Source organism: Geotrypetes seraphini, chromosome 7 (genome assembly GCF_902459505.1).
Source record: "Geotrypetes seraphini chromosome 7, aGeoSer1.1, whole genome shotgun sequence".
In the NCBI taxonomy this organism is placed as follows: Eukaryota; Metazoa; Chordata; class Amphibia; order Gymnophiona; family Dermophiidae; genus Geotrypetes; species Geotrypetes seraphini.
The window spans coordinates 5,307,037-5,422,500 of NC_047090.1; the positions used below are offsets into that span (position 1 = coordinate 5,307,037).

At 44.8% G+C, this 115,464-nt stretch overlaps 3 protein-coding genes and 1 long non-coding RNA gene across 10 annotated transcripts in view; 2 read left to right on the forward strand and 2 right to left on the reverse strand.

Annotated features, from left to right (window-relative positions):
• The first annotated feature begins 6,849 nt into the window (after positions 1–6,849).
• WDR91 (WD repeat domain 91) lies at positions 6,850–51,872 on the forward strand. Of its 3 annotated transcripts, none has more exons than XM_033951014.1 (16): positions 6,850–6,911; positions 7,176–7,322; positions 12,512–12,691; positions 12,943–13,150; positions 15,150–15,232; positions 17,162–17,277; positions 21,509–21,689; positions 22,648–22,791; positions 22,903–23,087; positions 23,942–24,092; positions 25,369–25,463; positions 28,249–28,417; positions 30,379–30,487; positions 40,511–40,623; positions 41,957–42,154; positions 48,018–51,872. In XM_033951014.1, the coding sequence occupies exons 2-16, from the start codon at positions 7,200–7,202 to the stop codon at positions 48,180–48,182; spliced, it is 2,220 nt and encodes a 739-aa protein (XP_033806905.1). In that variant the 5' UTR covers positions 6,850–6,911; positions 7,176–7,199; the 3' UTR covers positions 48,183–51,872. The 3 variants fall into 3 exon arrangements, with proteins under 3 accessions (XP_033806905.1, XP_033806904.1, XP_033806906.1); XM_033951013.1 differs by having other exon boundaries at positions 6,855–6,995; XM_033951015.1 differs by having other exon boundaries at positions 6,855–6,995; positions 22,915–23,087.
• A 947-nt stretch (positions 51,873–52,819) lies between these two features.
• Positions 52,820–67,264, forward strand: CYREN (cell cycle regulator of NHEJ). Of its 4 annotated transcripts, none has more exons than XM_033951019.1 (4): positions 52,820–53,340; positions 54,512–54,593; positions 57,381–57,455; positions 66,675–67,264. In XM_033951019.1, the coding sequence occupies exons 1-4, from the start codon at positions 53,213–53,215 to the stop codon at positions 66,711–66,713; spliced, it is 324 nt and encodes a 107-aa protein (XP_033806910.1). In that variant the 5' UTR covers positions 52,820–53,212; the 3' UTR covers positions 66,714–67,264. The 4 variants fall into 4 exon arrangements, with proteins under 4 accessions (XP_033806910.1, XP_033806908.1, XP_033806907.1 ...); XM_033951017.1 differs by lacking the exon at positions 66,675–67,264 and adding an exon at positions 57,686–58,279 and having other exon boundaries at positions 57,381–57,557; XM_033951016.1 differs by lacking the exon at positions 66,675–67,264 and having other exon boundaries at positions 57,381–58,279.
• On the reverse strand, positions 65,304–90,663 carry LOC117363396. Its single transcript, XR_004540046.1, has 5 exons — positions 90,508–90,663; positions 86,913–87,002; positions 71,442–71,536; positions 69,061–69,159; positions 65,304–65,338 (listed from the first exon to the last, which is right to left on the reverse strand). It is a non-coding gene; the product is annotated as an uncharacterized LOC117363396 (long non-coding RNA).
• Positions 90,664–106,650: 15,987 nt separating this feature from the next.
• Positions 106,651–115,464, reverse strand: part of AGBL3 (ATP/GTP binding protein like 3) — a 144,597-nt gene continuing 135,783 nt past the window's right edge. For both annotated transcript variants that reach the window (XM_033952429.1, XM_033952430.1), the window contains 2 exons: positions 114,615–114,699; positions 106,651–107,775 (listed from right to left, as the gene is read on the reverse strand). In XM_033952429.1, coding sequence (XP_033808320.1) covers positions 114,669–114,699 — 31 coding nt within the window. In that variant the 3' untranslated portion in view covers positions 106,651–107,775; positions 114,615–114,668. The remainder of the gene's footprint in view (positions 107,776–114,614; positions 114,700–115,464) is intronic.

A 115,464-nucleotide genomic window follows, 5' to 3' on the forward strand; every position in this document is an offset into this window, starting at 1 on the left:
CCAGGTAATAAGTATAGAAACCCAATCAGGTCGTGCATGTGCAAGACCGGAGGGTTAGGACTTCGATGGGAAGATAGGACTTCAATGAGAAACCAAGGTGGCAAGGGAGCCCCTTCTGGTGATTCAGACAGGTCGTGACCTGTTTGGACCGCCGCGGGAGCAGACTGCTGGGCAGGATGGACCTATGGTCTGACCCGGCGGAGGCACTGCTTATGTTCTTATGAGTGTTTTTTAATGTTTACTTACTTTAAAGTTTAATAATACTTTGTGTATGTCATATATGTGTGAGACAATCAAATCTCAGTAAATAAAGTACAGTATCTTCATTGCATGCAAAGTTGTGTTTATGTGAATATTTGTGGGGAAAGGAGTCCATAATATTCATCAGATTCTTAAAGGGGTCCGTGACAAAAAAGTTACGAATCACTGGTCTAAGGGGTCTTTTTTTTTTTTTTTACAAAGCTGTACCAGTAAATGCATCTTAACATGGGGAATTCCCATGTTCTAAGTAAGGCCATGAAAGGGGGGGGGGGGTAGCAGGAATCTTTGACCAAAACTGTTTGTACTCCTGTAACCTGTTCTGAGCTATTTTGGGAGGACGGGCTAAATTAGTGAATACAGTGTTCCTTCGCAAATCGCAGACCCGGTCATTCGCGGTCTGCTCCGACCACCTCTTCCTGTAGTAAAGTCGGGCTACACCAATCAGGAGCTGCGTGTCAAGGCAGCTCCTGATTGGTGTAGCTCGACTTTACTACAGGAAGAGGCGGTTGGAGCAGACCGCGAGTGATTTCCTTCACCCGCTGGCGCTCCAGCTGCCCTCCCCTGCCTAAGAACCACATTTGTGGTTTTTCAAAATTTGCGAAGGGGTCCTGGAAAGGAACCCCCGTGAATTTTGGGAGAATACCCTAAATAAATATGTGAAGTAAATAGTTAATTATTTCTGTAGTATTTGTGGAAAATACTAACTCAGCATCACAAGATTTGTGGTTTTCATGTTTAAAAGTTCTGAATCATTGGCTCTTCTTACTGTTTGGCAGCAGGCCCAGGCTTCTGTCCGTTTGCTGACTGATACATCGGCCAATTTCCATGGATAGGGAAGTGCTGCTGATCACAGCGGTTTTGCTGATTTGTTCAAAACAACATCCTTTTACACACACACACACACACACAAAATATTTCTAGTTACTTCTTATTTGGATTTAGTCAGTGTTGCTCAAAGTACTTGGTCAAAGAACTTAAGTTGAAGTAAAGGTCTTTTAATATTGAATAAAAGTAAAAGTATAGTGAAGAACATATTTAAAAATGTAATTAAGTGAAAGTAAAAACGTTATTGCCTAATATACCCCCCTTTTACTAGGCACAGTAGAAGTTTCTACTGCTAAATGCTTCGACGCTGCTCTGTCGTTCATAGGAATACTATGAGCATTGGAGCATGTAGCACTATGGGCCGTGGTAGAAACCTCTACTATGGCTTAGTAAAAAAAAGACAAAAAAAAAAAAAAAAGGGTGGGGGAGGAGATAGTACTTTTTGAGTGAAAAGTAAAAGTATCATAACTACATTGTTAACGTTTTTATCCCAACAACTACATATTGCTCTACAATTCAATCCACTTTGCTGTAAGTAAAACTAAATTCTGAAAATGACTGTCACCCATGCGATGTTCCACAACTCTACTGGCAGAAAGCGGATTGCTCAGTGTGGTTAAAAAGTTCCTTCAGATCAGGCCAGTCTGCACTATTACTGATGTCTTTTGATCGAGTCTTCAAATATTGATCAAGGTCTACAAATTTGACTTCTGTACAAGAGTGACTAAAACCTGTATCAACATCATTGCAATTATCTACATTATTATTTATTTTAAAAATGTATAAACCGCTTAAAATCTAGGCGGTGGACACAAGGAACATACTTAATATTAAAGGAAACAGCATTTCACAAAAACAAACAATAATTAGTCCTACGATTATTGCAGTAACATACGACTCTTGACATCTTCAGCATCTCTCAACCCTAGAGGGCATAACATAACCTCAGATATGACGATGGACCTCCCTTTAAACATCACATGAAGGCATCTACAAATAATTGTGTTTTTAGCTGTATGATTTTCACACAATCTCAAAACTCCCAGAAGTGAGTTCCAAAATTTTACACCAACTTGGATCGCTTGCCTGCCACTACGCGTGACTCCGCTTTTCAGCGCGTACAGTGAGTTGTTTTACAAGTGTCCCCTGAGGGACACCAAAACTAGGATCCTTGTTGGGACTACATTTATGACTAAAGATCTCATTGGTTGAATTGATGTCCCCCTTGCCTTTTCTTTGGACAGTCCTTATCTCAAGGCAAGGTGTCGTTCTTTATTGTACCAACTATAGAAAGCATGAAATTCTTTATTTTTACATAATGGATTCTATTTTCCTTGACATTAATGAGCCGAATCCCACCCTGAGATCTCAATTTATGGGGTGGTTGGTAGATTTCCTAAAGATTTAGGAAACATACCGTTGCAGACAAATATAACACTTGATGAACAGTCGAAAGCACTTTGTATTAAATTCTCGGTTGGACTGGAAGCCTATGCAAAGATTTCAAAATTGGAGTGATGTGATCTGTCTTTGGGATCAATCTTGCTGCAGTGTGGTCTAATATATCACATGCATCTTCATTATCATCATCATTGTGGCCAATTACAGAGGAGGCTTTCACAATTTTTCATCTGATGGCAAACTGTTTGAATATTTATGTTTATTCTAAAACTTGCTATACTGCATTTTTGGGGCTGATTCTATAAATGCTAAATATGGTGCTGGCTGCATGTCAATCACACTTAGGCACCGTTTACAGAATTTCGGCTAGCGGCGCCTATGTAAACGTAGGCACCTGAAATGTAGGTGAGGGTTTTAAAGGTCTTTCAGGTGCCTAGGGTTTTGAAGAATCATGCTTAGTGGCACCTAAGTCACACTCTTGCCATAGAAAGGCCCACTTAGGTGCTACATGCCGCTAAGCATCATGTGATAGGCGCCTTTAGCCCAATTCAATTTTCCCCCCAATTACTGAGGGTATTAAGGGTATTTTGCCAATTAAGTTAGGCACCCTTTACAGAATCAGCCCCTTTTTGTAGCGTACAATTAAAAAATATCAGAAAAAGGAAAGAAACAAACCATTCACACTTGCTATTACACTTACCAGTATCAGAATTCACAAAAGCCAAGAAGGAGGAAAGGGATTGAGACGTAAATACAGTAAAACCTTGGATTGCAAGTAACTCTGTTTGCAAGTGTTTTGCAAGACAAGCAAAAGATTTTATTAAATTTTGACTTGATATACAGATGGTTTTTCTCTCTCTGACGCTGCAAGAGTGTAGTGACTGTTCTAAACGAGCAAAGTCTTGCAATACGAGTACATACAGTATACATGCGTCACATCATCACAACTGAGCTGATGATTCTTCTCTCTGACACTGTGGGAATGTAGTGACTGTTATAAAAAAGTGAGGTCTTACAATATGAGTACATACAGTATACACGCGTCACATCATCACAACTGAGCCGATGGTTCTTCTCTCTCTGATGCTGCAAGAGTGTAGTGACTGTTCTAAACGAGCAAAGTCTTGCAATAAGAGTACATACAGTATACACGCATCAAATCATCACAACTGAGCTGATGGTTCTGCTCTCTCCGACGCTGCGGGAGTGTAGTGACTGTTCTAAATGAGCGAGGTCTTGCAAAACGAGTATTTTGTATTAAAGTTTTTGGGTTGTGGAACAAATCATTTGAGTTTCCATTATTTCTTATGGGGAAATTCGTTTTGATATACAAGCATGGGTTTGGAACGAATTATGCTCATAAACCAAGGTTTTACTGTACTGCCTTTTTGTAGTTTTACAACCACACTCAAAGGTATTTCAAGCATTTTCCCTTTCTGTCCCGGTGGGCTCACAATCGATCTAATGTACCTGGGGCAGTGGAGGATTAAGTAACTTGCTCAGGGTCACATGGAACAGGGTGCTGAGGCTGTAGCTGTAACCACTACACCTCTGTCCTTAGGTTCCAACTACCATTACTACTATTAATTATTTATAGAGCTACCAGACATACATAGCACTGTACAGAGTCACAAAGGAGACAATCCCTGCTTGAAAGAGCTTACAATCTAAACAAACAAGACAGCCAAACAGGGGGGATGGTTAATCTGCTGGCTAGGGTGTTGAGCAGTGGGCAGAGGGGAGTAGGGTTATGGACTGAAGGCTAAAACATAAAGGTGGGTTTTCAGTCTGCTTTTAAACCTGGATGTCTCACTGCCATCTAAAATTGAATATGGCTAAAATAGAGTTGCTCATCTTCCTGCCTAAATACACTCTGTCTCTGTGGACAACACTCGCATCCTTCCTATTTTGTCTACTCGTAATCTCAAGGTCATCTTTGACTCTTTTCTCTCCTTCACCGGGCAGACACAACATATTGTTAAAACCTGCCACTTCTTCCTCTATAATATTACCAAAATCTGACTTCCTCTCTGAGCACACTACCAAAACACTTATCCACACCCTCATCACCTCACGCTTAGATTATTGTAACTTGCTACTCTCAGGCCTTCTGCTTAGCCATCTGCTCCCCTCCAATCCGTCCAGAATTCAGCTGCACGACTCAGATTCCGGGAGATCTGCTTTACTCCCGTTACTCCTCTCCTAAAGTCACTTCATTGGCTTCCCATCTGTTTCAGACTATAATTCAAACTCCTCTTACTTACCTACAAATGAACTCACTCAGCTGCCCCTCACCATCTCTTTTCACTTATCTCCCCCTAGATCCCCCCCACCTCCGGTGAGCTCCACTCAGCTGGTAAGTCCCTCCTATCTGTGCCCTTCTCTTCAATTGCCTACTCCAGACTCCGTCCCTTCTGCCTTGCTGCACTATATTCTTGGAACAAGCTACCTGAATCCCTACGGCGGTCTCCGTCTCTGGCAGTGTTCAAGGCCTGTTTAAAATTCCATCTGTTTGAAAGTGCTTTCGACTCTTAACTCCTCTCACCTTGGGTTCTGCATCCCCTACCCTCTTTGTCATGTCTGTCTGTCCAAGTTAGATTGTAAGCTCTTCAGAGCAGGGACCGTCTATAAGTGTCAAAATGTACAGTGCTGTGTACACCTTTCAGCACTATATAAGTGATAAGTAGTAGTAGGAAGGGAAGAGGCATGACAGACAAACTCAGGTAGTTTATTCCAGGCATATGGGGCAGCTAGATGAAAGGAACGAAGTCTGGAATTGGCAGTGGAGGCTTTTACTATGGCCCGGAGTGCTAAATGCTTTGACGCTGTTCTGATGCTCATAGAATTCCTATAAGCGTCAGAGCATTTAGCGCCCCAGGCTGGGGTAGAAACCTCTACTGTGGCTTAGTAAAAGAGAGCCCTTTTTAATATGACACTTCTGCTGTGCTGCTTAGAATAGGGTTGCCAGATTTCCTCTTTAAAAAAAAAACCAAAAGAGAGGACATCTATCCCCGCCCTGTCCTGCTCTCACACGAACCTCCTGTCTCCTTTGCCAAGGTTTGGAGGGAGTCTGCGCATGCACAGACATCAACGTGATGTCACACACATGCATGAAGTCATCATGCCAACGTCTGTGCTTGTGCAGAGGGCCTCCAGATGCGGCCCCGAGTTCGGGGACTTCCAAAACCTGGACAAATTGCAGGATTATGGAAATCCCTCTAAAAAGAGGACATGTCTGGGGTTTCCTGGCCATCTGGTAACCCTAGCCTAGAACAATACACTTTGCCCATTTAAAAAATATATATTTATATTGATCATAACTAGAAATGTAATTACATTTTTGATATAGCCTTCAATCCTTAACTCTATTTCTCTACCCTCCAACCCAGCCAGCTGATTAACCGTTCTCCTTAACTGTATCCATGACATCCTGTTTGTCTGTTTAGATTGTAAGCTCTTTTGAGCAGGGACTGTTTTCTTTGTGGTTCTGTACAGCGCTGCGTGTGTCTGGTAGCGCTATAGAAGCAATTCATAGTATTAGTAGTAAAGAGTTTCAGTCTTTGGGAAGAAGAGCTGAGTTTGTGATGTCATAATGCTTCATTCCACTAAGAGCCAACCCCATCAGTGATGTCACAATGGCTTGATTGTCCTGTTCAACCCAGCCAGCAGATTACCGTCCCTTTAACTGTATCCATGACATCCTGTTTGTCTGTCTTGCCTGTTTAGATTGTAAGCTCTTTGTGACTCTGTACAGCGTTGCAGGCGTCTGTTAGCGCTATAGAAATAATTCATAGTAGTAATAGTAGTGTGAAGAGTTTCAGTCTTTAGGAAGCAGAGCTGAGCTTGTGATGTCATAATGCCTCATTCCACCAATAAGAGCCAACCTCATCAGGGATGTCACAATGGCTTGATCCCCTCTGCCCTCCAACCCAGCCAGCAGATGAACCGTTCCCCTTAACTGTATCCATGACATCCCGTTTGTCTGTTTAGATTGTAAGCTCTTTGGAGCAGGGACCGTCTTCTTTGTGACTCTGTCCAGCGCTGGGTGCGTCTGGTAGTACTATAGAAATAATTCATAGTAGTATTTATTGGGGGCATAAATAATTAAGCCCTTACATACCTATGAATTAATTGTCCTTACATGTACCTAGATCATATTTTGTTTATGTTAACTTGTGTGACTTAGACATTGGTCACTTTTTCCCCTGCAACAGCGCCCAGCCGCCAGCTCATTTATAGCTACCGCTTCCCGAGCGTTCATTGGCTGAGGCCGGGTCGCAGGCTGTTGACGGAAGAGCCCGCCGCCCTCTCTCTGTGGCTTGGCCGTTCGTGACGTCACAGCCGAGTGCGCCGGACGTTGCTGCTGGTCGGGAACGTCCGGCGCCTTCTCGGAAGCATGAAATCTTGGGCGCGGTCTCGCGCAGGTAGTTCCGCTCCTTTCTTCGATTGGCCGTTCCAGCGTGGAGGCGTGGCCTAGGGGCTCGAGCAGCTGCTTCGGCGAACCTGAGGTTGTGCATCCATTCCCACGCGCAGCTCCGTCCTCGTGACAAGCCACTTAACCCTCCGTTGCCCAGAGTGCAAAATCAGTTCCTTAAATACTGTATATATGGTAGTCCCAGAAAGAAAGTGCATCAAGTCTCTCTCTTCCTGTTTGTTTGTTTGTGTGACTTGTTCTTCTGCCTTTGCAGCCCCCGCGGGAAGAGTGAGGCATAATGGCATCGGCTGTGGAGCAGACAGACGAGCTGGTGCGAGAGTATCTCATCTTCAGGGGCTTCATCAACACCCTCAAACACTTTGATGCTGATGTGAAAGCAGACAAGGAGAAAGGATTCAGGGTGAGTGTGGCAATAAGGCAGTGATTCCCAACCCTGTCCTGGAGGAACACCAGGCCAATCGGGTTTTCAGGCTAGCCCTAATGAATATGAATGAGAGAGATTTGCATATGATGGAAGTGATAGGCATGCAAATTTGCTTCATGCATATTCATTAGGGCTAGCCTGAAAACCCAATTGGCCTGGTGTTCCTCCAGGACAGGGTTGGGAACCACTGCAATAAGGGATGCTGAGGGGGGAAAGCATCTTATGGTGGAAATTAGCTTGCTATGGTATATGATGGTAACTCAAAATGCTGGATTTAAAAGGTGCGGGGAATAACTGACAGGGTGGGAGGACATCGTGGGGAAAACACTGGCCCAAGCAGAAAGGAGCAATAAAAATGGCTACACACGGGAAGGGGTAAAACGCGGACCTTACGGACCTCGCGGATCTAAAACCGCACGTCCTTAAAAATCCAAGGTCCGTTGCATTGACAAGTCCGCCTTCGCTTTCCCTGCAGCCCAGCTCAGGCCCCCGGCTCCCTTGCGGACCTCACGGATTTTGATGGTAACTCAAAATGCTGGATTTAAAAGGTGCGGGGAATAACTGACAGGGTGGGAGGACATCATAAGAACATAAGAACATAAGCAGTGCCTCCGCTGGGTCAGACCACAGGTCCATCTTGCCCAGCAGTCCGCTCCCGCGGCGGCCCGAACAGGTCACGGCCTGTCTAAGTCACCAGAAGGGGCCTCCTTGCCACCTTGGTTTCCCATTGAGTCTTATCTTCCCATCGAAGTCCTAACCCTCTGGTCTTGCACATGCACGACCTGGTTGGATTTCTATACTTATTACTTGGTTTGCTTTCTATACCTGTGTTACATCCCAGCACCTCTCTCAGTATCCCATGATCCCCCTATCCTTCAGGAATCCGTCCAATCCCTGTTTGAATCCCTGTACCGTACTCTGCCTGATCACTTCCTCCGGTAGCGCATTCCAAGTGTCCACGACCCTTTGGGTGAAGAAAAACTTCCTTGCATTTGTTCTGAACCTATCTCCCTTCAGTTTCTCCGAATGCCCCCTCGTGCCTGTTGACCCCTTCAGCCTGAAGAATCTGTCCCTATCCACCCTCTCTATGCCCCTCATGATCTTGAAGGTCTCTATCATATCTCCCCTGAGCCTCCTTTTTTCCAGAGAGAAGAGCCCCAGCCTATCCAACCTCTCGGCGTATGGGCAGTGTTCCAGCCCTCTTACCAGTTTCGTTGCTCTCCTTTGGACTCTCTCAAGCACTGCCATGTCCTTCTTGAGGTACGGCGACCAATATTGAACGCAGTATTCCAGATGTGGACGCACCATAGCTCGATACAATGGCATGATGACTTCCTTCGTCCTGGTTGTTATGCCCCTCTTTATGATGCCCAGCATCCTGTTGGCTTTTTTCGAGGCTGCTGCGCACTGTGCAGATGGCTTCAGTGATGCATCCACCAGCACACCCAGGTCTCTCTCAAGACTGCTGTCTCCCAATAATGCCCCCCCCAATTTGTATTTGAACAACGGGTTCTTTTTCCCTATATGCATGACCTTGCATTTTTCCACATTAAAGCGCATTTGCCATTTGTTTGCCCAGTCTTCCAGCTTGTCCAGGTCCCTTTGCAGGTCCTCACACTCCTCCCTAGACCTAACTCTGCCGCACAGTTTGGTATCGTCTGCAAATTTTATAACCTCGCACTTTGCCTCTTTTTCCAGGTCATTGATAAATATGTTGACGAGTAACGGCCCTAGCACCGATCCCTGTGGCACACCGCTTGTAACTCCCTGCCAGTCAGAGTATTGTCCCTTTACTCCGACCCTCTGCAGTCTACCCGACAACCAGTGCCCGATCCATCTGTGCACATCCCCTCCCACCCCGTGGTTCCACAGTTTCCTAAGCAGCCTTTCATGTGGCACCTTGTCGAAAGCCTTTTGAAAATCAAGGTAAATGATGTCTATAGGTTCCCCATTGTCCACCCGACTGCTTATTCCCTCAAAGAAGTACAGAAGGTTCGTTAAGCATGACCTTCCCTTACAGAATCCATGCTGGCTTGTTCTCATCGTGGGGAAAACACTGGCCCAAGCAGAAAGGAGCAATAAAAATGGCTACACACGAGAAGGGGTAAAACGCGGACCTCACAGACCTTACGGACCTCGCGGATCTAAAACCACACGTCCTTAAAAATCCAAAGTCCGTGCCACTTTTGAGGTCCGTGCCACTTTTAGTCTCTGGCTCTGACAGAGCTCTATGACAATTTAACTCTGACGGATCCTAGCACAGGGAGGGAGAAGCATTAGGATCCGTCAGAGTTAAATTGTCATAGAGCTCTGTCAGAGCCAGAGATTAAAAGTGGCATGGACCTCAAAATCCGTGAGGTCCGCAAGGGAGCCGGGGGCCTGAGCTGGGCTGCAGGGAAAGCGAAGGCGGACTTGTCAATGCAACAGACCTTGGATTTTTAAGGACGTGCGGTTTTAGATCTGTGAGGTCCGTGTTTTACCCCTTCCCGCTACACACCTATATGTGAGGAAAATAAAGAAAAACAAGAGAAAAAAGAAACCGATAACATACCCTCTCCTTTATCTAATCTTCTATTTCTGCTCAAGGCGACTTACAAAGAGAAGAGAGAGGAATGGAGCCGGGAGAAGAAGGGGGAATATTTGGGCAGGGGGAGATCTGAGAAGTTCAAGTGTTGGTTTTCAGGTTTTTTTTCCGGAATGTGGTGTAGTTGGATTCTGTTCTGGTCTTTTCAGTGAGGTCATTCCAGGTTTTCACTCCTAGGAAGGTAAGCATGGCGTGAAAGATTAGCTTGTATTGGAGATTCTTTGTTGAGGGAAGGTTTAATAGTATCCTGTTAAGGGTTCTGTGGGAGGGAGACTATACCTTTGAGATGAGCGGAGCTGCTGAGTTTCTGTGAATTATTTAGTATAAGATTCATGAAGTTTTCAATTTTATTCGTGATGGGATGGGTAACCAGTGTAGTTGCCTGATGAATTCCTATGAGCATCGGAGCAGTTACCGCCGTTGCCAGCGCTAAAACCCGTGCTAAAGCGTTAGTAAAGGAGGGGGGCTAGTAAATGACAGCAGATAAAGATCTGTGTGGTCCATTCAGTCTGCCCAACAGTCGCATTCACTTTCAAAGCAAAGTTAAACCAACAATCCAGTTGTGCCCCACAAAATTTCAACAAGGATTTTGGTGGTGGTCAAATCCAGACTTAAAACCTACTTTTTTGAAACCGCGTTTTTACCCGACCCTGCTAACTTGTAAAAGCACCCTTATCTGTTGTCATTCCCTCTTTACTCCCCTACCTCTGTGTTATCCACCTGAGTTGCATGCATAAATCACTTTTGTCCTGTATGTCTGTCTTATTTAAATTGTAAGCTTTTTGAGCAGGGACCATCTCTTTTCATATTTGTCGTACTGCGCTGCGTGCATCTGGTAGCCCTTTAGAAATAATAAATAGTAGTAATGCATATTTGGGAGGAGTGTGGTAGCCAGATTTACTTCATAGGAATTCATTCTGAATTTTGTGCTCAACTGTCTGAATTGTGCTTCTGCAATAACAGAGTTGTTTTTTTATATAAACTTTATGAAAACAGAATTATATCTGCCCCTGAAAAGGAGAAAATTAAAAGCAGGTATTGGTAACATAAGAATTGCCGCTGCTGGGTCAGACCAGTGGTTCATCGTGCCCAGCAGACCGCTCAAGCGGCAGCCCTCTGGTCAAAGACCAGCGCCCTAACTGAAACTAGCCCTACCTGCGTACGTTCTGGTTCATCAGGAACTTGTCTAACTTTGTCTTGAATCCCTGGAGGGTGTTTTCCCCTATGACAGACTCCGGAAGAGCATTCCAGTTTTCTACCACTCTCTGGGTGAAGAAGAACTTCCTTATGTTTGTACGGAATCTATCCCCTTTCAATTTTAGAGAGCGCCCTCTCGTTCTCCCTACCTTGGAGAGGGTGAACAACCTGTCCTTATCTACTAAGTCTATTCCCTTCAGTATCTTGAATGTTTCGATCATGTCCCCTCTCAATCTCCTCTGTATAAGAACATAAGAAGTAGTGCTGGTGCAAGGGTGTTATATGCACTAAGAGAATCTTCCAGTGACACAATACTTGGCACTGATATAATGATGCTAATGATTACACTTTAACACTGTATAATACCTTCATATACTTTCATTTAAATTGTAATTCACACCTGGGATACTAAGAGAATCTTCAGCATTGCATATTTTCAATTAACTTTCAAGTGCTTCTAGGTATCCCCCTTCTATGAGGTTTTGATAAGCCCAACGATCATTATTTATAGTTTATTAAGCTTACTATACAGCTGCTTGCTAGTTCACAGATCTAGGCAGTTTACAATGTTAAAATAAACATAAAGCCAGAAAGGAGCTACATTATCTCGATAGGAAAGCAAGAAGTCTTCAAACATTTAGACAAATATCAAACATTCCATCATGATCACCTTCATGCCATGCCTCCTACCCAGAACAATCATGTAAAAATGCTTGATTGGACATCATACCTCTAAGAATGAAACTTCATTTAGGCTATTCCTAATGAGAGCAGTTTCCAAAATACATTTCCTTAGGCAAAAGGGCTTTTTGGAAATTCCCACGCTCCCTGCGTGTAAAATACAAGATGATGGGTCTTTTGACTTTGTGTGGCTGTCGGGATATTGCTTTGCTTTGATTCCAGCTGTGTTGTCCTAATACATTTGGTTGCTGATATTTACAGGAGTAATCGTCATTTTTCAGAAGGATGAAGTTGTGTGAGCAATTATTTCTATAGCGCTACTAGACGTGCGCAGCGCTGTACAGAGCCACAAAGACGACAACACAGTCAGCAGTGATTTAATATATTAACTTTATTGGGCCTGTTTTACAAAGCCGCGGTAATGGCCCCGAAGCCCATAGAGATTTAAAGGGTTTTGTAAAACAGGCCCTTATTGTATTGTTGGTAAGCAAGTAGTCAACTAATCTCAGTTGCTTCAAAGTATAGTTAGCTACTCCCAGAGTGTACGACCTGTTATTGTTTTTTTCCTCTCACACTGATAGAGTAAAAGAGCCCAGAGCAGAAAATAAGCAATTAACAAAGTGAATCATTTATACTATGTTGTTAGAAACTGAAACATGGGAAAATGTCATTTCTTTTGACCCTCTTTTCCCTCTTTTCTCAGGTGGATAAGATTGTGGATCAGCTGCAGCAATTTGTCCAGAACTATGACTTGGGGAGCCTTCGAGATTACTGGGGTTACTTGGACCGCCGTTTGTTCAGCCGTCTAGAGGACGTGTACCGGCCTACCGTCATCAAGCTGAAAACCAGCTTATTCCGCTATTACCTTATTAACAGTGTCCAGGTGTGAAATGCTTGCTGGACTCTGCAGCTGAAACGTTCCATTACTGGTTGACCCACAAGGCCTTTGTAGTGCTATAGGGGACTAAACCAGTGACCCGAGTAAGAGTTTGCCAGCCTTGAAAACTCAGAAGAGTGAGATTTGGGGGCATAAAAAGGAGAAATATTTCTCTGCCGTTAGGTTAAAGGAAAAGAGGGAGATGGTGGGGAAAACAATTTCCACTATGTACTAGGGAAAGATTTTCTGTGTTTCAGACCAGTCGGCTGGACAAGGCACAGGAGTTTTTCCAGAAGCAAGCAGCGGAGCTCCAGAATCAGGCAGAGTGGAAGGACTGGTTCACGCTGCCTTTCCTGCCTAACCCGGAAGTGAACCCCGCCTTTGCAACGTACTTCTCTAGGCAATGGGCAGACTTCTTCCTTGTGTCCCTGCACAACTTCCTCAGCGTTCTCTTCCAGTGTATGCATATCCTTTCTTTGGTAGACAAAGACAGGGCTTCTCACAGAAGAGGAGGGTTTATTCCTCAATTAAATGCCCAGTCCTTCCTGCCGGAACCAGGACCCCCCCCCCACCTCCCCCGCAAACATCGCCGTCAAGAGGGATGCCCAGTCCCTCATGCCGGACACCTCCCCACCCCGTAAAGTAGCCCCCCTCCTCCACCCCCCCAGCCCCCCCCAGCCAACCCAGACCCTCCCTACCATATGTTGATGGCCAGCCGGAGGCATCCTTCCTGCCTCCAGCCGGCTGGCCTGCCTTCACTCAAATGGCAGGCCTGCCCCCTCCCAGTCCATTGTGGGATTCATCAGGGAGGGGCCTTAAGCCTTGATTGACCCAGGCGCTTAAGGCCCCTCCTATTGGAAGGGCCTTAGACACCTGGGCCAACCGGAATCTTAGGTCCCTCTCGCAGTGCATTCTGGGATGCACAGGGAGTGGCCTAAGATTCTGATTGGCTAGATCCCTTAGGCCTCTCCCCCATGGGTCCAGCACCGCTCTACCTCCCCTTCAGCAGCTCCCTCCCCTCTAGCTCCAGCCTCCCTCCTCACACAGCTCCAGCATGCTTCTTCCTTTCCTTCAGCTCCAGCACCCATCCAGTTCCAACCCCCTCCAGTGGGTCCAGCACATATCTTCTCCCTTCTGTCTAACACCAGCCCCCCTCCTGAAGGTCCTGCAGCGCTCTCCCTTCCGTTCTAGTCCCCTCTTCCCGTTGGTCCAGAACCATTCTCCCTTCTCTCCAGCATCAACTCCCCCCCACTCCTGTGCTTTTCGCTCCATTTCCTCTGCCGGGTCCCTCCATAGAACGCAACTTTCTGTCTTTGCGAAATCAGCAAGTTTCGTCATAAGAATGGGACTTGGCAAAGAGGAGGCCATGAGCAGGCCTTTGAGGAATTGGCGGACTCTGGAAGGTAAGTGCTGGCAGGACGGAGGAAGGAAAGAAGACTTTCCCTGCAAGAGCAAAGCTTTTTACTCCTGTAGAGCGGTGAAAAGCTTTGCTCCCACACCTGAGGTAAACAGCTCAAATTTTTTTCCCCATTCCCGCGGTTTACCTGCACTGCTCTGACTTCAGCCCCTGCGTTGCTCATCTCTGAGTGCTCAGAGACACTCCACCTGAGCCCCTGCTCCAACTATTAAGCTAGCCCTCCACTTCTAATTTCTCTGCAGTTAAGGATGTTCTGCATTTATCCAGGCCCTCTTACTGTCTGTATTAGATTTTCACCCTTCTAATTCCACTGGAAGGCCATTGTCTCTTCCTTTGTATAAGCCAAGGAATATTTTATTTATTTATTTACTTATATATTGGGATTTATAATATAAATTGCTTTTCTGAAGAGATTCAGAAGTGTACACTGTTACTGCCAAATGTACTCCTTTCATTCTCATACTGTGGCTCTGTTTTTAGAAATTATTTTTCACTGAATAAAAACTTATTTATTTATTTATTCAATTTTCTATGTTGTTCTCGCAAGGGAGTTGAGAACAGTTTTACATGAATTTATTCAGGTCCTCGAGCATTTTTTCCTGTCTGTCCTGGTGGGCTCACAATCTATCTAATGTACTTGGGGCAGTAGGGGGATTAAGTGACTTTCTGCAGGGTCACAAGGAGCAGCGTGGGTTTGAACCCACAACCTCAGGGTGCAGCTTTAACCTCTGCGCCACACTCTTTACAGAAAGCCAAGCAGATCTGAAGGGAGGGAGTGCTCTGTGTGACTCCTACAACTTTCCCCGGGTCCAAGATTCATTTTCTCCCACCGCACACTTAACTGCTTAAAATGCAAGATAAACTAGGAGAAAGCAACAAAGTTCAGTGACTGTACTTTGTCTTTCATCTCACCGACTTATACTGTGGGGTCTCAGGGATGGCTGTGGTTACAGAAGAGTATTAGGGATGGAGATGTGAGACTGGACCACAGTGCTGGCCATCTTTCTTATAAAACTGTAGCAACTGTTCTTCCTTAATATTTGGCACCAGTTCCGACACTTTTGAATTTTGATGCCGAATGTCAGAAGATTTCTCTGTTGCAAGAAGAGAACGAACTTTTTCGACAAAAGGTGAGCACTGAGGAGTGGGGTTTTTTTTCTCCTTGTGTTGTTTACCTAGTAGTAATAGCCTTGGTTGAACAAAGTGATATAGTCTAGAGTACAGTCAACCTTTGATTTATCAAACTCATTGGGGGAAGGAGGTATCTGATATATTGAAATATTTGAAAAATTGAGTCTATGCAGAACCAAAAGTCCACTAAATATTAAATTTTATATTTTGAAGTGCAATGCCATCGGTTTTCTTATTAAAAATCATAAATTTAGCCGAGTCCATCAAATATCTAATGTTAGTGCGTAAAACAGTGGGGATATAAACTGCCAACTTGTCCATTAAATTGAGGGTTGACTGTATAAAAATAATATACAGTGTCATATTAATTTTGGGCCCCAAAAATGCACTAGGTCTTATTTTCGGGGTATGCACATGATCATCTCTCCCTTCCTCTCCTTCACCCCAATTCTTCCTCTTTCCTTTCTATCCCCCCCATGTGAAGCATCTTCCCCCCTCCCATCCCTCTGTGTAGCAAAATTTTGCCTAACTTCTATCCTTCCCTCCCTCCCATCCCTTGTGCAACAGAACCCTTGAGCACCCCCTGCCCCCACCGTGCAGCCGAACCCCTGCTGACCCTCAATCCTTCCCTCCCCGCGAGCAAGCCCTACCTTCATCCAAAGCAGCGTCAGGTCGGCAGCACTCTAAACAGGCTGCTTCGGCATTGTCCGTTGGGGAATTCAATCTGCCGTGTTACTGCTGACAGCGGGGGTGGGGTGGGGGAGGTGTTTGAAGAGTTACTGCCGGTGAATCCTGGGACTAGGACTTATATTGAGACCTACCCCGAAAATGATGCTAGGGCTTATTTTTGGGGAAACATGGTACTAATAAAAATACATTTTTTGACAATAAGAGATAATAGCAGGACTGGGAATATAAAGAGCAGAAATGAGTAGACCAGAAACTAGGCAATGTATTTGCTCCTCCCCGCCCCTGCGAGCTCCGCTCAGCTGGCAAGTCCCTCCTGTCTATGCCCTTCTCTTCCTCTACCAACTCCAGACCCATCCCTTCTGCCTTGCTGCGCCATATGCTTGGAGCAAGCTGCCCAAATCCCCACGGCGGGCTCCGTCTCTGGCAGTGTTCAAGGCCCAGTTAAAAGCCCACCTCTTCAAGAATGCTTTTGACTTCTAACTCCTCTCACCTCGGGTTTTGCATCCTTAACCCTATATGTCATGTATGTCCGTTCAAGTTAGATTGTAAGCTCTTCTGAACAGGGACCGTCTATTAAATGTCAAAATGTACAGCACTGCATACGCTTTAAAGCTGTTCTTATGAGGTTCTATTTCACTCAGAGGGTGGTGGACACATGGAACGCACTCCCGGAGGCTGTGATAGGCCAGAGCACGCTACAGAGGTTCAAGGAGGGTCTAGATAGGTTCCTAAAAGAAAAGGGGATTGAGGGGTACAGATAGAAGTAGAGGTAGTTATAGGATTAGACAGAAACCACTTCACAGGTCATGGACCTGATGGGCCGCCGCGGGAGTGGACCGCTGGGCGCGATGGACCTCTGGTCTGACCCAGTGGAGGCAACTTCTTATGTTCTTATATATGTGATAAGTAGTAGTAGTAGCAGTTTCTGAGCTGCAGGATACATTTAAGGCCTGGTGCTGGGGAGCTTGCAGAGCACATGCACTATCCACATTGCGATGGCTTGGTTATGAAGGTTGGGGGGGCAGAAATGGGGATGCAGTGAAGGCTTATGTCTCGGTAATTCTAGAAGACAGTAGTCCTTATTGAGCGGGCAGCCCAAGAAGCAGGAGAAACTGGGCATGCATGTGCAAATAAGTGTGTGAAACAGAATAAAGCATTTGCTACTTTCCATGCATTATGCACGGAGAGGAAGAGATGGAAGGTTTTTCTAAGTTTCTTTGACTGCCCCTGTCTTGCAGCTGTTCACAATGCAAGTGGAGATGCATCGGCTGAGGAAGGAGGATGAGGAAGAATGTGCCCATCACAAACTGCCTGCTTATGTCTCCAACATGGACCGGCTGGGGGACTCGGAGCTGTGAGTGCCAGGCCCCTCTTGTCAATGAAGACCTAGGAAGTAAAACAAATAGGGAAAGCATGCAGAGCATGGCTCGTGGAATTCCTTCCAACCCCTCTGCATGTAAATGCATATATACTACTAGTCGTTAAGCCCGTTACATTAACGGGTGCTAGAATTTATGTCTGTATTTTTCTTTCTGTCTCTTTCCTCACTCCATTTCCCTGTGTAGTGCTGTCTCTGCTTTCTTCCTCAGTCTGCACTCTCAAGCTGTAACATTACTGCTTAGCTTTTTCTCCCTGCAAGCATCTCTGCTCTCTTTCTCATCCCCAGTCTCTTTGCTATTTTTCTCTTCTTGCAGGGGTCTCTGCTCTCCTTTCTCTATATGTTCCTGATTCCTGCAAACTTCTGTTTTCTCTGTATGCTCTTGATCCTGTCATCAATGAGCATACAGGTGTCTCTTCCTTTTTTTTTTTTTTTATTCCTTCTTCACGTATGGTTGATTTATTAAAAGTTTTTATATTTTTCCTATTTGTTGCATGCCTTTCTCCTTGGCCACTGTATGTTTCTCTTTTTTTTGCTTTCTGTGTTTGTTTGTGTTTTTTTGCTGATTGTCTACTTGGTCGCTGTCAGTCTGTCTGTCTCATTGGCTGCTGTATGTCTGTATGTCTTTTTTGCAGTCTAACTCCTTGGCCACTGTATGTCTGTATGTCTTTTTTTCCTGAATTTATCCTTGGGCATTGTATTTTTATTTTTTTCTGTTTGTCTCCTTGGCTGTTTGTAGTTTTTTTTTTGCTGTCTCCTTGCCCACTGTCTCTCTGTCTGTCTACTTGGACGCTGTATGTAAGTATGTCTGTCTCCTTGGCTGCTGTATGTCTGTTTGTCATTTTTTTCCTGTGTCTCTCTCTCTCCTTGTCCTCTGTGTTTTGTTATTTTTTCTTTTTTTTTTTTTTTTTTTAAGTTAAATAAGTTTTTATTGAGTATTTTGAAAAATATTTTGTTATTTTTTCAATCTGTCTCTTTAGCCCCCTGTCTTTCTGTGAGTGTCTGTGTGTCTCTCTCTCTTGTCCTCTGTGTTTTGTTATTTTTATCAATCTGTCTCTTAGCCCCCTGTCCTTCTGTGACTGTTTGTGTGTCTCTCTCTCCTTGTCCACTGTTGTTTGTTTGTTTTTTTCAATCTCTCTTTAGCTCCTGATCCCCTCACTGACCCTTGCGACTGCATGTTATTCCGGCTGGGTTTCCATGGCAACCCTGCTCGCGGGTCTGTGAGTGTAGGGCCGTTTTGTTATTTCCTCGTGGTAAGCTGTCCGGGTCTGGCGGCGCTGTGTAGGGCGGAAGCGGGGAGGCGGGGCCTCAGCACCGGCTGGGCGGCTCGCACCGCTGGCCCCCAGGAGCCCAAGGCGGCAGGGGAGGCAGGGACATGCCTGGCGTGCCATGCTGCAGGAGGAACGGAGATCGGCGGATGGCTGCGGTCTGGCTTGTGGAGGCGATCAGCTGGTGACGTATAAGCGCGCATGCGCACTCCTTCGGCCACAGACCTACAGCGCACGGAACACGCAAATAGGAGTGCGCATGTGCGGCTAGCTTTTTATTATATAGGATATATGTGTGTGTATGTATTGGAGGGGGGTTGATTGTGCGTTTGTGTATTGGTATGTGCATGTGTATCTGTGATCTGGAGATGAGAAGGGAAGGCAGTTTAAAAGGTGCAGTTTCTTCATCCCTATACTATAGTGAATTGGTACAGTTTGGGGCTCATAATCGAAACTGAAATATGTCTAAAAACCCGCCCAAGTTGGCACTTGGATGATCTAAAAGACAGGTCGTCCAAGTGCTGATAATCAAAATGGCTTTTTAGACGTATCCAGGGACATTTTAGGCCTCTGAATCCCGCTGTGCGCCCAGAGCTGAAAGGGGCATTTTTGGAAGCGGGATGTGGGCCGATCTAGACTTAGTTGTCCTGCAGGGATAATTGAATGTTTAATGAGACTGCTTAGATGGAACTTATACGTTGTGAGATAGATGATGTAAAGAAAGGTATAAGTGCCCAAAAGGTATCCAAAGTGACCAGATAACCATTCGGGGACAAAGTAAAGACCCCCCCACCGTGTTCACTGACTCCAATCACTCCCCTACAAAGTTCAGAATAAAAACGTACATACCTGCCTCTGGAACATCAGCACCTGGCATAGGAAAGCCTAGTAGAGCTGCACAGAGGTGTCTTAAATAGCCTGGGGGGGGGGGGGGTGGGCTACTGAACCATAGAGAGGAGTAGGAAGTCCCATAAGCCACTCTAACCACTACATGCATGGTGGAAAATATGAGCCCACCAAAACCCTACTATACTGCCATATAGGTACCACCTGCAGTCATAAGGGCTATTGGGGTTGTAGACAGGTGGGTTTGGGGGGCTCACTGACATATAAGAGAGTTCTGGTGAGATGTTTATGTGGCATCCTTTTTGTTACGTTTACAGCAGTGCCCTGTCTGGGTGGCCAGTCCATCACAATGCTGGCCCCTCCCACTTCCAAATGGTCTTGTTCTGGACGTTTCAGACTTGGACAAATTTTTTGGTCGAGAATGTGGTATAAAGATAGACGTAGTGGCGGTCTGGACAATCAAACACCTGGATGTATAGGTAGACGTTTTTCGGGGGGGAAAAAAACCCTCCATATTTTGGACGTACTTTTCGAGTATGGACATTTTGTCACCGCCGACTTTGGGCGACTATTGCCCTACGTCCAAATTGGACTTAGACGTTTCTTTTGATTATGCCCCTCTATATGTATACTGCAGCTATTGAAACTACTTTTGGCACGAGTAGCCTGCAGGGCATTGTGTCAGTTGTGCAGACTAGTTTATAGGATGGCAAAGCTGCAGGGGGTTAGTTTTTGGTGGCGTGATAGTTATGGGGAGCTAAGTTTATGGAGACGAGGCACTTTTCAGGGGGGTTGCTTTTGTGGAATGGGGTAATTTTAGGGGGTATGGCTGCTTGGGGGTACACTCGATGAAGTTACAGGAAAATACTTTTAAAACCAACAGGAGGAATTCTTTTTTTCACTCGGAGAATAATTAAGCTCTGGGGCGCGTTGCCAGAGGTTGTGGTAAGAGCGGATAGCATAGCTGGTTTTAAGAAAGGTTTGGACAAGTTCCTGGAGGAAAAGTCCATAGTCTGTTATTAAGACATGGGGGAAGCCTCTGCTTGCCCTGGATCGGTAGCATGGAATGTTGCTACTCTTTGGGATTCCGGAATCTTACTATTCCTTGGGATTCTGCATGGAATGTTGCTACTCCTTGGGTTTTGGCCAGGTACTAGGGACCTGGATTGGCCACCGTGAGAACGGGCTACTGGGCTTGATGGACCATTGGTCTGACCCAGTAAAGCTATTATGTTCTTATAGCAGTTGCAGGGAATATTGGGTATGGGGGTACTATCTGCAGATTTGGGGTGAGGTGGCAGTTGTGGGGTGTCGTTTTTGGGCTCTGGGAGTTTAGAAACATGGGGCATTCCACCTTTTAAAACGCCTTGCTCTGTTCCCCCAACTGCTGCATTTCAATGTGTTCTATACTGGAGTAGCTGGAACTCCTTTTCCCATAGAAATGAATTGAGCTGTTGTTTTTTTTCATAGGGGATGAGGTGCTTATTACTTTGGGACCCTCGGCCTGATTTGGCTAATTTTTGAATTTTAGCGTGTCTTTTTTTTAAAAAAAAAAACCCCAGTTTTCCCACATGTCAAGATTCATCTCATTCTGTTATATTTTCTGAGAGTTATTTGTCAGCTAAACAAACTGTCGGAACTCCTTTTGTATAATTCTTTCTAAGTTTCATTGGGCTGGAAAGAATAAAAAATGTGTCCAGGAGCATAAAGCTTAGAAAATTCAGGAACTTAAAAATTGTAAACTACTGAAACAGTCCTCAGGGACCTCCAGTCTTTCCCTTCTTTGAAGAAAGGGGCTTTTAAAGGTGATGACTGATTTGCTGCTGCTAAGGGATTTAGAGCAGTTTATTTTTGTTTGGGGCATAAGAAGTATAAAGTTTCTTGAATCAGAAGTGTAAAACGTTTCTCTAGCAGTGCTCTTGGGAATTTCTAAATTGTGAAATTGAGTTCCTGCTTTGTTAAATGCAGGCCTGCATCCAGGCTGCATTCTCACGCATGCTTGATCCTAATTTTGTGGCCTGCCCCCACACTGTTCTTATCTCTACATCAATTTCTTTCGGGCTTATGGTAGCTTTTGTTTATTTTTCCCTCAGTGCTATGATACAGAGCCAGCGAAATGCCTCACAATTTTCCCAGCCTCGAGGGAGCTCATTCCTGTCCTCCCTTCTCTCTCAGAGTAAGAAGGGCCCCACAAGGCCTCCCCAATCTTCAGGAGCCTCCCCAACTCAGAGCGGAATAGTACTGGTAGCAAAGAAGGAGCCGACAAATAATCAGGTATCCGTCAGGAGCTCCATTCCCAGCATGAGTAAGCGATAAGGCCGTGACGCTCACCATACTTACATGCACTCGATCTCTGGAGCTGATTCACAGCGTTCGCATGGGGAAGAGAAGACACACCGAGTCTACCTATGATAGGGTTCTCACCTGCAATTTGGAGGAAGCTTGTGAACCCCCAGTGTAATAAAGAGAATTACAAGCACTTAATCGTGATGCCATTGAAACTAGCCTTTTCTTTTGAAATAAGAGTTGTGAATTAAAAATATTACATATTTAACGAGACATGCGGCCTAATTCTATATATGGTGCTCCAAAATTGCACGCAAAAATGTGGGTATGCATCCAATTTCAGTGTGCAATTTAATTGAAAAACAAGCCAATTAGTGCTAATTGCCATCAATTAAAATTGATGCACACAATTTTAGGCCCTGGGATGCATGTGTAAATTTTACACACAGACCTGCAAAGGCTTGGGCATGGGTGGATCGGGGGGCATTCCTGGAATTTCCATGCAGTTTTATAGAACTAAATTGAACACAAATGACCCTTTCCTGTCCGCAGTGAAGGAGTTTGTTCCGGGTTGGAAGTTTTCTAGAACCCACCGTGTCCACAGAACTGGCACCTATACTTCGAGGTACAAAGGGTTTAGAGTTTGGTCTGCATCATAAAAAGTTATCGAGAACCTGGGCCACAATAAAAAGAAATCTCGGGGGACTTACGGAAATAGTGCATAAGAGAGAAACACGCGTTGAATCGAAACTCTCACACAAGGGGCCAAGACCCCTGAGCCCGCTGATCTTTATAGAAGTGGCCTACTCTGACCATGGCCCTGTGTGCTGGTGGAATTAATCGATGCACCAGTCCTCGCCCACACACAGCCAGGTCCTATACAGTATTTGATTCCAAGAGACTCCAAGGTTTGTGAATTTTACCGCTCACGTCATTTGCCTTACAGGGCACCAAAACAAAAGAGATACCAACAAGCACCAAAGAAGGAAAGAATGTGGCCCTGAGTGAACACAGCGTGGCTCAGAGGCAGCGGCGAATACAGGATCATGGCAAGGAGAGGAAGGAGCTCCTGTCCAAATCGGCGTCCCAGGTAAAGATGCAACCAGAACTAAAATACACTAGGGGAAATAAAAGGCATTCTCACTTGATAGGGATTGTTTTACTTGCAGTTGTCTCCGTCTGTCTCATTGTTTTGATGTTGGTCTGGGAACAGAGCAGCGAGAGGAAGGCTGAGAGCCCTGGTTCGGAGGTGGACCCTGCAATGGAGCTACATGCAGACCTGATGCAGACAAAGGTTTCTGATGCAAAAGCAAAGCCAGAGCAGTCATTCATTGTACTGAGCCAAGAGGAGTATGGAGAGCACCACTCGTCCATCGTGCACTGCAGGTATTTGGAGGGAAAGGGGAGGGTGGCCACTATTGAGGGACTGGGAGCATTTCTCAGCCATTGTAACTGGCAGGGGTGGGGGGGTGCTAGGAATATTTTTCGGACATTGTACAGTGCCTCCAACTGAGGGGTGCTGACAGCGTCTTATCCATTGTGCAAATCAACTATTGGGGGGCTGGGAACATTTCTCAGCCATTGTAACTGGCAGGGATGGGGGGGTGCTGAGAACATTTCTCAGCCATTGTACATTTCCTACAGTATAACTGGCGGGTGTGGGGTTGCCGGGAACATCTTTCGGTCATTGTTCAGTGCCTCCAACTGAGGGGTGAGGGGTGCTGACAGCGTCTTATCCATTGTGCAAATCAACTATTGGGGGGCTGGGAATATTTCTCAGCCATTGTGCATTTCCTACAGTATAACTGGCGGGGGTGGGGTTGCCGGGAACATCTTTCGGTCATTGTTCAGTGCCTCCAACTGAGGGGTGAGGGGTGCTGACAGCGTCTTATCCATTGTGCAATGCAACTCTTGGGGGGCTGGGAACATTTCTCAGCCATTGTGCACTTCCTACAGTATAACTGGCGGTGGTGGGGGTTCTGGGAACATCTCTTGGCCATTGTACAATGCCTGCAACAGTGTGGGGGGTGCTGATAGAGTCTCAGCTATTGAGGGAGTGGGAGCATCTCTTGGCCATTGCGCATTGCTGCTAATGGGGATAGGGGGTGGGGCAAAGTTTGTACTGAAATTGTTGGAGAGAAGGGGGTGCCATTCTTCTGTCTTACACTGGAGGAGCCCAGAGAGCAGTTTCATGCTGACAGCCAGGTCTGAGATGTTGTCATGTCTTCCTCTGTGCCTAGGGTGGATTGCTCGGGACGGAGAGTTGCCAGTTTGGATGTAGATGGGGTTATCAAGGTGTGGTCGTTTAACCCCTTAATGCAGACAAAGGCCTCATCCATTTCTAAATCTCCTCTGCTTTCTTTAGAGTGGGCAACAAAACGTGACAGACTGGTGAGTGATAAACACATGCGTCTGCTGTTAGAATATTTCCCCGTAGAAATCCACGCCACAGAAAGATTCATTCTGCACCTGCATTTACATAAGTGACGCACAAATGAAGGTGGATATGTTTTATCAGTAATCCAGCGGTACATCTGTTCTGGTCAAGCATTTGGCCGAGAATACCATTTTTGACAGTGGTATTTCTATCTCTTACAGAACCATCATTTTGCGCTCCTCGAACCCAGGTTTCTCAATCCCATCAAAATTCTCTAAAATTTTTGACACTTATGATGGCTCTGGCTTTCTATCATATCTAATTTAATCTTCAGTTTATATACTGGGTCATCTCCCGAAGGAGCTCGACTCGGTTCACAATTGACTAAAGTAGAAAGATATAAAAGTGGGTCTGAAAGAGAGAGTGCTATTTAAGAAATAATATTAAAATATTGAAGAAGTAAAATATACTATTACATTTCTCCCTCCGAATCTGCGGTTTCAGCAACCGCAGATTCGGTTATTTGCGATTAAAAAAAAAAAAAATTTTAATTAAATTTGTATACGGACCTTCTTCGCCTTCCTCCCGCTTTCCCCCGGAATCCCTTAAGCTTACCTGGTGGTCTAGTGGGTTTTCGGGGCAGGAGCAATCTTCCTACACTCCTGCCCCGTGCAGATCACTCATAGGAAATGGCTGCCGTGAACTCTTATCATAGTCTCGAGACTACAACAGGAACTCCCAGCAGCCATTCTGATGACGTCTCTGCATGGGGCAGGAGCATAGGAAGATCACACCTGCCCCGCTTCACCGCTAAACTACCAGGTAATGGTTCCGGGGACGCAGATTTGGGTTCGCTGCCCTTTATTAATTATAAACCTCCCCCCCCCCGGCAAACGCCTCTTATCTGCATCCTCCCGCCGCCGCCTCTTCGCTCCCCCGGCCCAACACCGAAGCGGGGAAATAGGAGACTGAAGCACCCGCACTGGCCCCCGCAAACACGCAGCACGCACGGAGGGAGCGATCGGAGGAGGCGATTGGAGACGGAGACCACCAGGTAAGGTCTGGGGCACAAAGTTATTCGCAATTTTTCACACTTCGCAGTCCGGCTCTGCCCCTAACCCCCACGAATACTGAGGGAGAAATGTATAAACAAATTCACCCATGTTGTAAAACATCGAGGGTAATTCTGCTAATTGTTAAGGGTGGGCAATGAAAACTGCTGTATATCAATATTTGTGAAAAGGGGGAAAAAAATCCTCATGCTTTTCTCCCTTCCCCTGACCCAAATAGCTCTTACTTGGTAGTGGAGTTGGGACAGTTCGTCTCTATGATACCGAGGCCAAGAAGAACCTTTGTGAAATCGGCATCGATGAAAACATGCCCAGGTAACCGGCTCTTCCTCCCCCTTTTCTCATCCACACTCTGCCTGTTTTTCTTCTGCAAAATATAGGTTGGAAATACTGACGAATGCCATTGCATTTGTGGATGTTAAAGCAAATTACAGCCATCAAAAGACTCAAGTTTAGTGATCACTCCGGAGGGTTGTTGGGTACAGCTCAGTAGAATGCATAGCTGGTGGTCAACTCTAAAGCCATATTGTCTCATTCCTTTACAGGAATTTTATCATCCTGGGTTTTGTTTCAATCCTTTTAAGCACATAAGACTAGCCTTACTGGGTCAGATCAATGGTCCATCAAGGACAGTAGTTCCTGGCCAAAACCCAAAGAGTAGCAGCATTCCATACAGAATCCCAAGGAATAGCAAGATTCCGGAATCCCTAAGAGTAGCAACATTCTACACAGAATCCCAAGGAATAGCAAGATTCCGGAATCCCCAAGAGTAGCAACATTCCACAAAGAATCCCAAGGAATAGCAAGATTCCGGAATCCCTAAGAGTAGCAACATTCTACACAGAATCCCAAGGAATAGCAAGATTCCGGAATCCCCAAGAGTAGCAACATTCCACACAGAATCCCAAGGAATAGCAAGATTCCGGAATCCCCAAGAGTAGCAACATTCCACAAAGAATCCCAAGGAATAGCAAGATTCCGGAATCCCCAAGAGTAGCAACATTCCACACAGAATCCCAAGGAATAGCAAGATTCCGGAATCCCCAAGAGTAGCAACATTCCACAAAGAATCCCAAGGAATAGCAAGATTCCGGAATCCCCAAGAGTAGCAATATTCCACACAGAATCCCAAGGAATAGCAAGATTCCGGAATCCCCAAGAGTAGCAACATTCCATGCTACTGATCCAAGCAGAGGCTTCCCCTGTGTCTTAATAACAGACTGTGGACTTTTCCTCCAGGAATTTGTCCAAACAGGATTTCATAGACTCTAGAATAGTGCTAAAGGGAACATTGTGAATTCAAGGCAGAGGAGGTCTGTGTGTTTGTATGTATTGCTCTGTCTACTCTTATGTCTTAGATTGACTGTTCAGTGTCTGCTGGTATCCCTGCAAATTCAAGATTCAAGAATAAAGCATATTGGTTTATTAAACTAAGGATCGTCTTGCATGACTTTTTGAAAACAGGTTTTCTATTACAAAGACCTTAGGGGACGAAGCCACCGAACTGGGAGTTTTGAGCATTGGGCTGTGGCTTAAGTACCATTTTGCACAATGCTGTGTTCTGTATCCAGTGTGGATGAAAGGTACGCACAGATCTCTTATCCTGCTAGTGAGGGAGGTGTTGGATGATGAAAAAGCTTTCCAGTCACAGCCCAGACTCCTGTTATCAAACGTCTTTCCGACAATCACGGAATGAGTGAAAACGCTCTTGTTTCCAGGCCAGATGCCCAAGGAGACTGGGATAACTGAGGGAGATCCAGGGAGTAATAACCAGATCCTTAATCTCTAAACCTAGCAGTGCCCAAGGGAGGAGCAGCTAACTCTGGTCCTGTAGACCTGTAAACAGGTCTGTTTGTTGGCATGAATATGTAACTTACTGGGGGGGGGGGGGGGTTAAGTCAACTGTATGCCTGCAGGTCTGTTTGTTGGCATGAATATGTAACTTACTGGGGGGGGGGGGGGTTAAGTCAACTCTATGCCTGCATTTCTGACAACAGGATATAATTTGCAGCTCTCCAGGTTTGGAGTTAGCCATCCTTTCCTGAGACTCTGTGACCTCAAACAAGGTGCTTTACCTCCCTGTGCCACACTTCCCCCAAGTTTAGCCAAACACTAGTAACACTGCTGCATTTTCTCCTCATCCCTTGGAGAGCTCGTGCAGACACCAGAAATGTGCTACCAAGCCATCCATTCCAGATGTGGCTGCAAGCATTTTTCTGAAGTATCTAACAGTAAAGCTTAGATGAAATCTGCGGTATAAATCTCAATTGTGAAAAAAAGCCCCATGCATATGAATCTTTAAAACACTGGATACACCAGGAGACATAGATCTACATTTTGGGATCCTTTAGGTCAGAGGTGGGCAACCAGTCGGGTTTTCAAGATCTCTGCAATGACCATGTGTGAGATCTATTTGCATACAATGAAAGCAGTTTATGCAAATTAATCTCATGCATATTCATGGTGGAGATCATGAAAACCTGTCTGGGTTGTGGCTCTCTGCCCATGGTTGCTCATTTCTGCTCTTGGTACTTGTGTGAAGGTTCAGGATTCTATGTCAGCTTTAATCCACCGTTTGGTTTATATTATTAAGTTTGCGCTCTAACGAACTTTGCTTTTTTCAACAGTGGATTAAAGTTGACAGAATACTGAACATTCACTTGTCCCACTTGGTTTGTTTTCTGCTGTATACTATGTGGGACACCGTCTCTCCTTTTTCATTTTTGGATTCTTGTGTCCCAGACTTGATCTTTTCTGTGAGGGCATGGGGGGCTTTATATTTTTTGGGTTTTCTCTCTTACATTCTTACATTGAAACCCATGTTTGGAGAGCATATATAGGCAGTGTGAACTTGAGCTGAGATGGTCTCTCTCTCCCCCCCTCTCTCTCTCTTCCCCTCTCTCTTTCTCTCTTCCCCCCTCTCTCTCTCTTCCCCTCTCTCTTTCTCTCTTCCCCCCTCTCTCTCTCTTCCCCTCTCTCTTTCTCTCTTCCCCCCCCCTCTCTCTCTCTTTCTCTTCCCCCTCTCTCTCTTTCTCTTCCCCCCACTCTCTCTTCCTTCCTATACTGAATTTGAGTTCTCTGTAAAGAATTTCTTTTTCAGAATTCTGTCGCTGGCGTGCAGCCCAAGTGGCATTTCCTTTGTCTGCTCTGCCGCCGCGCTGAGCCTCGCAACTCAGTTGGACTCTACAGCTCCAGTTACTGTGGAGAAGGGCCTGAACCAGGTTCCAGGCAAGTTGCTTCTCTGGGATACGAAGACCATGAAGCAGCAGGTATAATACTTTTATTGCTAATCAATGTCTAAGTCTCTGAAAATGGACCTTGATGTTATTGGTTTGGGAAGGGTCATACTAATATTTTTTTATTAGTTTAACACAAAACACAACAGTCAGAAACATAACCCAAATAAAACAAGTGATAAGAAAGTCTATTGCGTTCTTTGCACTCATACTGAATGTTAAAACTGTGATTTTGTTGTTCTGCCATTGTTCTTGTTTGGGGAATGCCAGAGATTTGATGTTTAGTTTGACTGCACTGTAAACTTTGGACTGTGTATATGTTTAATAGTAATATAGCTTAATTTTATTTTCAAAATTGGAATGTGATTTTATTGCCCTGCAAAGGTGAGTAGCTGTATATTTAAGCTGACTGTACATTTATTGCAGGAGACCTGAATGGTTTTGTGCAAGCTCAGACTTTTCAAAAGGGTGACCCACCCCACCCTGCTCTAATATAGAGCTCCATGTTCATATTTGCAATGAGTAATTAGTAAATATCCCCTTTCTTGCCACTTGTAAATTAGTGATTCATAGTAGTTTTTCCTTAGCTGAGAAATACTTTGTTAGAGGGTTATCGTGGGCTGTAGAGAGTCCAAAACGAAAAACAAAAAGAGTGGGACACTGAAAAGTCCAGGATTTAAACTATTAAGCTTGGTCAATAAATGCTAAGGAAGGCTAGACATTTTTCTATCTTAGTTCAATCAATTCTATTATCTCGTCTTGATTACTGTAAAGCAATCTACCTCGGCATTACAAAAATTTGTCTTTATAGATTACAATTAATTCAGAATGCTGCTGCAAAGCTGATCTTTGGAAAACGTAAATTTGACCATGTGACCCCTTTGCTTCAGAGTCTTCATTGGCTCCTGGTTTATTTTAGAATTCAATTTAAATGCGCTTGTATTTCTTTTAAAATTCTACATGGTATCTTTAATCTTCTTATTCCTTTATTTTGGAATGTTTACCGATTCTCCTTTGTAAGAGGTATCCAACAATTTAAACTCTCCCTTCCTTCCAAAAATGGGATTAAAGGAGTCAAGATCTTCAGTCAATCTTTGGTCTTTAAACTCTCCCAACTCTGGAATGATCTCCCCTTTTTTTTAAGGAGTTCCAGTTCATTTCAATTTTTCCATAAATCTTTAAAAACTATTCTATTTGCCAAACATTTTGAAAATTAATTCTTTTGAAATTTTGCTATTATCTTCTATTTATCATTTGTAAATCATTCCCTTTTTATTTAATTGCTGTAAACCGAGTCGAGCCTTCTCAGAATGATGACTCAGAATACAAAGTTAAGCTTTAGTTTAGTTTAACATTCTGGACTTTTTAATGTCCTACTCTTTTTGGTTTTCGTCATTTGCTACGTGGGCCATTGTTTCTACTTTCCTTGTCTCTTGTAGAGTGTCCATCCATATTTCCAATGATGCTTTTAGCCACATGTCCCATGTGTGAAAGGGACCTGCATGTGCTTCAAAAAGTTCATATATCTTCTCTTGGATTCTTCTAAACCAGGGGTATCAAAGTCCCTCCTTGAGGGCCGCAATCCAGTTGGGTTTTCAGGATTTCCCCAATGAATATGCATGAGATCTATTAGCATACAATGAAAGCACTGCATGCAAATAGATTTCATGCATATTCATTGGGGAAATCCTGAAAATCCGACTGGATTGCGGCCCTCGAGGAGGGACTTTGACACCCCTGTTCTAAACGATCTAATGGGGAGCAGAAAGCATCTCCTATTGTCAGAATTGATGTTTCCTAAGTTGAATTGGGCAGAGATGAGCTGTTTTGTGTCCCGTATCCTCAGAAGGCAGCCATGTGACAGAAAGGGATTTCTCCTTCTAACCATAGACACATAATTATTCATTCCTCCCTCCACCACTGGTAGGGACTTAAGCCCTGACATGCCTGGAAAGAAACATTCGAGCATACTAAGATGCCAATTTTTTTCTCAGCTTCAGTTCTCACTTGAGCCAGACCCTATCGCCATAAACTGCACAGCGTTCAACCACAATGGCAACTTGCTAGTGACTGGGGCAGCTGATGGCATTATCCGGCTTTTCGGTAAGAATGCGGTTCCTGCAGGGATGCATAACGCTGAATAAAGTTCGGAAAGCTGCAGACTGTGCTGAAAGTGGTGATGCATATATCTCGGGGCAAAACAGACTTTCAAAATCATTCAGTCACCTTAGATCATTGTCTTCTGATCCCTGAATGGTTTTGAAAGTCTGTTTTGACCATGAAACGTCTGCTTAAAGAAAAGGGACCATATGAGACTTAATGGCAAGAGACAGCTTTGAGGGATAATAAGCTTTATTGTGTGGAGAGTCTGGGCTTCATTTAACATTTTTTCAAACAGTTTTGGCTATTAGTCACTTTTGATGAGTTTTTTTTATGCTGATGATGTGGGCGAATAACCTACAAATTAAACTTATTAGTTTTTAAAAGTCTTCTTTGTAAATCTCCCTCTTTTATTTACAGAGTTGATCCCCTATACTCCACTTAGATCTCTTAGATCTATTGATCAACATCTTTTGACAGTCCCTTCTTTAAAAATTATAAATACACGGCGAAATTCAATCTTCTCCGTCACAGCACCTCAAACCTGGAATTTACTTCCAATCAATATTCGTGATGAATTAGATTTGGTTAAATTTAAAAGTAAGCTCAAATGCTTTCTTTTTAAAGATGCATTTGACAGCTGAGATAACCAGTACGTACGACCCGACCAAAGTTTTTTTATAGATCTCATATGTACTACTTTGGCCTCCCTTTGTTCTTCCTTTCCTAATGTTGTTTACCATAAATGTTTTCTTTAGCCTTCTCAAAATTGTATTTTTTTCTCTTCTCCTTCCCCTTTGTACCCCATGTTTGTCTTAAGTGTTTTGTTTTCGGGTTTTTTTACATGAAATTGTCAGTCTCCCCCTATTAACTTATGTTATTATTATACTATGTACATCGCTTAGAATGTTGAATAAGCAATTAATCAAATATTGAATAAACTTGGAAACTTGGCAATGGCGGTTGAGCTTACGTGACCTGAGATTTTTTTCTTTCATCTTTACAATAATAATTTTATTTTTATATACTGCCCTACCTCATAGTTCTAGACGGTTTACGTACAGTACTAAAAATATACAAACAGTGAACAAAAGTACGAAATCTAAAAACAACTAAAATTATACAATAATTGAATAAAATGCATTCGCAAAAATAGATAGATATTCCTTAAAAAGTACAACTGTAAAATCAATGTGCAAATTTCCAATCCATATTCTGAAACATCAATTTACAAACTTTTCGAATAAATCAGTTTTCAATAGTTTCCTAAAGGACATGTATGAATGGGCCTGAGAAATAATAGAACTTAGCCGTGAATCCATTTTACCTGCCTGAAAACCCAGCAGTTTATCAAAGAATCTCTTGTAACGACGAGGCTTAATAATTGGGAAAACCAATAAATATTGCCCTCGAGTATTCCATAGTGACTCTTGGCAAATGAGTGGAGAGTTTGGGATTTAATTGGACATGTTTTGTATTTCCTCCACTTCAAGCTGTTTAAATTTTGTGTATACTGTACACCATGTTGAGTCTTGAAAAACGGTGACTTACAAGTTCCACAGTAACCAAATATTTAGCTCAAGAATGGGTATAAAAGCAGAACATATGGAGTGACTGCTCTCCGAGCAGCATCACCACGACACTTTCGGGACAGACTGTATACCGTAATCACAAATCATAATATCATTAAATGCGTGCAGCATACAGCAAATAAAAGTAGACATTCACAAAATGTATTCTTCAAAATCAATACAACACAGTCACTGGCTTTTTACAAAGCCGCAATAGAGGTTTCTACTAGAAAATGACACGGGGAAAAAATCTGTCCCCGTCACCGCCCCGTCCCCGGCCCACCATCCTCTGCACCGCCCCGTCACCGCCATTCCATTCACCGCCCCGTCACCGTCACTGCCATCCCATTCACCGCCCCGTCACCGTCCCCGCAGCATCCATATAAGCCTTAGTACTCTAATATTTAGCGTATTCCCTCCACCTCACCTTAAATTTCGAGTTTTCCGGCTTCCTTTTTTCCGAGCCGCACGTGTTCAAAAATCCGTGCACGTGCGGCTGCGCGAGTCAATCAAACTTCTCCTCTCCTGCAACTTCCTGTTTCCGGTTGCGTCAGAGGAGAAGATTGATTGACTCGCGCAGCCGCGCGTGCACGGATTTTTGAACACGTGCGGCTCGGAAAAAAGGAAGCCGGAAAACTTGAAATTTAAGGTGAGGTGGAGGGAGGGAGCTGGCTAAATGCTACGGGCGGGCGGGCGGTGGCTGCGGGGACCACGCGATCCTTGATACCTCACTGCGGAGACAAGACCATTCACCGCCCCGCGGGCGGTGAATGGCCTTGTCCCCGTTGCCGCAGCGACTGCTAGTTTTCTTCCCCGTTTTCGGCGGGTGACCCGCGGCTAAAATGCGGTGGCCGCGGGTAAACCGCCACCGTGTCATTCTCTAGTTTCTACCACGGGCCAGCAAGGTAAATGCTCCGATGCTCATAGGAATTGAATGAGCGTTGGAGCATTTATCTTGCCGGCCCGTGGTAGAAAGCTCTACTGCGCTTTAGTTAAAGTAGCCAGTATTTGTAAATGAGATCAAGGTATAGTTCAGTCGAGTGGATGCCAATTGTGCAAGCGTTTGGTTTGCGAGCATAATTCGTTCCAAAAACATGCTTGTAATCCAGAACACTCGTGTATCAAAGCGAGTTTCCCCCATAAGAAATAATGAAAACTCCACAACCCCAAAACTTAAATACAAAATACTGTATGTACTCGTATTGCAAGACCTCGTTCGTTTAGAACAGTCACTACACTCCCGCAGCGTCAGAGAGAGAAGAACTATCGGTTAAAATTTAATAAAATGTTTTGCTTGTCTTGCAAAACACTTGCATACCAAGTTACTTGCAATCTAAGGTTTTACTGAATATACAACTGTATTAGTATTTGGGATTTCCGTGAGATATGAAAGCCATATATTACCTTCCTATTCTGTAGAATTGTTATTTCATGGAATAGGATGGTTCTGAACATTCAGACATTGCAATTTGCCGCAAAGAATCTTGTGATTGCATTTAGCTGCCTCTGAGAGTCCTGTTTCTCTCTGCAAATAAGGGGTTCATTGTTTTCTGTTCATGCTAATTGGTGACTTACTTTAATAGCACCAGATGTGCGAGTGCCTGGCTGACTGGAGAGTGATCCTTTGGACAGAGCCAATCCTACTGCATCAGTGGATCAGTGTGCAGCACAAACATTCATTTTGGTCTAGGATTAGGGAAGCTCAGTTTAGTAGCTTGAAATCTGGGAGTGAGTGAACTTAGAATCAGAAGCTGTACTGTTTATTACCAGATTTAAGTCTTCTTTATTACTGGGACTGTAAGATTAAGATCAGATAAACTCCCATCTTTGGGAAAAATCCCTAGCTGTGGGAAGGATAAAGGCCGGCAATCCTAAATCATAGCTGTTGCCTCCATCTTTGATTACCAGCTGGCTACAGGTCATGATGGAGAGAAGGAATTAGAAACATGATGGCATATAAAGGCCAAATGGCCCATCTAACCCATCAGACTGTGTCTGAATTCAAGAAAGCTTGGAATAGGCATGTGGGATCTCTTAGAGAGGGGAGGAGATAATGGTTAGTGCGGATGGGCAGACTGGATGGGCCATTTGGCCTTTATCTGTCATCATGTTACAATGTTTCTATAACCATAAAGTTCTAGGACTTCACAATGCAGGTGTTAAGAGCCTTAGCCAATAGGGAGAGGAGATAGTGGATGGGCCATTTGGTCTTTATCTGCTATCATCTTTCTATAATCAGAAAGTTCTATGGCATCACAATTCAAATGTTAAGAACCTTAGCCAATAGGGAGAGGAGATAGTGGATGCTGCGGATGGGCCATTTGGCCTTTATCTGCCATCATGTTTCTATAAACTATAAAGCTCTATGACCTCACAATGCAAGTGTTAAGAGCGTTAGCCTATAGGAAGAGGAGATGCAAATGTTAAGAGCCTTAGCCAATAAGGAGAGGAGGAGATAGTGGATGCTGCAGATGGGCCATTTGGCCTTTATCTGCCATCAGGTTTCTAGGTTCTGTCTGATTGCAGATGGGTTTATAGCCTTGATTTGTCTTTGAGAGGTGTAGTGGTAGAGATGTAGAGGCAGAGTGGTGCAAGACTTGAGAAACGGGACTCGTTTAGCCTGTCCCTTGATAATGCCATTATCCCAGGACAAGCAGGCAGATCTTCTTGACTGATGGGTGACGGCACCGACGGAGCCCCGGTACGGACAATTTTAGAGTGATTGCACTCTAAGAACTTGGAAAGTTCTAGCAGGCCGCATCGCGCATGCGCGAGTGCCTTCCTGCCCGACGGAGGCGCGCGGTCCCCAGTTTCTTAGTTTCCGCGGAGCTAAGAAGAAGCGTTCTTTTCAACAGCCGTTGAAAAGCTCTTTTTTCGCCTTCCCGCTCGCGTAAATTTTGTATAGGAAAAGTATCTTCCTTCTTTTATTTTTTATTAGTGTTTTGAGTAAAAAAAAACAAAAAACTAACTTCATTTTTTTATCTCGAGTTCGCCCCTGCGGGGCCTGTTGCCATCATCGAAGCCTCGGCTTTCGATTTGGCAGAGGCCGTCTTTACTTTCATGCCCCCTCAGCCAGGGTTCAAAAAGTGCCAACGGTGTGCATGGCCCATTTCTTTGACCGACCCGCACAACTGGTGTTTACAGTGCTTGGGTCCGAATCATAGGGCTTCCACCTGCACCCGTTGTGCTACTTTGAAAAAGAGAACATTGAAAAATCGTCAAATTCAACAGAAATTACTTTTCGGTGCCGAGATGGCTGACTCTGCGGCATCGACACCGGTATCGGCTCCTTCGCAATCGGCACCTACTTCTTCGACGCCGCGTGACACCGCGCCGGCGTCGCACCAGTCAGGTAAGCCGGCTAAGAAGCCTTCCCCGCTCGAGCGCCCTCCGGTCGCTGTGGCAGTGAGTCCAGTCCTGCCGACCACGAGGTGCCCGCGCAAACGCTCCGCCCCCTTAGAGGTGAGTGCATCGTCATCGGCCTCCTCATCCTCTGGGCGTCGAGCGGCACCACAGGTACTGCAGAAAAAGAAAGCGGTACCGGTGCTTTCGCTGGACGAGCGAATTGCAGCCGTCCTCCAGGTGCAGCTTAAAGAGCAGTTGCAGCAACTCCTCTCTGCTCTCTTGGCACCGAACCTTCCAGTCCCGGTCCGGTCTGAGCCACTGATACCGACGGTGGAGCAGCCCCTATTGTCCGCTTCCACTTTGTCAGTACCGGTCCATTCGGCTTCCTCGACTTCCATGCCGGTACTGGCACCGGAACCGAGAGCTCTTCATCAGGCTGCCCAAACTTCGGCACCATTGCAGCCTTTAACCTCTCCCGGTACCGCTTCTTTGTGGTCGGGTAAGTCGGTGCGTAAATCCCGACACCTTGAGCCCTCGACACCGGATTCCCGGGATCGAAGTTTTCAAGTCAGGGATCCTGACCTCTGGGGAGACTCTGAAGAGCCACTACTCTCTGAGGGTGAGTGTTCCTCTGGTGAGGAGGATCCTTCTATTCAAGATCCATCCTCTAAACCAGACAATTCCTCCTTCACGACTTTTCTGAAGGAGATGTGTGAGTCTCTTTCAATTCCCTTGGAGGCTGAGTCCAAAAAATCCAAAGTGTTCCTTGATGCATTGGACTTTGACCAGCCTCCAAGGGAATTTCTCAAGTTGCCCCTCCATGATATTTTAAGGGAGACTTTCTATAAAAATCTAGGAACTCCTTTGACTATTCAGGGGCTCCTCGTAAGTTAGACTCCTTGTACAAAGTCATCCCCATCCCTGGGTTTGATAAACCCCAGCTCCCGCACAAATCTTTATTGGTGGAATCTACTCTCAAAAAGTCTGCGGGAGCTAGTGTGTACGCCTCAGTCCCTCCTGGCAGAGAAGGGAAGGCCATGGACAAATTTGGGAAAAGGTTATATCAAAATGCTATGTTGGCAAATCGATCTGGTAATTATGCCTTTCATTTCTCTTTTTATTTGAAGCACCTCATTCAGAATTTAGCTTCTTTTGAGAAATACCTACCTGACCACAAGAGATCTGCTTTTTGTCATTGTTCTTCCTCCCTTCTCCAGCTTCGGAAATTCATGGTACGTTCTATCTATGACACATTTGAACTTACCTCAAGGGCCACGGCCATGTTTGTTGCCATGCGTCGTCTGGCTTGGCTGAGAGTATCAGAGCTTGATGTCAACCATCAAGATCGCCTAGCTAATGCTCCGTGCCTGGGGGATGAGCTTTTTGGTGACTCTCTTGACTCCACCACACAAAAATTGTCGGCACATGAGACTCTCTGGGACACTCTTCTCAAAAACAAAAAGAAGACTCCACCTGCCCGACCTTTTCGGCAGCAATCAGCCTATCAACGTCGTTATGTTGCTAGACCCTTACCACCGGTTCCTCAGCAACCTAGACGCCAGCGTCAGCAACAACGTCAACCACCTCGTGCGCAGCAGCAGCAACAGGTGAAACCTCCTCCACAGCAGAAGTCTACTCAACCCTTTTGACTTCATTCTCCAGGGCATAGCCAATATTCTACCATCCGCCCATCTCCCTCAACCAATAGGAGGACGTCTTTCTCTGTACATCAGCCGTTGGGAGATCATCGCTTCGGATCAGTGGGTTTTCAGCATCATCCGCCACGGCTACTCTCTCAACTTTCAGACTCTTCCTGCCCAAAGTCCGCCAAAAGAGTCTGCTTTGAACACTCCTCAGTCTTCCCTCCTTCTTCAGGAGGTCCAATCCCTCCTTCTGAATGCCATAGAGGAAGTTCCTCTCGATCAGAAGGGGCAGGGATTCTACTCCTGTTATTTTCTGGTTCCCAAAAAAACAGGAGATCTCAGACCCATATTAGATCTTCGTGATCTCAACAAATGCTTGGTCAAAGAAAAATTCAAAATGCTTTCTCTGGCCACTCTTTACCTTCTTCTCAATCAGGGCGACTGGCTATGCTCCTTCGATCTCAAAGAGGCATACACTCACATTCCGGTCAATCTGGCCTCCAGACAGTACCTCCGCTTCATGATCAATCACTGTCATTACCAGTACAAGGTCTTACCCTTCGGTCTTGCCTCCTCTCCCAGGGTGTTCACCAAATGTCTCATTGTGGTGGCCGCTTTTCTCCGCTCTCATCATCTTCAGGTCTTCCCTTACCTGGACGACTGGTTAATCAAAGCCACTTCCTCTCAGGCAGTGCTACTTGCCATCAACCAGACCATCCTTTTTCTCCAACTTCTGGGATTCGAGATCAATCTACCCAAATCACATCTCATCCCTACTCAGAGACTTCAGTTCATAGGAGCGGTCCTGGACACAGTCCTCAAGAGATCGTTCCTGCCGTCCAACCGTCTTCAGACTCTTCAATATCTATGTCAGCAGGTGCTTCCACAATGCTCCATCTCTGCCAAGCAAATGATGATACTCTTGGGTCACATGGCCTTGACAGTTCATGTCACCCCCTTCGTACGTCTTCACCTGCGCACTCCTCAATGGACCCTAGCTACCCAGTGGTCCCAAGCGATGGATCCTTGCTCACGACACATATTTGTGACATCATCTCTTCGTCAATCTCTACAATGGTGGTTGATATCTTACAATCTCTCCAGTGGTCTTCTGTTCCATCAACCTCCTCATCAACTAGTCATCATCACCGACGCCTCCCCTTATGCCTGGGGGGCTCACTTGAACGAGTTTCAAACTCAGGGCCTTTGGACGGCTCAGGAAAAGAAACATCACATCAATTTCCTGGAACTCCGGGCGATGTTTTATGCCCTCAAGGCTTTCCAACATCTTCTCTTTCCTCAAGTTCTACTGCCTTGCACAGACAATCAAGTTGCAATGTACTACATCAACAAACAGGGTGGGACAGGCTGTCGCCTCTTGTGTCAGGAGGCCCAAAACATTTGGTCTTGGGCGACAGATCACCAATTATTCCTGAAGGCTGTCTACATTCAGGGCGAGCAGAATTCCTTAGCAGACAATCTCAGCAGAATTCTCCAGCCCCACGAATGGACTCTCGATCCTTTGACTCTCCAGTCCATTTTCGCTCAATGGGGCACTCCTCAGATAGACCTCTTTGCAGCTCCTCACAATCATCAGCTGCCCCACTTCTGCTCCAGACTCTACTCTCCTCACCGTCTGGCAGCGGATGCATTTCTCCTGGATTGGTCCAATCTGTTCCTGTATGCTTTCCCTCCTCTGCCTCTCATGTTACGAACCTTGTTCAAGCTCAAGAGGGAACAAGCCACCATGATTCTCATCGCTCCACGGTGGCCCAGGCAACATTGGTTCTCCCTTCTACTTCAACTCAGTTCCAGGGAGCCCATTCTTCTTCCACTGTTTCCTTCTCTGCTTACCCAGCATCAGCAGACCCTTCTGCATCCCAACCTCCAGTCTCTGCACCTGACAGCTTGGTATCTCTCGGGCTGACCTCAGCTTATTCTCTTCTGTCTCAGCCCGTTCGTTCTATTCTGGATGCTTCCAGGAAACCGGCCACTCTTCAATGCTATCAACAGAAGTGGACCCGGTTTTCTTCCTGGTGTATTCTTCATCATCATGATCCCACTTCGCTTGCAGTGGGGACCTTGTTAGATTATCTTCTTTCTTTGTCTGACTCTGGTCTCAAGTCTACTTCCATCAGAGTCCACCTCAGTGCTATTGCTGCTTTTCATGAGCCAGTTCATGGGAAACTTCTCTCAGCTCATCCTTTGGTTTCCAGATTCATGCGGGGTCTTTTCAATGTGAAACCACCTCTTAAGCCCCCTCCTGTATTCTGGGATCTCAATGTGGTTCTTTCCGCCTTAATGAAGCCTCCATTTAAACCTTTGGCTACAGCTCCTTTCAAGTTTCTCACTTGGAAAGTGGTCTTCCTTATTGCTCTCACCTCTGCCAGGAGGGTCAGTGAGTTGCATGCACTAGTTGCTGATCCACCTTTTACAGTCTTTCATCATGACAAGGTGGTTCTGCGTACACATCCAAAGTTTCTCCCTAAGGTTGTCTCGGAATTTCATCTCAACCAATCGATTGTCCTGCCTGTATTCTTCCCGAAACCTCATTCTCATCCTGGAGAACAGGCTTTGCATACTTTGGACTGTAAGCGGGCTTTAGCTTACTATTTAGAGCGTACTAAGCCCCACAGATCAACTCCCCAACTTTTTCTGTCCTTTGATCCGAATAAATTGGGACATCCCGTTTCTAAGCGTACGTTGTCAAATTGGCTTGCAGCGAGCATTTCATTCTGTTATGCTCTGTCACGGCCCATAGGGTTCGAGCTATGGCAGCGTCTGTAGCTTTCCTCCGTTCCACTCTTATTGAGGAAATCTGCAAGGCTGCTACTTGGTCCTCAGTTCATACTTTTACATCTCATTATTGTCTGGATGCTTTCTCCAGACGGGATGGACACTTTGGCCAGTCTGTTTTGCAACATTTATTTTCCTAATGGCCAACCTTCCCTCCATCCCTCTTTTTGTTAGCTTGGAGGTCACCCATCAGTCAAGAATATGCTGCCTGCTTGTCCTGGGATAAAGCACAGTTACTTACCGTAACAGGTGTTATCCAGGGACAGCAGGCAGATATTCTTGCGTCCCACCCACCTCCCCGGGTTGGCTTCTTAGCTGGCTTATCCTAACTGGGGACCGCGCGCCTCCGTCGGGCGGGAAGGCACGTGCGCGGTGCGGCCTGCTAGAACTTTCCAAGTTCTTAGAGTGCAATCACTCTAAAATTGTCCGTACCGGGGCTCCGTCGGTGCCGTCACCCATCAGTCAAGAATATCTGCCTGCTGTCCCTGGATAGCACCTGTTATGGTAAGTAACTGTGCTTTACTGTAACAGCCCACGAACACTACTGATGCCCGACTTTAGTCAAGTACAGATGATGAAAAGAAATGGAGCTGCTTAAGGTAGTGATAATTTGCCCTCCCTGCTCCGTGTCTCTCGTGGTGTTGCCCTCTTTCTCTGCATCTGTCTTCCAGATATGCAGCAACACCAGTGTGCAATGAGCTGGAAGGCCCATGATGGTGAGGTCTATTCTGTCGAGTTCAGCTATGATGAAAATGCAGTTTATAGCATCGGAGAAGATGGAAAGGTACAAGTAAATTTTGAGACGGTAGAGGGGAAAAGATGGGGGTGCATGCTGAATGTGGCTTATTGGACAGTTCACTACTGATATATGGACAATATGCTCCTCACCTGGTGAGATTGGTAACCTCTGCACAAAAGGTTGGATAAGCATTGGGTTAACGAGTCCTCTAGCACCTAACAAGGAATGGCCAGATGTTATCAGTTGATATGAGGAAGATTCGGTAAACTGTCTAAAACACATCTGCAGAGGTTACCTGGCTCACCGAGTGAGGAGTGTATTGTCTATATATCAGTAGTGAACTGTCCGTTCCTTACCCGGGTGCTAGAGGACTCGTTAACCCAATGCTTTGACCTCCCCCTCCCAAGAAGTGTGGGTTCATGTCTTTGTGGAGGGCCCATCCAAGTCGCAATAAGAACATAAGAATAGCCTTACTGGGTCAGACCAATGGTCCATCAAGCCCAATAGCCTGTTCTCATGGTGGCCAATCTAGGTCCCTAGTACCTGGCCAAAACCCAAAGAGTAGCAACATTCCATGCTACCGATCCAGGGCAAGCAGTGGATTCCCCCATGTCTTTCTCAATAACAGACTATGGACTTTTCCTCCAGGAAATTGTGCAAACCTTTCTCAAAACCATCTACGCTATCCACTCTTACCACAACCTCTGGCAATGTGTTCCTCCTATTGGTTTTAAAAGTATTTCCCTGTAGTTTCATTGAGTGTCCCCTAGTCTTTGTCATTTTTGACGGAGTGAAAAATCGATCCACTTGTCCCCGTTCTACTGCACTCAGGATTTTGTAGACTTCAATCCTATCTCCCCTCAGCCGTCTCTTTTCCAAGCTGAAGAGCCCTAACCTTTTTAGTCTTTCCTCATACGAGAGGAGTTCCATCCTCTTTATCATCTTGGTCGCTCTTCTTTGAACCTTTTCTAGCACCGCTATATCTTTCTTGAGATAAGGTGACCAGAACTGAACGCAATACGCAAGGTGAAGTCACACCATAGAGCGATACAGGGGCATTATAACTTTCTTAGTCTGGTTAACCATCCTTTTTTAAATAATTCCTAGCATCCTGTTTGCTCTTTTGGCCACTGCCACTGCACATTGGGTGGAGGGTTTCGTCATATTGTGATTCCACTTAGGGTCATGACCTACACTTTGGGAAACCCTGCACATGAAAAGCCTTGTATCCGTATTGAGTTTATCCAGTTTTGCTGGCCCTTTACCCCTTTCTAGCCCTCGCTTGTCCCATTAACAGAATTGCACTGAACATACCAACACTCTGAGAGCACCTTTAAATAGAACTTGAGCTAAGTCAAGTTTTTCTCTGTCCATTCAGTTTATCCAGTGGAACATTCACAAAAGTGGGCAGAAGGTGTACGAGTGTTTCCTGCCTTCAGATGCCACGGGTCCCTTTGTTCTTTCGGGATACAGTGGGTACAAACAAGTGCAGGCTCCACGCGGAAGACTCTTCGCATTTGACTCCGAGGGAAGCTACATGCTGACGTGTTCTTCAGCTGGTGGGATTATCTACAAGGTAATGTGTTAAAGCTGTGGAAAGTGCCGGCACCTCCCCCACTGTCTTGTACGCTTTATTTCCTGATAAACTCAAATGTGTGGGGTTTTTTTTTTCCCCCTTTCTAATAGTGACTTAGAAACAAAGATTTAAGGTCTTTGTAAGGAGTGAGCTGTGTTTAGAAAGCTTTTTTTATTTTCAAAAGCCCCCGTTACTTTAATATCGTGACCCATTACGCATTCTGGCCCAGATTCCGTCTATAGCATCCTAAGCTTAACTGCTTAACAAGTCAACCAGTGCCAGTAATTGGCAATTGATACCTAATAATTGACTTTGGCACAACTTTTCGACGAGGCGGGTCTACCAGCTGGACGGGCAAGAACCGTCTGGTCTGAAGAACAGGTTAGTTTGGAGGTTTGGGGGTTGTTAGCGATCCAAATTGTCGGGGGGGGGGGGCATCTTCTGGCAGGAGGGTTTGGGCACCCTCCTGCCAGCGATCGGGGGGGGGGGCGGTTGGTAGTGTCGGAGGGGGGGCATCCGATCGGACAGGCCGCGGCCCGCTATATTTATAGCGGCAGAGAGATCCCTTGCTGGCCTACATTTTAAGGTTTCTTCCTCTACTAGGGAGACGCGTAGGGCCACCTAGTTTCGCCTAAGGCCCTTAGGCGAGCTTAGGCGTCTTGCGAGTCTCCCTAGGCTCCCGGAGGCGCCTTCAGGCCTGCCTGGGGAGCATTTTTTTAAAAAAACGTGCATCCCGATTGGCTGATTAGACAGCTGTAGGACGCCTACAGCTGCCTAAAATCGGGACGCACTTTTGGAGAATCAGGGCCTATATGTCATGTCTGTCTGTCCGTCCAAGTTAGATTGTAAGCTCTTCTGACTAGGGACTCTCTATAAATGTCAAAATGTACAGCGCTGCATACATCTTTTAGTGCTATATAAGTGATAAGTAGTAGTTGTTGTAGTAAGCTCTTCTGAGCAGGGACTGTCTATAAATATCAAAAAGTACTACGCTGCGTACACCTTTAGCGCTATATAAGTGATAAGTGGTAGTATTATATATAGTGGGAGCCTTTTATAAAATCATGTGATCGGTGCTGATATTTTTGGTGCCGTATGTAGAATTTCTCCTGTGTATAAGTATATGAAGTGAAGTGTAGAAGTGTGCACGGGGACCTCGTCTGATCCCCGTCCCCATCATATCAATACCGTCCCTTAACCTTCCCCACAGTTTTCCTTCCCATCCCCCAAATCAATCTGTATTTAAAAGATTTTCAAATTCTAATAAAACATAAAATGTGTCCCTATAACTTGATAAAAGTTAACACAAAACATACTTTGATAATGTTTTTTTTGCATATATATTTAATATGGACTTTTCTTTGGATTGATTTTTTTTTTTTTTTAAATTTCTGAGGTGTTAGTGTTTCAAGCTTCCGAATCAAGTTTCAAGTTTATTTAAATTCTTCGATTTACTCGCAAACTCCAAATCCAGTGCGATTTACATAAGTTAAGAGTTAGGTTAAAATAAAAAAACAAACAAACATAACAATTAATACTAATTACAATAATACATTTAGGGAAATAGGGGCCGACAACAATTGGCTTAAATACAATTCTAAAAAAAAAAAAATAATAAACAAAAAAGGAAGGTCTAATGACACAAAAGGTTGGGGAACAAATACCTGCTTGATTTTACTAGATCTTCTTCCTAGTCTATTGTAACTTCGAATAAATCCATTAAAAAGCGTCCTTAAATAACCAACTCTTTAGGAGACTTTTAAACTTGCTCAGTCATTTTTCTTCTCTTACATTATTAACTGGGAGTGAGTTCCAAATTTGAGGGGCTGAAACAGAATATATATATTTTAATGAAGGAACTACTAATAAAGATTTATCTTCAGATCTTAAAGATTTTATGGGAGCGTACAGTATTAGATATCTTTCTAAGGATGTAGGGGCTTTGTTTATAAGTATTTGATGTGTAAGTAATGCTATTTTGTAAGTGATTCTGTAGTTTACCGGTAACCAATGTTTTTCCTTTAGAAGTGGTGTTACATGATCAAATTTTTTCTTTTTCAGAATTATTTTTATTGCGGTATTTTGCAGAATTTGTATTCTGCGTATGTCTTTTAAGGTGGACCCTTTGTACAGGGCATTGCAATAATCAATTTTTGATATGACTAATGCGTGTATTAATATATTTAATGATGATTCGTCAAGGAAAGCAGATAATGATCTGATCAGTCTTAACCTATAGAAGCAGGTTCTTACAAGTGAACTAATTTGCTCATGGTAACTAAGCTTTTGGTCTAATATGACCCCAAGAATCTTCACCTTAGTGACTGTTTTAAGGTTAGTTGTGCACGGGGACATACTCTGGTCCCCATCCCCGTTCACATCTGATCCTTCTCCCATCCCTGTGGTATTAATGATTTGTTTTGTTACCTACATCGCGGATTCCCACTGTCCCATCTCCATGCATACCTCTACATTTAAACAATTTTATTGAACAGTCAAATAAAGTACAACCGATTACCAACATTCATAACATTCCATTGTTACCTTATAGAAACCAATACAAAAACAGGTACACACATACAGGGTCCCTACAACAAGTGCCCAGAGAATCACAGCAACCAATAAAATGAAAAACGAGGAGGAAAAAGCCTCAGATCCCAGCCCCCATTCTGCAGAGACAGGGTAAAAATCCTCATCCTATATAATAAAACGCTAGCCGCGCATGCGCACTCAGACTTGCGTGATCTGTGATCCCTGATCTGTGATCCGTAGGTCCGTGGTCAGAGTGTGTATGCGGCGGCCAGACAAATCGGGAAAGCACAGCCGGCGACTCCCCCCTCCCACCCTCACTCACCGCCAAAACCACCACTGCCAAAGCCTCCTCCTTCTCGCTGGCTCACCGGCGTTTAAATTGAGAAAAGCGCTGCACCGCGCTAACGCTGGCTTTGCCGTCTTCTGTCCACTGCGGCCCGCCCTCTCTGACTACTTCCTGTTTCCGCTAGGGTTGGCCGCAGTGGAGAGACGCCGCCGAAGCCAGCGGTAGTGCGGTGCAGCGCTTTTCTCACAATTTAAACGTGGCGGCTGGGAAGGGGGTGGCGGGAAATGCTGCTTCTGCACAGGGAAGTGTGTGTGTGTGTGGGGGAAATGCTGCTTCTGCACAGGGAAGGCCATGAAATGCTGCTGTTGCACAGAGAAGGGTGGGAAATGCTGCTGCTGCACAGGGAAGTGTGTATGGGGGGGGGAATGCTGCTGCTGCACAGGGAAGGGTGGGAGGGAAATGCTGCTGCTGCTGCTGCACAGGGAAGTGGAGGGGACGGAGAGGGAAAGGGGGCATGGGAGAAATCTTGGTTTGCTTTGGGGAGGGGAGACAGAAGGGGGCCATGGAGAGACAGGCAGGCAGGCAGCGCATTTGAACAAAAGTCAGACACACAGAAAGACAGCAGGCAGGGAGAGAGACAGAAAGAAAGAAAGACAGACAGACAGGGTGCCAGAGAGAGAACCAGAAAGAAAGAAGGACAGACAGCGGGAGGGAGAAAGACAGAAAGAAAGGAAGAGAGAGACAGGGGCAGGGAGAGACACAGAAAGAAAGACAGACAGACATATATTCTAGCACCCGTTAATGTAACAGGCTTAAACACTAGTAGACATATAAAAACCTCACGTACAAATGAAATCGGTGTTCTGTGCAATGGAAGTAAATTAACAAACGGCTTATGTGCGTTACAAAAGGTCTGTTTGAATTGTGCTTTTCGACCAAGATTCTGGTTTTATCCAGCTAATTGCAGGTGCCTCTGGGTTATTTTTCTCCTTGCCTGTAAAATATTTGAAGGATCAAATCAAAAGCTGGCATGGAGTTCTTTTTTTGCTGAGATCAATTTTCAGTCTAGGGAATCAAGGCATCTTCCAGCTACATTTCTGTTTATCCTTTGCCTTTAAGCAGGTGCATTTTAGGATATGACATCAATTCCTCCCTCTCCCTTTCCCTTTTTTAGTCCTGGATGGTGTCTTATAGCTATATTTGTGAAGCAGCAAGACGCCACTGAAGTGGTTTCTGACAACACGGGTACTTTCCTTTGTTTTCCTCTTTACACTGTACAGCTAATGCATTTTTCAGCACTCATGTATCTGTTTTCTAAAGTTATGGCTTTTGTTGCTAGGTCTGTGCAGTATGATCACACCCTGCAGCAGCCATGAAGGTGAAACGCTGACTATCGTCGGTGTGACAGACCTTTTCTAATGCAGATAAGCCTTTTGAAATTTCTGTGGATTTACTTGCATTGCACAATGCACTGATTTAATTTTTATATGAGGATGATTTTTTTTTTTAATGCCTATGAGGTTTTTTTTTACCCTGCTATACCTGTCACCTGTCTCTGCAGGATGGGGGCTGGGATCTGAGGCTTTTTCCTCCTCATTTTTCATTTTATACGTTGCTCTGCTTCTCTGAACATAAGAATTGCCGCTGCTGGGTCAGGCCAGTGGTCCATCATGCCCAGCAGTTTGCTCCCGCGGCGGCCCTTAGATCAAAGACCAGAGCCCTAACTGAGTCTAGCCTTACCGTAGTACGTTCTGGTTCAGCAGGAACTTGTCTAACTTTGTCTTGAATCCCTGGAGGCTGTTTTCCCCTATAACAGCCTCCGGAAGAGCGTTCCAGATTTCTACCACTCTCTGGGTGAAGAAGAACTTCCTTACGTTTGTACAGAATCTATCCCCTTTCAACCCTCTCGTTCTCTCTACCTTGGAGAGGGTGAACAACCTGTCCTTATCTACTAAGTCTATCCCCTTCAGTATCTTGAACGTTTCGATCATGTCCCCTCTCAGTCTCCTCTTTTCAAGGGAGAAGAGGCCTAGTTTCTCTAGTCTCTCGCTGTACGGCAACTCCTCCAGCCCCTTAACCATTTTAGTCGCTCTTCTCTGGACCCTTTCGAGTAGTACTACGTCCTTCTTCATGTACGGCGACCAGTGCTGGACACAGTATTCCAGGTGGGGGCATATCATGGCCCGGTACAGCAGCATGATAATCTTCTCCGATCTGTTTGTGATCCCCTTCTTAATCATTCCTAGCATTCTATTCACCCTTTTCGCCACGCATTGCAAGGATGACTTCATTGACTTGTCGACCAGTACTCCCAAGTTTCTTTCCTGGGGGGTCTCTCCGAGTACTGCACCGGACATCCTGTATTCGTGTATCAGATTTTTGATCACCTTACACTTATCCACTTGTTGAGGTGCCCCTGTATTAGTCTTTGTGATACACCTATGTACCTGTTTTGTTTTTGATGACAAGCAGAAGGGTGTTTAGTTGTTCCATTGTCACCTTCACAAGTAATGGCAGAAGAATAGTAAATGATGGCACCATGCTTCATCCAGACTCACCACAACAGCCAGGTTACAGCCCTCTAAGGCTTTGATATACGTACAAAGGTCTCTTAAGGTTTGTTTGGTTCCATCCTTTCCTGTCCGTCTAGTTGAGTTGCCAGAGTTGTATCTGCTGTAAAAAAAAAAAAGAAATTCTATATATGGCGTCAAAAATATCTGCACCAATCACCATGGCGCTTAGCATGATTTTATAAAAGGCTCTCACTATATATATACTGCTACTACTTATCACTTATATAGCGCTGTACTTTTCGACATTTATAGATGGTCCCTGTTCAGAAGAGCTTACAATCTTACTTGAACAGACAGGCATGACATATAGGGTCAAGGATCATACTTTGTGGCATAATACTTAGGCGGTTGAGTTGTAAAGCAAGATTACAGCTTTCTAGGTATTTTCTCTCACGTTTTTATACGATACACAATAATTGTTTGTTTCTTCCATCTTTTTCCACTTTGCCTGCCTGGGTTCCTTTTTCTGTAGCTAAATAATGAAGAGAAGTCCCTGGAGAGCTGCCTTGCCCTTGGAGGCCATCGGGCCCCGGTGGTCACAGTGGACTGGTGTACAGCTATGGACTGCGGAACCTGTCTCACAGCTTCCATGGATGGCAAGATCAAGCTGACCACCTTATTGGCACAGAAATCCTGAGGCCTTGGAAATGCCTAGTAGCAGAAGCTGTGAATAATCAGTGTTACTGCCGCCATGGATTGCTGGGTCACTGGAAGGAGGGAAACAGACACTCCGTGCTCTAACAGACATGAACCTTTGTCTTACCCGAGAGGTCAACTCATTCTCTGTTTTCACTCTGGCCATTTTGCATTTACTTAAATGCAGGGTTTTTCTACTCCTTATTGAATCTATGACCCACTTGGTCGCTTTCCTCCTCTGAATAGGAAAATGAAAAGCCAGGGCCTTAGCTAGCTGGGGACCAAAATTCACTTTGAGCCCTTCGTGTCTGTGAGATACTCCATTGCCACCCTAGCCCTGACTTCTTTTGCTTGTAGCAACCTCCATAAGAGTAAAGGAGTTGGAAGAATGGTATCGGGACACACCAGAGAACCACCATCAAGGTCCTCTGCATCCTGTAAGTGATTCTTTTTTTGAGAGTATCTGGTATTTATCCCTAAGCTGACGGGTAGCTGGATTTTATTTATTTATCCTGAATCCAGAGGCCTGCTGGAAAAAAGCAGAGCTGGTAATTTAAGAAGGGCAGATTTTGCTGTAGCTTCGTGCCATGTGCTCTTCTATGGAATTAGACCGGTTGCAGTTTTATTATCTGAAGAATTTACGGACACAAAAAAGAAACATTTGAAATAACGGCTTTCCAGACCCGTCCTCTAAACTCCACTGCATATGCAGAATGTTGCAGGGGTAGGCAATTCCGGTCCTCGAGAGCCGGAGCCAGGTCAGGTTTTCAGGATCTCCAGCATGAATATGTATGAGATGGATTTGCATGCACTGCCTCCTTGAGATGCAAATCTATCTCATGCATATTTATTGTGGATATCCTGAAAACCTGACCTGGCTCCGGCTCTCGAGGACTGGAATTGCCTACCCCTGGTCTAGTGTATGCCTATCTGTTGAGGATATTCTGAAAATGCAAAGGGCTGTTGACAGGGGAGATGGGCAGGAAAGGGGTGTGCGCCAGGACAGATTTGAGAAGCCCTAGTTTAAAAGATGGTCATCTTCTGCAGGGGCAGAATTAAATAAAGATTAGCCAACATCATGCAGAAAATGACGTATGATGGCTGCTGCAGCTGTAGCTATGTAATTCCAGTTCAGGCCAATGTGTGTGTGTGTGTGTGTGTGTGGGGGGGGGGGGGTGGAGGATGTAACTTGTGACATGGTTGCTCCCAGAGTTCTAGAGTTACAGGAGAGACGAGCTTAACTGGAAGCCATCTGCTCTATGCACTTCATCTTGGTTCCGTGGTCAGTGTGTCAAGTAAAGGAGTCCCTATGGTCTCCTTCCATGTTTACAGGTTCAGCATTTGCAGGTTCAGTTACTCGCGAGAGCTCCATCTGTATAGTGATAGCCCTTCATCTTGATATGCTGGAGAGTTAGGGAGCTGAACTGCAGGGAGGCGTCAGAGGCAGAGCACTATAGATTTTTTTCCACGGGGGGTGGGGTCCAGCTATTTCTCCCGCAGGGAAGGGGCAGAGTACAGAGGAAGGCAGTGGAGGCACAGTTGGAGGCAGTGGAGGCACAGTTGGAGGCAGAATAAAAACTGCTTATCCGGTGAGGGGTGGCAGAGATGAAGGCAGAAGAAAAAAAACTGCCTGGTTTTTTTCCCACTGTACAGCTTGGTGAGCACGCTGAAGAGGCATGTTTTCAGATCATGCTGCTCCTGTGGATGTGCCTCTTCTTCTGTGCCTGCTCCAAATTTGCTAGAGACCGGCAGCAGGGGGGGGGGGTGTAGTAGGGAGAGATTTGAAATTCTGCCGTGAAAGTGGAAAGTTATTTGTAAACGTATGATATTCATGAAGGGCTGTGTGCCTAATGCCAGCAAATATGAAAGGAGACCTGCTTTCAATTTATTTTCTTTTAAGGTGCTCACGTGTTGTTCCCCGAGTTCTGTCCACGCCTGGAGAGCAGTGATTACAAGGTGGCTCTGGTTAGATGCATTTACATGTCCCCTAGATTCAGTGTGGGGGGGGGTATAATGAGGACAGGATTAGCCTGGCCTTTCCCAGAGTGTCTCTAATTGAGATGCGATGTGCAGAGTTATTACTGCCGCTCTTCTAACGATACAACTGGAAATAATCCGTAGAGGAGGGATAATGTATTGGTTGAACGTTTCCTGTATGTGCTAAAACAACAGTTTTCCAACCCTACTGATAAACGTGATAAAGACTTCAGTAGGACTTGAGTAGAGCAAGTTTTGTACAACTGCTTCTCTGGCATCTACTTCTGAGCTGTTGCTAAGTGTGCCCACTTCCATCACAGATCTTTATAGTGTGTCAAAGATATTGGGCCAGATTCTGCAACTGGCACCGGTATCGGCCTGCGTTCTAAAACCGGTGCCAGTCACGTGTCAGTCAATCAAGCACCGGTTCCAGAATCGATCGCAGCCAAGTCAAACATAGGCATCGCAAACTTAGACCAGGGTTTTGAAGGCCTACATTTCTAGCGCCTGTGTTTGACGTAAATTGCGTCTACCAGCACCTAAGGTCTTTTCTGGGGTTAACCTTAGGCGCCTCCATTGAAGACATTCTGGCATTGGAAATGTAGATGCAGGCGGGTGCCTATCTTTTTTTTTTTTTTTTAATGCAATTTTAATTGCTTTTAACTGATATGGTCAATTACCTCGCCACTTAAAGGCAATTAAAGATGATAGAGCGCTGTCTCTCTTCTGGCACTGCTTCTAGAATTAGAGCCATTGTGTTGATGCGATTTCAACTCAACGTGTCCTTATAATTCCCATGTCAAGAGGTTACTATGACAGATAATGTGTGCTGTAAATCCACAAGACACTTAGGGCCTCTTTAACAAAGCCGCGCTAGCAGCCCCGAAGCCCATAAAGATTTAAAGGGCTTTGGGGCTGTTGCGCAGCTTTGTAAAAGAGGCAGTTAGCTTAAGAACTCAGTCCAATGCGTCTTCCTTGGGTCCGACGAGGGTCCTGGTTTCATAACCTGCTTAATTCTCTCAAGCTGTGACTGTTACTTGATGTCAGAATTGGAACATTTTATTCTGTACAGTTTTTAGCATACAGAGGAGCTCTTGTTACGATGGCACTCCTGAAAAATGTTTGGAGTATTTTGGCAAACAGGTTGCTGAAATTTGTAGCAAGCAAGAGGCAGAGCCCATGAAGCTTATCAAATATCAAAGTATTTATGTTTTTCAGAAGTTGTAACTAGTATATTATGAAAATCTTAAATACGGTAAATGCAAATGGGAAAAGCTCTGCTTTACTTGTAATTTAACCTTCAGGAAGGCTGATGGTGGAGCTTGAAAGACACAGGCTGAATATAGAACAGGTCCTCAAATTTGTTAAAGTACAAAAGCTCTGTGGTCACATAAAGAGCAAATGCTGGTTTCCCTGTTTGCACAATGGGAACCAGCTGGAAGGCAGTATAGTGGCAGAAGACTGACTTGTCATAGGGGTCCTGCCATGGCAGGATCAGCGCATTTTGCTGATGTGATGTCATCAGCCTAGTAGCCACAGGGGACCATAAAGCTATTACTTGGCACCCAATGATTTCTGTAGGTGACCAAAGACATTTCTGTTACATATTATTCCTTGCTTGGATATGATCAAGTTTTTTCATATAACCTTTCCTTATCATCTGCAAAGGCAAGAAAATATTTATCTAATTTTTAATAAATGAATCTGAACTGCATAGTTTGTTTGTTCTTGCTTTTTATTATAAATTGAATCCCAGCACTCTAAAGTTGCCAGTTCACCTTTGGGTGCTAATTGAGGCCTGGAGATGTAGTTCAGAGGCTGCTAAAAGATTACATGGACAGGAAGAGGGGATTGGCAGAATCTTGAATCTTTGGATTAACATGGTTAGGATGCATATCATTCCTGAACTCTTAGGCAGTCAATCCCTTCCCGGGAGATTCTGTGTAGAGAGCCTCATTAGCATTTTTTTGTTCTGGGTTGTCCAGCAAATCCTTACATAGTTCCAAAAGGGCTTTTTAAGGGTGGCCCGGTTTTGAAATGACCACATGCATCCTTTTTTAAAGAATCTGGTAATCCTAGGAAAGGGGAATAGCAGGCAGCAGGAATGGCTAAGAAACTTCCTACTCTTCCCACTTTTTGTAAGATTTCACAAAAGGCTCCCTCCTGCACTTTCCGATGCCTGCAAAACCAGTGTACAGTACTTGATAAAACCTCTCTCCTGCAGCTTCTAAACTCCGCCTTTTTGACGTCATCACCTCGTGAAGGGACAGAAATCCCCGGACGGCCAGAGTCCAAAATGAGGCTTGGGAAACGCGCTATTGGAGCAGCCAGAGCGAGGCTTAGAACGCACCGAGAGAGAGAGAGGCTACTGGAGCACCACAGTGAGGTTTAGAATGCACCGAGCGCTACTGTTGGAACGCCAGACTGAATCATGGAACGCTCATTGGTTGAACCCGCCCTCAAAAAGAGAAAAAAAAAACCCCAAACAACCCTGGCTTTGACTGAGGCAGTGACGTCACTTCCTGTCAGGCGTGAAGTTCTCCAGCTTACCGTAAGAAATCTTGCTGGGGCGGCCCTCAAGACCGGAAGTGGTGTAAGGTTCGGCGCTCTGATTGGCTGGCTGGCAGGGGGCGGAGCTGGGCATTTCCGGTTTGGTAGAGGTGGAGCAGCTTTGCAAGACAGAAGTAGAAAAGTCAAACGTGCAAATTCCGGCCCAGCATCATGGAGAAAGGCAGCTTGATGGCTGGTTGGGGCTAATTTAGACCAAAGGCTTGCAAATATTACTTTGAAATAAAGGGGGGTTGTTAGAAGTGAAGTCTCTAGTTTGCTAAAGCCTGAATTGTATAATTCTTTGGCCATGATTACCTGCATAGGCAGAGATCAACATAGAACCTGACCCTGCTACCTGTCTGGAAAATCACACATTTACTAGGCCTCTTATTGCACTTGGGAAGTCCAATGTGAGACAGTAAGGCAGAGACGTCTCTGTGTTTTGCAGCAAAATTGGGGGTGGGGGGTCTTCTGGCCACTCTTTCTATTCTTATTCCCAGAAGAATGGATACTGCTCCTGAGAACATTAAGAGGAGAGTCCTGCCAAGGTGGATGACGGAGAGTGAGGACCGCAGCAGAGCACAGGCGGCAAAGCCAAAGAAAAGGCGGAAAGCTGAAGCTCAGCCCAAGAAGTGGGTGCTGGGAGGATGGGGTTCTGGATGGAAGCCAGTTTAGGTTTGGTGTGGGATTAGGAATTTGCCGTTGTGGGTTTATGGTGGGAGGGATGGTCAGGGTTTTTATGTCCATGGTTTAGGACTTGTTGCTGATGCGTATAACTGTCTTATTGCCAAGTGTCAGTGGTAACACTTAGGTAAGAAAGAGATAGTAAATGATGACAGCTAAAAGAGATGCGCAGTCTGCCAAGAAGGCTGCCACTCTGGGCAGGCTACACTCCTTTGTGGTCAAATACTGGCATCACAAACAGGGCAATCAAAATTTTGTCATACTGCCATGTATAAGGCAGTGTTGTGTATTTGATGTAAACTTGGAAGAGTGATTTTATATTTTGGCTGTAGCATAGTCACATTAATTGTCAATACCTGATAAAATGAAGTTTTGCTAAATAACAGTTTTATTCGCTTTCAGCCTTAAAATATCTTCTCCACCCTTCTGAGAAACTCATATCATATGAGATGGATGTGATATAAAATGTGCATACTTGATTTATATCTGTCCTTCACATTTTCGGAATATAGACTGTAGAAGTCTGCCTGGTACTAGTGCCTGCCCAGACTTATCTTTATATAATCAGGACAAAGCCCTTAGAAGTTTGCTTTGTTTTGACATTGCAACACAGACTGTAGAAGTCTGCCAGCCCAGATCTGTGTCTACAAATGGCAAGACAGATCAGGGTATGCTGGAGAGAGCTTTGAGGGCAACTCCAGTAGTTGGAACATAAGGACAGTGCTGGGTGGATTTCTATGGTCTGCGCTCTGTGTATAGCAGGATAGGCTGGAGTGGACTTAGATGTCAACTCCAGGGGTTGAGATATAAGGAAGGTGCCAGGTGGAGTTCTACAGCCTACGTTCTGAAAATGGCAAAAACAAACAAAAAGGCGAGGATCAAATATATGTATGGTTTCATCATGAATTGATAATGAGTGTGACTATTAGGCAGATTTGATGGACTGTTTAGGTCTTTATCTGTCGTCATTTACTGCATCTGCTAAAGTTATCCAAGCACCACAGAGTTTTGTGTTGGTTCCATCTTTGTTCCTACAGAGTTTAGATACTGCTAGTTGTGATGGTTTTTTCAGCCAAATTCCTTTTCTCGATTGACCATTCTCGTGTTCTTGTTTTTCAGCAAATGTTCTTCTAGGACAGTTACTGTCTACTGTATGAATGAAGCAGAATTGGTAGGAATGGCACTCTCAGTTCTGAACAGTGTAAGTGTCTGCTAGACACCTGCTCGTGCACAGGGTGTTTGAAGATTGCAGAGTTTGTGATTACTGGGAGGAGGGGAGATCAGTGTTCTAGGGGAGTTTAAAGGCTCTTTCAACATTACCCTTGAGCACCCCAGCAATATCCTAAACAAGGGTGGGAGCTAAGCTTCAGATGACTAACATCTAGGCAAGGAGCAATGCCCATCTTATTGACGTTTAAAGATCTTTTCCCCAGGTGTTTGAGCTCTGTTTCACTCAAATTGCCTGATCACGTTTAACTTGTCTGCAGTGGATTACATGGGCTACCAATTGCAGCATGGGTTGATATATTATTTTTTTTTTTAGATTTTCAATTTATAAGGTTGTATTTGGGCTTTGTTCAAAATACTGTGTTTCCCTAAAATAAGATCTACCCCTAAAATAAGCCCTAGCATGATTGTCGGGGTAGGTCTTAATATAAGGCCTACCCCCGAAAATAAGCTCTAGTCGTAGGCAGCTGTGCTGCCCCCCACTGCGCAGCCAAACCGCTGAACCCTCACTGACTCTCCATCATCGGTACACAGACGGCCCCAGCGAGAAGGCCGCGAAGCAGCCTGTGAGTGCCGCTAGCCCAACGCTTCTCTGCAGCAAGGTGTTTATGGTCACGGTTGGGAGGGAAGGATGGAGGGTCATCGGCGATTCGGCTGCGCGGCAGGTGCTCAAGGGTTCTGCCGCACAGGGGGATGGCGGGATAGAAAGATGATGCAGAGGGAAGGCAGTAGGGGACAGGTGAGAGGGGAGGAAAGATGTTGCACATGTGGGGGAAAGCAAAGAGGAAGAATTGGGGTGAAGGAGAGGAAGGGAGAGATGATCAGGTACATGAAAAAAATAGTTTAGTTTAAGCCATACCCAAAAATAAGACCTAGTGCCTTTTTTGGGCCTCAAATGAATATAAGACACTGTCTTATTTTCAGGAAAACACGGTAGGAGAGACACTTAGGGCTCCTGTTATCAAGCCGCGCGCGACTTTTCATCATGCGTTAACCTCTGCACGGGCCTAAAAACTATTGCCTGCTCAAGAGGAGGCAGTAGGGCTAGCGTGGCCGGCGGTTTAGCGTGCGGTATTACGTGCATTAAACCGCTAGCGTGCCTTGATAAAAGGAGCCCTTAATTGGTACATTCGTAGTGTGCTCTTACTCTTGTTAGGTTGCTAAGTGTTCCTCTCAAACTTAAAAAAAAAAGTTTTTGATTTATTTATTTTTAAAATTTCTATTCTGCTTATAACCTCAGTAGAAGATTACAATATTCACATACATAAATCCCAAATTAAAATAACAAAAGTACACCTTAAGGTTTTTTTTTTTTAAATAACAAAAGTACACCTCAAGGTTTTTTTTTGTTTTTTTTTAAATAACAAAAGTACACCTCAAGGTTTTTTGTTTTAAATAACAAAAGTACACCTCAAGGTTTTTTTTTTTTTTTTTTTTAAATAACAAAAGTACACCTCAAGGTTTTTTGTTTTTTTTTTAAATAACAAAAGTACACCTCAAGGTTTTTTTGTTTTTTTTTTAAAATAACAAAAGTACACCTCAAGGTTTTTTGTTTTTTTTTTTAAATAACAAAAGTACACTTCAAGGTTTTTTGTTTTTTTTTTTTTAAATAACAAAAGTACACCTCAAGGTTTTTTGGTTGTTTTTTTTAAATAACAAAAGTACACCTCAAGGTTTTTTGTTTTTTTTTTTAAAATAACAAAAGTACACCTCAAGGTTTTTTTGTTTTTTTTTTAAAATAACAAAAGTACACCTCAAGGTTTTTTTGTTTTTTTTTTAAATAACAAAAGTACACCTCAAGGTTTTTGTTTTTTTTTTTTAAATAACAAAAGTACACCTCAAGGTTGTTTTTTTTTTTTTTTAAATAACAAAAGTACACCTCAAGGTTTTTTTGTTTTTTTTTAAAATAACAAAAGTACACCTCAAGGTTTTTTTTTGTTTTTTTTTTAAATAACAAAAGTACACCTCAAGGTTTTTTTTTGTTTTTTTTTAAATAACAAAAGTACACCTCAAGGTTTTTTTTTGTTTTTTTTTAAATAACAAAAGTACACCTCAAGGTTTTTTGTTGTTTTTTTTTAAATAACAAAAGTACACCTCAAGGTTTTTTGTTTTAAATAACAAAAGTACACCTCAAGGTTTTTTGTTTTTTTTTTTAAATAACAAAAGTACACCTCAAGGTTTTTTGGTTGTTTTTTTTTAAATAACAAAAGTACACCTCAAGGTTTTTTTTTTTTTTTTTTTAAATAACAAAAGTACACCTCAAGGTTGTTTTTTTTTTCGTAATCTAATGATTAGTGCAGCAGCCTAAGAACCCGCTGCAGCTCCTTGTGACTCTGGGCCAGTCACTTAACCCTTCATTGCCCCAGGTACAAAATAGGTATCTGTATATAATGTGTAAACCATTTTGATTGTAACCACAGAAAAGGAAGTAGATCAAATCCCCTCCCCTTTACTTTTTTCCTGTGTGCCAGAAATCTGGAACATTATCCCCAAGGAGCTGAGATTTTGCAACAATTGTCTATGCTTTAGAAAACTGTAAAAAAAAACCCATGGCTTTAGTCGAGTTGGGGAAAGTATTAAGTTAACAGTGGTTTAGTTTGTGCCCCGTATTTTTTTCATCTCTTTGCTCACTGTTCTGGTATTTATATATTATTGCACTTGTTTAGTTTTGTATTTCCTGTGTGTCAGCTGGAGCATTTTCTGTAACTTTAGCATTGGGGAAAAAAAATGATAAAATCTGTTTCCTGATTCTGTGTTTTAGGATCTTGGATGTAAGGAAACCAAAAATAACATTTTTTTGAAAGAACAGAGAGAAGAGCCGGCAAAAAGCCCGATGGTGAGCAGCAAGGTTACAGAAGTCAGCCTCAAAGAAACAGCCTGCTCCAGCCCCAGAGATGGGTCTGGGTCTCAGGACGAGGAGGAAGATCCTCTGAAATTTGTGAGAGAAATTTTCTTTAACTAAAGATCAGGGGCTTGGCCATTTTTATTTATTGAAAATCTTGCTTGGCCGTGGAGTCCTGCTTGTAACACAAAGCACTTCCGCTCTGTCCTTATTGTGTGTTTTAGGAGCTATAACCTAAAAAGCGATGAAACGTAGTGGTTTTTAAGGTTTTGCAAAAGATCTAAACACGATCTAACTTGAGGTCGTCCATTCCACATCGCAGTTAGTAAGTATGGAAAGGAGTGTGAAATTGTACTAATGGACTTGATATATACCACTTTAAAGGATGAGCATGTGACGGATCCCCCTATGCTGAATGTTTTTCCCATGTGGGTGACTGTGAATTATGCCGGCATGGTTTGTAGTTTGTCATATTGTGGGGATGTGTGTGCTGTTCTCATCTTTGTGAGCTTGTGTTGGGGAGTTTGTTTTTCACTAGATAATTTAATGTGAACCAGCTTTATCACCTTAACATCAACCTACTTTCGAGGGGTAGACGGAAAGTATTATTATGTTCCAAGTATGATTCAGGACCTTTGGCATGTGGTTTCTTAAAGTTTTTGTTTGTCTGTTAGAGAATACTAAGGTTGTTGTATGAGCATGCTCAAGGCCTGCGAGTTCACGTTCTGAACGTGAGCGTGAACTCTCAGGCCTTAGAAACATAGAAACATGACGGCAGAAAAGGGCTATAGCCCATCAAGTCTGCCCACTCTACTGTCCCACCCCATTAAGTCAGAGTGCTGCTCGACCCACGTAGAGATCCCACGTGGATGTCCCATTTATTCTTAAAGTCGAGCACGCTAGTGGCCTTGATCACCTGCACCGGTAGTTTGTTCCAGTGATCCACCACCCTTTCTGTAAAGAAATACTTCCTGGTGTCACCACCAAATCTCCCTCCTCTGAGTTTGAGCGGGTGCCCTCTTGTGACCGAAGGTCCCTTAGGAAAGAATATGTCGTTTTCCACCTCGACACGACCCGTGACGTACTTAAATGTCTCAATCATGTCACCCCTCTCCCTGCGCTCCTCTAGAGAGTAGAGCTGCAACTTGCCCAGCCTTTCCTCATATGAGAGACCCTTGAGTCCGGAGACCATCCTAGTGGCCATTCGCTGGACCGATTCAACTCGAAGTACATCTTTACGGTAATGTGGCCTCCAGAATTGCACACAGTACTCCAGATGAGGTCTCACCATGGTTCTGTACAGTGGCATTATGACTTCAGGTTTACGGCTGACGAAGCTTCTATTGATACATCCCATCATCCGCCTTGCCTTGGATGAGGCCTTCTCTACCTGTTTGGCAGCCTTCATGTCTGCACTGATGATTACTCCCAAGTCCTGTTCTTCTGAGGTTGTAGCTAGTGTTTTTCCATTCAAGGTGTATGTTCTGCATGGATTTCTGCTGCCGAGATGCCCAGCAGACAAGTAAGCAGATCTTTAAGAGTGCCCAGATGAGGGTAAGAAGCGGCGGGGGGGGTGCCCAATTGTGTCGGGGGGTGCCCAGTTGTGTCGGGGGGGGGGGGGTGCTGGATTGCGGGGGGGGGGGTGCTCGTAAATCGAGCCATGCTCGGTTTCCAAGGCACCGATTTTGCAAATGTTTTGCTCGTCTTGCAAAACACTCGCAAACCGGTGCACTCGTAAACCGAGGTACCACTGTAAAATATTCAACAACAAAAGCACTTAGCACAACAATAAGACACATGGATATCCAAGAGCAAGAACATTCCATTTCCCTCATCAGCTCCATAAATTTTCAATATATCATACCCACCCCAGGAATCCCCTGCTCGAGGGACAGCACTCACACCGCACTAGTCAAACCGGCCGCACCCACAAACATACATCATGCACACACCCCCATTCAGTCACTCCCCACCTCCAATTCTGGAGAACATCTTCCACAGGGCCAAAGAGGCCAGCACCTCTTGAAATTGCTTTTGTTATACCAATATACATACAGTGGAATCTTGATTTACGAGCAAAATTCGTTCCAGAAGCATGCTCGTAAACCAAATTACTCATATATCAAAGCGAGTTTCCCCATAGGATGTAAGGGAAACTCACTTGATTGGTTCCACCTCCTCTTCCCTCCCTCCCCCCTGCGGCCACCGGCGCTGCTCCACCCCACCACATCCCCAAAAGACCCCCCCCTCCCCCGAGGCCACTGGTGTGCTTCCACATCTCCCCCCCCCCCGCTAACCGGCATCGCCCCCCCTCGCGAACGCCCGCCCAAACTGAAGCCTTACTCCCATCTGGCACCGGCTCGCAGCACCAACCCACAGGAGGTGCCAGTACCCGAAGATCATGCTGCTTGTCACACTGGGCCTTGAGCATCTGCGCATGCTCAAGGCCTTCTGGCTCCCGCCTCTCTCTGAGATTCTCGGAGAGAACGAGAGCCAGAAGGCCATGAGCATGCGCAGATGCTCAAGACCCAGTTCGGCAAGCAGCATGATCTTCGGGCACCGGCACCTCCTGTGGGTTGGTGCTGCGTGCTGGTGCCAGATAGGGGGTAAGACTTCAGATTGGGGAGAGGGGGGGCGGGCGTTTGTGAGGGGGGCAATTCTGGTTAGCGGGGGGGGGGCGGCATTCGCGGGCGGGGGGACTTGCAAATCGAGTCAACGCTCAGTTTGCGAGTTACAATTTGCGAAAATGTTTTGCTCATCTTGCAAAACACTCGCAAACCGAGGTTTGACTGTATATTTTTTGTATCACCGATACACTGTAATATATTTCCAGAATGTGGTTCAGTCTGACCCTTATTTCTAGTGTTATAAGTATCTTAGGGCCACTTAGGCACAATCATTCTCTAGATAAGCGAGATTTACCCTCATTATTGGCTATGCGCCTACAGAATGGTAGCATAATAAGCAGCATGGAAGAATATGATACAGTGTTTGCACAATACAAATCAAAGCCCTTAACAGGCATGCATTAGAACATTTAAATAAGCATAGATGTGATGCAAACACTGTTTGTACAATACAATAAACATTTTAATAGGTAACTGAGTGGACTTTCAAGCTAAGGCAAAAAAAATCTTCAAACTAATTGCTACTAATCATAGTAACAGCAGATAAAGACCCCAAATGGTCCATCCAGTCTGCCCAACCGTACACGCTCTATAAATTAATACAGTGGTGCCTCGCATAACGGTCGCCTCGCACAGCGGACGCTGCGCACAACGAACTTTATGTCGTGATCCGTATAACGTACTTCGTTTCACACAACAGTCGCCCGAGCTGCATCCTTCCGGGGTTCCTGCGGGGTTGGATCGCAGCGGGGTTGGTCGAGGGTAGTCTCCTTCTCCTTACCTGCCCTGTCGCAGCACACAGCCGAACGGAAATCTTCCCGATGTCAGCGCTGACGTCGGAGGGAGGGCTTAAGCAAAGCCCTCCCTTCCTCCGACGTCAGCGCTGACATCAGGAAGACTTCCGGTCGGCTGTGTGCGGCTGCGGCAGGGCAGGTAGGAAGAAGGCAATGGCGAACGAAAGAGGGGGGAGGGGGCGGTCCGCCCCGAAGAATGTGCACAGCTGGTCAGGTCCCCCGATCGACCGACAACAGGCCCGGCCGACAAACCTCCCTGCCCTGTAGCCGCGAATCTAAATTACCTCTTACAGCAGCTTCAATAATCCAGCTGCTGTAAGAAGGTAATTTAGATTCGCGCTACAGGACAGGGAGATTTGTCCGACCGGGCCTGTTCTGTTGTCGGTCGGGTGCAAAAGCGCCACAAAGGTGGAGGCAGGGAGGGAGGAAAGGTGGAGTGGAGAAGAAAAGACGCTTAAGGGGGGAGAAGGCCGCTGAAAGCACATGTTGGAGCAGGGGATGAGAGGGAGGGAGAGAAGGGGAAATATTGGACAAGGGCAGAAGGGATGCTAAATCATAGGGTGACAGGCAGAGAGAACAACAGGAAAAAGAGTGGAAGCAATCTTGAACCCTGAGGGTGAGGGCAGAGAGAGGTGGTGAGATGATTGATCATGGGGAGAGGGACAAAAGGGAATAGAGATGGGATAGGAAGATAGTGGAAGTAAAAGGACAGGGAGATGTATGTTTTTAGATGTATCTAAATAAAAATAATAACAAAAAATTTATCTTTTTTATGTCATCTTAGCATATTTTATGCTGCAGAACGAATTATTTTTTTTTACATGTATTCCTATGGGAAAACGCGTTTCACATAACGAACGTTTCACTTAACAAACTTGCTCCTGGAACCAATTAAGTTCGTTGTGTGAGGCACCACTGTACTTTAATTTAAATGGTCCTTTTTCTTAGACATTCCTGGGCCAGAAACCCAGAGTCCTGCCTGGTAGTGTACTTACTCCAACTCATCTAAATCATCCCAGCCATCGAAGCCCTCTCCAGCCCGTCTTCAACTGAATGTCCATATACGGGACACAGCCTGCCTAGTTCCTTCAATGTATGCCTATTATTTTTGATTAGAGATCCTCTGTGTTAAATCATTAAGGTGAATGTGAAACATAATTTGCGTCTTTTATGTAGATACTTTAATCACAGAAGTCTACGATTTGAAATAAATTAGAGATATCTTGCTAATAGACCGCTAATATTATCTGTACCAGTTATATACGTGGAGGGGCATAATCAAAAATACCGTCTAAGTCCCTTTTTGGCCTAAGGCCTTAAACGTTGAACGCAGAAACAGGGAAAGTGTCCATAACCAAAACCAAACGTCCATGTTTTGATAATGGCCTGCCTCTACATTCAGCTGTTTAAACACCCACACCACCACTTGTACCCAAACAACGTCTACACTTATACCCCATAATGAACCAAAAAAACGCATAAGGCCAAAACGTCCAACACAAGGAGGGCTTTTAGGCAAAGGAGGAGTCAGTCCTTCGCCTAAAAGCTGGATTTTGTAACCGGTGTCTGTCAAAAATAACATCGGTTACAGAATCCACCCCCACAACATCGGGGCAGGAAGGAACCCAAGCCCTCCTGCCCTGGGTAGCCGTGGCACCCCCGACGATATCGGGAAACGAGGGAGCCCAAGCCCTCCTGCCCCACGGCAGCTGCGGCATCCCCGACGATATCGGGGCAAGAAGGAGCCCAAGCCCCGCAGCAGCCACGGCACCCCCGACGATATCAGGGCAAGAGGGAGCCCAAGCCCTCTTGCCCCGGCAATCGTGTCCCCCTGCCGCCAAGTACGATTGGGCCAGGAGGGAGCCCAAGCCCTTCTGGCCCCGGCGATCCCCTCCTCCCCCCCCCCCCGATGCGACTTGGCCAGGAGGGAGCCCAAGCCCTCCTGGCCAAGGCGACCCCCCCCTGACTCGATCTGGCCAGGAGGGAGCCCAAGCCCAAGCCCTCCTGGCCCCGGCGACCCCCCCGACTCGATCTGGCCAGGAGGGAGCCCAAGCCCTCCTGGCCCCAGCGACCCCCTACCCCCCACTACAATACGGGCAGGGCCCATGTGCCTAAGGCCCCACCTGTGGGTGGGGTTTCAAACGCCTGGGCCAATCCAGCCTCATTCCGGAGCCAGCTGACCTGCCGGATGGGCGGGCTTGGCACCCGTCCGTCCGGCCAACGTTTGAAGGTACGGGGAAGGGGGGGTGGGGGTGTTGTGGGGTTGGCCGGGGGTTCGGGGGTTGTGTCGAGGGCAGGAGGGCCTGAGATCACTCCTGCCTGTATTGTAGTGGGGGGTAGGGGGTCGCCGGGGCCAAGAGGGCTTGGGCTCCCTCCTGGCCCGATCGTACTCGGGGGGGGGGGGGCACGATCGCTGTAGCAAGAGGGCTTAGGCTCCCTCTTGCCCCGATAATGTCGGGGGGAGGGGTGACGTAGCGCAGCAGGAGAGATTGGCCATCTCCCCTGCCGTGATGCGATCACTCCTCTACCTGAACTGCCACAACCCGCGGCAGGAGAGATGGGTAGAGGGGTGATCGCATTGCGGTAGAGGAGATGAGGCATCTCTCCTGCCGCGATGGTTGTGGTGGGTAGGTTGCCGGGCCGCTGAACGGGCGCCAGCGGCCAACAGCTCAGCAGCCCCTTTTTCGGCACTTAGACCTGTTTTGACTTGATCTAAATCAAAAAGGTCTAAGTGCCGACTAGGCAACCTGTCAAATGTTTTGGTTATACCTGTTGTACGCCCAGGTGTAGGTCAGCCCACCTCCCGCCCACCCTTTCCCCTCCTCTAAACATGCCTCTTTTCTCACTGTGCGTTTAGAGGCAGGAGAAAGGCCTAAGCTAACGTCTAAAAACCAGCTTTGGTAATGGGTACTTGGACGATCAGGCTTTTTGATCGTGATGTTGTTTTTTTTTATTATGAACCCCTTAATGTTTTAGAAATCTTATGATCCATAACTTTGCATTTCAAATTGGTGCTGTCCGTATTGCGAGAATAGTATTTGCAGGTGGAAGGAACATACGTAATCCATTTCAGCTCCTACTGAACGGACTTAACTTGCAACTTCAAATACTAAATTCCAGAGTTCAGAAGTTCGTATTAATCATTAATGGATATGCCAACAACACTTCTAATACTACCGTGGACAAACTTCTGTGGGACACAATGGACTCTGAAACTTCTAATTCCTGGGAAAGTTTCTAAGGGGGGGGGAAAGGATTTCAGGCAGGTTTTGTCTGCTTTTGAAAATGCATTTACTTCTGTAACAATAACTTCACAAAACCATGCAATTATGAACGACTCAATTAGTTTTGATGTTCACTTTTATGCTATTTCAAGGATTATCGGCGTTTTAACGCATTAATCCTTCATCAATTTTTTAGAAATACTGCTGCAATCGTCATAGATCCTTTTTACATACCTTTCATAAAATAAATATAAATATTCTTCAAATTTTTATATTATTGCAGTACTTTAAAATTTTTAAATCAATTCTTAGCCACTTATCTCAGTAAGCTGAATTTCCGTCGACTAGGGACTTTTTCCGACATGTTTCACCCTACAGGCTGTATCAAGGCTGTCCCCTATAACATTCCTTCCCAGCCTTGATACAGCCTGCGGGGTGAAACATGTCGGAAAAAGTCCCCAGCTGACGGAAATTCAGCTTACTGAGATAAGTGTCTAAGCATCGTACCCCTATTGTAAGATGAAGTATGAATTGGTATTTGATGGTTTTTGACATGTCTGTTTTGGTTATGTTTATTTTAATTATGTATATTTATTTATATTCTGCCTTTAAACACGGCACATTATAACCAATCTACTGTATAAACTATTATACATATTCCAGTTTTGTAATGACTTCCTCAGACTCCCATTTGTAACTCTTTGCAAGGAAGCCCTGAAGCAGCAGGGTGACATAAGCTGCAACTAATCCCACGACTGTTTTATTCAGCTCGATGCTCTGAACCAAAGCCAAGGTGACTACCAAGATCGCACCAAGGCCAATGGACAAAGCCACAAAGGAGATGGCTAACAGCCAGACTGCAAAGTGCCAGAGAGCTCTTTCATTAATACACTTTGCTAGCACAAATGAGAGCAGCGCAAACAGGCAGATAGGCAACGTGGCATAGTCACAAACCAATCCAACCGTGAACATATACTGGTAAACGATGCCCAGCTGCTGCTCCTGCAGGTCATAGCACGTGAGGTGATCTGTCTCGAGCCAGAGACATATGCTGCGGAAGCTGATTTCCCTTCTCTCGGTACATGCGATGTTTCCAGCTTTCGGCAAAAAAGCACAAAGCAGCAGGACCACAGTGAGGATGGACAGGCTCAGGCAACCAAAGTAATGAAGTTGGGAACCCGTCGTCATACTTTTATAAAGTAGTTTCTTCCTTGACTTCTGTTTCCTGGATGCTGCAAAACAGGCAAATACAAAATATGAATGCATGCAAATATTTCAGTAGAATGATGCTGTGAGGTATTGAGGAGCAAAATCCGCTGGAAAGGAACGCTGCAAAGACCAACGAACCCAAGAGCCACAGGAAAAGAACCAAAGTTCCACAAAGCAAAGAAAGGGTAACCAAAGTCGCACAAAGTGGAACTGGTTCCTGGAGAGTCAGGGAATGAACATAACGTGTTTATTGTATATAAAATACAGCAGTCTATGTTAAGAAGAACAATGGTCACAAAATAGTTCTTGGTGCTAACAAACTGAGAACCTGACCCTATAAGGGCTGTGTTTCGGCAATGAATTGTCTTCCTCAGGGGTCCTGTCTCCTTCAGCACTTATGAATGACACCTTTGTATAATGGCTGTGGCTCAGAGCAAGTAGACATGGCTGACATAAGAGTTGCCCTATTGGGACGGTCCATCAAGCCCAACAATGGCCAACCCAGGTCCCAAATTTCAGACAGAACCCCAAAGAGTAGCAACATTCCAGAGCTGAGATTGTGATGTCAGAATGCCTCATTCCACCAATGCCTAAGAGCCAACCTCATCAGTGACATCACAATGGCTTAATTGTCCTATTCATAGCTCACATAAGAATTGAAGGCCATACTAGGACATACCAAAGTTCCATCAAGCCCAGTATCCTGTTTCCAACAGTGGCCAACTCCCAAGTAGTAAAAGAGATTTTATGCTGTTTATCCTAGGAATAAGCAGTGGATTTCTCCAAACCATTTCAATAATGGCCTATGGCCTTCTCTTTTAGGAAATTAGCGAAACCTTTTTTAAGCCCTGCTAAGCTAAATGCTTTTACCAGTTAGCTTAGCAGGGTTTAAGGTGCAGGTTTATCCCAGATTTGTTTGTGCATAAAAGAAGGCATGTGTCTCCAGCCCCACACTGTTCTACTCCCATACATACTTCGCCTCTTCTCTGAGTATGCGTGGATGTGACACAATGATGTCACACGCATCCACACATGCTCAATGGCTCTCCAAAAGCTGCTCTGAGCTCGGGGCCTTCCAAAACTCAGTTCAACTGCCGGGTTTTGGAAATCCGTCCAGGTTTTCCCAGACATCCGATATCCTTAGGTGGTCAGCTACATAACATCTCGAGTACGTGCTGTGTAACTTAGGAAAACCACTGAAGTGGCTGATTCTGAATACATTATTCAATCAGAAAATATCAGCTTCTTCTTTTAATTTGTTCAAAATAAATATATAACTATGTTCAATAGAAAATATATAATTTAAAAAATAAATATAAACATAATAATGAAAAGTGCTCAATGTCATATCTCTTTCAGCGGGTTGGAGTTTTGTCAGTGTCGGCGTCTTGGCATTAGAAGTCCACTTCAAGAGTTCACTCCTCCTGAAGAAGCCTCTTTGGCGAAACTCAGGACTGAGTTGAGGAGTATAGTTACCCGACACAGGAGTTATATATAGCATGGATTTTGCACAGCTGCACTGTTTTGCACAAAACTCTATATGAGTTTCACTTGATCTTATCATCTGTAGAGCCACGACAGTAAACCATCGTATAAGTACTGGACTTCCTTATCTTTATTATTTGCATTTATACATCAAGTTTTATCAAGTTCATTCATATTATTTGATTGAACGCTTTTCCAAATTACAAAGCGTTGTACGAAAGGTAAAAATATACATTAATGAAAAGGGACTGAAAAGTGATATGATGGTCCCTCTTTAATCTCTACGTGGCTCGCATGTAAGAGATTATTATGTTTATATTTATTTTTTAAATGATATATTTTCTAATTAACATATTTATATATTTATTTTGAACAAATTAAAACAGGAAGCTGATATTTTCTGATTGAATAGTTTAGCGCTACTAGTAATTCAGTATTTCTATACTCCTACAAAATTTTTTGATTCTGAATTAGAGAATGACACGGTGACAAAATTCATCACTGTTCCCGTCCCCGCGGATAACCGCGGGAAATGATCCCATTTCATTTTTTAGTGTCTATTTCAACCTCAGTCCTTCTACACCAGCATTCTTCAAAGCAAAGCTTGCGGGTCAGTGGTTGTGGCCATTCATACTCTGATTCTTCCCTCTCTCCTTAAAGAATGACATGAAGATTGTTTACCGCGGTTATCCGTGGGGATGGGAACGGTGATGAATTTTGTCACCGTGTCATTCTCTATTCTGAATACATACAGATTTCCGTCTCTATATGTACTATCACTTCCAAACATCTGTTTTTTGAAACTGAATTGTTAATTTTCATAGAAGCTGAAGATATGACGTGCTTGTTTTGTTCAACATAACATAAACACCTTGTAGTTCTATGCGGTTTACAGTAAAAAGGGACTGAACAATCTCAGCGATATACAAACATTGAGGTTACAAAATTTATCAGAGAGATAATCTTCAATAATTTTCTGAAATGCTGATAAGAAATAGAGCTAACAAATAGTTAACCCCCTCCTTTATGAAGCCGTGCTCACATGATTGTTGGAGTCCTTATAGCGGCGGCCGGCGCTAAAAACGTTAGCGTGGCTTTGTAAAGGAGGGAGTAAACTCTTTAGCCGGGATTTCGGGCCCGATCCGAGCAGGTCCGATGAATTCAGCAAACTCCAACATGCAGATGAGGGCGATCGGAGGAACACCACCATCTGCAAGCACGGATCGCGCTATAATGATCCCCGTGCATGCGCGGGACCTCCAGGCCATCGGAGTTGTTGGATTTTGGGGGGGGGGGGGTTTCCTTCTATTTTTTTTTTTACACTGAGCGCAGCCAGGGAACCTGAAAAGTGCTGGACCTCAGGGCTGGCACAGATTTTTTAAAATAGGCGATTGAGGAACTTTTGGGAGTCCGTGGTTTTAACCCACTTAAACCCACGGGTTAAAACCATGGTCTTGCAGTGCGGGGTAAGGGTGGGAGAGTTGGGGCAGGCACCCAGGGTGTTCGGGATCGGGGCTGGAAGCCAGATGTGTTTGGGGCAGGCAGGCAGACACGTTTGGGGCTGCAGGAGGCATTCGGGGCAGCAGGAAATTGGGGCTGACAGGGCAGAGAGCAGGGCTGTAGAAGGCTGGGCAGTTGCAAAGGGCTTCAGCGACTGGTCCTCAGAAGTCGCTTTTTTTTGATAGGCCAGCCCAGTCAGTGTTGCAGGGTTTTGTTTTTGTGAATGGCTTCCCTGCCTACTTTGCATGCCGCTGCCTTCATTTGCATGTGCGGATTGGAGGATGGTTGGAAGACAGGTAAGTGAATCGGGACGGGGTCTCAAACCGATCGGTACACGATTGGTTTGCTTTGTGAATCTAGCCCTTTATTCTTAATTGCAGCTTGAAATGAGTAAAGTTGGCGCAAATGTGGTTTTTAAAAAAATATAAACAACCCTTAACTGATGGAAAAGCAAAAAATGGGCAGATGCGTTATGAACATCTTGAATTTGAAAAAGTGAAATGATCCATATTCTGTGCAAAAACACTACAAACAAAGCAGAATTAAAAAAAAATTTGCACAGAATTCCTCCAGGAGCTTAAGCCGTGTAAAGGAGTTACACTGTCCATCAGAGCATGCCAGAGATTTCAGTGGTTTCACTTCTCATTTTTTAAAAACTCATCTTTTCCAGGAAATTGAAACAGCCAAGTTCCAGTTTCATTCTTGCAATCGTGTTACCAGTCTAACACTTAGTAGCTATGGAAACAGAGATGTACCGTACCTTTAAAGAAAGGAACCGATTGCCCTTTCTGTCAAAGTCCACAGCCTGCCCCTGATTTATGGTCAACTCTCAGCTGGTCTGGGTTTTGCTGGATTTACTCTGAGGGACAGAAAGGGAGCAATTTTCAGAAACTCTTCTCAGTGCATAAATGACACAGGGAATCCTCAGAATTTGAAGAGGATTTTCACGCAAAATGCCTGGCTGTTTTTACATCTGCTTTTTCTGGTGTTCACACATATTGGAACCGCCAGTGTTTTTTAAAATTTGGATTAGAGAATGACACGGTGACAAAATTCATCACCGTCCCTGTCCCCGCGGATAACCGCGGGAAATAATCCCATGTCATTTTCTAGTGTCTATTTCAACCTCGGTCTTTCTACACCAGCATTCTTCAAAGCAAAGTTTGCGGGTCAGTGGTTGTGCCCAATTATACTCTGATTCTTTCCTCTCTCCTTAAAAAATGACATGAAAATGGTTTCCCGTGGTTATCCGCGGGGACGGGAACGGTGATGAAATTTGTCACCGTGTCATTCTCTAATTTGGATGTTGCTCGTGCGTTTTCTGTAATAGTTCAAGGTGAGTTACATTCAGGTACACTAGGTATTTCGGTGACGGGAGAAAAGTGCACGAGACATCAGCGCGCCGACATTGGAACGCAGAAAATTCAGCGCAAGACACCAGCGTGCCGCGGAAAAACTTACTTTTAAAGAGCTCCGATGGGGGTGTGTGTGTGTGTGGGTGGAGAACCCTTCCACTTTATTTCATACTCTGTGCTGCTGTTGGGGGGGTGCAACCCTCCACATTGTAGAGAAAACTGAACTTTTTCCTAAAAAATTTGAAAAAGTTTAGTTTTCTCTATGATGTAGGGGGTTGAACCCCCCCAACGGCAACGCAAAGAGTATGAAGTAAACTGGGGGGAGGGGGGGAGGGGTCCCCGCTCGTATCCTGCGTCGGAGCTCTTTAAAAGTAAGTTTTCCTGCGGCGCGCTAGTGTCTTGCGCCGAATTGTCTGCGCTCCAATGTCTCGCGCGCGAATGACTATGAACCAGGTATTTCCCTGACCCTGGAGGATTCGCAATCGAAGTGGTCCTTTTAATAAGCCTTTATTACACCCTTACATGGGTGTTTCCTGTTTGCTCAGGCCATTTTTCTGCAGCTGTAAAAAATAAAAATGCCTCTTTTTCATTCTTTTCATTAATTGCCATGTGGCCATTGGCGTGTAGCTATTTAATTACCACGGCAGAACTTGCTGCCACCTGTTTTGTAGGTGATAAGGGGCACTAACCAGTTACATATAAATGCTCTAACTCAGTAGTCTCCAACTCAAACCCTTTGCAGGGCCACATTTTGGATTTCTAGGTACTTGGAGGGCCTCAGAAAAAAAAATAGTTAATAAAGAAATGACAATTTTGCATGAGGTCAAACTATAGTTTATAAATCTTTCCTCTTGGCTATGTCTTAATAATAATATTGTCATTTATAGCTAAAGAGACGTATGATCAAGAAACTGTTTTATTTCACTTTTGTGATAAGGATAAAAGATACCGAGGGCCTCAAAAGAGTCCTTGGCGGGCCGTGAGTTTGAGACCACTGCTCTAGCTGGTTAGCGCAGAAACACCCACTCTCCCCCCTTGCCGTCCCTTCTCAGAAAAAGACAAAAAACCCAAAAATATATTTAGTGCATGGTTAGCTTGCAGCAATGCAAAAACTAACACATGACGCTCTCGTGGGGTCCCCCATAAGGCCATTTTTTTTGCTGCGTCAGGCGCAGGTTAGTGCCTGATGCAGTTTGCTAAGTTTCAGCCCAAGATCACGTGCGTCATTTTCTCCCATGACAAATACATCTGGACTGCTCAGTTTTTGAGCTGCCTAGTTCAATTTGGCCATTTCCACCCAGTGGCATAGCGAGGGTGAGTGCCCCCGTCCCTTTTTAATTTTCCAGGTGCAAACAACCCCACGAACTTGCAGCCCGTGTCGGGTCGGCTATACCTATGATGTAACTTCCTAGATGCGGGGCCCGGAAGTGACATCAGAGACAGGCGACACTGAGGTGGGTTGCACGTTTGTAATGCTGCTCACGCAGAGAAAATTGGTATGAGGGAAGGGGGGGGGGCTGAAATGAGCGGGAGGGGGCCCTCACCCCTTGCTACGCCACCATTTCCACCCAGAAGCTTAGTCAGTTAATTAGGTCTATGCTCATGTGCTTTGTTAACTGTAAGCATTGCCAGATGTGTCTGGGACGGGAGCTGCTAGGAAATCTCGCTCGCTACAAACGGTAAGACCTAGAGCACTGAAAAACTAGCAGCAAGCCTGTTCAGTTCTGGGACTGGCAAAGGTGGGTATTGTATGACCCACTGCAAATCACAAATAGTTCTCACCCACCTTTTGTCACGCGCCGCAGGCTCATTCTTCTCTTGATGTGGCGTCTCTTCACGTTAAGAACTCTGAATACAGGCAGGCCAGATCTGGATTGTGGACTTCAAGGATACAACGAGAGTGGTATGAGTTAGAGCACACACAACACCCCACAAATATGATAACAATTCAAACCAATACCTGCTAAATATTAAGAACATAAGATTTGCCATACTGGGACAGACTGAAGGTCCATCAAGCCCAGTGTCCTGTTTCCAACAGTGGCCAACCCAGGTCCCAAGTACCTCCAGGGATTCAAGACAAAGTTGGACAAGTTCCTTCTAAACTGGAATGTACGCGGGTGAGGCTGGACTCATTTAGAGCACTGGTCTTTGACCTGGGGGCCACCGCGTGAGCGGACTGCTGGGCAGGATGGACCACTTGGCTGACACAGCAGCGGCAATTCTTATGTAGAAACCCAAAAAGTAGCAACTTTCCAGAGCTGAGATTGTGATGTCATAATGCCTCATTCCACCAATGCCTAAGAGCCAACCTCATCAGTGATGTCACAATAGCTTCATTGTCCTATACTTGGATCACATAAGAATTGATGTACTGGGAAAGACCATCAAGCCCAGTATCCTGCTGGGTTTCCAGCAGTGGCCAACTCAGGTCCCAAGCACCTAGCTAGATCCCAAGTAGTAAAACAGATTTTGTGCTTCTTATCCTAGAATAGAGCGGTGGATTTCCCTAAGCCAGGGGTAGGCAATTCCGGTCCTTGAGAGCTGGAGCCAGGTCAGGTTTTCAGGATATCCACAATGAATCTGTATGAGATGGATTTGCATGCACTGCCTCCTTGAGATGTAAATCTATCTCATGCATTTCCTGAAAACCTGACCTGGCTCCGGTTCTCAAGGACTGGAATTGCCTACCCCTGCTCTAAGCCATCTCAGTAATGGACTATGGCCTATTGCAGGATATAGAGCTAGCACAGTGACATTTCTCTGACCACTTACTACTCCTGAAAAGATTATGAAGTTTCAGAACTTTGGACACCAGGCAAGTTTGCTTTTTAGAAGGGGGAAAGGGAATGGGACATGTTACAAACAAAACGGTTAGCAGAAAGCACTCGGATATGGGAAAAATCAATGATATTAAAGATACACTTTCACAAGAAAGATACAAAAATGTCATATATAATGTAGACAGTGCTGCTTTAGTTTAAAGGGATGTGTTTCAAAAAAATGGAGGAAAAGCCTCAGACAGAAGCCCTCCCACCGCCACAAAGGTGGTTGGGTGATAACCTCACTGGCAAAAAACCTCCATATCACTCCCAAGTATAAAAACTTTAGCAGGGCTGTCTATGCAAATTGATCAGAAGAAAAGCTTTCATAAGAACATAAGCAGTGCCTCTGTCGGGTCAGACCACAGGTCCATCCTGCCCAGCAGTCCGCTCCCGCGGTGGCCCAAAAACAGGTCAAGACCTGTCTGAATCATCCGAAGGGGCTCCCCTGCCACCTTGGTTTCCCATTTAAGTCCTGCCTTCCTATCGAAGTCCTAGCCCTCCGGTCTACACATGCACGACCAGGTTGGTTTACTCATTTCCTGGTTAACTTCTTACACCCGTGTTACATACCAGTTCCTCCCTCAGTATCCCATGATCCCTCTATCCCTCAGGAATCCATCCAATCCCTGCTTGAATCCCTGTACCGTACTCTGCCTGATCACTTCCTCCGGTAGCGCATTCCAAGTGTCCACGACCCTTTGGGTGAAAAAAAACTTCCTTGCATTTGTTTTGAACCTGTCTCCCTGCAGTTTCTCAGAATGCCCCCTCGTATTTGCTGTCCCCTTCAGTCTGAAGAATCTGTCCCTATCCACCCTCTCTATGCCCCTCATGATCTTGAAGGTCTCTATCATATCTCCCCTGAGTCTCCTTTTCTCCAGAGAGAAGAGCCCCAGCCTATCCAGCCTCTCGGCGTATGAGCAGTGTTCTAGCCCTTTTACCATTTTCGTTGCTCTCCTTTGGACTCTCTCAAGTACCGCCATGTCCTTCTTGAGGTGCGGCGACCAATACTGAACGCAGTATTCCAGATGTGGACGCACCATCGCTCGATACAATGGCATGATGACTTCCCGTGTTCTGGTTACTATGCCCCTCTTTATGATGCCCAGCATCCTGTTGGCTTTTTTTGAGGCTGCTGCGCACTGTGCAGATGGCTTCAGTGATGCATCCACCAGCACACCCAAGTCTCTCTCGAGTCTGCTGTCTCCCAACAATACCCCCCCCAATTTGTAGTTGAACAACGGGTTCTTTTTCCCTATATGCATGACCTTGCATTTGTCCACGTTGAAGCGCATTTGCCATTTGTTTGCCCAGTCTTCCAGCTTGTCCAGGTCCCTTTGTAGGTCCTCACACTCCTCCCTGGTCTTAACTCTGCCGCACAGTTTGGTATCGTCTGCAAATTTTATAACCTCACACTTTGCCTCCTTTTCCAGGTCATTGATGAATATGTTAAAGAATAAAGGCCCCAGCACCGATCCCTGCGGCACACCGCTCGTGACTCCCCGCCAGTCAGAATATTGACCCTTTACTCCAACCCTCTGCAGTCTACCCGACAACCAGTGCTTGATCCATCTGTGCACATCCCCTCCCACCCCGTGGTTCCACAGTTTCTTAAGTAGCCTTTCATGTGGTACCTTGTCGAAAGCCTTTTGAAAGTCGAGGTAAATGATGTCTATGGGTTCCCCATTGTCCATCCGACTGCTTATTCCCTCAAAGAAGTACAGAAGGTTCGTTAGGCACGACCTTCCCTTGCAGAATCCGTGCTGGCTTGTTCTCAGTAGGCCATTTCTCTCAATGTGCTCGCTAATGCCTTCCTTGATCATAGTTTCCACCATCTTCCCTATTATTGAAGTCAGGCTCACCGGCCTGTAGTTCCCGGGGTCACCCCTCGATCCCTTCTTGAATATCGGTGTGACATTTGCCAATTTCCAGTCCTCTGGCACCTCACCAGTTTTCAAGGATAGGTTGCAAACATGTTGGATTGTGCCCGCTATTTCCTGTCTTAGTTCTTTCAGAACCCTTGGGTAGATCCCGTCCGGGCCCGGTGATTTGCCACATTTAACCTGTCTATCTGTTTGAGGACATCCTCCCTACTTACCTCTATCTTATCTTCAGTTGACTGGTACACCGACGGTGGCCGGCGTTTCACGAGTCTGCTGCCTCAGGGTGTAAAACAATCCGATCAAACTAGAGCCAGAATAGAAACTAACATCAAAAACTGGACTCGTGCATAACTTCACAAATTATCTTCAGAAGCCACTATGACCTACCTTTTAAACGGGACACCGAAACGCCTCTTGGGAAATAATAGAACTGAATCCAACATTCAGTGACATCCACTTCAGGATTGCATACTCTCGACAAAAGAATTTCAAAGAACTTTTGAGCCCATCCGATATTGTAGATCCACATCCAACACTTGTCCGATCCGTAGGCCATTTCAAATGTGGGAAATGCTCAACTTGCATGATAACACGGGATTTTTTCGTTCACCCTAATACAGGTCAAATCTTTATAATAATAATAATAACTTTATTTTTCTATACCGCCATAGTCTAGGCGGTTTAAGTTGAAACGTGTAACTTCATTTACCTGTACATTTTTATATGCCCATGTCCTAAGATCTACGTGGGCCAAACCATTCGTCTCTTTAAAACACGGGTGACTGAACATAAAAGCTGCATACGAAATAATAGACTTCAAGCCCCTATGGTCACACATTGTCTGGAATATGACCATTCTTTTACAGATTTACAATGTTGTGTGATTGATCACATCAATGAAAACTGCACAAACAGACAACAGCAACTCCTGCGGGCAGAACAATTATGGATTCACAAATTGAACAGCGAAGAACCGGATGGGCTGAACTCAAGACTTGAGTGGAACGCATTTTATTGATCATTTTCACATCACCATTACAGGACTGCATTTTTTGACTTTTTGGCCGATAGGATCGCTCACAGTGTTAGAACACGAATAGGAGCTTAGCAGTAGTAGGAAGAATAGGAGAATTAAGCAAGTCAACAAAATTAACATAAGAACATAAGCAATGCCTCCGCTGGGTCAGACCTGAGGTCCATCGTGTCCAGCAGTCCACTCACGCAGCGGCCCAACAGGTCCAGGACCTGTGCAGTAATCCTCTATTTATACCCTTCTATCCCCTTTTCCAGCAGGAAGTTGTCCAATCCTTTCTTAAACCCCAGTACTGTACTCTGCCCTATTACGCCCTCTGGAAGCGCATTCCAGTTGTCCACCACTCGTTGGGTAAAGAAGAATTTCCTAGCATTCGTTTTGAATCTGTCCCCTTTCAACTTTTCCGAATGCCCTCTTGTTCTTTTATTTTTAGAAAGTTTGAAGAATCTGTCCCTCTCTACTCTCTCTATGCCCTTCATGACCATATAAGAAAAGCATAAGTTACAAATTATAAAAATTTTTTAAAAATATTTTAAGTATATATATATATAAAAAAACACAACAAAAGCTAAGTTAAAAAATTCCCAAAAAAAGTATTTAAAGAAACAAAAAATATTTTAAAAACAAAAATTTAAACATCTATGAAAACAGACATCTAGTCGTGTAATTTTATATCATTTTTATATTAGCAATGAATCTCCTATAGTTTCTGCTTGAATGTGTGATTGTGTAGACTTTTTCATTAACAACTGTGTGCACCTGATCCTATACATCCGTTTTTCACAGTCATTTCTTCATTCCTTTATTCAACTGCCATGTTAATCTCCTCAATCGTAGCGCTGGTCTTCTCTCTTGTCATCCAGTATTTTTTTAAGTATGTCAGCATTTTTGGTAGCAGCGCTTTACTGCACGATTACTTCCGGGTCTGACGTCATCACCCGGGAGAGTTCTTTTACCCAGCACAGACACGGTACAGCCATCTTTTGATCTGAAAAGGCGTTTCGGCGTCCTGTTTAAAAGGTAGGTCATAGTGGCTTCTGAAGATAATTTGTGAAGTTATGCACGAGTCCAGTTTTTGATGTTAGTTTCTATTCTGGCTCTAGTTTGATCGGATTGTTTTACACCCTGAGGCAGCAGACTCGTGAAACGCCGGCCACCGTCGGTGTACCGGTCAACTGAAGATAAGTTGAAAGCTTTTCTTCTGATCAATTTGCATAGACAGCCCTGCTAAAGTTTTTATACTTGGGAGTGATATGGAGGTTTTCACCCAACCACCTTAATCCACCTTTGTGGCGGTGGGAGGGCTTCTGTCTGAGGCTTTTCCTCCATTTTTTTTTTTGAAACACATCCCTTTAAATTAAAGCAGCACTGTCTACATTATATATGACATTTTTGTATCTTTCTTGTGAAAGTGTATCTTTAATACAAACAAAACGGTTGACATATTACATACAGGCACCTGGCGCAACAGAGCCGCAAAGAGCTGCAGTGGGAATCGAACCCTGTTCCCCAGGTTCTCAGGCCACTGCACTAACCACTTGCCATGGGGGATTCCAAACTTACCTCCTCCACTTTTACAAAAGTGGAGAAGAGGTTTTTAGCGCCGGCTGCCTCGATGCTCATAGAAACTCTATGACTGTTGGAGCAGTGCAAAGCATTAAGCGTGCCGGCCGGCGCTAAAAACCTCTTCTGTGCTTTTGTAAAAAAGCAGGGGGGGGAGTTAGTTTCTGCTGAAGATCCCTTTGATAACTGGCTACCATATATACTTGAATATAAGACATGATTTTAATGGGAGTCTCGTCTTATATTCAAGTCATCGCCCACCTGCCCCCCTCCCGGACTTGTTGCAGGCCTCTGCCGGCCTGCCATATGACCTGGTAGACTGGGACAGGAGGGATCCCTCCCGTCTCCTATCCCGTCCAACTGTAATAATTTTTTTATCTCCTGCTCGCGTACCTTTTTTGGTTTTTTGAATCCCTGGTGGTCCAGCAGTGTATTGGACAGGAGCGAGTTTTTTGCGCTCCTGCCCCATGCTGAGCCCCTCCCTCCCTGAATGGCTACCTGAGTTCTCGCGGCCCAGCGGTGTACCGGGTAGGAACGAGATTCTTGTGCTCCTGGCTGGCCCTGAGCTGCTCCCTGAATGGCTGCTGTCAGTTCTCATGGGCAGGGAGGGGCTCAGCACGGATGCCATCCTGATGCATGAACAGTTTAAGGGGAGTGGGGCTGAGGACGGGGCAGAACAGGGGGGCGTGGCCAAAGGTCCAGATCTTCCTTCGGGAAAATCTGGTGACATTAGGAACAATATTTTTAAAAAAACAAGCAGACAAATGAAAAATGAGATGGGAACATGAGAGGAAAGGAAGAAGGCTAAGGCAGTTTGCCCAGAAAAACTACTCTTAAGCCCTAGGGACTGAGATAAGGCTTAAACTAGCCTTCCCCTCTCCACGCGGCATCCACTATGCAGGCAAACTGGGAAAATCCCTTCTCTTCAAAATCACAGGTCTTTGGAACGACCTCGCCACCCCGCTGCGGAACCTGAGCTCCCTTCAGTTATTCCGCAAACAACTGAAAACCTGGCTTTTCAGCAAATTGTAGCTCTATCCTTCCCCCCTTTCTCTCCCCCCTTTTACACATAAGTTCATGTAATCCTTTTTCTTCTTCTCTACCCACTATTTTAAGTTCTTGTAAACCGTGTCGAGCTCCATTCTCATGGAGATGATGTGGTATATAAACTTAAGGTTTAGATTAGATTAGATTAGATTAGAGTAGCAACATTCCAAACAAAATCCCAAGGAATAGCAAGATTCTGGAATCCCAACAAGTAGCAACATTCCATACAGAATCCCAAGGAATAGCAAGATTCCGGAATCCCAAAGAGTAGCAACATTCCATACAGAATCCCAAGGAATAGCAAGATTCCGGAATCCCAAAGAGTAGCAACTGGGAAAATCCCTTCTCTTCAAAATCACAGGTCTTTGGAACGACCTCGCCACCCAGCTGCGGAACCTGAGCTCCCTTCAGTTATTCCGCAAAAAAACTGGAAAACCTGGCTTTTCAGCAAATTGTAGCTCTATCCTTCCCCCCTTTCTCTCCCCCCTTCTACACATAAGTTCATGTCATCCTTTTTCTTCTTCTCTACCCACTATTTTAAGTTCTTGTAAACCGTGTCGAGCTCCATTCTCATGGAGATGATGCAGTATATAAACTTAAGGTTTAGATTAGATTAGATAAGGGCAATGAAATGATCATGTGGGCAATGGGAGTCAGTGACTGATTTAAAGAACAGCTGCTGGAATTATTTTATATCCAAATACTAAGCCCCAGTATCTGGATATTGGCTGGCACTGACTATCTTGGTATAATTTGGCTGCCTATTCTTACCTTGGTACCAGCAACATTCAGACCAGTACCCGGATAAGTAACCAGATAAAATTAAGACACCTTTTGCTGTCCTACTTTTTCCAGTCACTTGATTTAACGGTCAAAAAATCAGCACGAACGGGTGGGTACTTGGAAAATCTGCCCAGTGTCCATTCCCAAACCCCTCAGCACTGTCCAGTAGATTTAAATTTTGCACGTGATCACTCCACTCTGAAGAGCCAGGCCTAAATGATAAGAGGATTTATACTGGCAAGTTGCAGCAGTGTCGATTAAGCCACAAGAGCCAGGCAACCGTGCTGAGATTAGACCTGCACGTCTGTTTTCATTTAAGGCAAAGATAAACGGGTTCTAGCAGTAGCATCTGCGTTCAACTATTTTCACACTGATCTTCTGACGAAGCCTATGATGATGTAACTACCTCTCCTCCAGAAAGCTCATTGGCTACCCATAATACATAGAATCACGTACGGAATAGCATTGCTAACATTCAAAATATTAACAGATAAAGCACCAATATTCCTAGAAAGATACCTTATACTCCCATAAGAACGTTAAGATCGGAGGACAAAAATCTTCTTTCTATTCCGACTTTGAGAATAATCTATACAAGACATGATACTATTTTTTCGATCATGGCTCCACAAATACCAGGTTATAGTAGGGAGCATTAAAGTGTTGGCTCTACAAAGACACATTCGAAACTTGAACTTTCTACGAGGCTATCTCAATCTTAATTTTAATGAATAAAATGACCCCCTTCCTCTTGTTTTTCCTGTTTCTGTCTCTCTTTTCTTTAAATTAAATTGCACTTGTATGTTTTGGCACACGTCTTAATGTAATAAATGCAGTCCGTCTCCCCTCATTTTTAACTGTACATCGCTTTGCAATCTGAAACTGCAATTTAATCAAACGTTTAATTAAACTTGAAACTTGATTACCATGGTGTAAGGAACAAAATGCGATTTAACATGGCAACTAAGGCTGCCTCAGCGAATTCAAGGAATGTAGACTTTCACTTCACTTTTCCTGGTAAACAACAGCCAAGCAGGCCTACAAAGGATCTCCAGTGGTCCTGGATCACACTTCGGGAGCCACTGAACTGCAACGTCTTTATTGATCCTTTTAAAACGTATCACAACCTACTAAGATTGCAGTTTGACTCTAGGTATGTGTGACCTGGACTGGCCACTGTCAAGAGACAGGATGTTGGACTTCAGGGAACCTGGTCTGACTCAACATGGCTTTTCTTATGATTTTAGGGTGCCAGGAGCAGAAGAAGGAATACAGTTCTTTCAGTGGATAGGCAGACAAATTAGAGAAATGAAGAAAAAAAGATGAAAGGGAAACATTGGTGCCAGTGAGAGAAAGAGAAAGCAAATGAGACTTGTTTACACATTCAAAGCAGTTTGCATATATACAGATATTTATTTTGTGCCAAGGGCAATAGAGGATTAAGAAGAAAGGAGAAAGGAAGAAACAAAAAATTGGAAAGGGTTTAGGATAGAGATTCCCAAACTGTGGGAAATAGGATCACGACCTAGATGGTGTCATGAGAGGTATATCATTATTCTACACTTCCAGGGAGGTTGCATAGATTTATTTGGTTCCAGTCATGGGATCACAACCACAAAAAGACTGGAACAGACCGAAGGTCCATCAAGCCCAGTATCCTGTGTCCAACAGTGGCCAACCCAGGTCCCAAGTACCTGGCAGAAACCCAAAGAGTAGCAACATTCCAGAGCTGAGATTGTGACGTCATAATGCCTCATTCCACCAATGCCTAAGAGCCAACCTCATCAGTGATGTCACAATGGCTTGACTGTCCTATAATTGGCTCACATGAGAACATCAGAACTGCCATACTGGGACAGACTGAAGGTCCATCAAGCCCAGTATCCTGTTTCCAACAGTGGCCAACCCAGGTCACAAGTACCTGGCAGAAACCCAAAGAGTGGCAACATTCCAGAGCTGAGATTGTGACATCATTATGCCTCATTCCACCAATGCCTAAGAGCCAACCTCAGCAGTGATATCACAGTGGCTTGATTATCCTCCCATAAGAACATAAGAACTGGCATACTGGGACAGACCAAAGGTCCATCAAGCCCAGTATCCTGTTTCCAACAGTGGCCAACCCAGTACCTTGTAATATCCCAAAGAGTAAAACAGATTTTATGCTGTTTATTCTGTATATTTATTTATTCAATTTTCTATGCTGTTCTCCCAGGAAAGCTCAGAATGGTTTACATGTGAGCAGTGGATTTCCCAAGTCCATCGTAATAATGACTTATGGCCTTAAATTAGAAAACTATCCACACCTTTTTTAAACCCTGCTAAGCTACCTGCTTTCACCACAAGGACAAAGGGAAAGTACGGTATAAAAGAGATCAGGACCAAAGTAATTAGAAAAATTAAGAGAGCCTAATGCAGCTTCATAAAATGGGGAGGAGAGAGGAGGGGGAGGATAAATGATCAGACAATTAAGTTTCAAAATGCATTTTATTTTGAATTTTTAGTGTTTGGAACAGAACAGGTCTGTGTTATATCTTTGTATTTTGCTCAGTGCAAGAAAAAAATGTATTTCTATTTTTAACTGCTTTCTCAGCCCTCCGCTTTGCTTTTGTCTGCAGGGTTATGTCTCTAATTTGTTGTCCTTTATGCCGTATTTGGTGAAGGTCGGTCTTTGCTCTGTAGTCTAGCCAGCGTGCTCCCTAGATCTTTTCTTTTTTGTAATAGGTGTTGTCTTGGTGTTCCAGGTGCTGTTTAAATAAATTTATGGTGCTGCCTTTTCGTAGGCGAGGTGGTTGCTGCATCAGTCCTTGGAGTCAGTGCCATGACGAGGCTCTCGGTGCCCAGGATCCAGCAATGCCGGATCTAATACTTAAGAGAAATGAGGAAAGTGTTCCTTGTTCTCAGATTGATGGCTGCCTGGGTTTAGAGTCACCATAGGCTCCAGAAAAAGGAGGATGGATTTACTTCCATTTCTTTATATCCTCTTACTGGAGCCATATGTCTGATATTCTATCTTTCAGTGTTAGGCTGTGGGTGGGACTAGCTTTGAACTGTCTTTTTGAAGATGTATTTTATGATTGTGTTAAGATGTTCAGATGCTTTACGATTTTTTTTTTTTTCTGTGATGTGTACAGTGTTCCCCCGCAAATTCGCAGTTCGTGAATCGCGGAATCGCTCATTCATGGTCTGCTCCGACCGCCTCTACCTGTAGTAAAGTCGGGCTACACCAATCGGGAGCTGCGTGTCAAAGCAGCTCCCGATTGGTGTAGCCCGACTTTACTACAGGAAGAGGCGGTCGGATCAGACTGTGCGTGATTTTCTTCACCCGTCGGCACTCCAGCTGCCCTCTCCTGCCTCCCCTGCCTTTTGACAAGCGAAAAACTGCCTCCCCCGCTGCGCACACATCCCCTTCCCTTCACCCATACCTTTTTAATTTTCCTGGCTTGAGCAATATCACGAATTTGCTGCCCGCATCATGTGGGCTCTCCCTCTGACATCACTGCCTGGGTGCGGGACCCGGAAGTGACATCAGAGAAAGCTGGCACCGACACGGGCAGCAAGCTCATGATGCATCATGCGCTAAGAAAATTAAAGAGGTACGAGGGAAGAAGGGGGGTTGGGAAGGAGCCGGGGGGGGGGGGGGGGTAGAGAGGAAGACGGGTGCCTAGACTGGAACTGTAGACAAAAGACAGATTGTTCACCCTCTCCAAAGTAGGGAGAACGAGAGGGCACTCTCTAAAATTGAAAGGGGATAGATTCCGTATGAACATAAGGAAGTTCTGCTTCACCCAGAGAGTGGTGAAAAACTGGAATGCTCTTCTGGAGGCTGTTATAGGGGAAAACACCCTCCAGGGATTTAAGACAAAGTTGGACAAGTTCCTGCTGAACCAGAACGTACTACGGTAAGGCTAGTCTCAGTTAGGGCACTGGTCTTTGATCAGAGGGCCGCCGCGTGTGCGGACTGGTGGGCACGATGGACCACTGGTGTGACCCAGCAGCGGCAGTTCTTATGTTCTTAACACTACTAACCCCCTCCCCTCTGTAGTGGGAAAGAATCTCAAAGAATAGCAAGATTCCGGAATCCCAGAGAGTAACAAGATTCTAGAATCTCAAAGAGTAGCAACATTCCATACAAACGTAAGGAAGTTCTTCTTCACCCAGAGAGTGGTGGAAAACTGGAACGTTCTACTGGAGTCTGTTATAGGGGAAAACAGTCTCCAGGGATTCAAGACAAAGTTGGACAAGTTCCTGCTGAACCAGAACGTACACAGGTAAGGTTAGACTCAAGGCACTGGTCGTTGACCTAAGGGCCGCCGTGTGAGCGAACTGCTGTGCACAAGGGACCACTGGTCTGACCCAGCAGCGGCAATTCTTATGTTCTTAAGACAGCACCCAAGGCAGACTGCGCCCCCCCTGACCCCCTTACTCCGCCACTGGCCATATCATAACCCTACCTGGGTTCTAGTGACCTTCAAGGAGTCGGGTGGCAGAGAGAGGGCAAACCAGAGTCAGGATCCAGAGGGGTATCTGGCAGGGGGAGGGGGAGATTTTTGTGTCGTAGAACAGTGGGCGAACTAATAGGAGCTGCTATTGACAAATCTGTAAGTTGGGAAAACATTGTAACCTATAAATAAGACGAAATAGAGACCAGCAAAAGTGAATCATATTTATGAAGAGAGAAGGAAGGAAGAGAGTTTGCCAAATCTCAGAAAGGCAGGGCTCAGATACAGAAAATAAACTTCAAACCCACAGAGTCCTTTGTATTGGACTTTAACCCCTTCCTTTTGTTTATACCTTTATATCTTACTTTTCTTTAACCATTGTAGTTCTACCTTTTTTTTTCCACTCGTACCCGTTTGTCTAGTCTAGTATGTTATTGTTTTGTCGAGTATGTTTTTTTGTTAAAGTTGCGTTAATTCGTATTATTTGTTTTTCCCTATTTAAAAATGTATAACCACCTTGAAATAAATTGATAAGGTGGTATATCAAATTTTTAATAAACTTGAAACTTGACACTGGAGATACTGATAATAAACATGATTGTTATGTACGTTTTAACGACCAGCTCAAAACAGTTTACAATAATCCTATATTTGTTTGTACCAGAGCCCTAGTTTGTATCAAGTTAGGATACAACCTTGTATTGAAAACTTGTTCTGTATTTGTCAAATATAATATAATTTGAAACGACATTGTTCACTCGAAACCTATAAATTCAATTTAGTATGGAGTTCTTATGTTTTCAGGCGGATTTCTCGGGACACCAGGCCGCCCAGTGGTATAAATTGCTGACTGAATTTATTAAAAAGAAACCAAACACTGGTCTGAGAGACATTTGGAGCATTGAGATCAAGCATCAAATTACTGCGTCTCAACGGCCACGAATTTGGCCTTGGAGGATGAGATGTACAGTGTCGGCATCTATGAGACCAACTTGATTTTTTCAGTTACAAAGAGCTTTATGGACCCCTGTTCGGTTACAAAAATTGGACAGCTCTAAGTCTAAAAGATGTTGGCACTGTCATCTCGAAGCGGGGACTTTAGATCATTTATTATTCTATTGTCCATTTATTATGAATTTCTGGAAATCAATTTGGGACCAAATTAATTGTTTATTAGATAACCCAGTGGCATTATCATATGATACTGTGCTATTTGGTTTGGCAATGAGAGCAAAAAGTCAGATTTCTACAAATAATAACAAATTATTACTTACTAGTCTTATAGCCCGTTACATTAACGGGTGCTAGAATATATGTGTGTGTGTCTCTCTTTATTTCTTTCTCTCTCTCTCCTTAGCCGCTTTCTTTCTTTCTGTCTTTCTTTTTCCTTAGCTGTCCATCACCACCCCTTGCCTGCTCCCCCTGTCCATTCTCCCTTCCTTTTACTTCCCCTGTGTCCACCACCACCCCTTCACAGCTCTCCTTATGCAGCAGCAGCCCTTCTCCCTTTGTTTTACCTCCCCCCTGTCCAGCAGCACCTTCCTTCTCCCCCTGTCCAACATTAGGCCTCCGTTCCTTTTTCTTCACCCACCCCCTGTCCATCAGCACCTCTTTCCTTCTCCCCCTGTACAGCAGTAGGCGTCCCTTCCTTTTTCTCCCCCCTCCTCCTTCTTATCCCTATGATACACTTACCTTGCTCTGCCCCTGATCAGAGGCTCCCGACAGCCGCCCAGTTGCACCCATTGGAAAGTTCCCTCTGCGGCATCCCGCACCCCTCCTGACGCAACTCCCGCTGTCTTTCTTTCTGTCTGTCTCTGTCCCTGGCCCCCTTTGTCTGTTTGTCTTTCTGTATATCTCCCTGCGCCTGTGTCTGTTCCCTGTGCACCTGCCCCTGTGTCTTTCTGTCTCCCTCCCTCTGTCTGTCTGTCCAAAGCAGCATTCCCTCCCCCCACACCAGTTCCCTGTGCAGCAGCATTATTGTTTCCTCTATCCCCTTTCCCTTCCCACAGTCACGACTACAAATGCGGGCCCGAGTCCTTTGCTGGCCCCCCCCCTCCCTTCCCTTCCCGCGGGTCCGACTACACATGGCGATTAAAGCAGCGTGTCCAGCAGTCTTCACACGCTGCTTCGGGTCCTTCTACTGGCCTGATTTACTCTGGCACGTCCGGAGCAAATCAGGGCAGTAGAAGGGCCCGAAGCAGCGTGTGAAGACTGCTGGACACGCTGCTTAAATCGCCAGTCGGGGCCGCGGTAAGGGAAGGGGGGGGCGGCAAAGGACTCGGGTGCCGGGCAGCGGAAATCTTCTTCTACCTTGCCTCTCCTCCACCGTCGGGAGTCAGCGCCAGGAGCTTTAACGGCTGGTGGTTCCGCGTTAAAACAATCCCGCGCCTCTTTGAAAACTGTCACGCCGCTGGAGGCGGGAGGCGACGGAGAGGGCAGGGGGTGAGTCGCGCATGCGCACTTCCTAGCTACAGCTCACGGAAAACGGACTCACGCTTAGGAAGTGCGCATGCGCGGCTTACCGTTTTATTATATTAGATAATGACTGGGGTTGCCATTCAACAAATTACGTATAATTGGAAAAATTGGAGTAGATTAAATTATAATTTCTGGTGGAATTCCTTATGTCATGTTTATAAAATGGAGAGATTTATTGCAATACAGCGGGGGGGAGGGGGGTTTCAGGAAATTTCAAGATGTGTGGGAGCCATTTACTAAGTATTGTACCGATTAGATGACATTTTATTTTTTTCCCCCTTAAATTTACAAGTTCAATTATGGGGGGAGGGGAGGGTAAATTTATTGTTACATATTGTATAAGGTTTTGATTATATGATAAAGAGAGGGTGGGAAGGGTGGGAGATAAGAGCATATCATTTGTACCATTGATGATTATTGTTATATTTATTGTTAATTTGTTTGGATATATTGTTACACTTATTGTAAATTTGAAAATAAATAAAGAATTAAAAAAAAGAAAAAAACAACAACCTATAAATGCAAATAAGAACAAATTGCTTCTTATCATGACAGGAGTGGCCATGCAGATGATAATGAAAAATTGGAAAAATTATGATAATCTGGTGGGAGTCCGTTTGACAAATTTATAAGTTTGAAAGCTTTTTTTCTTTACAGAGGGGTCATCTTAGTAAATTTAAGGAAATATGGGACCCATTAACAAAATATTGCAAGTTATGATATGGTAATATTAATTCCCTTTGGTTTATCCGGTGGGGCTGAGGGAGGGCGGGAGGTGGGATTTAATAATTGTATAGTATTTGATTGAATCAAAGTGCTATTACTTGTTTGTTTAATTATTTGCACTATGTATTTGATTTTAAAATGAATAAAGAATTTAAACTAAAAAAAAGGATACAACCTTGTATTGTAAACTTGTTCTGTAATTGCCAAATTGTAGCCTGCCAACTATATAATATGTTTGGAGACCCTGGGATCGAAGACGAATTAAATCAATATGAAGTATCTGCCAGATTGAACAATTCTTCATCAGTCTCAAAACGCCCTGACATGCTCGTGAATTTATTTCTACTTTCTAACTCTTGTCAGATTTTCATTACCTAAACTCTAGTTCTCTGTCCCTGTCTTTCTAATGCCTTTCGTCTTAACACAGCATGTGCCCCTTCGACTCGGTATAAACACCACATCTGTTCTTAAGATACTTACAGGGAGTTCAGCATAATGAAGACCCAAAGAGCCAGGCACAGGGAAACAACCAGGAAACAGCGATTCAGTCCCCTCTTTGTCTTCAACGACCTGTAAAAAGAAACCAGTTCTATGGCATTCGGATCTGGAAAGCAATGAGCTTATATAATGCTTGCTTTACACTTTCACTTTCACTTTCTTTAAATAAAAATTAGTCAGTGTAAACTTATGGCTATTGTTCATGTGACAGGCTGAATTCCCCCTACCAGAGTTCTATTGGTTGTAATGTGCATTTCTCAATTCTGTTTATCATTTAGTGTGGGGTTTTGATATTGCACTTGAGGATAAGGCTGAACCTTTGATATGGTGGTTATGGAAAGTGTCTGCATTTGAATATGTGAGGAGTTGACGAGAGAACAGGCAGGGCCGGATTGAGATGAAAAGAGGCCCTAGGCTATTCCACTTATGAGGCCCTTTCACCTCCCATTTTTAAGTTTGTAAATTACATGAGATATAATAAAATACATCATTACTGTGATATATATCAATATGTTAAATGAAACATGTTGTTATTGGTACTAACCTTTATAAAAAATGTGACACGGATAACAAATAAAAGAAAGTCGAGAACACTTATTTGGACATTTATTCTCAGCACCATATATAATAATTTTATTTCTTATATACCGCTATACCCTAAGTTCGAAGCGGTTTACAAAGAGGGTCGTGCAGAGAGAGGGTGCAGTGTTTACAGCAGGGGACATATGTTTACAACAAGATACATATGTTTGGAACAGGATATAAGCTAGGTATTGGAACCAGGAATTTGAGATACATAAGCTTTGTGAATGAGAAGTCGGATATTACAGTGAATAAGATACAGGAAATTACAATGTGCATGAGATAATTGGGGGATGTTTACAGTAAGAAGAGGATATTACAAAGTGAGCAGGAACAGAAGCTGTTTACAATACGATACAGGATAATACAATATGAACAGGGTACAAGAGTACAACGCTGTTTTACGGGAGGATATATACAATGTGAGTAAGAGAGGAACAAAGCAATAAGCGTTGGAGGAGGAAGGAAAGGTAGGGGTGGGCATTCGGGGGGGGGGGGAATATAACTGGTAGAGGGGGAAAAACTTAGGTGGTGTTGAAGAGACGGGTCTTCAGAGACTTTCTGAAGTCAGTGTATGATGTGGCCTCGAGTATTGGTTTTGCTAGCCATGTGTTCAGTTTGGCTGCCTGGAATGAAAGCATTCTGTTTAGGTGCTTCTTGTAGTGACATGATTTCAAGGATGGGTAAGTAAAGAGGTTAGCTCTGCGGGAGATCTTTTTTGGGCAGTTGGTGAGGATTTGGGAAGCTAGGTAAGTTGGTAGCATTCCGAAGATCGCTTTGAAACTGATGCAGGCAAACTTGAAAAGTATAGTACTTGTAACAATAAGTAATCAAACATAACACACAACATTGCCCCTTCCAATGTCCATAGTGCCCTCAGTGCGTCCTTCCTCACCTCACCCCCCCCCTCCGATGCCCGCCTGCCTCCCATCCCCCTTCCATTGACCACCCCCCTATGCCATCCTGCCTGCCTGCCTTCCATTAACCCCCCCCCCACCCCCCCTCCGATGCCAGCCTGCCTGCCTCCCATCCCCCTTCCACTGAAACCCCCCCACCCCACCCCGATGCCAGTCTGGGCCGCCCTGTCCTGACGGATCCACGTTTTGCCTCTCTCCCCGCGGGGCTGGGCTTTGCCCAGCTGTTTCCGGACTGATGTCTTTCCCTCCCCGATCCTCCTCCCAGGGCGAGAAAAAGAAAGGGAGAAGCCGAGTCGGCGCCCCGTTGCGGCCGGAGCCGGTTCCGATCCCGAAGCGTAGAATTTCTCCTTATTTTCGGTTCAGTGCTTTAGTGTTCACTGTTTTTGAATAGTGTAATTTTAATTTTGCTAACAATTTGAATGTAGGCCCCTCTTGATCTTGAGGCCCTAGGCTGAAGCCTAGTTAGCCTATAGGAAAATCTGGCCCTGGGAACAGGTGTGCAGTGTGTGCAGATTTACTGGCTCTTGAGCGACTGCCAGTTACCTGGTTAAGGGGTTACCAGATTTGGTCGTGCAAAAAAGAGGGCACCTGGCCCCACCCTGTTCTGCCTCCAGCCCCCCCCCCCCCCCTCCTCCCCCCCCCCACAAGCCTGTTCTCTTCTTCCCTGAGTCTGGGCCATGTCTAGAGGGCCACTGAGCACGCACGGATATAATACGATGACATTACACGCATGCGCACAAGCATTTGATGTCATTGCAGAATACAAAGCAGACCAAACGACGAAGGAAAATGCAGTTTATTAAATCCGAGCACCCGACGTGGCCAGGTTTCATCCTAAGGCTGTGTCAGGGGTCAAGGCTGAAAGGGGACTCCAACAACCTAGACAGCAATTTCACAGAGTGGCACTGGCAGCATTTTCTTTCAACATGCTCAAAATTAATAAACTGCATTTTTCCATGTGATTTGGTCTGCTTTGTGTTCTGCTGATGTTCTATGACAGGGGTAGGCAATTCCGGTCCTCGAGAGCCGGAGCTAGGTCAGGTTTTCAGGATCTCCACCATGAATATGTATGAGATGGATTTGCATGCACTGCCTCCTTGAGATGCAAATCTATCTCATGCATATTTATTGTGGATATCCTGAAAACCTGACCTGGCTCCGACTCTCGAGGACCGGAATTGCCTACCCCTGTTCTATGAAGTCCATACCAGTTTACTTAGCATGGAACTCTGCGGCATGTGCAAATGGGAAGCGTGTGAGTAGGCCAAGGGCATGTTTCCATGTGTTCCTCGCAACTTATAAAATACGGTCAGTATGGTGCATTAAGGCACACCAGCTTACACCAGGCCTTGAGTGGAGTAAATGGGAAATCCCATGGGCCCCTGAACCCATGGGGCGGGGAGGGGAGGAGCCCTAAGACCTAAGCACATCTTAGTAAAAGGACCCCTATATTTTTTTTTTCCTTAATAATAAATGGGGGCACCCTCAATTTTTTTTTTTACCACAGGCCCCTGATTGAGCTGCTGTAAGTGGGCACGCCTACATTTTGACATGCCAGTGCGCCTTTGCGCTGGTTTCTACAAGAGCTTAGATGAACTTGTGTCTTTATAGGATTACTGCTTAGCGCCCTCCCCCCCCCTTGTGGCACATATATCTTGGCACCAAATCACAGAATTGTCCCCCTTTGTGACTAGTTTCTTGGAGCTTGACCCACTTTCTTTAGCTCTTCAGCCTCCCCTCACTCTTCAACTGGAATGCTTTTTATGACTTATTTATATTTTCCAGTAATAACTTATTTTGCTCAGTATAACAGCCTGAGTGGATTTTGGAATGAAGCCTGTGCACACACAGACAGACACACGTGAAAGGCCCTCATTTGGAGCACTGGTCTGACCCAGCAGCGGCAATTCTTATGTTCTTAGAAACCTGAGCCCTGATCCTTCACAGGCTCAGCGAAAGGAAGCGTAGTCTCTTAATTCAAAAGGCAAGCAGTCTTTCTCTGGTCAAGTGTCACGGTCTGATCCCAGCCAGACCCGAGAACAAAATCTACATGTATTCAGCACAAGAGATTGGCTTACCTCACCGTGCCACTCTTTCTCACAGTCTCTTAAGGACCACTCTGCTTCCCCAGGATATGTCTCAACCCACAGTTAGGGAAGATCTCTAGTCTCAGGGCCTCTCTCTGGGAAGTCTCTTGCTGCGGGACCCTCTGACTGACTCCACTCCTCCTTGCCTGAGTGTCGCCCCCCCCCCCCCCCATGACTCAGCAGGATTGCTCCAAGGTGCTTATTCTTCCACTCTGTGAGCTAGCACCCTCTGCTGCAAAGTGGTATAATTGCAGTATCAGGGAGGGAGTTACCCCTCACTCCCTCACAGTCACTCTAGTCCAGTGGTCTCAAACTCCAATCCTTTGCAGGGCCACATTTTGGATTTGTAGGTACCTGGAGGGCCTCAGAAAAAATAGTTAATGTCTTATTAAAGAAATGACAATAAAACTCTTTATAGTTTATAAATCTTTCCTTTTGGCTAAGTCTTAATCATAATATTGTCATTTATAGCTAAAGAGACATATGACCAAGAAACTGTTTTATTTCACTTTTGTGATTATGATAAACATACCCAGGGCCTTAAAATAGGACCTGGCGGGCCGCGAGTTTGAGACCACTGAGTTAAGGGAAAGGGTTAATCAGCTGGCTGGGTTGGAGGGCAGAGAGGAGAACAGGACAATCAAGCCATTAGAAACATAGAGTGTGACGGCAGAAGAGGGCCGACGGCCCAACAAGTCTGCCCACTAAGAACCCTCCCTCCCTGGTGTACCCCTCTTTCATGCATCACTGAGGAGGTTGGCTCTTATTGGTGGAATGAGGCATTATGACATCACAATCTCGGCTCTGCTTCCCAAAGACAAACAGGATGTCATGGATACAGTTAAGGAAGTGGTCTCCAACTCCAACCCTTTGCAGGGCCACATTTCGGATTTGTAGGTACCTGGAGGGCCTCAGAAAAAATAGTTAATGTCTTATTAAAGAAATGACAATAAAACTCTTTATAGTTTATAAATCTTTCCTTTTGGCTAAGTCTTAATAATAATATTGTCATTTATAGCTAAAGAGACATATGATCAAGAAACTTTTATTTTACTTTTGTGATTATGATAAACATACCCAGGGCCTCAAAATAGGACCTGGCGGGCCGCGAGTTTGAGACCACTGCTCTAGTCTGACCTGAGGAAGAGGGCATTGCCTCCCAAAAGCTAGCCAAGAAATGTCTTAAATTAGCCCAATTTAAAGAAATCACCTTATATTTATTTTTGCTTAGCTTTATTTCTGTCCTTTTTTGAAGCATTCTGCTCATTCATGCCAAGAGGGGCTTTAAACCCAGCATCATCTTGACAAAAAAGGTACAAACATAAGCCCTGATGTAAAAGAGTACGTCAAAACTTAGGCCAGTTCTATGGCATAGCCATGGGTGGACAGGGGTCCACTCACTTTGAGTTCAGACCCTCCCAGCAGGGATCCCCAGGCCCCGTCAGCTAAACGCCTTAGAATTCTCTCTAAGGCCCTTTTAGTGTGCATGCCAGCTAATTTCTCCCATTGTCTTGCATCTCTCTTTCCCCTGTACTGATGATCCGGCATAGGGCTACCATTTTTCGGGCCACAAAACTCTGGACACATGGCCCCGCCCGTTCTGTTCTGTCTCTGACCCCGCCACGTTCAAAAGTTCTGCTTTCAGCTCTGCCCCATTTTGCCTCAGCCCCTCCCAATTCAGCCTCCGGCCCTGCCCCCACAAACCTCCTCTCTTCTTCCCTGACCGCGTCTGGAGGGCCTGGAGCATGTGACGTCATCTGCTTGTGCTCAGATGCCCTCCAGATGCGGCCGGAGCTCATCGGGGCTTTCCAAAACCCGGATGAATGCCGGGTTTTGGAAAGTTTGTCCGGGAGCCTCTAAAAAGAGGATATATCCTGGTTTTCCCAGACGTCTGGTAACCCTATCCATCATCTCACATGACGTCTCAACCCCAGCGTCTACCGTCTCCCTTGTAAACCTTCAGTTCTGGAGGTGCAGCAGCAATTTGCATACACTGCTTGTAACCAGCCCCAGAGCCTTCCTTAAGAACATAAGAAGTTACCTCCGCTGAGGCAGACCAGAGGTCCATCTCGCCCAGCAGTCCGCTCCCGCGGCGGCCCCTCAGGCCTATTGCCTGAGCAGTGGTCCCTGACTATTTCTATAACCTACCTCTACTCCTATCCCTATAACCTACCTCTACTCCTATCTGTACCCCTCAATCCCTTTGTCCTCTAGGAACCTATCCAAACCTTCTTTGAAGCCCTGTAACGTGCTCCTGCCTACAACAGCCTCCGGAAGCGCATTCCATGTATCCGGAGGCTGTGGTAGGCAGGAGCACATTACAGGGCTTTCTTCTGATACGACTTCCAGTTTCTGCGGAGGAAGGCTCTGGGCCCAACCACGAGTAGCCTGTATGAATTGCTGCTTGCTGTTGACAACCTCCAGGAGTGAAGAGAAGGTTTAAAAGGTACATATGAGGGGGGGGGGGGAGGGGGGAGGAGCAGATATGAGAAACTGTGGGAGATGCTGGAACATCGGTGGGTAGAGGAGAGGTTGGGAGCTCTAATCTACCCAAACTGGTCCTCTGGCTATGCCACTGGCAGTAGCGCAATAAGGGGGGGGGATGTGGACCGCCCCGGGTGCCGGGGTGGTGGGGGTGCTGGCACCTCTCCGCCCCGCTACACCATGTCCCGCTCACTCCATCCCGTCCCATCCCTCTGCATTATCTTCTCTGGCGTGAGCAACTTCTGCCTCTTGCTCGCACCAAGCTGGTTCCCCTCCGAATCACTTCCGGGTCACGGAGCCAGGAAGTGACATCAGAGGGAAATCCAGTGCTGGTGCAAGGAACATGCTGCAGAAGCCACTCGCGCCACTGCCCCGGGCGCCTCTGTACTAAGCCACTGGCACAGTTTATTCCTCTTAAAATGCACATTTTCAGTGCTCATTTTACGCCAAACGTAATGTGAAAAATCTGCGTTGAAATGCATGGGAAGTACCTGAGACACAGGAATGTGTGTGTAACAGCACAAACTGGGTTTGAGTTTTGGACACGAGCAGCAATATTGCAGAAAATTTTAAAGAGATTGAGAGTTGTGCAAAATACTGCAGTCTGCCTTATTTAGAGTCTAAAAAAATGGGATCGTGTCGCCCCTTTCTACCTGAAACTACACTGGTTGCCGGTGGAGTTTTCATGCATCTGTTACAAAGTAGTGTTTGGTCTGTCACCGGGTCACTTACTTTCTCACTTTTTTGGGAGTCATTTTAATAAAAACACATGGAGAGTGCAGCTACTTACATATCCTTCTGTAAAATCCTGTCGCTATAAGAAGTTCCTTGATCGAACCTTTTCTTTCCAGGCCGCTAAATTGAATACATGGCTTGGTAAAATAATGTTAGAAGCTTCTTCTTATTTAGATTTTAGGAAACTGTTAAAGGCTCATTTATTTAATAAGTTGATATCTTAATGTTTCTCTTCTAACTTATTATGTTTTTATCTTTTTATCACTTGCATCCTATCTATATGGCATGTTTTTTATTCTGATGTATTATCAAAATGTGTATATGGCTCCTTGTATTTCACCAGGATACTTTGATGGAATTGTATGTATTGTTTCCCGTGTTATGAGCCGCTTAGAACCTCCCCGGTATGGCGGCATGATTATTCATTTTATTGACTCAAAACAAACTCCCTGTATCCTGTTACTTCACAGGATCAGGCACAGAGGAAAACCGTCTCTTGCTTTGACAAACAAAAGTCCTCCTGCGCTGAGCCTGGAGCTGGTACTGCCACACCCCAAAAACAGACTGCAAAGTCTTTCTCGTGGTGAGGTCTGGTCTTAGCCAGACCTTAGAACAAGAAATCTGGCTTCCCTCAGCCAAGCAGAATGCAAGGATTATGCTGCGGCTCTACTTCTCTGGGACCTCCCTGAATGATTCCACTTTGGGGCAGATATAGTCCTCCCTGCCTGAGCCCCACCCCTCCGACTCAGCAGGTTGCATTTGTCTTTTTTACATTTTTTATTTATTCAAATTTTCAGAATATAAACAAGTAAATTACTTGAATACAGAACAGAAATGAAAAATCATAATTAATTATTTAGACCACAAAGTTATATGATCCAAGAGCAAAGAAAGTAAAAAGAAAAAAAAAAATATATATATATATCATAAGGACAGATTGGGATCTCAAAGTCCCTCCTTGAGGGCCGCAATCCAGTCGGGTTTTCAGGATTTCCCCAATGATTATGCGTGAGATCTATGTGCATGCACTGCTTTCAATGCTTATTCATTGGGGAAATCCTGAAAACCCGACTGGATTGCGGCCCTCGAGGAAGGACTTTGAGATCCCTGGATTAGGAGAACAAACCCCCGATAGCAGGTTCGTTAGACTGCAGGTGACACTATTTATTAACGAAATATGGCACTCAGTCAGCTGCATTCTAGTAATCATTCCGTAGGTCTAGTCCAGGGGTAGGGAAGTCCGGTCCTCGAGAGCCATATTCCGGTCGGGTCTTCAGGATTTCCCCAATGAATATGCATTGAAAGCAGTGCGTGCAAATAGATCTCTTGCATATTCATTGGGGAAATCCTGAAAACCCGACCGGAATACGGCTCTCGAGGACCGGAGTTCCCTACCCCTGGTCTAGTCATTCAGTAACCTTGTGCTGGAGGTTTAGTTTTTGGGGCCAAGTGTGAGTGTGGTGCAGTGGTTAGAGCTACAGCCTCGGCACCCTGAGGTTGTGGGTTTGGATCCCACACTGCTCCTTGTGACCCTGGGCAAGTCACTTAAACCCCATTGCCCCCAGGTACATTAGATAGAGTGGGAGCCTGCAGGGACAGTTAGGGAATAATTCTTGAGTACCTGAATAATTTGTAATCCGCATAGAATTGTAGGCTATGCGGAATATAAATTATTAAAATATATATATATATATCCTGTTCCATCAGGCACACTGAGGTTCCCAGTCTGTATTCCTAATATTAATGAATAAATAGGGTTACCATATTTAGCAAAGTAAAAATCTAGACCCATGGTCACGTCCCTAGGACCGCCCAGTTCTGCCCCTAGCTGGCATGCACAGACGCAACATAATGACATCACGTGCACGCGTGTCCGCAAATGCGTGGATGCCACTTCCCAATGCAATTTTTGTCAGGAAGCTTTTCAAAACCCGGACAAAGCGATCTTCAAAACCAACTTGTCTAGACCTGTCGGTAACACACAGGTCTGCCTGGATACAGAGGGAGGTGCCTAAGGTCTGATTGCTTATTTTTAAAACACGTAGCATTCAACGAACCCCAAATTATATCTAGATTACTGATACCACACAGTACTCAACGCCCACTTCGTTCATCTGGCCAAAATCTCCTCTCGGTTCCTTCTTTGAAAATTATAGGAATAAGAAGATCCGACATGTTCTCTGTGATGGGACCTCAATGGTGGAACGCTCTGTCACAATATATTAGAAACGAAAAAGATGTCACAATATTCAAAAAATCTGTTTAAAGATGCTTTTAATATTTAAAATTTTTTAGTGAGGTTTTAAATCGTGCTATGGTTTAACCACCCCTCACCCTCTTGTTTTTTCCATTCTTCTACCAAAAATTGAAAATTGTAACTTTTACTTTTTCCCTCCAGACTCATGTTTGTATTTTATGAAAGTATAATGTTAAAATGTTAGTTTCTTTATATTATTCTCTATTTTGACTTTTGTACATCGCTTAGTAATTTTAATAAGCGATTCATCAAACATATTAATAAACTTGAAACTTGAAACTCAGATGCCTAGGATTCCACCCCTTGGGAGGGGCCTTAGGCTTCTGAACCAATCAGGGCCTTTGGCCCCTCCCCATGCCTCACATGATCCACCTGGGAGGGGAAGGCCCATTAATTTGACGGGCGAGCCCGAAGCAGGAGTCTGAGAGCGCGCTTCCTGCTTCCAACATTTAAAAAAAAAGTATAGGAGGAGGTTCGGGGTGGGGGGTGTCTGGTGTTTCTGTCATTTTTAGGGTTTCAGGGGGGGCAGTGGCTCCGCGGTGCCTGGCGCGAGGGGGGGGGGAGCGGTATACATGGGGGTGTTCTGCATAACAGGAGGGATTAGGCATCCCTCCTGACATTTTTGGGGGGGTTGGGAGGGATGGTGACTGGTGGTGCCTGGCACAAGGGGGGGCTTTTTCTTTTTAATGGGACATTAAAAAATAAAGAAGCCCTAACAGCAGTGTCAGGAGGCTGCTTTCCCTGTCACTGCTGTTAGGTCTCTGCGCATTTATCACTCACTGAGCGATCGATCGGTTGCGTTTGCATGCAAACTTGAAAGCGCATCGATTGCTGCTGGAGAATCGGCAAGAAAATCGGCCAACAGCGATCGAGTCGGTATCTTTAGTGCATCCAGCCCTTGGTACCTTTTCTAAATTGCGACACATAAGGTCACTCTCTTTGACTAGTAAATCATTTAAAATGTTCCCCAGAGATGTAGAAACGTTAGTGGTTTTGTTAAAAAAAAGCCTCTTAAGCCCTGGCTCCTCTCTTCCAGGCCTGAGAGCCCCTCACCCCAACATCTCGCTTCCCTAGGCTTGATTTATCCACTCTGTACTTGACCCCCTGTACAAAGTCCCTCCTCGAGGGCCGCAATCTAGTTGGGTTTTCAGGATTTCCCCAATGAATATGCATGAGATCTATTAGCATGCAAATAGATCTCATGCATATTCGTTGGGGAAATCCTGAAAACCCTACTGGATTGCGGCCCTCGAGGAGGGACTTTGACACCCCTGCCCTAGGATGTTCTTGCCCTCAAAGCCCTAGTTTGATCCCTCAGTTCCCTCTCACTTGTCCCACCATTTATTCTCCTCTCTCCCCACTCAGCCATGGTTAATGTTCAAGTCTTAAAGGACCGAAAATGTATGAAAAGAAAAAAGGATTTCAAATGATTTCAGTGTGTATTTTAATATTTGAAGGACATGAACATTCTTCTCTTCCTGATACACTTTTAAACAGTTAATTCTAAAAATAAACTGTCTCTCAAACAATGAATAGAGACAGTACTCAACGAGCCTTTGGTGAGATCCAACGATTAAAAACAGATAGTTCAGAAGTTACACATGGTTTTCAACAAATAATTATCATGGAAATATTTTTTTCCATGTGAAATAAATCTTAAGTGATTGCAAGCAATGAAGCAAGCGACACAACACAACCGACAAAGAAACTCAAAAACGTACGCATTCGTGTTAAAAACGATTTTGAGAATAGGACAGGAAGATTTAAACTTCTGAGAAGCTTCAGGAAAGATAAAGGATCAAGATAAGAAGTTGAAGAGAGGAAGATTTGGAGGAAATTCAAGGAAATAGTTCGTTTCCAGGAGGGTGGTAGGTGTCCGGAATAGTCTACCAGAAGTGGTAGAAAGAACGGAAGCTACGACGCAGTTTCAACGGGCAAACTCTGAACACAGCGACAGAGGGAGGTGGGAGGCGACAGACGGAAGAAATGAGCGAGAGGAGGTTTGCATGTGAACTCAGTCATGTGAAATGTTAGAGGGCCGAAAAATGGGACAGTACAAGAGGGTGTGGTGCACCTGCATCAGGAGACTGAGCAAACGAAGCCGATCCAATATCCACGACATCAATATAAGAGCAAAAGAAATAATACTCGGTCCAGACCAAAATCAGCCAGCGTCTCCACAACAGCTGCATCGCTCTTAAACGAAGATTCAGCGTCCTGCTTAATGCATTTTGCTTTTATACTGTCATCGTGGGTATTAGATTGGCTGACGCTGGGTTTCACTAAACTGCGGTAGAAGTTTCTACCGTGGCCCAGAGTTCTAAATGCTCCTCATAGAATTCCTTTGCGCTCCGGGCCAAAGTAAAAGGAGCCCTCAGGTTGTCAGACTCCTCATGCAAGCTACTTAGCCGAAACACAGGCCCGTCACGTCAGTAAGAAGTAAGGTCTAATAAAGCTGCTTTGTGTTACTTTCATTTTGGTCATCGCCACTGTCTTCTTCATCGGCAAAAACACAGGCCCATGTCAAGTCTCGGTGAATTCTTGTGGATTTGAATAAGGCTCCTGGATTGAGTTTTTCCTTCCTCATCTTCACTGTGCTGTTTCTTGCCGCTTCCTTGTGAAGGGTTTGTTCTTATGTGGTTTCATTGATTACCGCAAATCCTTCTTGCAAGGTCTTAAGCTTGCTCATCTCCAGCGGTTAAAAATAATTTGAAACTCTGCAGGTAAGATCCATTATGATGCAAAACAAAACAAAAAAAAAGCGCCATCCTACCTTCCTTGATCCAAAAACACTGGTTTCCCATTTCATACTGCATCCCATTTATTCAAATGCTCTGTTTTGGTCATGCTAACTGCCTTATGCCGCCGTCCACGCCATCATGAGTCCTTTGGTCAAAATCCCTTCCCTTGCAGAAACAGAATTTTATTTCACTCGACACTCATTGTACATGCACCTACACTCTGGAACAATTTATCCTTATTCATTCAGAATTGCAAAATGGAACAACATTTTTTTGATGTTGATGTTCCTGGGTAATAAGTGTTCTTTCTTAATTGCCTATGCCACTAAAGTACAGAAAATGGCTATCAGTCCCCCTCAGACTTCTCTTTTTTGTGACCAGGACATTGATATTTTGAAATTCACCTTTTTTGTAGAGCATTCCAGATTGATTCCAAGCTGGGCAAACTTAAGGGCCCTTTTACTAAGGCAAGGTAGGGTATTGCCACATGGTTTACGTACTCATTTTGAACGTTCAGAACGTAGGTTCAAGAGCAATGTTAGGAAATTCTACTTTACGGAGAGGGTGGTGGATGCCTGGAATGCGCTCCCGAGAGAGGTGGTGGAGAGTAAAACTGTGACGGAGTTCAAAGAAGCGTGGGATGAACACAGAGGATCTAGAATCAGAAAATAATAGTAAATATTGAACTAAGGCCAGTACTGGGCAGACTTGCATGGTCTGTGTCTGTGTATGGCCGTTTGGGGGAGGATGGGCTGGAGAGGGCTTCAGTGGATGGGAGGGTGTAGATGGGCTGGAGTAGGTTTTGACGGAGATTTCGGCAGTTGGAACCCAAGCACAGTACCGGGTAGAGCTTTGGATTCTTGCCCAGAAATAGCTAAGAAAAAAAATTTAAAAAATTTAAGTTGAATCAGGTTGGGCAGACTGGATGGACCATTCGGGTCTTTATCTGCCGTCATCTACTATGTTACTATGTCTTAGTAAGAATTATGCATTGGCATATTTATCAATGTTATTTTGTAAACTGTTTTCACTTTTGTGGACGTTTTGGAAGATATTCAGTAAATGGCGCTCAAACGGTGCTGAAAAGATTCACGCCAATTCATTATTCTATAAACGGCGCTCCAAGTTGCATGGAATTTATAGAATAGTGCTTAGATCTGATTTCCATGCCAACCTTATTTATTTATTTTTAATTTCTATCCCGTCCTCCCGTGAGCTCAGAACAGGTTACAAAAGCACCTACACAGTAGATTACAGTAGACACATACAGTTCGTTTTATTAGGCATTCATGGTACATAGGACAGCCGTGGTAGCTTAGGACATGACAGGTTGCAGAAAGATGTTCATATCAGTCATCGGAAGAAAAGAGTACAGGGGAACTCAAAAAGGAAGGTTTTTACTGCTCTTCGGAAGCTCATCAATGAGTTCCATGATCTGATCTGTGCAGGCGGTTGGTTCCATAGGCATGGGACAAAATGGCTATAAGAACATAAGAATAGCCTTACTGTGTCAGACCAATGGTCCATCAAGTCCAGTAGCCCATTCTCACTGTGCCAATCCAGGTCCCTAGTACCTGTCCAAAACTCAAGGAGTAGCAACCATTCCATACAGAATCCCAAGGAATAGCAAGATTCCGGAATCCCAAAGAGTAACAAGGTTCTAGAATCCCAAAGAGTAGCAACATTCCATACAGAAACCCAGGGAATAGCAAGATTCCGGAATCCCAAAGTGTAACAAAATTCTGGAAACCCAAAGAGTAACAAGATTCTGGAATCCCAAAGAGTAGCAACATTCCATACAGAAACCCAGGGAATAGCAAGATTCTGGAATCCCAAAGTGTAACAAAATTCTGGAAACCCAAAGAGTAGCAACATTCCATACAGAATCCCAAGGAATAGCAAGATTCTAGAATCCCAAGGAATAACAAGATTCTAGAATCCCAAAGAGTAGCAACATTCCATACAGAATCCCAAGGAATAGCAAGATTCCGGAATCCCAAAGAGTAACAAGATTCTAGAATCCCAAAGAGTAGCAACATTCCATGCTACCAATCCAGGCCAAGCAGTGGCTTCCCCCATGTCTTTCTCAATAACAGACTATGGATGTTTCCTCCAGTGCTTATGAGCAGTTTCCATCTGGAGAGATCTCCTTGGGGGGGATGCATAACCGCCTCTGCCTCGGAGCGGAGGGGTCGGGCGGGGGTGTACTTGGGATGCAAGGATTTACACCAACTAAAACCTGGTTGTGTAGGTTTGGCATGGATCCTCGGTAGTCAGTAATATTGTACGCATCTTTCATGAACGTCCCTCACCTGCCCAAGCTCCTCTCGTGGCCACGCCCCCTTTTCAGTTGTGCACTAAAAGATGCGCACACAGACCTTTATAGCAAGATGCATGAGTAAATCCAAACGGTTGCCAATTAATGCCAATAATTGATTGTTAGCACTGGGCGCTAATTGGCTCATTAGCCTATTTCGTTGCACACGCATCTCAGGATTGCGTACGATTTTGCGTACGGCGATGTGTGCACCATTTCTAGAATCCAGGAGTTTGTGATTTTGACTGCACTTCCTCCCCCTAATCCTTGAAATGCTATTACTAAGATCCTTTTCGCCAAGTAGTTTATCAAATAAAGAAGAATGTTCTAGAAGAAAAATCTGTTTTTTTTTCTAATTGTGATCAAGCTGCTTGGATGCGAAAAGTGTGCCTGAGTTCCCCATCCAACATTTAGATGTCTGATCTGAGGAATAAGGGGTTACCTTTGAAAGTTGATCATAAACTAAATTAAGTTAGTCTAATAAAAAAAGGTATTATTTTTTTCCTTTAAGTTTTTGTTTTATTTCTACATATTAACATCTAGGGGAAAATTCTGTAAGAGATGCCTAAAGAAAGGTGCCTAACTTACCCCCCTCCCTTATATGAAGCCGCATTAGGGATTTTTAAAATCATAGGCTGAGTGTCATAGCTTTTACCGCCATAGCCTGCAAAAAATAACCCTAATGTGGCTTCATAAAAAAGGGGGGGGGGTGTTTAATTATGAGCATCTGGTGCAGAGGCCGTTAGAAAAAAAAGTCCCTACATTAGACTTAAGCACAGTGAAGGGAGGGGAGCACCCAGTCCTTCATTCTTATTTGGCAGGATAAATGTTGGGTCAACTGGTCCTGCTACAACAGGGGTGAGCGACCTTGGTCTTCAAGGGCCACAGCCCAATCAGGTTTCCAGGATTTCCCCAATGAATGCACATAAGATCTATTTCCATACAGTGGAGGCATTCCATGCAAAGAGATCACATGCACATTCATCGGGGAAATCCTGAAAACCCAACTTGGTTGCAGGCCTCGAGGACCGAGGTTGCCCACCCCTGCACTAGAAAGGGAAAGGGGAAGGGGATGCGATTTGAGATACCGTACCACCTTTCTGTGGCCAAAATCAAAGTGGATTACAAGCATTTATTTTGTACTTGGGCAACGGAGAGTTAAGTGACTTGCCCAGAATCAGAAGGAGCTGCAGTTCCCCATGTTCTCAGGCCATTGTAGCAAACATTAGGCCACTCCTCTACTCCGCCTTGAGTGTCTACTGAATTGATGGATGTGGAGGCGTGCATTTGGAGTCAACAGATCTGTAGATATCGTATGGCCAAGCATTATCAAGGAAGTTCTGTTCACAAAAGTCTTTGTAGTCCTTATCAGATGATGGCGTTCTTATGTAGGAGGAAAGTTTTCCCTCTTGGGTATCTATTACAGTCCCAATATATTGGAATTGCTACAACAGCTGTTAAGATAATGTATCCACAATTGACCTTGAAACTCAGTAAAAGCAGTAGCTGGACTGTCATTTGAAGCAGCTTTTTGGTGTCTTCTGGCTAGCCGAACCTGTTCAGTATAAAAATGGAGGACTATTGAGGCAGAATGTGGATCGGGATATATCTAGATCCTTCCTTTAAATCCAAACAGCATAATTTATCCTTCACATTCAAGGAAAATAGTCTGCATGGAATTTATTTTGAATTTCTCCCAGACCAGGAACTGTTCCAGATTTTGCAGATCCAATAGTCTGACCTCTTGATCTTTTTGGAATTAAGAAACTGATTTTAGAGCACGCTTTATGGTCTTCTCTTAAAGCAGCCAACCCCATTGGGAGAGGTCCAGTTTGTAGACTTGAAAGGGATTTGAGAGAAATGCAGTGGATAGCCTTTGTGTTGCTCTTTTTAATAGTCACGTGTCCTTCGCAATTGTCAAAAACAGAAAAAAATCGGGAGATCACAAAAATAAATAGGAGTCCCTTTATTTCAAACAAAATCCCAAAGAAATCCGTACAATTCTTCTAATACCAACTAATATAATGTGGTGCTCAGTCAATTAACCACATCTACACCGGCAACGGTGTTTCAAGATGGTGTTATATCCAACATCATAGCATCCACCTGGTCTTTAAACAGCATAAAAGCTGCTCCGTCGTTGCCGGGAGATGCCCATGTGAAAAATCTAATATTTCAAAGTCAATCTACTTCCCGTGCTCAACAAAAAATGTCTTCAAAAATCTATCAAATCAATTATAACCTTCAAAACAATCTTCCAAAAGAGTGAACGTGATCTAAATAACCCTTCTGCGATATGCCCTTCCTCATTTGTTTGCCAGGATTCATCAGAGTCTTCTCCGGAGATGAACTGGGTGAGTTCCATTTTGAGTTTCTCCCAGATCAGGAATTTCTTCAGCTCCCTCAGGCCCAATATCTTATATAATCAATCAATAAAGAAACAAGGAAACACAATTCAGAGGGAGAGAAAAACAGATAAATCAATGAATGAAACAAGGGAGAAAACTATTCTCACATTAATTAAAAAGAACCCAGAGTTGGTCCAAAAGGGACTCGTGAAACAACAACTGTGCAGGAATTTCCCGCACACACTCAGGGCAGTCAAGGAGGTCTGACAGCGGAGCGGGCACAAGGGAATTACGTAACCTAATCAAACCTTCAGCTTTGTGCAAACCTTCAGCAGTTATCTTTCATGCTCCTAGGCCACCCCCTTCCTGGAATTTTTATAAACTTTACAGTCATAATTAGTCTAATATCACCTGTCCAAGAACTATCTTGCAGCAAAACAGTAAAAAGATGGTGGAACAGAAGATCGGATGTACCAGCGTGTGGTTTAATACGCGTCCAAATAACTTAAGAACGATAATCTAAAAACAATCTACAAAGGCTGTGTACAGTGACAAGTGACCCACAAGTAGAAACCAAATACACTTCTCCCTCCGTATCCACGGGGGTTAGGGGCAGATCCGGCCCGTGAATATTAAAAAAACTGTGAATAATATTCAGGCCGGCTCTGACCCCCCCCCCCCCACCCCCGCTTCCCCCTGGTATCCCTTAAGCTTTACTTGGTGGTCTAGCGGGTTTTCAGGGCAGGAGCGATCTTCCTATGCTCCTGCCCTGTGCAGATCATTCATAGGAAATGGCTGCCTTGAGCTCCCGTCGTAGCCTCGAGAGACCATGGGAGCTCACGGCAGGAACATAAGAACATAAGAACATAAGCAGTGCCTCCGCCAGGTCAGACCATAGGTCCATCCTGCCCAGCAGTCCGCTCCCGCGGCGGCCCAAACAGGTCACGACCTGTCCAATTTACCAGAAGGGGCCCCCATGCCACCTTGGTTTCCTATTGAGTCCTATCTTCCCATTGAGTCCTATCTTCCCATGGAAGATTGCTCCTGCCCTGAAAACTTGCTAGACCACCAGGTAAGGCTTAAGGAGGATCTAAGAGGGCTTAAAAATAGCCTGAAAAATGAAAATGGATCTAAAAAAAAAAAAATAAATCACGAATAACCGAATCCGTGGATGCTGAAACCGTGGATTCGGAGGAAGAAGTGTAATGTACACAGTAAAAATGACCCAACACGGGACGTTTTTTTGGCAAAATAAAAATGCCTTTCTTAGGGCTCTTATGGGGGTCTTTGGCTGTCTTAAATAGAAAAACAAACAGCTCAGCACACAAGCCAAGAACCATTTAAGACCCCTGAGGAAGGAATTTTTTTGGGTCATTTGTATTTTATACATTATTTGGTTTTTATCTTATTTATTTAAAAATTTATATACTGTATATTAACATGTGGTTTACATATTTATACACAAATCAACTTAAGCTCCATATGCCGACGATTGCAGATCAGGTTTTTACCAAACAGCTGCATTTTCAACATTCTCTTGACGGTCTTCCTCCCAGCACAATCTCGCAAAATTCCAGGCAGCGCATTCCAGAGCTCAGCACCTGCTGCAAACAGCATTGTTGCCCCAATCCCAACGTGAGAGATTGACATCTTACCCTCTAAGTGCTGGTCCCCCAACCAGCCAGTCGGGTTTTCAGGACAGCCCTAATAAATATGCATGAGGCAGTTCTGCATTCCTATAATCTTCATTACGTGCAAATTAGAGAATGACACGGTGGCGGTTTACCCGCGGCCACCGCATTTTAGCCGCAGGTCACCGCCGAAAACGGGGGAAGAAAACTAGCAGTCGCTGCGGCGACGGGGACAAGGCCATTCACCGCCCGCGGGGCGGTGAATGGGTCTTGTCCCCGCAGTGAGGCATGAAGGATCGCGCGGTCCCCGCAGCTCACACCCGCCTGCCCAATCGATTCTAGTGTTTAGCCAGCTCTCTCCCTTCTCCTCACCTTAGTTTGTAGATTTTCTTTTTCGGCGACCCGCACGCTATCAGAGAGCCACGCACCCGCCGCTGCTCAGTTTCGATCTTCTGCTCTGACGCAACCGGAAACAGGAAGTTGCAGCAGAGCAGAAGATTGAACACTGAGCAGCCGCGCGTGTGCGGCTCTTTGGGAAAGCGTGCAGGTCGCTGAAAAAGAAAGCCTGCAGATTAAGGTGAGGAGAAGGGAGAGAGCTGGCTAAACACTAGGATCGATTGGGCAGGCGGGTGGGGGCTGCGAGGACCGTGCGATCACCCGTGTTCCCGGCTCAGACTGTAAGGAGGGAGTGAAAGGGAAAAGGATTCTGGGCCAAGGGGATAAAAACGGAAAGAAAAACCCACAGCAGGAAAGAAAGGGAAGGACAGGCAGGTGAGCCAGATGCTAGAAGCAGGGGGGGGGGGGGGAAGAAAGAGGGAAAAAAGCTAGATGGGGTTGAAAAGAAGAGACACACTGGTATGGAAGAGGAAGATAGGGGAAATCTGGACACAGGATGGTAACAGAAAGAGGGGAAATTATGTGCATGGGGCATAGGGACAGAGACAAAAAGGGGACATGCCATGGGGATGGTATATGGACACAGGGGGGGGCAATGGCAGATACATAGGGGAGATATTAGAAAAGTATATAAAATCGTACCCGTTTGAGGCTTTTATGTATGCAGCGGTGACGGTGACGGGGCGGTGAATGGGGTTGCAGTGGCAGTGACGGGGCGGTGAATGGGGTGGCAGTGGCGGTGACGGGGCGGTGAAGGGAATGGCGGTGACGGGGCAGTGCAGAGGATGGTGAGACGGGGACGGGGCGGTGACGGGGACCAATTTTTTCACCGTGTCATTCTCTAGTGCAAATCTCTTTCATGCATATTCATTAGGGCTATCCCAAAAACCTGACTGGCTGGTGGTCCTCCAGGACGGGTTGGGAACCACTGCTCTAAACTCAATTTCTATTTTCTAATCTCAAACATCTTCTAGGCTGGCAAATTAAAAAACAAACATCCCTGTAGAACCATCGGAGAAGCATGATATAAAATCTGATGCATGGTTGAAAGAATCTTCAAATGCACTCTTTGCTGCACGGGTGGCCAATGCAATTGTGTCATTCTTGCAGCAGAGCTAATCTCCTATCTTGTGGGTCCACTTGTGACTGTAACAGCCTTTGTGGACTGTTTCTAGATTATCGTTTTTAAGTTATTTGGATGGTTATTAAACTACAAACTGGTACATTCGATCTTCTGTTCCACCAACTTTTTGCTGCGTCATTTGCTTTGTGGAACCTTTTGGGGCTATTTGGATTTTCTCAAGAACTATCTTGTGCCATCATACTTTTAAATATGAAATGCTGGTTTTCAAGTGCATATTTAATGGAGCAATTTCCCAGAACTATTTGCCTGGGTAAATGGCTATTTCTTCAGGTAAATGGTCTATTATAAATGTCGAACAACTTTTTGAAGGTAAACATACACACTGATTGGGTTTTTTTTTAAAAAAAAAGTTATTTGTGTGGCTTTATTATTTTGATTCGATTGCAGCTGCTCTTTCTACCCCTCCACCAGAAGTTACCCCCCTAGATAACTGCCTGGTTTACCGAATGGTTAAAGCCTGCCCTGTTCACAGAGAACCAGCCGGAAAAGTGAATCGTGCGCTGCAGTCAAAGGGCCCATTCGTGACGAGGGAACGTAGAACCTAGTTCTTGGGAGGTCGCTGATAAACGTGACGTCAGGACTTAAATGTCCGTCCTTGCTATCATAATTGAACACTGGCACTGCGAGTTAATCAGGGTCTCAATCATAGCTGCATAATTCGGAGTGCCAAGGGGCATATACTGATAATGTCTTTCAGGTAGATGTATGAAATATTTCCCTTTATGGTTTCGACCCAGTTAATATCTGTGTCCTTTGGAGTAGCATCTTCTCCCGAACGCTGTCTTGAATGCTAGTTCCCTGTATGAACGGACCCTCGGTTGAGTTCTGAAGGCTGGAGCTGCGGGCCTGTTCTCCTTTGCCATTTGCCCTTCAGACTTCCCACTTGGGAGGATGTTTTGCCGCCTTATCTTACGCAGCGTTTCGTATCCGAGGTCTCTGAGGCAGGTCTCTTTGTTTTGCTGTAGGGCACTTTCTTCAGATTTACCGTGGCGGGGCAAGCTTCTGTATGGCTTTTGGGGGGAGCATTTCACACAGAAGAGAGTTTCCAAGTTTTATTTAAAATGTGATGTAAATATTTATCAGAGAGGCTGGGTCTGCAGGAAAGCCAGCCCCCTCGAGACTCCTGCAAGCAGAAGGCCGCTTCTGCTCCGCTCTGCTGCCTTTATGGTCTCCACCATCATGTTTGGGATCATGGCCTGGCTTTGCCTGCGACATAAAAACAAGCAATGCAAAAGGAATAGCTTGAGAAATCTGCTTTAGCTTGAAAAACAAAACTCTTGCTCTTTGGAGGAGAATAAGTTAATTCCTGATGCCTGTGAAGTGCATAGTGGCCCCTCCCTCACCCCCGCGCCCCCCTTTCCTGTTCCTTGCTGCCCGCGTCAGCTTCAGCGCTCTCTCTGATATCACTTCCTAGGCGCGCATCCCGGAAGTGGCGCACGTGTGCATGGCTGGGGGGGGGGGGGCACCACTGGTCCGGGCAATGCTCACCCTCTCTGTCCATGCCTCTTTAAATCTTTGACAGTGTGAGCGACTTCTCCAGCCCTGCTGCTCGCGCCGACCTGGCCCACCTCTGAAATCACTTCTAGGCCACGGGAGCAGGAAGTGACATCAGAGGGAAAGCCAAAGCCAGTGCAAGCAGTGGGCTGGAGAAGCGGCTCACACTGGCAACGTTTTACAGAGGTACGAGGAGGGGGCGAGTGTGGCGTGGGGAGAGAGGAAGGCTCGGGGGGTGCCGCTGTCTCATGCGCCGCCACTGTTCCCCAGGACAGATTTGGGAAACCACTGTCCTATTCTATAACAGCATCTGGACACACCAATTCAATTATAGAATACCAGTGTAACCACTAAAGGTAGGCATGCCCAGTTGTGACCTGGCAGGCTTAAATGGGCACACCTAGGTAAAGCAGGCATCAGGCGTAACTTACACAAACATTTCACAGAACACTGTAAGTGACAGCCCTTGCAATTAGGCATTACGGCAATTACCGTATATACGCGAATATAGGATGAGATTTTTGGGCCAAAAAAATGGCCCAAAAATGGGGGTCTGGTCCTATATTCGGGTCATCAACCTGACCCCCTCCTGGATGATACGGCAGGCCAGGACAGGAGGGATGTCTCCTGTCTCCCGTCTTGGCCGACTAGCTTTTTTTTTACAACCCCCCCCCGGCGCGCTCTTACCTTTTGCGCCATTTTTAATCCCTGGTGGTCCAGCGGTGTACAGGGCAGGAGCAATCTTTCTGCGCCCTGCCCCATGCTGAGCCTGTCCATCCCCGTTCCCTTTTGGTGGCCAGCAGCGCACCTGACAGGGCCGAGCTCTTCCTGCTTTCTGCTCGGCTCCGCGCTGCTCTCTGAATGGCCGCCACCAGTTCTCGCAGGACATCTTATATTTGAGTCAACCATTTTTCCTCCTTTTTGGGGGGAAAAATGGGGGTCTCGACTTATATTCAGATCGACTTATATTCGGGTATATACGGTACCTGGTACATGCTATTGTATATAATAGTGCATAGTGCACTTATATGCTACTGTATAGAAGAGTGCATAGTGCACTTACATACTATCTTCAATGGAGTAGACACCCCTGATGGTGTGAAAAACATGAGGAAGGACCTAGTGAAGCTTGAAGAATGGTCTGAAATTTGGCAGTTAAGATTTAATGCTAAGAAATGCAAGGTCATGGATTTGGGCTGCAAAAAACCAAGGGAATGGTACAATTTAGGAGGTGAAGAACTTATGTGCATGACAGAAGAGCGGGACTTGGGTGTGATTGTATGTGATGATCTTAAAGTGGCCAAACAGGTTGAAAAGGTGACGGTGAAAGCTAGAAGGATGCTAGGTTGCATAGGGAGAGATATGGCCAGTAGGAAAAAGGAGGTATTGATGCCTCTGTATAAGACTCTGTTGAGACCTCATTTAGAATATTGTGTACAATTCTGGAGGCTGCACCTTCAAAAGATATAAAAAGGATGGAGTCGGTCCAGAGGAAGGCTACTAAAATGGTGCGTGGTCTTTGTGATAAGGCGTATGGGGACAGACTTAAAGATCTCAATCTCAAGAAGGGATTGGATGATTTCCTGAAGAAAAAGGGTATAGAAGGGTATAGATAGAGGATTACTATACAGGCTCTGGACCTGATGGGCCACCGCATGAGCGGACTGCTGGACACGATGGACCTCTGGTCTGACCCAGCAGAGGCACTGCTTATGTTCTTATGTATACTTTGGAGGAAAGGCAAGAGAGGGGAGATATGATAGAGTCATTTAAATATCTACATGACGTAAATGCGCGTTAGTTGAGTCTCTTTCATTTGAAAGCAAACTGCAATGAGAGGGCATAGGATGAAGTTAAGAGGTCATAGGCTCAGGAGTAATCTAAGGAAATACGTTTTTACAGAAATGGTAGTAGATGCGTGAAACAGTCGCCCGGAAGAGGTGGTGGAGCCAGAGACTGTCTGAATTCAAGAAAGCCTTGGATAGGTATGTGGGATCTCTTAGGGAGAGGAGGAGATCATCAGGTGGATGCTGCAGAAGGGTCGTTTGGCCTTTATCTTCCATCATGTTTCTATAAGAAACTCATAAGAATGATATTGTATATAAATCAGGAAACCACAAAAAACTTTAAACAATATAAATCCCTCAGACAAGGCTCTTGCGCCATCAACAAAAGTGGGGAAAAAGAGACCTCAGATTATATATTCCATACCAAGCAGGTTCCGTGCCGGACTGGGGTCCCTGTAATTTTCCCGGTGTCCACCGGGGGGGAGCCCAAAAGCGCCACAAGCCAGAACAAGCCTACAGACTTCTCTAGGTTAGGGAGGAACAAGTCTCTCTCCCCTGAAGAGGTTTCCACTTTCCAGCTCCAAGCAGGGTAATGGCCCTGTACCTAAGGAGGTAGAGGAGACTGGCAACAACTTCAAATGGATGTGGAGGAGGAACTGATTTCTGCAGGTCGGTGCCAAGAGCCAGAAAGCATGGACGTGAGTGTGATTACTAGATAATGCTGAGTATTGGGACATTTGTTGAAGTAATTGTGTTTTTGCTGCACTTGGAGACATTTATCTTTTCTCACTGCTGGAGTGTTGGTGCGGACAGAATCCAGTTCCCTGGGTTTAAAAACCCCAATTGTTTTTGGACTTTGTATGGAGTGGGGCACTAGTTAGTATCCTGAAGAAAAGAACTGTTGTGGGGTTTTTTTTCTTCTTCTTATTGGTGCATTGCTGTGTGCTGACTGCAAAGGTTTGCAGACAGAACTGTTGAAGGAGCTGGATCTTGCCTTAAAGAGGGAGAGGTCTGCCATTAACACGGTGGGCATTTTGAAGCTGTTGTTTGGAGTGCCTGGACTACTAAAATAGATAAAGACTTACCTGGAGGCTGCATTAGGCAGGCTTGGAGTAAAGAACTCTGGCAAAGAACTGGTTAAAAAAAGTAAATTTTTTCTTTTTCCTTATTGCAGGGAAAACCTGAGAGCTTCACAGGATTTTTTCCCTTTTGTTTGATTTGCTGCATCTGAATGCATTGAAATACTCTGGCGCATTCTGAACATTAAAATGATTTTGCAGCTTGATGGAAGTGAGCATTTTTGGTGGTTTTTGCTTGTATTTTTCCTTAAACCCTGCAGGGCTATCTCCTTACTGAGAAGCGGGTCAGTTTTTGCTGTGGCCACAAGGGGTGCTGTTGTCCTGTTCCTTGGCACCTCCACAACTCCATCATGCAAAGTGGGATATGTCACAGTCACTGGTCTCTTAAAAACTGCATAGTTCAAACTGTTGGAAGCATTTTTGCTGTGTGCCAATTTCAGCTGTTTGGGATTTTTTTTTGTTGAAGCAGTGTGTTCTACAATATCGTTTTGTTCAAGGGGACTGTGATTTTGGATGCCTTTGGTGAACTCTGGAGCTTTTTAAGAGACCAATGACTATGACATATCCTACTTTGCATGATGGAGTTGTGCTGCTATGGGAATATATAATCTGATGTCTCTTTTTTTTTCTCCACTTATGTTGATGGTGTAAGAGCCTTGTCTAAGGTATTTATATTGTTTAAAGTTTTTTGTGTGTGGTTTGCTGATCTATGTTTGTATAATCATAAAGCTCTATGACCTCATAATGCAGGTGTAAAGAGCCTTAGCCTATAAGAAGAGGAGATACAAATGTTAAGAGCCTTAGCCAATAGGGAGCAGAGGAGATAGTGGATGCTGCAGATGGGCCATTTGGCCTTTATCTGCCATCATGTTTCTATAACCATAAAGCTCCATGACCTCACAATGCAGGTGTAAAGAGCCTTAGCCTATAGAAAGAGGAGATGCAAATGTTAAGAGCCTTAGCCAATAGGGAGAGGAGGAGATAGGGGATGCTGTAGATGGGCCATTTGGCCTTTATCTGCCATCATGTTACAATGTTTCTATAACCATAAAGTTCTATGACATCACAATGCAGGTGTAAAGAGCCTTAGCCTATAGGAAGAGGAGATGCAAATCTTAAGAGCCTCAGCCAATAAGGAGAAGAAGAGATTGTGGATGCTGCAGATGGGAAGACTGGATGGTTCATCTGCCATTATGTTTCTATATGTCCACTCAATAGCAAGAGCATCCAATATTACCCACAGCACTGTGCAAAAAAAAATGGAGAAAAGACCTCAGGGTCTTTACTACCTAGGAACAAAAATTATGTTGCATAGTGTTACCCCAAAATAATTCCTACTTTTTTTTTTTTTTTTTACTCTGTATGGTGGTATACAGTACTCCCCTGAAATTCGCAGGGGTTCCATTCCAGGAACCCCTGCGAATTTAAAAAAAAACGCAAATACAGTTTTTCGCCTGTCAAAACAAATGCAAGGAAGTTTTTTTTCACCCAAAGGGTCGTGGACACTTGGAATGCGCTACCGAAGGAAGTGATCAGGTAGAGTACAGTACAGGGATTCAAACAGGGATTGGACGGATTCCTGAGGGATAAAGGGATCGTGGGATACTGAGAGAGGTGCTGGGATGTAACACAGGTATAGAAAGCTAACCAGGTAATAAGTATAGAAACCCAATCAGGTCGTGCATGTGCAAGACCGGAGGGTTAGGACTTCGATGGGAAGATAGGACTTCAATGAGAAACCAAGGTGGCAAGGGAGCCCCTTCTGGTGATTCAGACAGGTCGTGACCTGTTTGGACCGCCGCGGGAGCGGACTGCTGGGCAGGATGGACCTATGGTCTGACCCGGCGGAGGCACTGCTTATGTTCTAATAGGGGTTTAAGAAAACCAATCAAAGAAGAAGAGGCCAAAGGAGAAAGAGGGGGCGGTATATCAACAACCCACACCCAAGACCACAATGTAGTGGTGAATATCTCTGGAGTGCAATTGTCTGCATTGGAAATAGATATCTTGGCGAAAGGGTTAACGTTTGTACCTGAAAAGAAAGTGGACCCTTTTTCTTTGCGAGTGGATATGAAAAGATTTTTTAGGAAGTTGCAACTTTGACTATTTTTTTCATCTACAGGAGGGGGGATGTGGATATGATAAATCTTTAATAAGGGAGAGATCGAATTGGGTCCTTCCGGGGCCGCTTGATCCAGCTCTGCAAACCGATAAGAATTTGGTGTTGCGAGACATTACGAGACAACCACAAACTTTTTTTTCATTCATGGAACATTTCCAAAGCTGAACGAGAGTTTACAGAAAAATGAAGACCTGATTATACGGAGGGCTGATAAAGGTGGGGCTCTGGGGGTCCAAAATAAAAGAGGAGGTTTTGCGACAACTTCAAGATGTAACAGTGTATTTTCCTTTACCAGAGGAATTAGGGAGCAAATGGCAGTAATAGCAGGCAAAGGGTTTCTTACGTTACATGAATTTCATTTTTTTTAGTCGATTAAATGTTTTGCCTAGACAGTTGCTCTTTGGAGTTTTTCAGACCAAGGATGTGTCTCCCTGCTTCAAAATTTGTTCGATATTGAAGTAGGAAAGTCTTATGTAACCCACTTGCATCCTATGTACTGACAAAATATACCTTTACTGTAACCCACTTGTATCCCATGTTCTGACTAAACGTATCTTTATTGTAAACCGTTTCTATCCCATGTACTGTCAAATGTATCTTTATTGTAACCCACTTGTATCCCATGTTCTGACTAAACGTATCTTTATTGTAAACCGTTTCTATCCCATGTACTGTCAAATGTATCTTTATTGTAAACCGCTTCGAACGGTATAGCGGTATATAAGAAATAGATTATTATTATTATGTGGGGAGATTGGTTTTCTTAAACCCCTATTAGACCCTGAGGTCTTTCCTCCATTTTTTTTTGCACAGTGCTGTGGGTAATATTGGATGTTCTTGCTATTGAGAGGACATTTATATGCATCCTTCCGTGAGGGTTTTTTTTGGTTTATTATGTTTCTATAACCATAACGCTCTATGACCTCACAATGCAAGTGTTAAGAGGCATTAAGGGGCATTAAAACAAAGAAACATCTAAGCTCAACTTGGATGTTTCCAGTTGGATGTCCAAAGTTGGAAGAACAGAACTGTTGGGCGTCTTACATACCGCAGTTCTCTTTAAGGAATCAATGTGATTTACAATCAGGGTTAGATCTAGTTAACCTGGTCTTGTGATCGTTTGGGTGAATGGGTGTGGTTTACAATGAGTTAGATCAAGTTATAATTTTTCATTTGAAAATCGTCTGTTTAGATATCTCCGTTTCTATTTTTGGTTTATGTGTTGTCAGCTTTGGTTTTGATATACATGACCTGGATGTTTCCCTACTAATAACTAGATTTTACAAAACGTATTTTTCATATATTTATAGATATCTAAGCCACCAGAACATTTAACTTTATACCCCACTTTTGATAAGAAAAACATCTGTGTTGAAAACGTCCAAATGCTGACCATTTGGATGTGGGAGGGTCCAACATAGGAATGGACTGGCCACATAGACCTCCCAGTGCAACACCTTAGAGGGCACTGCTGTGACCTTCACATAAAGAGTGCCAGATGTGTATCTCACCAGAACCCCCTTATAATTTATAGTGAGTTCCCCCAAAACCTACTATACCCACCTGTGTACCACCCCGATAGCACTTATGGTCGCAGGTGGCAATCATATGTTCTGCTTAAAGAGACAAGTCACCCAACACTGCTGTCCTGAAAAAGAGGACGAGGGAAAGGTGAACACCATAGAAAATCAAATTGGCCTTGCCTTTACAGTAAATACTCAATTTTAAGATGTCAAAACCTTGATGAATAGGCCAATAAATCGCAGATGGTCTGCCACGGCATGACAGGTGAACGATGCACAAGGCTCAGATGCTAGGCCTGCATTTCAGGCAGTCTGGCAGGCTGCTCAATTGAACAAGGACTTCAGGATGTCCTGCCAAAGGACTTCTATTGACAGCTCATTTCCAGGAAGAACAGAACCCTAAATCCAGCTCCGCAAAGGCTCTCAAAACACAAGTGCAGATGTGAGGTAAATGGCTGGGAATTAAATCAAAAAGAATATTCTCAGCCTTAGGCCTTGATACTTGGATGCATGGATCATGCAAACTAGCAGTCAGTCCCTGCGTTCTTGGGGGGGGGGGGGGAGGTATTTGATGCTATAGTCAGTTTCGATTTTATGCCAAGCAGGGACTCTTTCTTCTATATGGCTCTGAAGTGCTACACACTTCGGCCCTGATTCTATGCATCTATGCCAAGAAGTTTTACAGAATCATGTTTAGCTAGAGAATGACCCGGGATCTCGATATTCTCGTCCTGTCCCCGTACATCCTAGTACAGCATGACAACCAAAGAATGGGAAGGAAAGATCTAACAAAGGCAAATCTCCCCAAAGAGCAAAGTATCCCTTGCAAAACCCAAATTGATCTATTCTCCAAATCTTCTATACGATTTACACAGTCTTTCAGTTGTTTT

What these genes read in the sequence shown, in the direction of transcription:
- WDR91 (XM_033951014.1), top strand. Translation starts at nt 7,200, where the DNA reads ATGGCATCGGCTGTGGAGCAGACAGACGAGCTGGTGCGAGAGTATCTC. An exon ending in TGTCCAAATCGGCGTCCCAG is followed by an intron (nt 22,792 to 22,902) that starts GTAAAGATGCAA and finishes GTTTTGATGTTG; the next exon opens with GTCTGGGAACAGAGCAGCGA. An exon ending in CTGGTGGGATTATCTACAAG is followed by an intron (nt 42,155 to 48,017) that starts GTAATGTGTTAA and finishes CTTTTTCTGTAG; the next exon opens with CTAAATAATGAAGAGAAGTC.
- CYREN (XM_033951016.1), top strand. Translation starts at nt 53,213, where the DNA reads ATGGATACTGCTCCTGAGAACATTAAGAGGAGAGTCCTGCCAAGGTGG. An exon ending in GCTGAAGCTCAGCCCAAGAA is followed by an intron (nt 53,341 to 54,511) that starts GTGGGTGCTGGG and finishes CTTGTTTTTCAG; the next exon opens with CAAATGTTCTTCTAGGACAG. An exon ending in CACTCTCAGTTCTGAACAGT is followed by an intron (nt 54,594 to 57,380) that starts GTAAGTGTCTGC and finishes TCTGTGTTTTAG; the next exon opens with GATCTTGGATGTAAGGAAAC.